The sequence below is a fragment of the Siniperca chuatsi genome, linkage group LG13, assembly GCF_020085105.1.
Source record: "Siniperca chuatsi isolate FFG_IHB_CAS linkage group LG13, ASM2008510v1, whole genome shotgun sequence".
Lineage (NCBI taxonomy): Eukaryota > Metazoa > Chordata > Actinopteri > Centrarchiformes > Sinipercidae > Siniperca > Siniperca chuatsi.
This window is the reverse complement of record NC_058054.1, coordinates 839,246-943,061: the sequence shown is the minus strand read 5'-3', so window position 1 is coordinate 943,061 and position 103,816 is coordinate 839,246. Positions and strand designations below refer to the sequence as shown.

Below are 103,816 nucleotides of genomic sequence, written 5' to 3'. Positions count from 1 at the left end.
CAGGTTAAACAAAACTTAAATCTCTGTTCTTAAACTCACCTGTAAAGTGAGAGAAAAGTAAAAAGAGGTAAAGCAACATGTCTTTGGAGTTGTTAAAGCCAGACAGACAGCAGATGAGCAATGTTCTTCCACTGCAGTAGAATGAGTAAGAAATAATGTCATCGGTTGAGTTGAAGCTCAATGGGCGGGGCCAATCACCTCTTGATGTTATTTTTTCAGTTCCTCTCATCAGTTCAATGAAGGTATTGGTTTAACAGTGTGTGACTCCCTCTAGTGGACGTTGTGGAGTATTCTGTTGTCTTTGCTCTAAAGGTTTTTGTACAGAGTCTTGGTGTTTCCTGTCACTGTGGGCGTCACAGCACAGTAGTACAGAGCAGAGTCTGTCACTGCAGCAGAGGAGATCTGCAGATGAACCTCTTTTGTTTTTGTGTCATGTGTAACAGACAGCCTTGCTGTTTTCTCTGAATAATCTGCGATGAGAAGCTGTGGAGATGACCTAGACTTCTGTTGATACCAGTAAATGTTGGTGACATAGCCTGAATAGTTGCAGGAGAGAGTCACAGTGTCTCCTTCCAAAGCCAGCATTACATCTTTAAATGGTTTCACTACATCCTCAGAGGATCCTGAAATGAACAAACATATATTTCCTTGTGACATTTGTATTTTTTACTTATATATCTTTAAATCTAGTTCAGTAGAATAAAAATTAAATTCAAGTTTAATTTAATAAGATCAGAAGTCTCCATCTCCTTTTACATCTTGCTACATCTTTTGAGTTCTTACCTGTATGAAACATGAACATCATTATCCAAACCAAAGAGCGCTGCATGATTTTCACTTGTACTGAATGAACCTTAGAGAGAGCACAGCAGCTCTTCAGTTCCAAAATGAAGCCTTTCATATTCAGTGGTGTAGCTCCTCCTCTTGCTGTGGTCTGTTTCCATTCTGGCTGATGGAAGCTTTAGAAATGACTGTGATGCTGCAGTCGTCATCATCATCCAAGAAGGTCAGACTGAAGGAGGAATCTGCAGAAAATTCACCTGAATGAATCTGGAGAGAAACAACTGAAAAATCAAAACCCCCGACTGCATACTGCCCTTCAGACTGCATGCCCACTTGGTTTTTAAAGCAGTATGTCAGACCGGACCTCAGCTCAGCCTTGGACTCAGTGAACCACAATGTCTGAAGAACTTTATTGGCATCAGTGATGTGGCTCTGGATTGGATCATCTCTGATCTGTCAAAAAGGTGTTTCTCTGTTATGTTTGGAGATGCCTCCTCCTCTCGTGCTCCTCTCTTTTGTGGGTTCCCTCAGGGGTCTATTCTGGGTCCCCTCTTATTTACTATGTACATGCTACCCCTGGGGCAAATCAGGCATGGACATAATATCAATTTTCATTGCTACACGGATTACACTCAGCTGTATGTCCAGATCAAGCCTGCTGCCACCGACGTGTCCTGTATTCTGTCCTGCCTCGCGGAAATTAAGGACTGGATGTCCAAAAGTGTCCTGCAGTTAAATGACTCCAAATCAGAAATAATTCTAATGACCCTTCTGGCCCTTCAGCAGCATTAACAATCTGTCTTATCTAATAATGTTAAAAAGAGGCAGTAACCTCGGTGGACCGCTGCTTGAGATCCTCTGGCAGGGCCCTACTATTCGCTTCTAAATCTCCACTTGTCTCTAAAGGTGTTTTGGAAGGTGCTATATAAATAAAGTGGTTGTTTTTATTATTATTGTTATTATTACTCTTTGTTAATTCTAACTATGTGGTTGTGAAAAATGTCCAAGTAAAGTTAAAATGACCACCTTAAAGACTTAAACAATGTAGATAATAGACTTTCTGTTAATCACTGATTCTGAGGAACTTTTTGATCAGCTGATTTTGTTGTCTGAAATATTTCCATTTTTCTGTTTCATTTTCACCTCTAAAAGAGTCCAGACTGTATCATCATAAACCACTGAAGGTTAACAGTGTGTGACTCCCTCTAGTGGATGTTGTGGAGTATTCTGTTGTCTTTGCTCCAAAGGTTTTTGTACAGAGTCTTGGTGTTTCCTGTCACTGTGGGCTGCAGAGCACAGTAGTACACAGCAGAGTCAGTCACTGCAGCAGAGGAGATCTGCAGATCCACTCGACTTCTCTCCTCATTCAGTTTAGCAGTCAGTCGAGGGTGTGGATTTGCTTTCAGCACTGAAGGCTCTTTGGTATCAGTGATCAGGAGAAGGAACTGAGGAGCTGATCCAGGATCCTGTCGATACCACTGGAGATTCTCAGCTTTAACTGAATAGTTACAGGACAGAGTAACACTACGGCCCTCTGATGAAAACACTTCAGCTCTGCTGGCAGTAATATCATCTTCCAAGCTGTTACCTAGTGAGGGAAACAACATGTTATATTTAGAGTTCTGTTCCAAAGGGAGAAATCCTTCATTTGAAAAACAGCACACAATGACGTATTTCTGTTAAAACATATTATGCTGTTAAACAGTTTAGTGAGCAGTTATTAGTGATGAAGTGATCACGTCTAAATCTTTGAAAAGTTCAATTCTGAACTTCATATAAAACAATATCCAAACGGGATCAGTGATACTTTGAAAATGGCTTCGTATTTCAGGCTTTCTTGTCGGAAACATACGTACCTACGAGAGTGAAAAAGAACAAAACTGCAGCGAGTTTTTCCATGTTGACGGAGGTGAAATGCTGTCACTTAATGTTCAGTCTGATGTTCACAGCTGGAATCAAACAGTTCTCTGCCACGAAGAAGGAGGAGACGCATACGTCAAATTAGTTTAATTTCTGAAGCTCTTCATCACAGCTGTGTCTCATGAGAGAGAAGAGTCCAGACTGTATCATAAAATACATTGAAGGTTAACAGTGTGTGACTCCCTCTAGTGGACGTTGTGGAGTATTCTGTTGTCTTTGCTCCAAAGGTTTTTGTACAGAGTCTTGGTGTTTCCTGTCACTGTGGGCTGCACAGCACAGTAGTACACAGCAGAGTCTGTCACTGCAGCAGAGGAGATCTGCAGATTGACACGTTTCTCTGTTTTGTTAATGTGAGCTGAGAAATCAGAATCAGTTGGATGAATCGATCCTCCCTCTGTGATAGAGAGCAGGAATTCTGGTCTGGATCTCTGGTATTGTCGGTACCACTGGATATTGTAGATAACTCCCTCATATTTACAGTTCAGGTTGATGTTTCTTCCCTCTGCAACATGTTCTTCAGAACTTTCTGGCTTTATGCTGTTCATGGAACCCAGGGCTGCAAAATGAGTCATTCATGTCAGTTAGTCTGCAAGAGACTCAACGGAGGTTCTTGACTTTTTGGATTCATTCAATAAACCAAATGTTAGTAGTTATGAAATATCTGGTTAATGCAGCAGGTTAAATGAGACTTTCATCTCTGTTCTAACACTCACCTATAAAGTGAGAGAAAAGTAAAAAGAGATAAAGCAACATGTCTTTGGAGTTGTTAAAGCCAGACAGACAGCAGATGAGCAATGTTCTTCCACTGCAGTAGAATGAAAACACTAAACAGCCTCTCTGCTGCACAGCCCTTCTCCTCAACATCAGGTTCCTCAAACATTTCTGCTCTGGAGACAGAAATAATCTCATTGGTTGAGACAAAGGTCAGTGGGCGGGGCCAGAGAATCACCTTTTTTAGAAAAGTTCAACAGAGCCAGTGAGATAATTTGTGCATCCAGAGCAGCTCTGCCTCAGAGAAATGTTTACTGAATGTCCAGTTTCAGTTCTTCGTACTATTGTGAGACCAAGGTAGGTCACACTAGAAGGAAGCTTGGTTACCTGAAGAGTTGGTCTTTATTCTGGGAACATGGAGAACGTTTAATACTTCTCTTAACTACAGTGGAGAAATCCTAATATTAATATTTTATATATTAAATCAGCCCTAGCAGTGATCAGAAGCCATCGTGTCTTAATGCCTTAACTTGTCTTATTTAAGGTGTTGGATGACTTGTGGTCGGTGACTTTGACTCTTTCCCAGTCAGCACTGTGACTGATTTTGGTCTGGTGCTCTCAGACGTGTGATACTGTCTCATTTATCTACTCATCTACACAGTTACCATCCAACACCTCTTTAATATACATCAGTTTGTCTTATGATACAAGAAAAACTTTAGAGTTGCTTGTCGTAATTACTTCCTGATCATTAACCAATCACTGATTTGAGATATTAGATTGATTTGTTTCTAAAGGAGATGGCCATCATTTGAAGAACAACACATGTTCTGACATATTTAGAGTGCACTTCCTACAAATGCCAGTTACCACTTCTTACTGTGGAAAACTACGCATGCGTCGACGTTGTGTCTGTCCGCCAAAAAGCTCATGAATTTACTTAACCAGTTTTAAGCCACATTTTTATGATACACATTACAGATCTTGGTTGTTTTAAACTACATCTTTTAACTGGGTCAAGGATTTTAGAAATCGGACGTCCGGATTTTACGTTGAGCAGACGCTCGAGAAGCCATGGCTCCCCTTACCTCACCATCTGGCTGCCAGAGCTGCATCTGTCTTGGCAAGAAGATCACTGAGTTGGAGCAAAGAATTTCCACTTAGACACTATCCTCTAAGGTCCTACACAAGTCACCGCCACCAGTGCTGAAGAGATGGATACTGCTCCCTATCCGGCTGATGCTGCTACTTCTCCGGCCACTGACCCTGCTCCAGTCACCGTCCCTGAGAACCCCTGGCTCCGGCTCCCTCCAGTTGGCCGAGGTGTCAGTCGTTTTAGCCGGATTCTCAGCCTCAGCACATGGCTCCATTCTGCCTGCACAGTGCACAGCACGTTTTTTATTGACAATTCTAACCTCTTGTGGAATCGTCCATCTTTTTATCTGAGGGATGGTGGCCATCCTAGCAGACTACGAGCACGTACTCTAACGCACAACATATTTTACAGTTTTTAACGCTACTGCAGTTTGACCATCCCCTACCACATGTCCAGAGAGCCAAGAAGGCTCGACACCGGTCACATCCGGTCTTCGAGCCGACTTCTTCCCCACACCGCTATCATCATCCCTTTCAGGCATAGACTCAGTAGCTCCCCCTTGTGCCCAGGTGCTCTCAATGCCCATAATTCCAATTATTAGTCAGAGATCACAGCATAGAGAGGAGGACTTTGCAACAACAAAACAGTATACTCCTATATATAAACTGGTAAGAAATTCACAGCTTGAAAACTCTGTACATAGCCGTACACACTGTGATGTGTACAATATTGAAGCTGTTGTTACTGATACTGTTTCTGACAGAAACATGGCTCTGTTCAGATGGAGCCTCTCTTTTACTAACTATGATAAGAATCTTATCTGATTTTAATTTACATGTTGATAACATCTCGGACTGCAAGGCTATGGATTTTGATGGACTCAACATATCGTTGGGACAACTCAGAAATATTGTCCTTGATAAAACTGTTGATATTAATGTATCAGATCACTACTGTTTTTTAATATGAATATCACTGGTATAGCAACAAGCGATACGAAACGCCTCATTAAAAGACGTTTTTTAAGTCCGTCTTCAGCCGTTCAGTTTTCAAATCACATGCTTAGTCAACCTCTCTCTGATGAAATCACAACGATTCATGAAAAAGTAAATCATTTTGACTATAAATTAAGATCAGCTCTTGACATAGTGGAACCTGAGAAAACTAAAAAGAAATCACAGATTAAGGAAATGCCTTGGAAAACTGAGTGAATACGTTCTACTGTTCAAGAGGGAGTGCCATAGAGCTGAGCAAATGTGGAGAAAAATTATCAGTGTAAACAGGAAAAACCCTACAATTGATCGCCTTCAAAACCCTTTCCAGCCTCGTGAACAAATACGCCATGCTTCACAATCAAAATGTGAGGAGTTTGCATCAATTTGCACCTTCTTCACCTCTGCTCCCTGTAACCTCACCGTTCCACCTGGGTCCCTCTCATTGACACACATGTATTCTGTCTTTCTGTGGCTAAGCTTCATTCCTCTGTTTTCCAGAGCAGACCTCCATCTCTCTAGATTTTCCTCCACCTGCTCCCTGCTCTCACTACAAATCACAATGTCATCTGCAAACATAGTCCATGGAGATTCCTGTCTAACCTCATCTGTCAGCCTGTGCATCACCAGAGCAAACAAGAAGGGGCTCAGAGCCGATCCTTGATGCAGACCCACCTCCACCTTGAACTCCTCTGTCACACCTACAGCACACCTCACCACGGTCTTACAGCTCTCATACATGTCCTGCACCACTCTAACATGCTTCTCTGCCACTCCAGACGTCCTCATACAATACCACAGCTCCTCTCTCGGCACCCTGTCATACACTTTCTCTAAATCTACAAAGACACGATGCAACTCCCTATGACCTTCTCTGTACTTCATCAGCATCCTCAAAGCAAATACTGCATCTGTTGTACATAAATATCCAAGCTAGTATTGCAAAAAGAAATGCAGACAATCAAAATAATGTGACCGCTATTGCCTCTCAGGGAAATCTGAATTCCTTTTTGTAGAATTAGTGAGGGATGCAATTCCCACTTTTTTCTTTAAGGAGGTTTTGAATAGTGTTATTTGTGATGTATTAATTATTGTAAATTGCTCTCTACACACAGGCATTTTTCCAGACATTTTTGCTGTGTTGCTCGTACAAATACTGTTTTCAGCCATTCTTCCAACCTAAACTCAACGTGCTGCGCTGCACCAGATTTGTGCTGCGTCCGATGGACTCCAGAATAGTAATAAGTAGTTGGTCACACCCAGGTGTGGCAGGAGGTTGCAATTGCGTTTGTGCCCAGTTACAGAAAAAATAGGGCTCATGTTGTTGCTTCATCTCAGTGTCCCCTGGTTGTTTGCCACCACTGGGGGGCAGCAAAGAGGCAGGTTTTAAAAACCTACACATAGTGTCTTTAACCTGCGTTTTCCTTTAGACAGTGTTACCTCATCCTGCATGTAGTCGTCGCTGGTCGATTCAGCTGAGACGTCTTCTGTTCTACAACTGGAACTTTTACCTGTAAGTATTAAAGCTGCTGATGATTCTGAAACTGCTGCTGCCCCTTAATTAGTTTCACCATACAAATTATACATGAACTGAGAGGACTGAATATTTAGACAGAATCAGACTTTCCATATTTGTTTTGTCTTTTGGATTGAAAATGAGAGATTAGACTTTAAAGGTGAAAGTTGGAACTTGTCATTTTCTCCAGCAGTGTCAGGTCGAAAGCAAAGCTGGTGGAGTTATTTTAAGAGCTGCTGGTGGCTGAAAACTGCAACTTTTACTCTTCAACTGGTGAACTGTGGTACTACTGGATGTACGCTGTAGATTTTAATACTTAAAAATATAAATTATTACTGAGTCCAGACTTTTTTTCTTGGTGTGTTAGATCACCAGTTATTTATGTATCTATATACCTTTTGTTTCCATGGAGTCTTGTGTTTGAAGCATCATCCAGTTGGTTTCTCATTGATGTGGATTTGCTGCTCATGTGAACCCTCCCACAGTGTTTCATTAGCAGCTGTAACCACAGTGACTCTGATAAAACAGGAATTAGCAGAATCCATCTGATATGAAGCTGTGGTTTGAATCCCACTTCCCTCCTCTTTGAAGAGCAGTCAGATATCTGTGTTCAGGTTTTTGTACAGCCTCTTCTACACTTTGTATCACTGTGTGTCTAAAGCACAGTAGTAGAGAGCTGTGTCTACCAGGGTTAGGCCTGTGATGATCAGTTCAGTTGATGTTCGTGATGTTTGAGATTCATATCGATTATCAGGGATGTATTCATTTGTGTTCTCTTTTGCTCCTTTCCAGAGTATAAACTGAGGTGCCTGAAGGTCAGAATGATGTCTGTACCAGTGAAGGAGAATATTGTTTGCTGTTGTCTCATATTCACATGTGAGTGTGACAGATTCTCCTTCTCTTTTACTGACTTTATCTTCTAAAGGAGAGATTTTGTCTCCAGCTATTAGTCCTGGAAAAAGTAGAGAAAATGAAGCCATTAGACTAACATTGTTCATGAGGCTGAGAGGAGAAGACAGTGGAAAATGTCAGCTGTACAGTGTTACTTTGTGGACAGAAACAGCTCAACTGTTCAGAGATTTCTGCTCTGAACTTCAGTTTACATAACTCTTTAGAAAAGAATAAAAACCTGTTGTGCTTTCTATCTTACCAAAGAAAAGAGCAGCAAGAATAATCCACAGCCAATGTTCCATCTCTATAACAAGGTTTAAGTCAACAGGAGAAACTAGCTGCTGTCCAACATTCAGTCTGAGAATTGTTCTCTTCACAGCAGCAGTTATTATTGACACAACGGTTGAACACAGTGCAGAAGTAGTGCACCGCCTACTTGATAATGTCGCCCTCTAGTGGAGGTCAAAACTTCAGTACAACAGTGTGGAAAAAAGGCTTCCAGCAGCTTGTCAGTGTGTCAGCTTGTGTTTTTGTACAGAGACTGTGGGTTTGCTGTCACTGTGGGCCTCACAGCACAGTAGTACAGAGCAGAGTCTGTCACTGCAGCAGAGGAGATCTGCAGATCCATTCGGGTTTTATCCTCACTCACTTTAACAGACAGTCCAGGGACCGAATCTGAAATTTGTCTTCCTGTTCCGAAATGAGAGATGAGGAACTTTGGTGGTTTTCCTGGATATTGTCGATACCAGAAGAAATAATCACTACCAATTTCTGATTTGGAGTATTTGTAGGACAGAGTAACAGTGCTGCCTTCTAAACTGAACTCTTCATTCTTGACTGGAGTGAGTTCTTCACAGCTGACACCTGAAGGAAGAGATAACTCTGTAACTTAATGATTTGAAAGTTTTTATCAATGAATCTTTTTTAATGTTGATTATCTCACCTACCTCTTATTTTGAGCAGAAACAAAGTCACAAACAGACTGAAGTTCACTGACAGCATCTTAAAGATAAAGAGAATATGCCTGGTTTTAGAATGAATCACCACTGAAAGTTTGTCTTTTCTGTACTTGAGTCACAGTTTTGCTCCTCCCTTAATCCCTCCATCCTTCCTCTCACAACTCTGACAAATAGTGTGCTTGTCTCTGCTGTGGTGCTACTAGTCACTAAATTGTGCAGTAGAAAGACCATTGGCATCCCATTCTCCTCACCTATGTTTCTGTCATCTGTTTGGGCGGATGAAAGGCCGTTCTGATCTCCATTGTTCTGAGATCTCTCACAGTTTCTTGACTTTGTAGTACGCTGATCACACCAGTCCACAAACTGGTCCACTTCAGCTTTATAGCTGGTAATTTTGGAGTTGCTTGTGAGTAAACTGAGCCTAGCAGTGTCATCTGAAAATGGCACCTGTGAATTGATGTACTGCGTACTGCGGCTTAAAATATTTGATAGTGTCATCCAGCCCATTGCGCTGTATGGTAGTGAAGTATGGGTTCCACTCAGTCATCATAGTTATACCTGCTGGGACAAACATCCAACAGAATCTTTACATGCAGAATTCTGCAGATACATTTTACACGAACACAGAAAAACACCAACAACTGCATGTAGAGCAGTATAAGGCAGATACCCGCTGATAAGATCCAAAGCCCTCCAAACCCAAGAGCCCAGAAAAGAGTCCCCTATGTCAATTGGTGCTGAGACTAACTGCCCCCCCTCAGACACACTCTGACCAGTCTCACAACAGCACCGCTTTCCAAACACCAATCAGAGGAAACCAAATTTATAACACAATGTAAAGAAACCTATTTGGAACCTTGGAAAGAAGAAACTAAAAGTAGATCAAAATGTTATCTGGGCCTAAAAAGAGATGGTGAATCAGCAGAATATCTCTCTACTGTCAGAGACAGAATGCAGAGACAGATCCTGACCAGTCTGTTGTAGATGAGCCAAGCTGGAAAGAATTGTGGTTCCAGGGAACCTGCTGTGCAGTGTCTGCTTGTAGAGATCAGAGGAAGCCGGTCGCTCTGTCTTTGTTGTCCTTACAGAGTTAACAGCTTCGCGTTAACTTGCTTCGTGCTCCTGTTAGCATGTGAAGTTAGCTGGCAGGCTTTGTGTGGTAGCTGCTGGCGCAAACTAACTTGGTTGCAGGGATCTTATGCAGGCTCTCGCGTTGCTGCGGTAAGATAGAAGAGTTTGGTTCTGGTGCGTGTTTCTGCTCCAAGCAGATTACACCGAGAGCAAATAGCCGTCTTGCTGCTTGCTGGACGCAAAGGCAGAACAAATTATCATTGACCTTTTTACTGACCTGGTGACATCTGGATCACAGGTCAGACTGACCCATGGGCGCTGTAAAGCTGTGTTCAGTGATCTTGGGATTTTGAAGTACAAAAGAGCATGCAGTCTCCTAATGAAAGTTCAGTTAAAAATCACACAAATGAATGAATTCATCTGTGGAGTCCCAACATTTCCCCCTTTTGGTCTGGTAGCCAGAGGCAGAGAGCCATTCAGATGCGCTGTCACTGTCTGATGGATTACGACCATGTTCTGAACTGTGGTCAGAGATGCTGCAGCCATCATCTGAACAGTCTATTGGCTGATCTTACTGCTGAGCCAGAGTTTCTGAATGCGCTTTCTACAGCTTCTACTGTGGGAGTGCCCATCTCAATGCAGTTGGTGGATGTGGCGGTTACGCTCTGTGTCCCCGTGCTACCTTTTGTCACCCGCCTTCAAGCTGTTGTGAGGGTGCTGTTTTGAGACAGTAGGTCTCTGTGACGCTGCAATGTTTGAGCTGGCAGGTTCAGTGGTTTTCCCTGCTGCTTTGGAAGTGACAACAGTTTCCCAAGCCATCTGTGTCATTTTCCTTAGCTCCTGCATTGAGCTGTTACCTTGATGCATCATAAGTACAATGTGAGTGCACACACATGGGTGAAGGTTGCGCAAGAACAAGGTCTTGAAAGTGGAGCTTTCTTCTAAGCCTGGTGCATTCTTGCCCTGGGAGTATGCATGCCTCAAACGTTTGTAATAATCTTGGGGATGTTCACAACAGGAATGTTTAATTTGGAGGTCTGCAACCATTGAGGCAATCTCATCAGCCGTAGAAGCAAATTCTTCTGTTAGTGCTTGACGGTGCTCTCTGTAGTCATTTCTGAGACTGGGAGGTTGAGACTGAATAAACTTATGGACAGCTTTAGAGCTGTGTCTAACTTTCTCCCTTTGGGTTGCATGGGGCAAATCAATTAGGTGGTGATCTAATTCCCTTTTGAAAGGATGAGCACTGATGAATGTGTCTTGCATCAGTGGCTGAAAAGAACACGATGGGGCAGAATATCTCATGGGGGATAAACTACATATCTCATCACTGTCATTCTCAGAGAGGTGGGAAGTCAGGTAGCTATTGTACCTCTGTTTCAGAGGTAATAGCTACAGTACCTGACACACAAACTTGCCACAAACTGGCAATCGAAAAAGGGTTAAAAATATGTGGTCACTGTTTGACAGGTGAGAGAATACAGTAGCACAATGCAAATTCCACATAATAATAATGTAATGGTAGCGGTAATGTTAATACGTGTTGTAGTAAATAAGTAATATACCAGTGGGGCCTTCTCCCAGTTTGGAGTGCTGGTGGTGGCATCTCCCTCACCTGTCTCAGTTGTAGGAGTGTCATTGTGTGGTGCTTGTTCATCATTATCGCCATCTGTTTGTGTAGAAGGGATTTCATTTCCATTGTTATGATTAGCAGAATCTCCGGTATCGCTAGCCCCAGTTGTTTGCTAGCATGCTGTGACAGTGATGCAGGTGCAGTCATCGTCAGGCCTGTTACAGATGTTGGACCAAAGAAAGAAGTCACTTCAGGGAGACTATTTAGACATTTTCTTTTGTTGTATAATATTTTCCATTTATCAGCACCACTAGGATAGGTGCGTCAGCTAAAATCCTGTTGGCCTGCCAAGTAGTAGGCCTAGACTGCTCAAAAGTGTCTTGCGGGTTGAGGGGTGTGGGTGTTCCCATAATCTTCTTAGCCGTCGTAAACCAGACTAAATATTTGAGCCTTAAACCTGACCAATGGAGTTTCGCACAGAAACTTACAACATGTGTGTTTCAGCCGAGGTAACTATCAGCATGAACACTAAAATATTTGTAATAAGTGATGTGTCTGATGTCACTGCCATGTATGCCAACAGAACTATGATCTCCATTGTTCTGGGATCTTTCACAGTTTCTTGACTTTGTAGTACACTGATCACACCAGTCTACAAACTAGTCCACTTCAGCTTTATAGCTGGTAATTTTGGAGTTGCTTGTGAGTAAACTGAGCATAGCAGTGTCATCTGAAAATGACACCCATGAATTGATGCATCCATGGGTGGCCCCTGTATTGCTTACTGCTACAGATGGGGGCCAAAGTAAAGGAAAAGCTGAATAAAAGAGTGGAGAAACACATCAGATGCAGCTGCTTCGGTGCAGCACAGCTCACTGAACGGTTTGGTGAGGATGGAAACGATGTGAATAAAATGCTGCAGCCTTTACTGTCACCTGATCTCAACCCAGTTTCACACCTGTGGAAGGTTTTGGACCAACGTGTAAGACATCGCTCTCCACCACCATCTCCATGAGACCAGATGATATAATATAAACTTTCATCTTCAGATCTGTGTAGTGACGTCTGTCTCTGATGCTGTCTGTCCTTTAGTTTGTGTTTCTCTCTACCTGCTGTACTCAGGTCTGTCTGATCTCAGTGAGACTGAGGGAACATCTTGTGGGGGAGGTGTTCATGATTCTAGACTGTATCATCACATATCACTGAAGGTTAACAGTGTGTGACTCCCTCTAGTGGACGTTGTGGAGTATTCTGTTGTCTTTGCTCCAAAGGTTTTTGTACAGAGTCTTGGTGTTTCCTGTCACTGTGGGCTGCAGAGCACAGTAGTACACAGCAGAATCATACAGCTGAAGCTTCTGGATCTTCAGAGGAACTGATGTCCCGTTGATTTTAGCATCAATTCTCTTTTCCTCTAAAGGATTATCTTTGTTTCCAGAGTACCGTTGCAGCATGTACTTTGGGAAATCATTTATTTCTTGTTTGTACCAGAACAGATAGGAATATAGGTCACTTGACTCAAATGTACAGCCAAGTGTAACTGTGTCTCCTTCAGTAGCAATGACATCTCTTGTTGGCTGGATCACTCTGTCTTCTCCTTTACACTCTGGGGAAGAAGAGAACATGCAGAGGAAGAGCTGAATCAATAAAGATGATTGATTAAAGGAGAACAGTCAGCAGGTTTAAAGAGTTACCTAGCCAGAGAGTGAGACACAGACATGTAGAACAGCCGTGAGTTTTACTGACCATTATCAAATTGAACCTTATGTTTATTTTTTACAAGGTAACAAATGGTGGCAGAAATAATCTGCTCCGTTTTTGTTCAATCACAATTACAAGCAGCTCAGTAATTTGTTGAATTGTTTTAGGAGGAAACATGTTGTGCTTTCTATCTTACCAAAGAAAAGAGGAGCAAGAATAATCCACAGCCAATGTTCCATCTCTGCAACAAGGTTTAAATCAACAGGAGAAACTAGCTGCTGTTCAACATTCAGTCTGAGAATTGTTCTCTTCACAGCAGCAGTTATTATTGATGCAATGGTTGAACACAGTGCAGAAGTAGTGCACCGCCTACTTGATAATGTCGCCCTCTAGTGGAGGTCAAAACTTCAGTACAACAGTGTGGAAAAAAGGCTTCCAGCAGCTTGTCAGTGTGTCAGCTTGTGTTTTTGTACAGAGACTGTGGGTTTCCTGTCACTGTGGGCCTCACAGCACAGTAGTACAGAGCAGAGTCTGTCACTGCAGCAGAGGAGATCTGCCCATTCGGGTTTTATCCTCACTCACTTTAACAGACAGTCCAGAGACTGGATCTGCTATTATTTCTCCTGATTCCAGATGAGAAATGAGGAACTGTGGTGCTTTTCCTGGATGTTGTCGATACCAGAAGAAATAATCGGCAGCACCTTTGCCGTATTTGCAGGACAGAGTAAGAGTGCTGCCTTCTAAACTGAACTCTTCATTCTTGACTGGAGTGAGTTCTTCACAGCTGACACCTGAAGGAAGAGATAACTCTGTTATTTCATGTTGTAAAAGACTCAATAAATGATTCACGTTCAGATGTTAATAGAATTAAATGTTTTCTTGCTGCATAATCTAACACACCTGTTAGAATGGATAGTAACAGTAGAGAAAGTCCATAATAGTCCAGTGACAGCATGTTGAATAAAGGTAATGTTTCTGGTTTGTGTATTGAACTCTGCTGAATGTGGAAGTTCCTCTCTCTTCTATAGTTCAGTAACAGCTCAGCTCCTCCCTGAATCTCTCCGTCTCCTCGTAGCTCTGTATTTTCACTTCTCTCAGTTACACTTCCTCTACCTTCCACTCTGGAAATGACACTGATGCTGCCGTCACCATCATATAAGTTAAAGACTCTACTTCTGTGCCGCGTTATCACCTCCTTATATCTCTGAACTGGCAAAGTGATGCTACAAACTGTGCAGTCAGCTTTCAAGCTTACAGGCGGTGAGTATTTGATAGTAAAACGAGACATTTTCATAGGAATGTTCCTTCAAACAAACAAACCCACATCTGGATGCTGAGATCAGTAGTTTATTAGTACAGTCCAACATCACATAAGCTGCGTTTCCACCCAAAGTACCCGGAACTTTTATCCCCAGGAACTACTTTTCAAGTAACTAAAAGGTTACTTTTTTTCATGCAGTAGCTAGCTAGCTAATTGCGTTAGCCAACGCAGCAGTTAGCTTGTTTTTTGCATCTCTGAAGGACTGTTAGGCTAACGCCAAGACTGGATTTGGACTGGGTGGTGCAGCAGTGGCAGGACGCTGCTGGGGAGCGGATGGAGTCCACAGCAGGACTAAGGTGGAGTGCTGCTGCACTCCCCTCACCCGGAACTGGATCCCGGTGTGGGCGACAGACTGCTACACGGGCTGCACGGCATGGAGGATGTTGCTAGTTGGGTTATTGCTAACGTTACATTTGCAAGTGCTTATGTTAACGGCCAACTGCTCTGGATCAGGTATCTTTCGTAGTAGTGGGCAGTGGCTCATTGTCATAATTCACCCTGATGGTCTTAACCTGACACCTAATGGCCATTTAAGAAAATTGCACCTACTGTTGGTATGGGTTTTTACCAATGGTGTTGTGATACTTTGATATTTCCTTTGTAACCTAAAAATAGATCTGGTGTGTTTAAACTACTTTAAGGATACTTGCCAGCTGTTTATATGTATATTTAATATCTCTTTAAACATGCCCTGGTGAACCTGTACTTGTGATAATGCTTTGTTGGGAATAAAATATTGGAAGTTGAAGTAAGCTTTGTTTGTCCAATTGGAAATCAGGCCAGCTTGGATTCAACCAGCAAGTGGTCATCATCAGTCACCACACTTTCCTTCACAGGTGTTGAACACTGGCCAGCTTCTTGTTGCATCTCACACCCGTGATAAATACTCTCTGCATTAGGCCTGTATGGTTAATCTGGAAACAACAGGACTGAATAAATGATGTTGTTTTGTGCAATGTTTTCAAGACTCAACGTTTTTCTTAAGTTTGTATCATCAGTACAAAGAATCCAGACTGTATCATCACATATCACTGAAGGTTAACAGTGTGTGACTCCCTCTAGTGGACGTTGTGGAGTATTCTGTTGTCTTTGCTCCAAAGGTTTTTGTACAGAGTCTTGGTGTTTCCTGTCACTGTGGGCTGCAGAGCACAGTAGTACACAGCAGAGTTAGACATCTGAAGCTTCTGGATCTTCAGAGGAACTGATCTTAAGGTGGAATCCAGTGTGGATGAAAATCTCTCCTTAAACTCGTCTGGTGTGTTAAAGCGGCTCAGTATGAATTTGGGGCTGTTGTCTCCATCCTGTTTGTACCAGAAGAGATTATCATTTGTTGAACTGCTGTTATATTGACAGCCAAGTGTTACTGCCTCTCCTTCAGTAGCAGTCACATCTTCTTTTGTTTGCAGCACGTTGTCTTTTTGTGCTCTGCATTCTGTAAAACAGCATCAAACAGTATCAGTGTGCTGTTAAAGAATCATGTCAGTGTTGGATTGATGTCAAAGAAACAGAGTTGTGTTCATACCAAGGCACACAGCAGCCAGCAACACCGAGATGAACAGAGGCGTCATGTCTGCAGTGTTGAGTAACTGTGAGCTACAGCGAGTATAAAGAAGGCTGTGATCTCTGTTGAGTCTTCATCAACACTAAGTTGGTGGATCAGAAGGAGGAGCCTGATCACAGTGACAGGGCTCATTCACAGCCCTGTGTTATTCCCCGACTGACAACTTTACACTCAGCACATTTTACTGACACTCTCCTTTCCCAGTATAACTTGTCTTGTATGTAGTCGTCAGTGGAAATGTCAGCTGACATGTTTCCTGTTTTAAACTGCTGCAGATTCACAGTGTCCTCACATGAATACTAATTGTTCTGAATCTGTTACTGCCTCTTGATTTTTTATTTATTTAAAAAATGGCTGAGAAGGATTACTTGAACATCTGAATCTTTACATTGTTATTATTTTTTTTCTTTTGGCTATAAATTGAAAGTCGAGAGATATTTTTAAAGCTGAATGATGCTGCAGATGTGATTGTTACTTAATGACTGAATATCTAAATAAAATCCAGATTTCTGTTATCAGTATTACATTTACACCTTGTTCCTTTATGTCACTTTATCTTAGTTTCAATTCAACATACCATAAAAACATATATTCTGTTGTTGGATTCAGGAAGGATGTATTTTGATATGTCAGTGTCATATTATAGGCACTGTCAGTTTGTCAGCCTGTCCAGAGCTTCTTCAGATAAACGGGTAAAATATGAAGCATATTCATAACACATAAGGGTCTCCAAGGTGTCGAGCATGCCAAATGGGATATTCAATAGAGATCATCGAAGGAGTTTACTGCTGTGACAGTAGAGGCTTCAGTGTTACATTGTACAGCAAACACTCCTTTACTCTCAGAATGGAGCAGTCAGGTCCTTTACAGACTGTTCCACAGGCTGGTTTATGTGCTCCGATCTCTCGAGCTGCCGCAATTACTGACAGTGGAAGCAGAGATGTTTGTGTTAATCACAGTCTGAAATCTCCCATCTAGCAAATGAAGGTAGTCTGTGTGAATGTGGAACTTATTCTGTCACCAAACACTGGTGTGAAACTGGTGACGCAGGCTTTGGAGTGAAACATGGAGGTATCTGTCCTCCACAGTCTGGATGTGAAAGTGCAGTGTGTCTCTTGCCGACGTTACACACTAGCTCGTTAATAAACAAATCTACAGACGAGCAGTCCATCATTTCTTGCATTGATTTCAGAGGAAAGACCAAAAATTGTAAAGGTGGACTTCTGCCCAGGAAACATGCAGAGTGTACCCATTAGAGAAGTTTCCGAATCCGTTATTCAGGAAAGCACAAATAATGAGATGGAAACGGATATTTCTTCTTGCTCGTTATTATTCGAAAATCAGCTCAGGAATGTGATGAACAGTGTGAGAGTGGAACTAAAGTGTTAAATCAGCAGCTGCAGCAGACAAGAAGCTGGCTGTTCACCTGTCTGTCTGTCTGTTCACCTGTCTGTCTGTCTGTTCACCTGTCTGTGGCTGCAGGAGCTCCAGAGAGCTTCACTGGCTGAGTGGGGGGCGTGCAGTCTCCCCCGGGCCTGGCGGTTTGTGAACAGTAACTACAAGAGGATGACATCATTGTGGCTATTTCTTAGCATTATTGTACCTCAGCATAGTTAAGAAAAGGTTGTATCATCCTTAATTAATCTCTGATTTAATGCACCACCCGCTGAGCACTCTAAGTGACACAAACCAAATGCACTCAACAGGTGTGTTGAGTTGTACAATACTATTGTTGCAGCTAGCGTTCCATCTTTAGCCGTTCTTGGCATATTTATTTTCTAGCTGCCGACACATCAGTCTCACGGTCAGACAGCCTTCAGTAAGAGTCAACCGTAAATCAAATGGGACAAACATAATAAAGCAAATGCGTCTTCTGCAGCGTTGTGGCATTCACATATGCATAATACAGAACAGTACAGCATTACATTAATATACAACTGAGGACATAATGAACATATTTTAACACCCCCACTTGTACTCATGTTGCTATACAAAATATACAAACAAAAACAGAAGGTAGAATGAATGTGGACCCCTGTCATACACATATCAATCTCCAAAAAGAGCGCCTGCAAACCTATCCAATTTCAACTTATTTACAGGTTTGGTTATTACATCAGCAACTATGTTGTCAGTAGAACATCAAGGTTACTCGTCCCTCATTCACAATAGACCTGATAGTGATACTTTATGTCTATGTGTTTACATCTCCATCTGTTGACAGGGTTTTTGGCGAAATACTGTGATAACCTGCTCACTACAAAACTCAAATCTGGTCTGGTGCAAATAGTCAGGTATATTAGACTTCCCACAGCTTCTCTGTACATTCTGACATCTTTCATCTTTACTGCATTCTCAGTATACTCTAACTTTTGCTCACAGGGTGTTTCTCTGGTCCTACAGTCTTGCATATTAAAACGCAGTAGTAACCTTGTTAGTGTACTTTTCCTGTGTCATTTTTACACGCCCATCTCACTGATTGAAATTGATACCCAGAAAATGTTTGAGTTCGCCCAGATCTTTCATTTTAAACTTTTCTGCAAGCATCTCTTTCACTTCTTTCAGTCTCTCTTGATTGCTTGCTGCAATAATTAAATCATCGACCCATGTAATTATGATCACTTTCCCTTCTTTTGACTCTTTGGCATAAACACAGTGGTCGGCTGGGTTTCGTGTGAATCCATTCTCAGTTAGACAATTGTGCAAAACCTTATTCCAATTTTGCCCGGATTGTTTCAAGCCGTAAAGTGATTTCTCTAGCTTGTTAACTATATCCTCTTTCTCTTGGTAACCCTCTGGTGGATTGATCTAGATCTCATGGTCTATGGGAGCGTGCAAGTACGCTGTTTTCACGTTTATTTGATGCAGGAGTAAATTTTTCTGTGCTGCTTTCTGTAGCACCACCCGTACACTCGTCAAGTCTGCCGTGGGTGAAAATGTCCCCTCATAGTCTATTCCCATTCTCTGGTTGTAACCCTTGGCCACAAACCGCGCTTTGTATTTATCTTTCCCATCTACATCAGTCTTGATAGAGTAAACCCATCTACCCCCCACTGTTTTCTTGCCTATTGGCAGTGTCGTCGGGGGAAACGTTTTGTTCTCGTTTAGAGACTGGATTTCCTCATCCATGGCTTTTACCCATTCTTTTGAGTTAGTTGACCTCATTGCTCCTTCAAAAGTCTGTGGAATGCCACACACCACTCTGCAGCAATAGTCTACCGTGATATTAACCCCATCACTATCACTGTCTTCAGTTACGAAGTCATCTAAGTAACTCTGTGTTCTTCTTTCTCTAGTCGGATACCTCCTACTCTCAGGTTCACCACTTGTCACACTTGATTGTGGTCACTAGACCTTGTTACTTCACCTAGGCTATCACTATGTGTACTTCTACTCTTGTGTGCGCATGCACCAGCCTGCATGCTGCCTGTTGCCGTAGCTCCATCTCATCGTCTTACTTTTTCCAACTTTTAACTTTCCTTTTTCTTCCAAACTTGAGTAACTTGTGTGTAAGTATAATTTAAACTACGCTCTTTACAAAAATGAGGGTAGAAAGTGTTTTGGTACTTTTTTTCGCCGTGGAACTTCTTCTTTTGCTACTCGGTCAGGACACTGCTGTAGATGATCGCGCTGAAGCCGAGCAGCATGGCGCCCAGGACTACCGATGTCCCCACTGAGATCTGGAGGAGGACACACCAAGGATGCAGAGGTGGAACGAAGTGGCGAGGGAAGAGAGAGGGGTGCAGACAAAAGAGACTTAAGAATAAGAGATTTAAGCCGTGTCTGCCTTCTCTCGTCATGGGCAACGTAAGATCGCTGGTGAATAAAATGGACGAGCTAACAGCATTAGCCCGGAGTCAGACAGAGTTCCGTGAGTGTAGTTTGATGTGCTTCTCAGAGACATGGCTACACCAGGATATCCCGGACCATAATGTTTCCATCGACGGCTTTCAGACTGTACGGGCCGACAGGGATCACACCGGGAGCGGTAAGCGGAAAGGCGGCGGGCTTGCTGTTCTGGTTAACAACAGATGGTGTAACCCTGGTCATATTACTATCAAGCAGAGTATCTGTAGCCCGGACATTGAACTGTTAGCTGTGGGTCTCTGGCCATATTATCTGCCACGTGAATTTTCACATGCCATTGTTGTGGCTGTTTACATTCCCCCCTCTGCTAAACCAGCATCGGCGTGCAACGCCATTCACACCGCCATAGCACAACTACAGACTCAACACCCGAGTGCACTCATATTAATCTCGGGTGACTTCAACCATGTCAGTGTTTCAACGACACTGACTAATTTCACCCAGTATGTGAGTTGTCCTACTAGAGAGGAGAGGACACTGGACCTGCTGTATGCTAACGTTAAGGATGCATACAGCTCTTCCCCCCTCCCCCCTCTGGGTAGGTCAGACCACAACCTGGTTTACCTTAAACCCTGCTATGTGCCTCTGGTTAAAAGGCAGCCCGCGACCACAAGGACAGTGAGGAGATGGTCAGGGGAGGCCTATGAGACACTGCAGGAATGTTTTGAGGTGACAAACTGGGATGCACTCTGTGAGCCTCATGGAGAGGACATTGACGGGCTCACTGAGTGCATTACTGGCTACATTAACTTCTGTGTGGACTGCAGTGTCCCAACCAAGATGGTCCATTGTTATCCAAATAAAAACTGTGGGTAACAAAGGACATCAAGGACATCCTGAATGCCAAGAGGAGGGCCTTTACTGATGGCAATAGGGAGGAGGTGAGGGCTATCCAGGCCGACCTGAAGGTGAAAATCAGGGAGGCCAAGGAGAAGTGCAGGAGGAAGCTGGAGCGGAAACTCCAGCAGAACAACATGAGAGAGGTCTGGAGCGGCATGAAGACCATCACTGGCTTCAGACCGACTGGCAGCAGAGGAGTTGAAGGCAGTTTGGACAGGGCCAAGGAACTTAATCGGTTCTTTAACAGATTCGACACACCGGCTCCTGCTCATCCCCCCTCTAACTCAGCTGCTGTCGGCCCTCAAGCTCCTCTGGGTACTCTGCTCCCCCCTACCCATCAGGCTAACAGCCCTCTTCACACGAATGACCTTAAAGGCAACAGCGACCCTGGTTTCCATCCAGGGGGTCAGTGTGGACATTGTGGAGGATTACAAGTACCTGGGAGTACACTTGGATACAACTGGACTGGACCAAGAACACTCAAGATGTTTACAGGAAGGGCCAGAGCCGCCTCAATTTTCTGAGGAGGCTGAGGTCCTTCAACATCTGCCGGACAATGCTGAAGATATTTTATGAGTCTGTGGTGGCCAGTGCTATCCTGTATGCTGTTGCATGCTAGGGCAGCAAGTTGAAGGTAGCGGATGCTAACAGACTCAACAAACTGATCCGTAAGGCCAGTGACATTGTGGGGGTGGAGCTGGACTCTCTGTTGATGGTGTCAGAGAGAAGGATGCGGGGCAAACTATATGCCATCTTGGACAGTGTCTCCCACCCACTCCATGACATGTGGTCAAACAAAGGAGTACCTTCAGTGGAAGACTCATCTCCCCAAAAAGCACCACAGAGCGCCACAGGAAGTCATTCCTGCCTGTGGCCATCAAACTGTTTAACTCCTCCGTCTAAGTGTCAGTCTGTATGACCAGAAGTCATTAAACTGGACATTGATCATTAACATCACTGCAATACTTGAACTAATTGTGCAATATCCTGTGTTTATACTCCTGTGCAATATACTCTGTTTTCAGTATAATTTATTGACATTTATTCATACCTCTATTACTGCTGTGCAATATCCTTAGTCTCATTATAATCTTAATAAGCTACACTTAACTTGACAGTTCATGCACTATTACTTTATACCGTATTATTATCATCAGCCTGTAAGCCACTTCACACTTATTTTAGTTTTATACTTATACCCACTTGGTACTTAATTAATTTTCTGACCTGTATTATTATATTTTTCATTAGTACTTCTATTCCTGTGTGCACTGATGTGACAGTGAGCTGCTGTAACAAAAGAGTTTCCCCTCAGGGATCAATAAAGTATTTCTGATTCTGATTTTACACAATCATCATCCAGTAAATAAGGAATCTTGGTAAATATGCTCTCACACGCCTAGTGGAGGCTCTATAATTAATATTCAAATGACAACCAGTTGGTTATGAATATTCTACAGATGTTCTTTTACAAGATTTTGGAATTAGACTGTTCTGGATGTCATAATTATTTTTTTGCTCAACCTTTGTGTGATTATTGATTTTGTATTGAGGTAAACTTTGTAACGATTGTTGTCTGCAAGGTACCTTAAATGTTGTTGGACATGTATTTGGGGCTGTAATTAGTACCTGTGGAGTTGGTTAAATACTGATGAACAATGGTTTAATCTATGGGCCGAATTATTGTTCTGCCTCCAGCAGTCTCTCAAATGCCCTTGCAAAGTCATTTTCCACCAGCAGGACTTCTTTAGTGCACACTTGACAGTCAGAAGGGGGGCTATGTGAGACTGCTGTTCATCGATTACAGTTCAGCTTTCAACACCGTTGTCCCCACCAGACTTGCTGGTAAGCTGATTAAACTGGGACTGAACACCCCCCTTTGTGCTTGGATCTTGGACTTCCTGACCACCAGGGACTACACTCCCCTCCCTGCAGGACTTACACACCAAGAGGTGCAGAAACAGGGCCTGTAGGATCATAAAGGATCCTCACCACCCCAACAACAGACTGCTGCACCTATACAGAAAGACTGAGACAGAGTTTATTTCCTCAGGCCAGCAGGCTTGTTAACACTGATCTCACTAGGGTCCCCAATTAAGTTCAACATACTCAACATCTCATGCACACATATATAAGTGCCATAGACAGAACATACATTTCTTTTCATATTTTTATATATATTAAAATATAAATGAATATCTTAATATTATTGTAAATATTATTTCTTTTGTATTGTTATTGCTTTTTGTTATTCTGCCCAAAATCCAAAAGTCCATAAATGAGCAAAAGTCCAAGGAACACTATCTAAGGAACAATGTCCAATAAACACATGAAACACTGGAGAAGGGCTGGAACACTTGACACAAACTGATGAAGATGATCTGACAACAGAACAAAGGAAGCACACAAACTTAAATACACTCAGGTGAGGGGAGAAAATGAGACACAGGTGAAACTAATCAGGGCAGGGTAAGCAATCAAAACTGGCGGGAAAAGCAACCAAAGACAGGAAGAAAAACTACACGAGACACATAGGGCCGAACACATTACAAAATAAAACAGGAAAGAGCTGAACACAAATCCAAAACCATGACACTGTGGGCATTGCTGTTTTTCATTTCACTGCACATCCTACATGTACATGAGACAAATAAATTTCTTGAATCTTAAATCTTGAATCATGTACCTTGTGATTTCCTGGCTCCAAACTCCCTTGTTCTGAGGTAGGTTAAGCGACACAGCTGAGTTTATGTTTATGTTGATCAGGTGGCTCACTGCAATTTTGGTACTAATTTCGGCCTAAAACTGTGGTTACATGTCCCCCTGCTCAGGTGACTTCTTATTGCAAATGCCAAGTTTTACCAACATTGTTTCCAACATGTCACTGAATTCAGGGATTTTGCAGCAGAAAGACTACATGTTGAGTCTGTGTTGCTCGTACAAATGCTGTATTCAGCCTTTCTTCCAACCTAAACTCAACGTGCTGCACTGCACCAGGTTTGTCTGATGGACTCCAGAATAGTAATAATTAGTTGGTCACACCCAGGTGTGGCAGGAGGTTGCACTTGTGTTTGCACCCAGTTACAGAAAAAATGGGGCTCATGTTGTTGCTATCAGTGTATTCATCTCAGTGTCCCCTGGTTGTTTGCTACCACTGGGGGGCAGCAAAGAGGCAGGCTTTAAAAACCTACACATAGTGTCTTTAACCTGTGTTTTCCTTTAGACAGTGTTACCTCATACTGCATGGAGTCGTCGCTGGTCGATTCAGCTGAGACGTCTTCTGTTGTACAACTGGAACTTTTACCTGTAAGTATTAAAGCTGTTGATGATTCTGAAACTGCCCCTTAATTTGTTTCATGATACAAATTATACATGAACTGAGAGGATTGAATATTTAGGACTTTTCATATTTCTTTTTTCTTTTGGATTGAAAATGACAGATTAGACTCTGCTTTAGAGGTGAAAGTTGGAACTTGTAATTTTCTCCAGCAGTGTCAGGTCGACAGCAAAGCTGGTGGAGTTATTTTAAGAGCTGCTGTTGGTTGAAATCGGCCACTTTTACTCTTCAACTGGTGAACTGTGGTACTACTGGTTGTACGCTGTAGATTGTAATGCCTGAAAATATAAATTATTACTGAATCCAGACTTTTTGTCTTGGTGTGTTTGATCACCAGTTATTTATGTATTTATTTGCTTTTTGTTTCCATGGAGCCTTGTGTTTGAAAGCACCATCCAGTTGGTTTCTCATTGATGTGGATTTGCTGCTCATGTGAATCCTCCCACAGTGTTTCATCAGCAGCTGTAACCACAGTGACTCTGATAAAACAGGAATTAGCAGAATCCATCTGATATGAAGCTGTGGTTTGAATCCCACTTCCCTCCTCTTTGAAGAGCAGTCAGATATCTGTGTTCAGGTTTTTGTACAGCCTCTTCTACACTTTGTATCACTGTGTGTCTAGAGCACAGTAGTAGAGAGCTGTGTCTGCCAGGGTTAGGCTTGTGATGGTCAGTTCAGTTGATGTTGCTGATGTTTGAGATCCATATCGATTATCAGGAATATAATGTTCACTGCTCCGTAATCTTGCTCCTTTCGAGAGTATAAATTGAGGTGCCTGCAGGTCAGAATGACGTCTGTACCAGTGAAGGAGAACATACTCTGATGTTGTCTCATATTCACATGTGAGTGTGACAGATTCTCCTTCTCTTTTACTGACTCTTTCATCTCCTACAGGAGAGATTTTGTCTCCAGATATTAGTCCTTGAAAAAGTAGAGAAAATGAAGCCATTAGACTAACATTGTTCATGAGGCTGAGAGGAGAAGACAGTGGAAAATGTCAGCTGTACAGTGTTACTCTGTGGACAGAAACAGCAAAATACAAAACAAGTAGAACTCCATTAACTAATTTTTACAAGATGATGAAAACATGATGTGCATTCTGTCAGACAAAGAAATGAGAAGTTCTGAAATACAGGCTGTGTATATCTGGTTAATGCAGCAGGTTAAACAAAACTTAAATCTCTGTTCTTAAACTCACCTGTAAAGTGAGAGAAAAGTAAAAAGAGGTAAAGCAACATGTCTTTGGAGTTGTTAAAGCCAGACAGACAGCAGATGAGCAATGTTCTTCCACTGCAGTAGAATGAGTAAGAAATAATGTCATTGGTTGAGTTAAAGCTCAATGGGCGGGGCCAATCACCTCTTGATGTTATTTTTTCAGTTCCTCTCATCAGTTCAATGAACGTATTGGTTTAACAGTGTGCGACTCCCTCTAGAGTCTTGTTGTTTCCTGTCACTGTGGGCTGCAGAGCACAGTAGTACACAGCAGAGTCAGACAGCTGAAGCTTCTGGATCTTCAGAGGAACTGATGTCCCGTTGATTTTAGCATCAATTCTCTTTTCCTCTAAAGGATTATCTTTGTTTCCAGAGTACCGTTGCAGCATGTACTTTGGGTAATCATTTACTTCTTGTTTGTACCAGAACAGATAATTACTTGCGTAACTTGACTCAAATGTACAGCCAAGTGTAACTGTTTCTCCTTCAGTAGCAATGACATCTGCTGTTGGCTGGTTCACTCTCTCTTCTCCTTTACACTCTGGGGAAGAAGAGAACATGCAGAGGAAGAGCTGAATCAATAAAGATGATTGATTAAAGGAGAACAGTCAGCAGGTTTAAAGAGTTACCTAGCCAGAGAGTCAGACACAGACATGTAGAACAGCCCTGAGTTTCACTGACCATTATGAAATTGAACCTTATGTTTATTTTTTGCAAGGTAACAAATGGTGGCAGAAATAATCTGCTCCGTTTTTTGGTCAATCGCAATTACAAACAGCTCAGTAATTTGTTGAATTGTTTTAGGAGGAAACATGTTGTGCTTTCTGTCTTACCAAAGAAAAGAGCAGCAAGAATAATCCACAGCCAATGTTCCATCTCTACAACAAGGTTTAAATCAACAGGAGAAACTAGCTGCTGTTCAACATTCAGTCTGAGAATTGTTCTCTTCACAGCAGCAGTTATTATTGACGCAATGGTTGAACACAGTGCAGAAGTAGTGCACCGCCTACTTGATAATGTCGCCCTCTAGTGGAGGTCAAAACTTCAGTACAACAGTGTGGAAAAAAGGCTTCCAGCAGCTTGTCAGTGTGTCAGCTTGTGTTTTTGTACAGAGACTGTGGGTTTGCTGTCACTGTGGGCCTCACAGCACAGTAGTACAGAGCAGAGTCTGTCACTGCAGCAGAGGAGATCTGCAGATCCATTTGGGTTTTATCCTCACTCACTTTAACAGACAGTCCAGACTTTGTTGCATTTTGTGTTCCCAAGTGAAAGATGAGGAACTCTGGTGGTTTTCCTGGATGTTGTCGATACCAGAAGAAACGATCACTACCAGTTGCTTGTTTGTAGTATTTGTAGGACAGAGTAACAGTGCTGCCCTCTAAACTGAACTCTTCATTCTTGACTGGAGTGAGTTCTTCACAGCTGACACCTGAAGGAAGAGATAACTCTGTTATTTCATATTGTTAAAGTCTCAATAAATGATTCACGTTCAGATGTTATTGGAATTAAACGTTTTCTTGCTGCATAATCTAACACACCTGTTAGAATGGATAGTAACAGTAGAGAAAGTCCATAATAGTCCAGTGACAGCATGTTGAATAAAGGTAATGTTTCTGGTTTGTGTATTGAACTCTGCTGAATATGGAAGTTCCTCTCTCTTCTATAGTTCAGTAACAGCTCAGCTCCTCCCTGAATCTCTCCGTCTCCTCGTAGCTCTGTATTTTCACTTCTCAGTTACACTTCCCTACCTTCCACTTTGGAAATGACACTGATGCTGCCGTCACCATCGTATAAGTTAAAGACTCTACTTCTAAAAGGTAACTAACTAAAAGGTAAATTTTTTTCAAAGACTCTTCTTCTGTCAACAGTTAGCGTTTTTCACCTGGTCACATCTCTGAAGAATGTATTTACAGCAGCATTTAACTGGCAAAGTGATGCTACAAACTGTTCAGTCACCTTTCAAGCTTACAGGCGGTGAGTATTTGATAGTGAAACAAGACATTGTCATAGGAATGTTCCTTCAAACAAACAAACCCACATCTGGATGCTGAGATCAGTAGTTTATTAGTACAGTCCAATATCACGTAAGCTGCGTTTCCACCCAAAGTACCCGGAACTTTTATCCCCAGGAACTACTTTTCAAGTAACTAAGAGGTTTCTTTTTTTCGAGCAGTATCTAGCTAGCTACGTGCGTTAGCCAACACAACAGTTAGCTTGTTTTTTGCATCCCTGAAGGACTGTTAGGCTAACGGCAAGACTGGATTTGGACTGGGTGGCGCAGCAGTGGCAGGATGCTGCTGGGGAGCGGATGGAGTCCACAGCAGGACTACGGTGGAGTGCTGCTGCACTCCCCTCACCCGGGACTGGATCCCGGTGTGGGCGATGGACTGCTACACGGGCTGCACGGCACGGAGGATGTTGCTAGTTGGGTTATTGCTAACGTTACATTTGCAAGTGCTTATGTTAAAGGCCAACTGCTCTGGATCAGGTATCTTTCGTAGTAGTGGGCAGTGGCTCATTGTCATAATTCACTCTGATGGTCTTAACCTGACACCTAAAGGCCATTTAAGAAAATTGCACCTACTGTTGGTATGGGTTTTTACCAATGGTGTTGTGATACTTTGATATTTCCTTTGTAACCTAGAAACAGAGCTGGTGTGTTTAAACTACTTTAAGGATAATTGCCAGCTGTTTATATGTATATTTAATTTCTATTTAAACAAGCCCTGGTGAACCTATACTTGTGATAATGCTTTGTTGGGAATAAAATAGTGGAAGTGAAAGTAAGCTTTGTTTGTCCAATTGGAAATCAGGCCAGCTTGGATTCAACCAGCAAGTGGTCATCATCAGTCACCACACTTTCCTTCACAGGTGTTGAACACTGGCCAGCTTCTTGTTGCATCTCACACCCGTGATAAATACTCTCTGCATTAGGCCTGTATGGTTAATCTGGAAACAAGATTGAATAAATTGTTGTTTTTAAGAAATCATGTGCAATATTTTGAAGACTTAACATTTTTCTTAACTTTGTGTCATCAGTGCAAAGAATCCAGACTGTATCATCACATATCACTGAAGGTTAACTGTGTGACTCCCTCTAGTGGACGTTGTGGAGTATTCTGTTGTCTTTGCTCCAAAGGTTTTTGTACAGAGTCTTGGTGTTTCCTGTCACTGTGGGCTTCACAGCACAGTAGTACACAGCAGAGTCAGTCACTGCAGCAGAGGAGATCTGCAGATCCAGATGTTTTTCTCCAGACAGTTGAGTAGAGAACTTTGTGTCTGATTTCAGAGACTCTGCTGGTCTTGTAAAGTTGAGCCCTGAGATGTACAGGAGGAACTCTGGTGGTTTTCCTGGATATTGTCGATACCAGAAGAAATCATCATTACCAGTTGCTTGTTTGGAGTATTTGTAGGACAGAGTAACAGTGCTGCCTTCTAAACTGAACTCTTCATCGTTATCTGGAGTGAGTTCTTCACAGCTGACACCTGAAGGAAGAGAGAAATGTTGTTAATGACGATATTAAACTCTGATTGCCTGTTCCAGTGGTTTCTAGGAAACAGATCCCTTAAAGGTATTTATTCTTCCTGCTTTAACCTACCTTTTAGTATGGTCAGAAGAAGCTGAAAAATGACACAGTAATGCAGTGAAATCATCTTACAGACAGTATCTGTGTCCTGTCTGGTTTAGATATTGAATGCATCTGGCAGTAGGAGTCCTTTTCTGTTCTGCTCTGCTCTGACAGTGTTGCTCCTCCCTCGACCTATTCCTCCTCTCACATCACTGTATGTTACCAACACCAAAACCAGACCTCAATATATTTGACAGTTTAAAGCCCAGAGAGATAAACCTCTGTTATTCTGGTGGGTTTTCTTTTTAATACACTTTTACACAATCATCATCCAGTAAATAAGGAATCTTGTTAAATATACTCTCACACTCCTCATGGAGGCTTTATAATATATATTCAAATGATATCACATTCTAAAATTCTTATACCCTTTGACCAGCTGATTATAATTTTTCTACGCATGTTTTTGTACAAGATTTCTGAGTTAGACAGTTCGGCAAAGGATATATCAGCTAATTAACATTATTTCCAAAGCAGTTTTATGTTCCTGTAACTTGTTTTGCACAAGGTCTTGGGATAAACTTTGCCACCATTGTGGTCGGCAAGGTTCCCTAATTATTGTTTAACAAAACCAACATGTATATGGGAATGTAGTTAATACCCGGGGAGTCGAGTTAAATACTGGTGAAAATTGTATTAATTTATGGGTTGTATAATCAGTCTGGCAGCGATCCAGCCGTCTCTCAGATGCACTTTCAAAGTCATTTTTCACCAACAGGACTTACTTAGCGCATGTACCTGGTGATTTTTCCTCCAGACCAACTCCCTTGTGCTGAGGTAGGTGAGGCTGTTCTCAGTCACTTTGTGTAATGCACTATAATTAGTATATAACCCACGTAATAAGGAGCCGTGAGGCAGTTACATTTATCATTAGGCGGCGACCTCTAGTGGCATAATGTATAAAGAGCATCAAAGTCCATGTAGGGAGCTGGACACAGGACTTTCACCCAGGAGACCGGGGTTCGTGTCCCATGTGAAACCAAAAGTCAAAGTTAAGTTATGAATGTAAGTTACGTTTGTAAGTTATGTAACCTACATAAGTTAAGTCAAGTGATTTACTTAACGTGAGTTACTTAATTGTTTTAACCGTAACTGTGAGCTTTTCCTAAACCTAACCAAGTAGTTTGGTGCCTAAACCTAACTAAACTATGACCGTTTCACAACATTAACCACGTGTGTATTGTTACCATGACGACGAAGGTCTGGTACGCTGATTGTGAGGCATTCGTAGGATTATGCACAAAAAATGGTGCATTATCTTTTGTAAGATCTCTGTGGTGTTACACGATCTAAAGACCCAAATGCAGAACACAGTGAAGTGGAGAACTGGATCGTAGTAGTAACCGTCTTTATTATAATACGGCAAACCCAGGTGTAGTCCACTGTAGCCAGTAGTGACGTTTGTTGACACAGTCCATGGAGAACCGACTGGGCTCAGAGGACGGAGATGGTGAGTGTAGGTTCTGGGTATGGCTCGTGCAGTGTGGCAGGCAGAACAGGAAGGCAGCTTTGCAGAGATCAGAGAGGACACGGTGGCTGTGATCACCGGCAGGGAATAACTCTGCGGCAGAGACAGACAAGGTTACATAAGAGATAACAACAGTGAGTAACAAGAAACTTAACCTGGTCGAGGTAGGAGCCATAGCGAAGGTACCGTACTGGTGTACTGAGACGATCTGCCGCTGGTTGTATGGTAGAGCCAGGTAGATATACTGTGGAGACTGATTGGATGATGAACATCAGGTGTGCCGGTGATCAGCAGCAGGAGGGAGAACCGGGGCGCCCCGCCCAGACCAGTACACACACACACACACACACACACACACACACACACACCCAGCGATGAATAGAGGACTGAGAAGGAACACAGGGAGAGGAGAGCAACACTAGAGCGCACAAGGATAGGAAGAGAGATGTGGCTAACTATGACAATATCTATGATCCGTTGTATGAGAGTACGATGGGTAGGTAGAGCGGCACAGCTGAGGTTGTGTATATGTTGATCAGGTGGCACACTGCAATTCTTATACTCATTTTAACCTAAAACTGGTTTCAGTCGTAGTCATCTGGACACTGTTTTCAGAATCAAGACGTTTCGGCTCCCATCCGGAAGTCATTCTCAATTGTGAAAAAAATGGGACTGGAACTAGAAATTTTATCTACTCTGTGTTACATAAGCCCCACCCTCAGGAAGGAGTCTACCTGAGTATCTGTTAATAGCTAGTTTCACCTGAAACTGACCTAATAGTTTCCAAGATGGCCCAGAAGTACCTGATTAGCATGTGATTGGCGTGACCAAGGTGATGATACACTCTGATAGACTTTGGGCAGATTGAATCTCAGACCACCAGTTCTGTTCAAAGAGGGGTTTTCTTTTTTCACAAAAATGGTTTCAAGTGCTTTCAGTGTATTCATCTCAGTGTCCCCTGGTTGTTTGCTACCACTGGGGGGCAGCAAAGAGGCAGGTTTTAAAAACCTATACATAGTGTCTTTAACCTGTGTTTTCCTTTAGACAGTGTTACCTCATCCTGCATGTAGTCGTCGCTGGTCGATTCAGCTGAGACGTCTTCTGTTGTACAACTGGAACTTTTACCTGTAAGTATTAAAGCTGCTGATGATTCTGAAACTGCTGCTGCCCCTTAATTTGTTTCACTATACAAATTATACATGAACTGAGAGGACTGAATATTTAGACAGAATCAGACTTTCCATATTTGTTTTGTCTTTTGGATTGAAAATGAGAGATTAGACTCTATTTTAAAGGTGAAAGTTGGAACTTCTCATTTTCTCCAGCAGTGTCAGGTCGACAGCAAAGCTGCTGGAGTTATTTTAAGAGCTGCTGTTGGTTGAAATCTGCCACTTTTACTCTTCAACTGGTGAACAGTGGTACTACTGGATGTACGCTGTAGATTTTAATGCCTGAAAATATAAATTGTTACTGAATCCAGACTTTTTTTCTTGGTGTGTTAGATCACCAGTTATTTATGTATTTATATACTCTCTGTTTCCATTGAGGTGTTTGAAGCATCATCCAGTTGGTTTCTCATTGATGTGGATTTGCTGCTCATGTGAACCCTCCCACAGTGTTTCATTAGCAGCTGTAACCACAGTGACTCTGATAAAACAGGAATTAGCAGAATCCATCTGATATGAAGCTGTGGTTTGAATCCCACTTCCCTCCTCTTTGAAGAGCAGTCAGATATCTGTGTTCAGGTTTTTGTACAGCCTCTTCTACACTTTGTATCACTGTGTGTCTAGAGCACAGTAGTAGAGAGCTGTGTCTGCCAGGGTTAGGCCTGTGATGGTCAGTGCAGTTGATGTTTGTGATGTTTGAGATCCATATCGATTATCAGGAATATATTGATCTGTATACCCTTTTGCTCCTTTCCAGAGTATAAACTGAGGTGCCTGAAGGTCAGAATGATGTCTGTACCAGTGAAGGAGAATATTGTTTGCTGTTGTCTCATATTCACATGTGAGTGTGACAGATTCTCCTTCTCTTTTACTGACTTTATCTTCTAAAGGAGAGATTTTGTCTCCAGCTATTAGTCCTGGAAAAAGTAGAGAAAATGAAGCCATTAGACTAACATTGTTCATGAGGCTGAGAGGAGAAGACGGTGGAAAATGTCAGCTGTACAGTGTTACTCTGTGGACAGAAACAGCAAAATACAAAACAAGTAGAACTCCATTAACTCATTTTTACAAGACGATGAAAACATGGTGTGCAGTTTTTCAGAGCAAAGAAATGAGAAAAGTTCTGAAATACAGGTTGTGTATATCTGGTTAATGCAGCAGGTTAAACAAAACTTAAATCTCTGTTCTTAAACTCACCTGTAAAGTGAGAGAAAAGTAAAAAGAGGTAAAGCAACATGTCTTTGGAGTTGTTAAAGCCAGACAGACAGCAGATGAGCAATGTTCTTCCACTGCAGTAGAATGAGTAAGAAATAATGTCATTGGTTGAGCTGATGCTCAATGGGTGGGGCCAATCACCTCTTGATGTCATTTTTTCAGTTCCTCTCATCAGTTCAATGAACGTATTGGTTTAACAGTGTGTGACTCCCTCTAGTGGATGTTGTGGAGTATTCTGTTGTCTTTGCTCCAAAGGTTTTTGTACAGAGTCTTGGTGTTTCCTGTCACTGTGGGCTGCAGAGCACAGTAGTACACAGCAGAGTCAGACAGCTGAAGCTTCTGGATCTTCAGAGGAACTGATTTTAAGGTGGAATCCAGTGTGGACGAAAATCTCTCCTTAAACTCGTCTGGTGTGTTCCCTTCGTCCAGTTTAAAGCGGCTCAGTATGAATTTGGGGCTGTTGTCTCCATCCTGTTTGTACCAGAACAAAGTGGGACCTGGGTCACTGTTATCAAATGTACAGCCAAGTGTCACTGTGTCTCCATCAGTAGCAATGACATCTCCTGTTGGCTGGATCACTATGTCTTCTCCTTTACACTCTGGGGAAGAAGAGAACATGCAGAGGAAGAGCTGAATCAATAAAGATGATTGATTAAAGGAGAACAGTCAGCAGGTTTAAAGAGTTACCTAGCTCCAGATCTAGAATAGTTCTGATTTTGACTCTGATGTCAGATTAAACCATATAACAAGTTGTGGTAACAAGAAGTTAGTCAATGCCAACAGAAATCACATTTTGCTTTTCTTCATACTGAACATTGAAAGTACTGATGATGCTGAAAAATGTTGACGGGAAACATGTTGTGCTTTCTATCTTACCAAAGATAAGAGCAGCAAGAATAATCCACAGCCAATGTTCCATCTCTACAACAAGGTTTAAATCAACAGGAGAAACTAGCTGCTGTTCAACATTCAGTCTGAGAATTGTTCTCTTCACAGCAGCAGTTATTATTGACGCAATGGTTGAACACAGTGCAGAAGTAGTGCACCGCCTACTTGATAATGTCGCCCTCTAGTGGAGGTCAAAACTTCAGTACAACAGTGTGGAAAAAAGGCTTCCAGCAGCTTGTCAGTGTGTCAGCTTGTGTTTTTGTACAGAGACTGTGGGTTTGCTGTCACTGTGGGCCTCACAGCACAGTAGTACAGAGCAGAGTCTGTCACTGCAGCAGAGGAGATCTGCAGATCCATTCGGGTTTTATCCTCACTCACTTTAACAGACAGTCCAGACTTTGTTGCATTTTGTGTTCCCAAGTGAGAGATGAGGAACTCTGGTGGTTTTCCTGGATGTTGTCGATACCAGAAGAAATAATCGTTGCTATCAGCTTTTTGCAGTTGCTTTTTTGGAGTATGTGTAGGACAGAGTAACAGTGCTGCCTTCTAAACTGGACTCATCACTCTTGACTGGAGTGAGTTCTTCACAGCTGACACCTGAAGGAAGAGATAACTCTGTTATTTCAAGTTGTATCCAGACTGTATCATCACATATCACTGAAGTTTAATAGTGTGTGACTTCCTCTAGTGGGCGTTGTGGAGTATTCTTTTGTCTTTGTTTCAAAGGTTTTTGTACAGAGTCTTGGTGTTTCCTGTCACTGTGGGCTTCACAGCACAGTAGTACAGAGCAGAGTCTGTCACTGCAGCAGGGGAGATCTGCAGATCTATTTGGTTTTGCTCCACTTTAATCTTCAGTCCAGGGATTGGATTATTTACTACTTTTCCTGAAGCAGTGTGTGAGATCAGGAACTGTGGTAGTTTTCCTGGATATTGTCGATACCAGAAGAAATAATTATTAGATGACAGTTTGGAGTATGTGTAGGACAGAGTAACAGTGCTGCCTTCTAAACTGAACTCTTCATTCTTGACTGGAGTGAGTTCTTCACAGCTGACACCTGAAGGAAGAGATAACTCTGTTATTTCATGTTGTTAAAGTCGTAATAAATGATTCACGTTCAGATGTTATTGGAATTAAACGTTTTCTTGCTGCATAATCTAACACACCTGTTAGAATGGATAGTAACAGTAGACAAAGTCCATAATAGTCCAATGACAGCATGTTGAATAAAGGTAATGTTTCTGGTTTGTGTATTGAACTCTACTGAATATGGAAGTTCCTCTCTCTTCTATAGTTCAGTAACAGCTCAGCTCCTCCCTGAATCTCTCCGTCTCCTCGTAGCTCTGTATTTTCACTTCTCTCAGTTACACTTCCTCGTGGTTAACAGACTGGTAGCAGCATGTTGTACCAGCTGGAGGTGGGAAGATGTTTTTTAGTGTTTTTCATAATGGTAGTTACAGAAAGGTAGCTGCAATGATCTAAAGAACGATCACCTTTTCAGGGTTTAAAAACACAAGAAGGACCTAATTTTTGCTTCTAAAGTTGAGAAAACTTTTTTTCATGACTTCTTACGTCAGCTGATAATGAAAGAAAATCTCAGTGTCAAATATTTTACCCAGACTATGAGCAGTAAGCTTAACATCAACAGACACTTTAGCAAGATTTGATTTCACCTGGTTTCCAGAATTGTAGGGGCAAGTAAAATGATCTCAGTTCTAGACTCACTCAATTGTAGGAAGGTCTGGAACACCAGCACTTCACATGTTATAAACCAGCTGCCATAATGGAATCTATCGTCACATATTGTCAGTAACACAATGGAAACTGATGATGTGTTTTAAAGATCATTTGATCTAAAGGCAACATGTAAATAGAAAATGAGAGGACCTAGGATTGAACCCTGTGGTACACCAAAAGAACACAGCGTGAGAGAACAATAGAGAAACTTCTTTTTTAAAGATAAGAACAAAATTAGTCAAAGCCTGAGTCTGTACCGCGACCACTTCATGGAGATACTTGATTCAAATGTTGTGATTTTCTTTTTCAATAGTCCAGTTAAATATCATAATCATATGTAATAGTGTGTCATTATATTTACTATCATATTTGTGGGCCTCACAGCACAGTAGTATACAGCAGAGTCTGTCACTGCAGCAGAGGAAATCTGCAGATTGATTTGGTTTTGCTGCATTTTAATCTGCAGTCCCGGGATTAGATTAATTATTAATGTTCCTGTTCCTGAATGAGACAGGAGGAACTCTGGTGTTTTTCCTGGATATTGTCAATACCAGAAGAAATAATCAAGAGAAGTTGCTTGTTTGGAGTATTTGTAGGACAGAGTAACAGTGCTGCCTTCTAAACAGAACTCTTCTACATTCTTGACTGGAGTGAGTTCTTCACAGCTGACACCTCAAGGAAGAAACAACTGTAACTTAATGATTTGAAAGTTTTTTTTATCAATGAATTTGTTTTAATGTTGATTATCTCACCTACCTCTTATTGTGAGCAGAAACAAAGTCACAAACAGACTGAAGTTCACTGACAACATCTTAAAGATAAAGAGAATCTGCCTGGTTTTTGTATGAAACACCACTGTGAAAGTTTGTCTTTTCTGTACTTGCGTCACAGTTTTGCTCCTCACTTAATCCCTCCCTCCTTCCTCTCACAACTCTGACAAATAGTGTGTTTGTCTCTGCTGTGGTGCTGCTAGTCACTAAATTACATCATTTTCATCAGGTAAGAAGTAGCTGATAGGTGGTGAAGGTAACACTGACTGACACTTGACAGAACATGTGAAGGTCCTGACTGAGTTAAAGTTTTACTCAGACGATGTACTACTATTCAATTACACATGACAATCATATTAATTACTTATTAAATACTTTACTCAAACAATATTATTCTTATACTTCATTTAATGAATACCTTTTCACCTTTCATTAGTGTGTGGATTGTTCTTATGTGTTGCAGGTCCTGGGCCAGGTTTGTAAAAAATGGGGTCTCATCTGGGACCAAAGGATCTCTGGTATAGTATTTGATAGTTGCTACTGCTTGGTATACAGCTAGCGGTTTATGTAAATCCTCAGGTATCATTTACTATGGTCAGTACGGAAGTAGTAACTGTTGTTGTTTTCGGTGTATCTTTTGTAGTTGTAGCCTAAAGCAACTGTAGCATTAGTGTTTGGGAGAGTCCCACACATAGCTAAAAGGTGGTTTTCACTTCAGTGTGGAATGAGGTTCAGGCTCCCGGTTTTGACCATACCAAGAGGTTGGTGGCTTCCTCAGAATCAGAATCAGAAATACTTTATTGATCCCCGCAGGGAAACTCTTTGTTACAGCAGCTCACCTTTTATGTCAGTGCACACAGGAAAAAGTACTAGCAAAAAATATTATACACTATAATACAGGTCAGAAAATAAATTAAGTACCAGGTGGGTATAAGTATAAAATAAAACAAGTGTAAAGTACCAAGTGGGTTTACCGGTTGATGATGATAATACGGTATAATAATACAATGTAATAATATAAGTAATAAGTGGTAAGTAATAGTGCATGTACTGTCAAGTTAAGTATAGCCTATTAAGATTATTATGAGATGGTGGATATTGCACAGCAGTAATAGAGGTATGAACAAATATCAATATCAATAAATATGGAAAACTAAAATATTCCACAGGAGTATTACACAGAATATTGCACAATTATTTCAAGTATTGCAGAGATGTTAATCATCAATGTCCAGTTTAATGACTTAGGGTCATACAGACTAACACTTAGAGGGAGGAGTTAAAGAGTTTGATGGCCACGGGCAGGAATGACTTCCTGTGGCGATCTGTGGTGCTTTTTGGGGGGGATGAGTCTTCCGCTGAAGGTACTCCTTTGTTTGACCAGCACGTCATGGAGTGGGTGAGAGACACTGTCCAAGATGGCGTGTAGTTTACCCAGCATCCTCCTCTCTGACACCACCGCCAGAGAGTCCAGCTCCACCCCCACAATGTCACTGGCTGCCTGAGAAACAGTTTTTGTGTGTGTTTGCCTCTGATCTGGTGTGATTTTAGAGACATCCTAGTTAGTGGAACTACTTGCCCGTCAGGTATTAGAAATGACTTCCATTCGTGGACTCGTTGTTTTTGTGCATTAGTGTGGCTAGAGCTTTTTGCTGAGTGTACACCTCCATGACTGTCTAGGTGGGTTGCCAGCATGCTGGTTGCCTGGCCGAGTCACTGGGCTCTGTGTTTAAATCACCCACTGCAACTATTGAATGATAGTAGGGTATTTGTGTGATCATGTCTGCTGTAGAGGAATTTGTGCAGTATCCAAGTGAGGGTCTATTCGATGCCTGCACTAAGGATCAGTTGCTAAAAGTGGCAGAACATTTTTGAAATTTAAATCACTAGTCAGGGGTGTAAAGACCGCATTTTGGGTTCAATTCAATTCAGGCACAATGCAAATACCACCTAGTTTGTTAAAATAGTAATGTAATTGTAGTGGTAACATTTATATTAATAAATTAATAATAATAGGAATGACAGCTATATTATATATATTTATTCAGGAAGAATAATGACAGTATTAGTAACAGAGCCAATAGCAATAACTGTAGTTGCAGTTGTCGAGCAGGAACACAGGGGCAGCAGGTGGCCCACAACCACAGATCCAGACTCTGCAGCTACGAAGGCAGAAATACCTGCTGAAAGCAACAGAAGGAGAGAGACGAGAAAGCACAGAACTAAGGAAGAGAGAAGATGTTGAGTTAGTAACATGCAGTAATGGAATAAAAATGCATACAGATGGAGAAGGAGAGAAGGAGAGAGGAAAGAGGTGCATCATGGGAAGTCTCCCGGCAGTCTAGGCCTATAGCAGCATAACTAAGGGATGGTTCAGGACTCACCCAAGCCAGCCCTAATTATAAGCTTTATCAAAGAGGAAAGTCTTAAGCCTACTCTTAAATGTGGAGATGGTGTCTGCCTCCCGAACCCACATTGGGATGTGATTCCACAAGAGAGGAGCTTGATAAATGAAGGCTCTGGCTCCCATTCTACTTTTGGAGACTCTAGGAACCACAAGTAACCCTGCATTCTGGGATCGCAGTGTTCTCGTCGGGTAATATGGTATTATGAGACCTTCAACATATGATGGTGCCTGACCATGAAGAGCTTTGTAGGTGAGGAGAAGGATTTTAAATTCTATTCTGGATTTTACAGGGAGCCAGTGCAGAGAAGCTAATATTGGAGAAATATGATCTCTTTTCCTCCTTTCTTGTCAGTACATGTGCTGCAGCATTCTGGATCAACTAGAGAGTCTTAAGGGACTTATTTGGGCAGCCTGATAATAAGGAATTGCAATAGTCCAACCTCGAAGTAACAAATGCATGGACAAGTTTTTCGGCATCATTTTGAGACAGGATATGCCTGATTTTTGCAACGTTGCGTAGGTGAAAGAAGGCAGTCCTTGAAGTTTGTTTCATGTGGGAGTTAAAGGATAAATCCTGATCAAAGATAACTCAGAGGTTCCTTACGGTGGTGCTGGAGGCCAGGGCAATGCCTTCTAGAGTAACTATATCTTTAGATAATGTGTCTCGGAGGTGTTTGGGGCCAAGTACAATAACTTTTTTGCAGTAAAGGAAAGCTTGTTCAGTTGGGGGTTTGTCTGCTGTGGTAAAGAGTATTGACTCTGAGTGTAGTTACCCCTCAGGTCAGTCTTCCTGAGCAGTCTGTGAAATGTGTGCAGCCTGTAGCTGGGGTTGGAGTAGCTCTGACTTTTGAGCAGTAAAAGGAGCTGTTGATTTTGCAGCACAAATGTGAACTGAAACATGAGGAAAAGGCTCTGGAACGAGAACAGGCTATTCGTGTACAGGAACAAGCTGTTGAAATTGAGAGGCTAAAATATGCGAGGCTGAGCTACAGCAGGAGCAAGAACATTAGCGGTTACAGCATTACAAGCTGGAACTGATCGAGGAAGGTAAGATCCTTGATCCCTCAGCAGTTAAAGAGTTGGAACCCTGTAGGGCCAGTTCTTCACATTTGGATGTCTCTGGTTGCTTGCAATTGGTTCCCAAATTTTCAGCAAAGGATCCAGATACATTTTTCTTGTTGTTTGAGAGGTTGGCTAAAAACAGGAAGTAGAGTGATCCTGAGCAGACCCTGCTGTTACAGTGTGTGTTGACTGGGAAGGCTCAGGAAGCTTATTTTGCTTTGCCTCTATCAGACAGTATAAACTATTTCAAGGTTTTGAAAGCATTTGAACTGGTACCTGAGGCTCACTGGCAGAAATTCAGGGATGCAAAGAAATATGAGAAGCAGACCCATGTAGAGTTTGCGTGAGAGCTGTCCACTCCTTTTGGTCGATGGTGGCTGGCCTCTGAGGTTCAGACTTTTGAAGAGTTGTGTGAGCTAGTCTTGTTGCAGTTTAAAGAAACTCCTAGGATAGCAGCACTTTTATATCCTTAGGCTACTCCCTCTCCAGGTACAGCCAACCAACTCTGATGGTCCTCTTAACACTGGCACTCCTGGAAGACAGACCACTGGAGAGAACTGGAGAGAGGTAGATATGAGAGACAGACAGAGAGAGGCCATCACATTATTACATGTGTGTCACATTTGAGGACTTATTGAATCATGAGAGGACTTTAGAAAAATAAATCACCTCCAAAGAGGAAGATTATTGGCATCTGTCAAATTCTCGATCGTTACTTGGTCATCCATGAATTTTATTTTGGTTTGTGAATTATTTCATGGACCATGATTGTTTTACAAAAGCTTTAATGTCCAGACTGGATCCTATATATTTGGCAGATGCTGAGTCAGAACCTTGACATCATGAGTTTTTACGGAATGGACATTTTAATCCTTTACTCCTGAACGATCAAACAGCAGTGGTGAGAAAGGACTCCCTTGGTGGCGGGCTCTCAGCTGTTAGACTGGTTGTCAGAGGATTTGCTGTGTGATAGTCTCTCATTTATATAAACAACACCTCATTTTATACAGCTGCCATCCAACAACTAATAATTGTCATCCTTTTCTGTGACACGATTCAAAAACACTTCAAAACTCTTAGTATCTTCCAAGTTAGTTATGCACTTAAGATGTTTTAAGTTTTGTTCCTAAATTAGATGAAATCAAATGTTGTTTAACTAACATTAAACCATTCTTTGAAGAGGAAATGTCACCTCTGGACTTTCGTAAAATGTAATTTGATGTTCAGAGTAAATGAGTTATGAGTCGTTTCATTTCTAAAGCTTTACATCACAATCTTGTCTGAGAGTAAAGTGACTGTAGACTGTATCATCATGTTTAACAGTGTGTGACTCCCTCTAGTGGATGTTGTGGAGTATTCTGTTGTCTTTGCTCCAAAGGTTTTTGTACAGAGTCTTGGTGTTTCCTGTCACTGTGGGCCTCACAGCACAGTAGTACACAGCAGAGTCTGTCACTGCAGCAGAGGAGATCTGCAGATCCAGATGTTTTTCTCCAGACAGTTTAGTAGAGAACTTTGTGTCTGATTCTAGAGACTCTGCTGGTCTTGTAATATTGAGCCCTGAGATGTACAGGAGGAACTCTGGTGGTTTTCCTGGATATTGTCGATACCAGAAGAAATGATCGTTGCTATCAGCTTTTTTGGAGTATTTGTAGGACAGAGTAACAGTGCTGCCTTCTAAACTGAACTCTTCATCGTTATCTGGAGTGAGTTCTTCACAGCTGACACCTGAAGGAAGAGAGAAATGTTGTTAATGATGATATTAAACTCTGATTGTCTGTTCCAGTGGTTTCTAGGAAACAGATCCCTTAAAGGTATTTATTCTTCCTGCTTTAACCTACCTTTTAGTATGGTCAGAAGAAGCTGGAAAATGACACAGTAATGCAGTGACATCATCTTACAGACAGTATCTGTGTCCTGTCTGGTTTAGATATTGAATGCATCTGACAGTAGGAGTCCTTTTCTGTTCTGCTCTGCTCTGACAGTGTTGCTCCTCCCTCGACCTATTCCTCCTCTCACATCACTGTATGTTACCAACACCAAAACCAGACCTCAATATATTTGACAGTTTAAAGCCCAGAGAGATAAACCTCTGTTATTCTGGTGGGTTTTCTTTTTAACACACTTTTACACAATCATCATCCAGTAAATAAGGAATCTTGTTAAATATGCTCTCACATGCCTCATGGAGGCTCTATAATTAATATTCAAATGACAACCAGTTGGTTATAAATATTCTACAGATGTTCTTTTACAAGAATAGTGAGTTAGACTGTTCTGGATGTCATAACTATTTTTTTCCTAAAGCTTTATTTGTGTAATTATTGATTTTGCATTGATGTAAACATTGTAACGATTGTTGTCTGCAAAGTACCTTAAATGTTGATGGACATGTATTTGGGGCTGTAATTAATACCTGTGGAGTTGGTTAAATAATGGTGAACATTGGTTTTTATCTATGGGCCGAATTCATGTTCTGCCTCCAGCAGTCTCTGAAATGCCCTTGCAAAGTCATTTTCCACCAGCAGGACTTCTTTAGTGCACACTTGACAGTCAGAAGGGGGGCTATGTGAGACTGCTGTTCATCGATTACAGTTCAGCTTTCAACACCGTTGTCCCCACCAGACTTGCTGGTAAGCTGATTGAACTGGGACTGAACACCCCCCTGTGTGCTCGGAACTTGGACTTCCTGACCACCAGGGACTACACTCCCCTCCCTGCAGGACTTACACACCAAGAGGTGCAGAAACAGGGTCTGTAAGATCATGAAGGATCCTCACCACTCCAACAACAGACTGCTCCAGTTGTTGCGGTCAGTCAAGCGCCTCTGCAGTCACGCAGCCAAAACAGAAAGACTGAGACAGAGTTTCTTTCCTCAGGTCAGCAGGCTTGTTAACACTGATCTCACCAGGGCCCCCAATTAAGTTCCACATACTCATCATCTCATGCACACATATATAAGTGCCATAGACACAACATACATTTCTTTTCTAATGGTCATATTTTTATATATCAGAATCAGAATCAGAAATACTTTATTGATCCCCGAAGGGAAACTCTTTGTTACAGCAGCTCGCCTTTACGTCAGTGCACACAGGAGAAAGTACTAGCAAAAAATATAATACAATACACTATAAAAACACTATAAAAACAGGTCAGAAAATAAATTAAGTACCAGGTGGGTATAAGTATAAGATAAAATAAGTGTGAAGTACCAAGTGGGTTTACCGGTTGATGATGATAATACAATATAATAATACAATGTAATAATGTAATAATATAAGTAATAAGTAGTGGTGCATGTACTGTCGACTTAAGTGTAGCTTATTGAGATTATTAAGATATTGCACAGCAGTAATGGAGGTATATAATATCAATATCAATAAATAGGAAAAACTAACATAGGAAAACTAAATATTGAACGGGAGTAATACACAGAATATTGCACAATTATTCAAGTATGGCAGAGATGTAATGATCAATGTCCAGTTTAATGACTTAGGGTCATACAGACTGACACTTAGAGGGAGGAGTTGAAGAGTTTGATGGCCACAGGCAGGAATGACTTCCTGTGGCGCTCTGTGGTGCTTTTTGGGGGGATGAGTCTTCCACTGAAGGTGCTCCTTTGTTTGACCAGCACTGGCCACCACAGACATATATATTAAAAATATAAATTTATATCTTAATATTATTGTAAATATTGTTATTTCTTTTGTATTGTTATTTCTTTTTGTTATTCTGCCCAAAATCCAAAAGTCCATAAATGAGCTATAGTCCAAGGAACACTATCAATAAACACATGAAACACTGGAGAAGGGCTGGAACACTTGACACAAACTGATGAAGACGACCTGACAACAGAACAAAGGAAGCACTCAAACTTAAATACACTCAGGTGAGGGGAGAAAATGAGAGACAGGTGAAACTAATCAGGTCAAATACTGTATTCAGCCTTTCTTCCAACCTAAACTCAGCGTGCTGCGCTGCACCAGGTTTGTGCTGCGTTCGATGGACTCCAGAATAGCAATAATTAGTTGGTCACACCCAGGTGTGGCAGGAGGTTGCACTTGTGTTTGTGCCCAGTTACAGAAAAAATGGGGCCCATGTTGTTGCTTTCAGTGTATTCATCTCAGTGTCCCCTGGTTGTTTGCCACCACTGGGGGCAGCAAAGAGGCAGGTTTTAAAAACCTATACATAGTGTCTTTAACCTGCGTTTTCCATTAGACAGTGTTACCTCATCCTGCATGTAGTCGTCGCTGGTCGATTCAGCTGAGACGTCTTCTGTTGTACAACTGGAACTTTTACCTGTAAGTATTAAAGCTGCTGATGATTCTGAAACTGCTGCTGCCCCTTAATTAGTTTCACCATACAAATTATACATGAACTGAGAGGACTGAATATTTAGACAGAATCAGACTTTCCATATTTGTTTTGTCTTTTGGATTGAAAATGACAGATTAGACTCTGCTTTAAAGGTGAAAGTTGGAATTTTCTCCAGCAGTGTCAGGTCGACAGCAAAGCTGGTGGAGTTATTTTAAGAGCTGCTGTTGGTTGAAATCTGCCACTTTTACTCTTCAACTGGTGAACTGTGGTACTACTGGATATACGCTGTAGATTTTAATACTTAAAAATATAAATTATTACTGAGTCCAGACTTTTTTTCTTGGTGTGTTTGATCACCAGTTATTTATGTATTTATATACTTTCTGTTTCCATGGAGGTGTTTGAAGCATCATCCAGTTGGTTTCTCATTGATGTGGATTTGCTGCTCATGTGAATCCTCCCACAGTGTTTCATTAGCAGCTGTAACCACAGTGACTCTGATAAAACAGGAATTAGCAGAATCCATCTGATATGAAGCTGTGGTTTGAATCCCACTTCCCTCCTCTTTGAAGAGCAGTCAGATATCTGTGTTCAGGTTTTTGTACAGCCTCTTCTACACTTTGTATCACTGTGTGTCTAGAGCACAGTAGTAGAGAGCTGTGTCTGCCAGGGTTAGGCCTGTGATGGTCAGTGCAGTTGATGTTGGTGATGTTTGAGATCCATATCGATTATCAGGAATATATTGACCTGTATACCCTTTTGCTCCTTTCCAGAGTATAAACTGAGGTGCCTGAAGGTCAGAATGATGTCTGTACCAGTGAAGGCGAATATTGTTGTAAGCTGTCTCATATTCACATGTGAGTGTGACAGATTCTCCTTCTCTTTTACTGACTTCATCTCCTACAGGAGAGATTTTGTCTCCAGCTATTAGTCCTGGAAAAAGTAGAGAAAATGAAGCCATTAGACTAACATTGTTCATGAGGCTGAGAGGAGAAGACAGTGGAAAATGTCAGCTGTACAGTGTTACTCTGTGGACAGAAACAGCAAAATACAAAACAAGTAGAATTCTTTCATATCAATAAACTAATTTTTACAAGATGATGAAACATGATGTGCATTCTGTCAGAGCAAAGAAATGAGAAAAGTTCTGAAATACAGGTTGTGTATATCTGGTTAATGCAGCAGGTTAAACAAAACTTAAATCTCTGTTCTTAAACTCACCTGTAAAGTGAGAGAAAAGTAAAAAGAGGTAAAGCAACATGTCTTTGGAGTTGTTAAAGCCAGACAGACAGCAGATGAGCAATGTTCTTCCACTGCAGTAGAATGAGTAAGAAATAATGTCATTGGTTGAGTTGAAGCTCAATGGGCGGGGCCAATCACCTCTTGATGTTATTTTTTCAGTTCCTCTCATCAGTTCAGTGAACGTATTGGTTTAACAGTGTGTGACTCCCTCTAGTGGATGTTGTGGAGTATTCTGTTGTCTTTGCTCCAAAGGTTTTTGTACAGAGTCTTGGTGTTTCCTGTCACTGTGGGCCGCAGAGCACAGTAGTACACAGCAGAGTCTGTCACTGCAGCAGAGGAGATCTGCAGATTGATTTGGTTTTGCTCCACTTTAATCTGCAGTCCCTGGATTAGATTATTTAATAACGTTCCTGTTCCTGAATGAGAGATGAGGAACTCTGGTGGTTTTCCTGGATATTCACCACCAGTTGCTTTTTTGGAGTATGTGTAGGACAGAGTAACAGTGCTGCCTTCTAAACTGGACTCTTCATCGTTATCTGGAGTGAGTTCTTCACAGCTGCCACCTGAAGGAAGAAATAACTCTAACTTAATGATTTTACTGTGAGTTACTTAATTGTTTTAACCGTAACTGTGAGCTTTTCCTAAACCTAACCAAGTAGTTTGGTGCCTAAACCTAACTAAACTATGACCGTTTCACAACATTAACCACGTGTGTATTGTTACCATGACGAAGGTCTGGTACGCTGATTGTGACATTCGTAGGATTATGCACAAAAATGGTGCATTATCTTTTGTAAGATCTCTGTGGTGTTACACGATCTAAAGACCCAAATGCAGAACACAGTGAAGTGGAGAACTGGATCGTAGTAAACCGCTTTATTATAATACGCAAACCCAGGTGTAGTCCACTGTAGCCAGTAGTGACGTTTGTTGACACAGTCCATGGAGAACCGACTGGGCTCAGAGGACGGAGATGGTGAGTGTAGGTTCTGGAGTATGGCTCATGTAGTGTGGCAGGAAGAACAGGAAGGCAGCTTTGCAGAGATCAGAGAGGACATGGTGGCTGCGATCACCGGCAGGGAATAACTCTGCAGCATGTTGCTTTCAGTGTATTCATCTCAGTGTCCCCTGGTTGTTTGCTACCACTGGGGGCAGCAAAGAGGCAGGTTATAAAAACCTACACATAGTGTCTTTGACCTGTGTTTTCCTTTAGTCAGTGTTACCTCATCCTGCATGTAGTCGTCGCTGGTCGATTCAGCTGAGATGTCTTCTGTTGTACAACTGGAACTTTTACCTGTAAGTATTAAAGCTGCTGATGATTCTGAAACTGCAGCTGCCCCTTAATTTGTTTTACGATACAAGATATACATGAAGCGAGAGGACTGAATATTTAGACAGAATCAGACATTTCATATTTGTTTTGTCTTTTGGATTGAAAATGACAGATTAGACTCTGCTTTGAAGGTGAAAGTTGGAACTTGTCATTTTCTCCAGCAGTGTCAGGTCGACAGCAAAGCTGCTGAAGTTATTTTAAGAGCTGCTGTTGGTTGAAATCTGACACTTTTACTGTGGTACTTCTGGATGTACGCTGTAGATTTTAATGCCTGAAAATATAAATTATTAATGATACCAGACTTTTTTTCTTGGTGTGTTTGATCATCAGTTATTTATGTATTTATTTGCTTTTTGTTTCCAAGAAGTCTTGTGTTTGAAGCATCATCCAGTTGATTTCTCATTGATGTGGATTTGCTGCTCATGTGAACCCTCCCACAGTGTTTCATTAGCAGCTGTAACCACAGTGACTCTGATAAAACAGGAATTAGCAGAATCCATCTGATATGAAGCTGTGGTTTGAATCCCACTTCCCTCCTCTTTGAAGAGCAGTCAGATATCTGTGTTCAGGTTTTTGTACAGCCTCTTCTACACTTTGTATCACTGTGTTTCTAGAGCACAGTAGTAGAGAGCTGTGTCTGCCAGGGTTAGGCCTGTGATGATCAGTTCAGTTGATGTTTGTGATGTTTGGGATCCATATCGATTATCAGGAATATATTCATTTGTGTTCTCTTTTGCTCCTTTCCAGAGTATAAACTGAGGTGCCTGAAGGTCAGAATGATGTCTGTACCAGTGAAGGTCAGGATAATCTGAAGTTGTCTGATATTCACATGTGAGTGTGACAGATTCTCCTTCTCTTTTACTGACTTTATCTCCTACAGGAGAGATTTTGTCTCCAGATATTAGTCCTGGAAAAAGTAGAGAAAATGAAGCCGTTAGACTAACATTGTTCATGAGGCTGAGAGGAGAAGACAGTGGAAAATGTCAGCTGTACAGTGTTACTCTGTGGACAGAAACAGCAAAATGCAAAAAAGTAGAACTCCATTAACTAATTTTTACAAGATGATGAAAACATGATGTGCATTCTGTCAGAGCAAAGAAATGAGAAAAGTTCTGAAATACAGGTTGTGTATATTTGGTTAATGCAGCAGGTTAAACAAAACTTAAATCTCTATTCTTAAACTCACCTGTAAAGTGAGAGAAAAGTAAAAAGAGGTAAAGCAACATGTCTTTGGAGTTGTTAAAGCCAGACAGACAGCAGATGAGCAATGTTCTTCCACTGCAGTAGAATGAGTAAGAAATAATGTCATTGGTTGAGTTGAAGCTCAATGGGCGGGGCCAATCACCTCTTGATGTTATTTTTTCAGTTCCTCTCATCAGTTCAATGAACGTATTGGTGTGTGACTCCCTCTAGTGGACGTTGTGGAGTATTCTGTTGTCTTTTCTCCAAAGGTTTTTGTACAGAGTCTTGGTGTTTCCTGTCACTGTGGGCTGCAGAGCACAGTAGTACACAGCAGAGTCAGACAGCTGAAGCTTCTGGATCTTCAGAGGAACTGATTTTAAGGTGGAATCCAGTGTGGACGAAAATCTCTCCTTAAACTCGTCTGGTGTGTTCCCTTCGTCCAGTTTAAAGCGGCTCAGTATGAATTTGGGGCTGTTGTCTCCATCCTGTTTGTACCAGAACAAAGTGGGACCTGGGTCACTGTTATCAAATGTACAGCCAAGTGTCACTGTGTCTCCTTCAGTAGCAATGACATCTCCTGTTGGCTGGATCACTATGTCTTCTCCTTTACACTCTGGGGAAGAAGAGAACATGCAGAGGAAGAGCTGAATCAATAAAGATGATTGATTAAAGGAGAACAGTCAGCAGGTTTAAAGAGTTACCTAGCTCCAGATCTAGAATAGTTCTGATTTTGACTCTGATGTCAGATTAAACCATATAACAAGTTGTGGTAACAAGAAGTTAGTCAATGCCAACAGAAATCACATTTTGCTTTTCTTCATACTGAACATTGAAAGTACTGATAGCGCAGTTATATGCTGAAAAATGTTGAGGGGAAACATGTTGTGCTTTCTATCTTACCAAAGAAAAGAGCAGCAAGAATAATCCACAGCCAATGTTCCATCTCTACAACAAGGTTTAAATCAACAGGAGAAACTAGCTGCTGTTCAACATTCAGTCTGAGAATTGTTCTCTTCACAGCAGCAGTTATTATTGACGCAATGGTTGAACACAGTGCAGAAGTAGTGCACCGCCTACTTGATAATGTCGCCCTCAGTGGAGGTCAAAACTTCAGTACAACAGTGTGGGAAAAAGGCTTCCAGCAGCTTGTCAGTGTGTCAGCTTGTGTTTTTGTACAGAGACTGTGGGTTTGCTGTCACTGTGGGCCTCACAGCACAGTAGTACAGAGCAGAGTCAGTCAGTGCAGCAGAGGAGATCTGCAGATCCATTCGGGTTTTATCCTCACTCACTTTAACAGACAGTCCAGACTTTGTTGCATTTTGTGTTCCCAAGTGAGAGATGAGGAACTCTGGTGGTTTTCCTGGATGTTGTCGATACCAGAAGAAATAATCGTTGCTATCAGCTTTTTGCAGTTGCTTTTTGGAGTATGTGTAGGACAGAGTAACAGTGCTGCCCTTCTAAACTGGACTCATCACTCTTGACTGGAGTGAGTTCTTCACAGCTGACACCTGAAGGAAGAGATAACTCTGTTATTTCAAGTTGTATCCAGACTGTATCATCACATATCACTGAAGTTTAATAGTGTGTGACTTCCTCTAGTGGGCGTTGTGGAGTATTCTTTTGTCTTTGTTTCAAAGGTTTTTGTACAGAGTCTTGGTGTTTCCTGTCACTGTGGGCTGCAGAGCACAGTAGTACAGAGCAGAGTCTGTCACTGCAGCAGAGGAGATCTGCAGATCGATTTGGTTTTGCTCCACTTTAATCTTCAGTCCAGGGATTGGATTATTTCCTACTGTTCCTGAAGCAGAGTGTGAGATCAGGAATTGCGGTGGTTTTCCTGGATATTGTAGATACCAGAAGAAATAATCACCCAATGACAGTTTGGAGTATGTGTAGGACAGAGTAACAGTGCTGCCTTCTAAACTGAACTCTTCATTCTTGACTGGAGTGAGTTCTTCACAGCTGACACCTGAAGGAAGAGATAACTCTGTTATTTCATGTTGTTAAAGTCTCAATAAATGATTCACGTTCAGATGTTATTGGAATTAAACGTTTTCTTGCTGCATAATCTAACACACCTGTTAGAATGGATAGTAACAGTAGACAAAGTCCATAATAGTCCAATGACAGCATGTTGAATAAAGGTAATGTTTCTGGTTTGTGTATTGAACTCTGCTGAATGTGGAAGTTCCTCTCTCTTCTATAGTTCAGTAACAGCTCAGCTCCTCCCCTGAATCTCTCCGTCTCCTCGTAGCTCTGTATTTTCACTTCTCTCAGTTACACTTCCTCGTGGTTAACAGACTGGTAGCAGCATGTTGTACCAGCTGGAGGTGGGAAGATGTTTTTAGTGTTTTTCATAATGGTAGTTACAGAAAGGTAGCTGCAATGATCTAAAGAACGATCACCTTTTCAGGGTTTAAAAACACAAGAAGGACCTAATTTTTGCTTCTAAAGTTGAGAAAACTTTTTCATGACTTCTTACGTCAGCTGATAATGAAAGAAAATCTCAGTGTCAAATATTTTACCCAGACTATGAGCAGTAAGCTTAACATCAACAGACACTTTAGCAAGATTTGATTTCACCTGGTTTCCAGAATTGTAGGGCAAGTAAAATGATCTCAGTTCTAGACTCACTCAATTGTAGGAAGGTCTGGAACACCAGCACTTCACATGTTATAAACCAGCTGCCATAATGGAATCTATCGTCACATATTGTCAGTAACACAATGGAAACTGATGATGTGTTTTAAAGATCATTTGATCTAAAGGCAACATGTAAATAGAAAATGAGAGGACCTAGGATTGAACCCTGTGGTACACCAAAAGAACACAGCGTGAGAGAACAATAGAGAAACTTCTTTTTTAAAGATAAGAACAAAATTAGTCAAAGCCTGAGTCTGTACCACGACCACTTCATGGAGATACTTGATTCAAATGTTGTGATTTTCTTTTTCAATACTCCAGTTAAATATCATAATCATATGTAATAGTGTGTCATCATATTTGTGGGCCTCACAGCACAGTAGTATACAGCAGAGTCTGTCACTGCAGCAGAGGAAATCTGCAGATTGATTTGGTTTTGCTGCATTTTAATCTGCAGTCCCGGGATTAGATTAATTATTAATGTTCCTGTTCCTGAATGAGACAGGAGGAACTCTGGTGTTTTCCTGGATATTGTCAATACCAGAAGAAATAATCAAGAGAAGTTGCTTGTTTGGAGTATTTGTAGGACAGAGTAACAGTGCTGCCTTCTAAACAGAACTCTTCTACATTCTTGACTGGAGTGAGTTCTTCACAGCTGACACCTCAAGGAAGAAACAACTGTAACTTAATGATTTGAAGTTTTTTTTATCAATGAATTTGTTTTAATGTTGATTATCTCACCTACCTCTTATTGTGAGCAGAAACAAAGTCACAAACAGACTGAAGTTCACTGACAACATCTTAAAGATAAAGAGAATCTGCCTGGTGTTTGTATGAAACACCACTGTGAAAGTTTGTCTTTTCTGTACTTGCGTCACAGTTTTGCTCCTCACTTAATCCCTCCCTCCTTCCTCTCACAACTCTGACAAATAGTGTGTTTGTCTCTGCTGTGGTGCTGCTAGTCACTAAATTACATCATTTTCATCAGGTAAGAAGTAGCTGATAGGTGGTGAAGGTAACACTGACTGACACTTGACAGAACATGTGAAGGTCCTGACTGAGTTAAAGTTTTACTCAGACGATGTACTACTATTCAATTACACATGACAATCATATTAATTACTTATTAAATACTTTACTCAAACAATATTATTCTTATACTTCATTTAATGAATACCTTTTCACCTTTCATTAGTGTGTGGATTGTTCTTATGTGTTGCAGGTCCTGGGCCAGGTTTGTAAAAAATGGGGTCTCATCTGGGACCAAAGGATCTCTGGTATAGTATTTGATAGTTGCTACTGCTTGGTATACAGCTAGCGGTTTATGTAAATCCTCAGGTATCGTTTACTATGGTCAGTACGGAAGTAGTAACTGTTGTTGTTTTCGGTGTATCTTTTGTAGTTGTAGCCTAAAGCAACTGTAGCATTAGTGTTTGGGAGAGTCCCACACATAGCTAAAAGGTGGTTTTCACTTCAGTGTGGAATGAGGTTCAGGCTCCCGGTTTTGACCATGCCAAGAGGTTGGTGGCTTCCTCAGAATCAGAATCAGAAATACTTTATTGATCCCCGCAGGGAAACTCTTTGTTACAGCAGCTCACCTTTTATGTCAGTGCACACAGGAAAAAGTACTAGCAAAAAATATTATACACTATAATACAGGTCAGAAAATAAATTAAGTACCAGGTGGGTATAAGTATAAAATAAAACAAGTGTAAAGTACCAAGTGGGTTTACCGGTTGATGATGATAATACGGTATAATAATACAATGTAATAATATAAGTAATAAGTGGTAAGTAATAGTGCATGTACTGTCAAGTTAAGTATAGCCTATTAAGATTATTATGAGATGGTGGATATTGCACAGCAGTAATAGAGGTATGAACAAATATCAATATCAATAAATATGGAAAACTAAAATATTCCACAGGAGTATTACACAGAATATTGCACAATTATTTCAAGTATTGCAGAGATGTAATGATCAATGTCCAGTTTAATGACTTAGGGTCACACAGACTGACACTTAGAGGGAGGAGTTAAAGAGTTTGATGGCCACAGGCAGGAATGACTTCCTGTGGCGCTCTGTGGTGCTTTTTGGGGGGATGAGTCTTCCGCTGAAGGTGCTCCTTTGTTTGACCAGCACGTCATGGAGTGGGTGAGAGACACTGTCCAAGATGGCGTGTAGATTAGCCAGCATCCTCCTCTCTGACACCACCGCCAGAGAGTCCAGCTCCACCCCCACAATGTCACTGGCTGCCTGAGAAACAGTTTTTGTGTGTTTGTTTGCCTCTGATCTGGTGTGATTTTAGAGACATCCTAGTTAGTGGAACTACTTGCCCGTCAGGTATTAGAAATGACTTCCATTTGTGGACTCGTTGTTTTTGTGCATTAGTGTGGCTAGAGCTTTTTGCTGAGTGTACACCTCCATGACTGTCTAGGTGGGTTGCCAGCATGCTGGTTGCCTGGCCGAGTCACTGGGCTCTGTGTTTAAATCACCCACTGCAACTATTGAATGATAGTAGGGTATTTGTGTGATCATGTCTGCTGTAGAGAATTTGTGCAGCATCCAAGTGAGGGTCTATTAGATGCATGCACAAAAGATCAGTTGCTAAAAGTGGCAGAACATTTTTGAAATTGAAATCAGTAGTCAGGGGTGTAAAGACTGCATTTTGGGTTCAATTCTATTCAGGCACAATGCAAATACTACCTAGTTTGTTAAAATAGTAATAATGTAATTGTAGTGGTAACATTAATATTAATAAATTAATAATAATAGGAATGACAGCTATATTATATATGTTTATTCAGGAAGAATAATGACAGTATTAGTAACAGAGCCAATAGCAACAACTGTAGTTGCAGTTGTCGAGCAGGAACACAGGGGCAGCAGGTGGCCCACAACCACAGATCCAGACTCTGCAGCTCCGAAGGCAGAAATACCTGCTGAAAGCAACAGAAGGAGAGAGACGAGAAAGCACAGAACTAAGGGAGAGAGAAGATGTTGAGTTAGTAACATGCAGTAATGGGATAAAAATGCATACAGATGGAGAAGGAGAGAAGGAGAGAGGAAAGAGGTGCATCATGGGAAGTCTCCCGGCAGTCTAGGCCTATAGCAGCATAACTAAGGGATGGTTCAGGATTCACCCAAGCCAGCCCTAATTATAAGCTTTATCAAAGAGGAAAGTCTTAAGCCTACTCTTAAATGTGGAGATGGTGTCTGCCTCCCGAACCCAAACTGGGACCTGATTCCACAGGAGAGGAGCTTGATAACTGATGGCTCTGGCTCCCATTCTACTTTTGGAGACTCTAGGAACCACAAGTAACCCTGCATTCTGAGATCGCAGTGTTCTCGTCGGGTAATATGGTATTATGAAACCTTCAAGATATGATGGTGCCTGACCATTAAGAGCTTTGTAGGTGAGGAGAAGGATTTTAAATTCTATTCTGGATTTTACAGGGAGCCAGAGAAGCTAATATTGGAGAAATATGATCTCTTTTCCTCCTTTCTTGTCAGTACACGTGCCGCAGCATTCTGGATCAACTAGAGAGTCTTAAGCAACTTATTTGGGCAGCCTGATAATAAGGAATTGCAATAGTCCAACTTAGAAGTAACAAACACGTTTTTCAGCATCATTTTGAGACAGCATATGCCTGATTTTTGCAACGTTACGTAGGTGAAAGAAGGCAGTCCTTGAAGTTTGTTTCATGTGGGAGTTAAAGGATAAATCCTGATCAAAGATAACTCCTAGGTTCCTTACGGTGGAGCTGGAGGCCAGGGCAATGCCTTCTAGAGTAACTATATCTTTAGATAATGTGTCTCTGAGGTGTTTGGGGCCAAGTACAATAACTTTTTTGCAGTAAAGGAAAGCTTGTTCAGTTGGGGGTTTGTCTGCTGTGGTAAAGAGTATTGACTCTGAGTGTAGTTACCCCTCAGGTCAGTCATCCTGAGCAGTCTGTGAAATGTGTGCAGCCTGTAGCTGGGGTTGGAGTAGCTCTGACTTTTGAGCAGTAAAAGGAGCTGTTGATTTTGCAGCACAAATGTGAACTGAAACATGAGGAAAAGGCTCTGGAACGAGAACAGGCTATTCGTGTACAGGAACAAGCTGTTGAAATTGAGAGGCTAAAATACGCGAGGCTGAGCTAGAGGAGCAAGAACGTTAGCGGTTACAGCATTACAAGCTGGAACTGGTCGAGGAAGGTAAGATCCTTGATCCCTCAGCAGTTAAAGAGTTGGAACCCTGTAGGGCCAGTTCTTCACATTTGGATGTTTCTGGTTGCTTGCAATTGGTTCCCAAATTTTCAGCAAAGGATCCAGATACATTTTTCCTGTTGTTTGAGAGGTTGGCTAAAAACAGGAAGTAGAGTGATCCTGAGCAGACCCTGCTGTTACAGTGTGTATTGACTGGGAAGGCTCAGGAAGCTTATTTTGCTTTGCCTCTATCAGACAGTATAAACTATTTCAAGGTGAAAACTGCGGTTTTGAAAGCATTTGAACTGGTACCTGAGGCTCACTGGCAGAAATTCAGGGATGCGCAGAAATTCAGGGATGCAAAGAAATATGAGAAGCAGACCCATGTAGAGTTTGCGCGAGAGCCGTCCACTCCTTTTGGTCGATGGTGGCTGGCCTCTGAGGTTCAGACTTTTGAAGAGTTGTGTGAGCTAGTCTTGTTGCAGTTTAAAGAAACTCCTAGGATAGCAGCACTTTTATATCCTTAGGCCACTCCCTCTCCAGGTACAGCCAACCAACTCTGATGGTCCTCTTAACACTGGCACTCCTGGAAGACAGACAACTGGAGAGAACTGGAGAGAGGTAGGTATGAGAGACAGACAGAGAGAGGCCATCACATTATTACATGTGTGTCACATTTGAGGACTTATTGAATCATGAGAGGACTTTAGAAAAATAAATCACCTCCAAAGAGGAAGATTATTGGCATCTGTCAAGTTCTCGATCGTTACTTGGTCATCCATGAATTTTATTTTGGTTTGTGAATTATTTCATGGACCATGATTGTTTTACAAAAGCTTTAATGTCCAGGCTGGATCCTATATATTTGGCAGATGCTGAGTTAGAACCTTGACATCATGAGTTTTTAACGGAATGGACATTTTAATCCTTTACTCCTGAAGGATCAAACAGCAGTGGTGAGAAAGGACTCCCTTGGTGGAGGCCTCTCAGCTGTTAGACTGGTTGTCAGAGGATTTGCTGTGTGATAGTCTCTCATTTATATAAACAACACCTCATTTTATACAGCTGCCATCCAACAACTAATAATTGTCATCCTTTTCTGTGACATGATTCAAAAACACTTCAAAACTCTTAGTATCTTCCAAGTTAGTTATGCACTTAAGATGTTTTAAGTTTTGTTCCTAAATTAGATGAAATCAAATGTTGTTTAACTAACATTAAACCATTCTTTGAAGAAGAAATGTTACCTCTGGACTTTCGTAAAATGTAATTTGATGTTCAGAGTAAATGAGTTATGAGTCGTTTCATTTCTAAAGCTTTACATCACAATCTTGTGTGAGAGTAAAGTGACTGTAGATTGTATCATCATGTTTAACAGTGTGTGACTCCCTCTAGTGGACGTTGTGGAGTATTCTGTTGTCTTTGCCCCAAAGGTTTTTGTACAGAGTCTTGGTGTTTCCTGTCACTGTGGGCCTCACAGCACAGTAGTACACAGCAGAGTCTGTCACTGCAACAGAGGAGATCTGCTGATCCAGATGTTTTTCTCCAGACAGTTTAGTAGAGAACTTTGTGTCTGATTCTAGAGACTCTGCTGGTCTTGTAATATTGAGCCCTGAGATGTACAGGAGGAACTCTGGTGGTTTTCCTGGATATTGTCGATACCAGAAGAAATGATCGTTGCTATCAGCTTTTTTGGAGTATTTGTAGGACAGAGTAACAGTGCTGCCTTCTAAACTGAACTCTTCATCGTTATCTGGAGTGAGTTCTTCACAGCTGACACCTGAAGGAAGAGAGAAATGTTGTTAATGACGATATTAAACTCTGATGGCCTGTTCCAGTGGTTTCTAGGAAACAGATCCCTTAAAGGTATTTATTCTTCCTGCTTTAACCTACCTTTTAGTATGGTCAGAAGAAGCTGAAAAATGACACAGTAATGCAGTGACATCATCTTACAGACAGTATCTGTGTCCTGTCTGGTTTAGATATTGAATGCATCTGACAGTAGGAGTCCTTTTCTGTTCTGCTCTGCTCTGACAGTGTTGCTCCTCCCTCGACCTATTCCTCCTCTCACATCACTGTATGTTACCAACACCTAAACCAGACCTCAATATATTTGGCAGTTTAAAGCCCAGAGAGATAAACCTCTGTTATTCTGGTGGGTTTTCTTTTTAACACACTTTTACACAATCATCATCCAGTAAATAAGGAATCTTGTTAAATATGCTCTCACATGCCTCACGGAGGCTCTATAATTAATATTCAAATGACAACCAGTTGGTTATAAATATTCTACAGATGTTCTTTTACAAGAATAGTGAGTTAGACTGTTCTGGATGTCATAACAATTTTTTTCCTAAAGCTTTATTTGTGTAATTATTGATTTTGCATTGATGTAAACATTGTAATGATTGTTGTCTGCAAAGTACCTTAAATGTGGATGGACATGTATTTGGGGCTGTAATTAATACCTGTGGAGTTGGTTAAATAATTGTGAACATTGGTTTTTATCTATGGGCCGAATTCATGTTCTGCCTCCAGCAGTCTCTCAAATGCCCTTGGAAAGTCATTTTCCACCAGCAGGACTTCTTTATTGCACACTTGACAGTCAGAAGGGGGGCTATGTGAGACTGCTGTTCATCGATTACAGTTCAGCTTTCAACACCGTTGTCCCCGCCAGACTTGCTGGTAAGCTTATTGAACTGGGACTGAACACCCCCCTATGTGCTCGGAACTTGGACTTCCTGACCACCAGGGACTACACTCCCCTCCCTGCAGGACTTACACACCAAGAGGTGCAGAAACAGGGCCTGTAGGATCATGAAGGATCCTCACCACTCCAACAATAGACTGCTCCAGTTGTTGCGGTCAGTCAAGCGCCTCTGCAGTCACGCAGCCAAAACAGAAAAACTGAGACAGAGTTTCTTTCCTCAGGCCAGCAGGCTTGTTAACACTGATCTCACCAGGGCCCCCAATTAAGTTCCACATATTCATCATCTCATGCACACATATATAACTGCCATAGACACAACATATATTTCTTTTCTAATGGTCATATTTTTATATATCAGAATCAGAAATACTTTATTGATCCCCAAAGGGAAACTCTTTGTTACAGCAGCTCGCCTTTACGTCAGTGCACACAGGAGAAAGTACTAGCAAAAAATATAATACAATACACTATAAAAACACTATAAAAACAGGTCAGAAAATAAATGAAGTACCAGGTGGGTATAAGTATAAGATAAAATAAGTGTGAAGTACCAAGTGGGTTTACCGGTTGATGATGATAATACAATATAATAATACAATGTAATAATATAAGTAATAAGTAGTGGTGCATCTACTGTCGAGTTAAGTGTAGCTTATTGAGATTATTAAGATATTGCTTTTTTAGCAGTAATGGAAATTATATAATATCAATATCAATAAATAGGAAAAACTAACATAGGAAAACTAAATATTGAGCAGGAGAGTAGTCACAGAATATTGCACAATTATTCAAAGTATGGCAGAGATGTTAATGATCAATGTCCAGTTTAATGACTTAGAGTCATACAGACTGACACTTAGAGGGAGAGTTGGAAGAGTTTGATGGCCACAGGCAGGAATGACTTCCTGTGGCGCTCTGTGTACATTGATGTGCACATGATGCCCATCACACCAGTCCACGAACTGGTCAGCTTCAGCTTTATAGCTTGTAATGTTGGAGTCGCTTGTGAGTAAACTGAGCATAGCAGTGTCATCTGAGAATTTCACTACAAATTGATTTGGTTGGGAAATGAAACAATCGTTTGTCCATCCATCCATCCATCCATCCATCTTCTTCCGCTTATCCGGGGCCGGGTCGCGGGGGCAGCAGTCTAAGCAGAGACTCCCAGACTTCCTTCGCCCCAGACACTTCCTCCAGCTCCTCCGGGGGGATCCCGAGGCGTTCCCAGGCCAGCCGAGAGACATAGTCCCTCCAGCGTGTCCTGGGTCTTCCCCGGGGCCGCCTCCCGGTGGGACATGCCCAGAACACTCCCGAGGGAGGCTTCCAGGAGGCATCCGGATCAGATGCCCTAGCCACCTCAGCTGGCTCCTCTCGACGTGGAGGAGCAGCAGCTCTACTCCGAGCTCCCCGTGTGACTGGAGCTCCTCACCCTATCTCTAAGGGAGCGCCCAGCCACTCGCGGAGGAAGCCCATTTCGGCCGCTTGTATCCGCGATCTTGTCCTTTCGGTCACTACCCAAAGCTCATGACCATAGGTGAGGGCAGGAGCGTAGATTGACCGGTAAATCGAGAGCTTTGTCTTTCGACTCAGCTCCTTCTTTACCACAACGGTCCGATACAGCGCCCCGCATCACTGCAGACGCTGCACCGATCCGCCTGTCAATCTCACGCCCATCCGTCCCTCACTCGTGAACAAGACCCCGAGATACTTAAACTCCTCCACTTGGGGCAAGGACTCCCCACCCACGCGAAGAGAGCAAACCACCTTTTTCCGGTCAAGAACCATGGCCTCAGATTTGGAAGAGCTGATTCTCATCCCAGCTGCTTCACACTCGGCTGCAAACCGTCCCAGTGCATGCTGCAGGTCCCGGTTTGAAGAAGCTATCAGAACGACATCATCTGCAAACAGCAGAGATGAGATCCTGTGGTTCCCAAACCGACACCCTCCGGCCCCTGACTGCGCCTAGAAATTCTGTCCATATAAATTATGAACAGAACCGTGACAAAGGGCAGCCCTGGCGGAGTCCAACATGCACCGGGAACAGGTCTGACTTACTGCCGGCAATGCGAACACAGCTCCTGCTCCGTTATACAGGGACCGGACAGCCCTTAGCAAAGGGCCCCGGACCCCATACTCCCAGAGCACTCCCACAAAGCGCCTCGGGCACACGGTCGAATGCCTTCTCCAGATCCACAAAGCACATGTGGACTGGTTGGGCAACCCCATGAACCCTCGAGCACCCGATGGAGAGTATAGAGCTGGTCCAGTGTTCCACGATCGAGACGAAAACCACTCTGCTCCTCCTGAATCCGAGGTTCTACTATCGGACGAATTCTCCTCTCCAGTACCCTGGAATAGACCTTACCGGGAGGCTGAGAAGTGTGATCCTCTGTGATTGGAACACACCCTCCGGTCCCCTTCTTATACAGAGGGACCACCACCCCGGTCTGCCAGTCCAGAGGCACTGTCCCAGATCGCCACGCGATGTTGCAGAGACGTGTCAGCCAAGACAGTCCCACAACATCCAGAGACTTAAGATACTCAGGACGGATCTCATCCACCCCGAAGCCTTGCCACCAAGGAGCTTGCCAACAACCTCAGTGACTTCGGCCAGGGTGATGGATGAGTCCGCCTCCGGTCCCCAGCCTCCGCTTCCTCTTCGGAAGACGTGACAGCGGGATTGAGGAGATCCTCAAAGTATTCCTTCCACCGTCCGACAACATCCCCAGTCGAGGTCAACAGCTCTCCACCCGCACCGCATAAGGTGTTGGCGAAGCACTGCTTCCCCTCCTGAGCCGTCGGACGGTTTGCCAGAATTTCTTTGAGGCCGACCGATAGTCCTCCTCCATGGCCTCTCCGAACCTCTCCCAGTCCTGAGTTTTTGCCTCTGCGACCGCGCGACGGGCTGCAGCACGCTTAGCCTGCCGGTACCTGTCAGCTGCCTCGGGAGTCCCACGAGCCAACAAGGCCCGATAGGACTCCTTCTTCAGCCTGACGGCATCTTTCCCTTACTTCCGGCGCCCACCACCGTGTTCGGGATTGCCGCCGCGACAGGCACCAGAAACCTTGCGACCACAGCTACGAGCCGTGATCGACAATGGAGGTGGAAAACATGGTCCACTCGGACTCAATGTCCCCAACCTCCCCGGGATCTGGGAGAAGCTCTCCCGGAGGTGTGAGTTGTAGACCCTGCTGACAGAGGGCTCTTGTATACAGCATAAACTAACATAAGATACACTGACCCATCCTTTGGGGGCCCTGTATTTCTTACTGTTATATCAGAGAGGGCTGAATTAATTTCACTTGTTGGGACCTGTTTGATAAATAAAGAGTAATACAACTTAATCAATAACGGATTCACCTTCAACTGAACACATTTTTGAAGCAGGGTGTGTGGGTGATTAGTGTTAAAGGAACAAAATCAGTAAAAAGCATTGTGGCATATGCAGCAGAGCTTTATAAGTGCTTCATAACAGGCTGCAGTATTTTGGAAATGGCATCATTAGTGCTGCGATTTCTCATGTCAGCAAACTGGTACTGATCTAGGGATGGCTCCACCTCCCTACGTAGTTCCTGTCATGAACCTCTCCAAGCATTTCATGACATTGGAAGTTAAACTGGCCTACAATCGTTCTTTTCCTGAGGACAAGACTTTTTGAGAACTAGAACTATAACGGATGTTTTCCAGAGCTCTGGCACCGAGTGTTTATCTATAGAGAGCTGGAAGAGTCGATGCCGGGCCGGTTTGAGTCACTCAGCAAATGTCCTTCAAAGAAAAGTGGACATGCCATCCGACCTCATTGCTTTGTTAATATGTATAGTTTAAAGAACCTTGGGAACTGTACATGAATCTGTTCAAACATTACAGATTCATTATTTGTAATTACATGATTCTAAAACACTTCAGCTGCTAGTAATATCTTCCAAGGTATTACCTAGTTATACACATAAGATATATATTTTTAGTTTTGACCTAAAGGAGACGACGTCCTTTGAAAAACATCACATTAAAGATATTTTTGAATCAAGATTGCAACAAAATGGTCTAATATGCTTTAAAAATGTCTTCCTATTGTAGTTCTTCTTAAAATGTTTTATACCTGTAAGATTTGAACAGATCTCACTAAATGTTGTCATGGTTACTCAGGTGAAATGTAATTAAATGTTCAGAGTTAACAAGTTGTGAGTGATTTGATTTGTAAAGCTTTCCATCTCAATCTTGTCTGAGAGTAAAGTGATTCTAGACTGTATCATCACAAACCACTGAAGCTCAACAGTGTGTGACTCCCTCTAGTGGACGTTGTGGAGTATTCTGTTGTCTTTGCTCCAAAGGTTTTTGTACAGAGTCTTGGTGTTTCCTGTCACTGTGGGCTGCACAGCACAGTAGTACACAGCAGAGTCAGACAGCTGAAGCTTCTGGATCTTCAGAGGAACTGATCTTAAGGTGGAATCCAGTGTGGATGAAAATCTCTCCTTAAACTCGTCTGGTGTGTTGCCTTCGTCCAGTTTAAAGCGGCTCAGTATGAATGTGGGGCTGTTGTCTCCATCCTGTTTGTACCAGAAGAGATTATTACTTGTTGAACTGCTGTTATATTGACAGCCAAGTGTTACTGCCTCTCCTTCAGTAGCAGTCACATCTTCTTTTGCTTGCAGCACGTTGTCTTTTTGTGCTCTGCATTCTGTAAAACAGCAACAAACAGTATCAGTGTGCTGTTAAAGAATCATGTCAGTGTTGGATTGATGTCAAAGAAACAGAGTTGTGTTCATACCAAGGCACACAGCAGCCAGCAACACCGAGATGAACAGAGGCGTCATGTCTGCAGTGTTGAGTAACTGTGAGCTACAGCGAGTATAAAGAAGGCTGTGATCTCTGTTGAGTCTTCATCAACACTAAGTTGGTGGATCAGAAGGAGGAGCCTGATCACAGTGACAGGGTTCATTCACAGCCCTGTGTTATTCCCCGACTGACAGCTTTACACTCAGCACATTTTACTGACACTCTCCTTTCCTAGTATAACATGTCTTGTATGTAGGCGTCAGTGGAAATGTCAGCTGACATGTTTCCTTTCCTTTGAGTCACTTTGTTCCATAACATATAAAAGCTGCTAATTGTTGTGACCATGCTACGGCCCCTTTAATATTTCTCATCAGAAAGATTACAAGTTAACTGAGAATGAATATTTGAACAACGTGGCCCTAGTGCCCTCTATTGGTGAGCTTCCACTGGTGAGCCGTTATTCAAAGGTAGCCAATCACCCACGGGAGCCAGTAGGTAGTGAAGCAATCGAAACATCTCTTTATTTTCATAATCACGCTCACACCTGAGGGGTGTACTACAAAGCAAGTTCGACAGAGCCAGGCTTCCTTTGCTTTAGCTGGCTCGACAAAACCTAAATCCCAAATCAGAGATAACGGGTATCCCGACGGTGGTGATCATCTTTCTTTGTTAACCAGGTTTTCTTCATCAGGCTCTGTGCACGTTTACATAAAAGGGGGCGTTTGACGCATCATTTGACTTTTCTTCTGCACAAAATGGAGTGATCGCGTGCCGCCTACTTCAGTCAACCTAACAGGACGTTATAATGGAGAGCTATGTGTCATGGTTTTGGCTTTTTTCCTGTTATTTCCTGTTTTATTTTGAAGTGTTCTCCTCTCCTCGTGTGTCTTGTTGTTTTACTTCATGTCTTTGTTTGCTTTTCCCTCCAGTTTTGATTGTTTGCCCCACCCTGATTAGTTGAACCTGTGTCTCAGTGTTGCCCCTACCTAAGTGTATTTAGTCCAAGTTTTTCGTTTGTTCAGGGTCAGTTCGTCATTGTATGTTGCACTGCTGTCGAGCGCATACTGATGGTTAAAAAGTGGGATATATCAAGAATAACTATCCTAGTGGTTTAATAAAAAAGTACACAACTCTAGACACATACAGTGGATTTCAGTGTAATTTTTATGATATAATATGAAAGAAAAAAAGCTGGACTTTGCTGAATTCAAAGAGCTGACCCAAGCCAGGCTGTCTGACCACCCAGAAACACTCTAAAGCAGCTTAAAGAGGAGCTCCAGCAGCTAAAGAGAGACAACCAGGGCTTGGCATCTGACCTCAGAGGAAGTCTAGAGGCACTCAAACAGAAGAACAGTGTGCTCAGTTAGCCAAAGTGAAGGAGGATGCTGAGAATAGAGAAAGGAGCTTCACCAGGCAAGTTCAACACCTAACAGACCAACTCTCATCAGTCACCACAATGACAAGTACTGAGACACAGACTCTCCCTGCCTTGTCTCTGTCCCACCCACTCTGCTCTGCACCCTGGCACCTGCTGATACATCCACACAGCCAGCTCTGCCCATCCCAGCTTCGCTCCACTCAGCCTGAAGAGGAAGCCCCACAAGTGGTCCTGCTATCTGACTCTCATGGGAAATCCCTGGACACAAACAAGCGTTTTCCTGGTAAGAAAGTGTTATCGAAACGCAGCAGCACCACCAGTCAGGCAATTAAGCTTTTGAAAAAAATCTGCGACTGTCTCTGATGCTGTATGTCCTTTAGCTTGTGTTTCTCTCTACCTGCTGTACTCAAGTCGGTCTGATCTCAGTGAGACGACCTGATTAAATAAAGGCTGTATATATAACTGAAGGAACATCTTGTGGATTAGGTGTTCATGATTCTAGACTGTATCATCACATATCACTGAAGGTTAACGGTGTGTGACTCCCTCTAGTGGATGTTGTGGAGTATTCTGTTGTCCTTGCTCCAAAGGTTTTTGTACAGAGTCTTGGTGTTTCCTGTCACTGTGGGCCGCACAGCACAGTAGTACACAGCAGAGTCAGTCACTGCAGCAGAGGAGATCTGCAGATCCACTCGATTTCTCTCCTCATTCAGTTTAGCAGTCAGTCGAGGGTGTGGAGGTTTTGCTTTCAGCACTGAAGGCTCTTTGGTATCAGTGATCAGGAGAAGGAACTGAGGAGCTGATCCAGGATCCTGTCGATACCACTGGAGATTATCAGCTTTAACAGAATAGTTACAGGACAGAGTAACACTACGGCCCTCTGATGAAAACACTTCAGCTCTGCTGGCAGTAATATCATCTTCCAAGCTGTTACCTAGTGAGGGAAACATGTTATATTTAGAGTTCTGTTCCAAAGGGAGAAATCCTTCATTTGAAAAACAGCACGTAATGACATTTTTCTGTTAAAACAAATGATGCTGTTAAACAGTTTAGTGAGCAGTTATTAGTGATGAAGTGATCACATCTAAATCTTTGAAAAGTTCAATTCTGAACTTCATATAAAACAATATCCAAACTGGATCTGTGATGCTTTGAAAATGGCTTCGTATTTCAGGCTTTCTTGTCAGAAACATACGTACCTACGAGAGTGAAAAAAGAACATAACTGCAGCAAGTTTTTCCATGTTGACAGAGGTGAAATGCTGTCACTTAATGTTCAGTGTGAAAAAGTTTTGTGAGTTGTGTTTGGTCTGATGTTCAAAGCTGGAATCAAACAGTTCTCTTCCAAGAAGGAGGAGGAGACGCATACGACAAATTAGATTCATTTCTGAAGCTCTTCATCACAGCTGTATCTCATGAGAGAGAAGATTCCAGACTGTATTATAAAATATATTGAAGGTTAACAGTGTGTGACTCCCTCTAGTGGACGTTGTGGAGTATTCTGTTGTCTTTGCTCCAAAGGTTTTTGTACAGAGTCTTGGTGTTTCCTGTCACTGTGGGGCTGCAGAGCACAGTAGTACAGAGCAGAGTCTGTCACTGTAGCAGAGGAGATCTGCAGATCCATTCGGGTTTTATCCTCACTCACTTTAACAGACAGTCCAGAGACTGCATTTGCTAATATTTCTCCTGATTCCAGATGAGAAATGAGGAACTCTGGTGGTTTTCCTGGATGTTGTCGATACCAGAAGAAACTATCACTACCAGTTGCTTGTTTGGAGTATTTGTAGGACAGAGTAACAGTGCTGCCTTCTAAACTGAACTCTTCATTCTTGACTGGAGTGAGTTCTTCACAGCTGACACCTGAAGGAAGAGAGAAATGTTGTTAATGACGATATTAAACTCTGATGGCCTGTTCCAGTGGTTTCTAGGAAACTGATCCCTTAAAGGTATTTATTCTTCCTGCTTTAACCTACCTTTTAGTATGGTCAGAAGAAGCTGGAAAATGACACAGTAATGCAGTGACATCATCTTACAGACAGTATCTGTGTCCTGTCTGGTTTAGATATTAAATGCATCTGACAGTAGGAGTCCTTTTCTGCTCTGCTCTGCTCTGACAGTGTTGCTCCTCCCTCGACCTATTCCTCCTCTCACATCACTGTATGTTAACAACACCAAAACCAGACCTTAATATATTTGACAGTTTAAAGCCCAGAGAGATAAACCTCTATTATTCTGGTGGGTTTTCTTTTTAACACACTTTTAAACAATCATCATCCAGTAAATAAGGAATCTTGTTAAAAAGGCTCTCACACGCCTCATGGAGGCTCTGTAATTAATATTCAAATGATATCGCATTCTAAAATTCTTATACCCTTCGACCAGTTGGTTATAAATATTCTATGGATGTTTTTATACAAGATTTTTGAGTTAGACTGTTCTGGATGTCATAATTATTTTTTCCTAAACCTTTATTTGTCGTAGAAAAGGTTTCAATCGGACTACACCGTCTTTATTTGTGTCATTATTGATTTTGTATTGAGCTAAACTTTGTAACGATTGTTGTCTGCAAGGTACCGTAAATACTGATTGACATGTATTTGGGGCTGTAATTAATACCTGTGGAGTTGGTTAAATAATGGTGAACATTGGTTTAATCTATGGGCCGAATTTTTGTTCTGCCTCCAGCAGTCTCTCAAATGCCCTCGCAAAGTTATTTTCCACCAGCAGGACGTCTTTGGTGCACACTTGACAGTCAGAAGGGGGGCTATGTGAGACTGCTGTTCATCGATTACAGTTCAGCTTTCAACACCATTGTCCCGACCAGACTTGCTGGTAAGCTGATTGAACTGGGACTGAACACCCCCCTGTGTGCTCGGATCTTGGACTTCCTGACCACCAGGGAATACACTCCCCTCCCTGCAGGACTTACACACCAAGAGGTGTAGAAACAGGGCCTGTAGGATCATGAAGGATCCTCACCACCCCAACAACGGACTGCTCCAGCTGTTGCGGTCAGGCAAGCGCCTCTGCAATCACGCAGCCAAAACAGAAAGACTGAGACAGAGTTTCTTTCCTCAGGCCAGCAGACTTGTTAACACTGATCTCACTAGGGCCCCCAATTAAGTTCCACATACTCATCATCTCATGCACACATATATAAGTGCCATAGACATAACATACATTTCTTTTCTAATATTTTTATATATATTTTTATATATATTAAAAATATAAATTTATATCTTAATATTATTGTAAATATTGTTATTTCTTTTGTATTGTTATTGCTTTTTGTTATTCTGCCCCAAATCCAAAAGTCCGTAAATGAGCAAAAGTCCAAGGAACGCTATCTAAGGAACAATGTCCAATAAACACATGAAACACTGGAGAAGGGCTGGAACACTTGACACAAACTGATGAAGACGATCTGACAACAGAACAAAGGAAGCACACAAACTTAAATACACTCAGGTGAGGGGAGAAAATGAGAGACAGGTGAAACTAATCAGGGCAAATACTGTATTCAGCCTTTCTTCCAACCTAAACTCAGCGCACTGCGCTGCACCAGGTTTTGTGCTGCGTCTCGATGAACTCCAGAATAGTAATAATTAGTTGGTCACACCCAGGTGTGGCAGGAGGTTGAACTTGAGTTTGCGCCCAGTTACAGAAAAAATGGGGCTCATGTTGTTGCTTTCAGCGTATTCATCTCAGTGTCCCCTGGTTGTTTGCCACCACTGGGGGGAAGCAAAGAGGCAGGTTTTAAAACCTACACATAGTGTCTTTAACCTGCGTTTTCCTTTAGACAGTGTTACCTCATCCTGCATGTAGTCGTCGCTGGTCGATTCAGCTGAGACGTCTTCTGTTGATGATTCTGAAACTGCTGCTGCCCCTTAATTAGTTTCACCATACAAATTATACATGAACTGAGAGGACTGAATATTTAGACAGAATCAGACTTTCCATATTTGTTTTGTCTTTTGGATTGAAAATGACAGATTAGGCTCTGTTTTAAAGGTGAAAGTTGGAACTTGTCATTTTCTCCAGCATTGTCAGGTCGACAGCAAAGCTGGTAGAGTTATTTTAAGAGCTGCTGTTGGTTGAAATCTGCAACTTTTACTCTTCAACTGGTGAACTGTGGTACTACTGGATGTACGCTGTAGATTTTAATGCCTGAAAATATAAATTATTAATGATACCAGACTTTTTTTCTTGGTGTGTTTGATCACCAGTTATTTATGTATTTATATGCTTTTTGTTTCCATGGAGTCTTGTGTTTGAAGCATCATCCAGTTGGTTTCTCATTGATGTGGATTTGCTGCTCATCTGAATCCTCCCACACTGTTTCATTAGCAGCTGTAACCACAGTGACTCTGATAAAACAGGAATTAGCAGAATCCATCTGATATGAAGCTGTGGTTTGAATCCCACTTCCCTCCTCTTTGAAGAGCAGTCAGATATCTGTGTTCAGGTTTTTGTACAGCCTCTTCTACACTTTGTATCACTGTGTGTCTAGAGCACAGTAGTAGAGAGCTGTGTCTGCCAGGGTTAGGCTTGTGATGGTCAGTTTAGTTGATGTTGGTGATGTTTGGGATCCATATCGATTATCAGGAATATATTGACCTGTGATCCCTTTTGCACCTTTCCAGAGAATAAACTGAGGTGCCTGAAGGTCAGAATGATGTCTGTACCAGTAAAGGAAAACATCATCTGAAGTTGTCTGATATTCACATGTGAGTGTGACATATTCTCCTTCTCTTTCACTGACTCTTTCATCTCCTACAGGAGAGATTTTGTCTCCAGCTGTTAGTCCTGGAAAAAGTAGAGAAAATGAAGCCGTTAGACTAACATTGTTCATGAGGCTGAGAGGAGAAGACAATGGAAAATGTAAGCTGTACAGTGTTAATCTGTGAACAGAAACAGCAAAATGCAAAAAAGTAGAACTCCATTAACTCATTTTTACAAGATGATGAAAACATGATGTGCATTCTGTCAGAGTAAAGAAATGAGAAAAGTTCTGACATACAGGTTGTGTATATCTCGTTAATGCAGCAGGTTAAACAAAACTTAAATCTCTGTTCTTAAACTCACCTGTAAAGTGAGAGAAAAGTAAAAAGAGGTAAAGCAACATGTCTTTGGAGTTGTTAAAGCCAGACAGACAGCAGATGAGGAATGTTCTTCCACTACAGTAGAATGAGTAAGAAACAATGTCATTGGTTGAGTTGAAGCTCAGTGGGCGGAGCCAATCACCTCTTGATGTTATTTTTTCAGTTCCTCTCATCAGTTCAATGAACGTATTGGTTTAACAGTGTGTGACTCCCTCTAGTGGACGTTGTGGAGTATTCTGTTGTCTTTGCTCCAAAGGTTTTTGTACAGAGTCTTGGTGTTTCCTGTCACTGTGGGCCGCAGAGCACAGTAGTACACAGCAGAGTCAGACAGCTGAAGCTTCTGGATCTTCAGAGGAACTGATTTTAAGGTGGAATCCAGTGTGGATGAAAATCTCTCCTTAAACTCGTCTGGTGTGTTCCCTTCGTCCAGTTTAATTCGACTCAGTATGAATTTGGGGCTGTTGTCTCCATCCTGTTTGTACCAGAAGAGATAATTATTTGGGTAACTTCACTCAAATGTACAGCCAAGTGTAACTGTCTCTCCTTCAGTAGCAATGACATCTCCTGTTGGCTGGATCACTCTCTCTTCTCCTTTACACTCTGGGGAAGAAGAGAACATGCAGAGGAAGAGCTGAATCAATAAAGATGATTGATTAAAGGAGAACAGTCAGCAGGTTTAAAGAGTTACCTAGCCACAGAGTCACAATCAGGATGTTTCTCAGCCAGTGTTTCATGTCTGCAGTGAGCGGGGAGGAGAGAGAGGAAGAACATTGATACTCTGATGGATCTGGGCCTTCACATCATTGGCCCTTCCTCTTCATCATCTGTTGAGGAACTCTCAACATTTACATCTCATTTAGCACGATGAAATCATTGTCATGGCTCTGAATGAGCGTATTTGGAGATCATGACAACATGTCTGTTAACCATATCTTATTAACAATGATAGGAACACAAACTGTGGTTAAAAAGGACTTCCTTGTCAAGTGCTTCTGTTCTAAAGAGAGTTAAGAATCCCATAAACAATGAACTGGATTGGATCTTTTTTCATGAAGATGTCAGCAGAAGTAACTGCTGTTAAACAATTGCATTTATTCAGTGAACCATGTTGTCAGTGTCCACTTGGTGGTGCTGCTGTTCAGTAATGGAGGAGCTGAAGTGTGTAAATCTTCAGTGAGGCGCTGTCAGGTTTTTGTACAGAGACTGTGGGTTTGCTGTCACTGTGGGCCTCACAGCACAGTAGTACACAGCAGAGTCTGTCACTGCAGCAGAGGAGATCTGCAGATCCATTCGGGTTTTATCCTCACTCACTTTAACAGACAGTCCAGAGACTGGATTTGCTAATATTTCTCCTGATTCCAGATGAGAAATGAGGAACTGTGGTGCTTTTCCTGGATGTTGTCGATACCAGAAGAAATAATCAGCACCAGTTGCTTTTTTGGAGTATGTGTAGGACAGAGTAAGAGTGCTGCCTTCAAAACTGAACTCTTCATTCTTGACTGGAGTGAGTTCTTCACAGCTGACACCTGAAGGAAAAGATAACTCTGTAACTTAATGATTTGAAAGTTTTTATCAATGAATTTGTTTTAATGTTGATTATCTCACCTACCTCTTATTGTGAGCAGAAACAAAGTCACAAACAGACTGAAGTTCACTGACAGCATCTTAAAGATAAAGAGAATCTGCATGGTTTTTGTATGAAACATCACTGTGAAAGTTTGGGTCTTTTCTGTACTTGCGTCACAGTTTTGCTCCTCCCTTAATCTCTCCCTCCTTCCTCTCATAACTTGTGGAGCTCAAAGTTGCAAAAAAAACTACATTTGAAAAACTTGACAACAAAGTCTCTTTCCAGACCTTTTCATGACCTGGTTACTCAATAATCCACAGGTTTGTTGTGAGCAGTTTCATGTGGGAACTATTTTCTCTCCATTGTTCCCACATGAAACTGCTGACAACAAGGGATAAAAACACTCCTTCATTTTTGTTTTATTATTTAGGCTTCATTTTTCTGTCATCAGTGCAAAGAATCCAGACTGTATCATCGTAAACCACTGAAGGTTAACAGTGTGTGACTCCCTCTAGTGGACGTTGTGGAGTATTCTGTTGTCTTTGCTCCAAAGGTTTTTGTACAGAGTCTTGGTGTTTCCTGTCACTGTGGGCCGCAGAGCACAGTAGTACACAGCAGAGTCAGCCACTGCAGCAGAGGAGATCTGCAGACTGATTTGGTTTTGCTTCACTTTAATCTGCAGTCTCGGGATTAGATTCTTTAATAATGTTCCTGTTCCTGAATGAGAGATGAGGAACTCAGGTGGTTTTCCTGGAAATTGTCGATACCAGAAGAAATAATCACCACCAGTTGCTTGTTTGGAGTATTTGTAGGATAGAGTAACAGTGCTGCCTTCTAAACTGGACTCTTCATCGTTATCTGGAGTGAGTTCTTCACAGCTGATACCTGAAGGAAGAAATAACTCTGTAACTTAATGATTTGAAAGTTTTTATCAATGAATTTGTTTTAATGTTGATTATCTCACCTACCTCTTATTGTGAGCAGAAACAAAGTCATAAACAGACTGAAGTTCACTGACAGCATCTTAAAGATGAAGAGAATCTGCATGGTTTTTGTATGAAACACCACTCTGAAGGTTTGTGTCTTTTCTGTACTTGTGTCACAGTTTTGCTCCTCCCTTAATCTCTCCCTCCTTCCTCTCATAACTCTGACAAATAGTGTGTTTGTCTCTTCTGTGGTGCTGCTACTCACTAAATTACATCATTTCCATCAGGTAAGAAGTAGCTGATAAGGTAACATTGACTGACACTTGACAGAACACGTGAAGGTCCTGACTGAGTTAAAGTTTTACTCAGACGATATACTACTATTCAATTACACATGGCAACCATATGAATTACTTATTAAATACTGTACTCAAACAATATCTATATATGTTGCAGCACCCCAAAGAAGCTCAAAGACTCCACTGTTGATACTGCAGCATCCACCATGACTAGGTTTAGACTGTAGCTGGTGCACCCCCCACCCCCGATCGCATATTGCTCTCGTTGTTATATGCCTGCACCCTGCATTTTCACATATCAAATCCTGCACCTGCACCTGATGTGTTAAGCACTGGTTGGAACCTGATTAAATGCTCGCTAACAGTAGTCCTGACACCGACTTGGCATTTGACAAACCACAGTATCACAGAGTTGCTCTGTGTGCAGCGTTAGTGGTGCCGTCCATTATCAAAGAGTAGCAATTTGATTAGTTTACTCTCTGTTATTGCATCCAGTGTCTTATCTCCATCTGACGTGTTCGCTCATCACTGGATTGAACTCGCGAGCAGCTTCACCAGACCTATGAATTTCATGTAGGTGTAACTATGGCCACGGAAAGCAAAGTTTCATTCTGCAAGGTGACAGACTATGGTAATTAACCTCTTCATGACATCACTCCAGTGTTTTTTTTCCAGTATTTGCATTTCTTGGTAAGTGCTGTCAATGGCTATGCGTGAGTGTAAGAGTCAGTCGCTCCCACATTCTGAAATCCTCCTCAAGTGAAACTTCGTCTTTGCTGGCCAAAAGCGTACAGCAGTCACCAAGACTGAATCGGATGATTGTGAGTACACTAACCATGACTTACGAATGGTTTCTGCATTTTTCATCTTAATAGAATATCTGTCCTTGGTAAAACAATGGCATGATTGACTCTGTGGAAAGTTAATGTCCCTTAACTGAACGGGACCTCTACTAACAATATCGATCCATTGGTCACTGGTAAAAGGTGTTGGCCAATGTGCCGGATTGGTCTCTGTGAATGCTATTCAATTCAATTTGATTTTATTTATATAGCGCTAATTCACAACAGAAGTTATCTCATTGTACTTTTCCTAAAGAGTAGGTCTAGACCGTACTCTTCATAATATTATTTACAGAAACCCAACCAAACCACACCATAAGAAAGCACATGGTGACAGTGGCAAGGAAAAACTTCCTTTAAGAGGCAGAAACCTCGAGCAGAACCAGACTCAGGGTTGGCGACCATCAGAGAAAGATAGAGAGAAAAAATATACAGTAGCACAATGCAAATTCCACATAATAATGTAATGGTAGCAGTAATATTAATACGTGTTGTAGTAAATAAGTAATATGCTAGTGGGGCCTTGTCCCAGTCTGGAGTGCTGGTGGTGGCATCTCCCTCACCTGTCTCAGTTGTAGGAGTGTCATTGTGTGGTGCTTGTTTATCATTATCGCCATCTGTTTGAGTAGAAAGGTTTTCATTTCCATTGTTATTATTAGCAGAATCTCCGGTATCACTAGCTCCAGTTGTTTGGTAGCATGCTGTGACAGTGATGTAGGTGCAGTCGTCGTCAGGCCTGTTACAGATGCTGGACCAAAGAAAGAAGTCACTTCTGGGAGAATATTTAGACATTTTCTTTTGTTGTCTAATATTTTCCATTTTTCAGCACCACTAGGATAGGTGCGTCAGCTAAAATCCTGTTGGCCTGCCAAGTAGTAGGCCTAGACTGCTCAAAAGGGTCTTGGGGGTTGAGGGGTGTGGGAGTTCACATAATCTTCTTAGCCGTCGTAAACCAGACTAAATATTTGAGCCTTAAACCTGACCCCAGTCCACGAACTGGTCCACTTCAGCTTTATAGCTGGTAATATTGGAGTTGCTTATGAGTAAACTGAGCGTAGCAGTGTCATCTGAAAATGACACCCATGAATTGATGCATCCATGGGTGGCCCTTGTATTGCTTCCTGCTACCGACGGGGGCCAAAGTAAAGGAAAAGGCTGAATAAAAAAGAGGAGAAACACATCAGATGCAGCTGCTTCGGTGCAGCACGGCTCACTGAACGGTTTGGTGGGAATGGAAACGATGTGAATAAAATGCTGCGGCCTTTACTGTCACCTGATCTCAACCCATTTTCATAACTGTCGAAGGTATTAGGCCAACGTGTAAGAAAACGCTCTCCACCACCATCTCCATGAGACCAGATGATCTGTGTAGTGACGTCTGTCTCTGATGCTGATGCTGTGTCCTTTTAGCTTGTGTTTCTCTCTACCTGCTGTACTCAGGTCTGTCTGATCTCAGTGAGACGACCTGATTAAATAAAGGCTGTATATATAACTGAGGGAACAACTTGTGGAGGAGTTATCCATGATTCTAGACTGTATCATCAAATATCACTGAAGGTTAACAGTGTGGGACTCCCTCTAGTGGACATTGTGGAGTATTCTGTTGTCTTTGCTCCAAAGGTTTTTGTACAGAGTCTTGGTGTTTCCTGTCACTGTGGGCGTCACAGCACAGTAGTACACAGCAGAGTCAGTCACTGCAGCTGAGATTATCTGCAGATCGACACGTTTCTCTGTTTTGTTAATGTGAGCTGAGAAATCAGAATCAGTTGGATGAATCGATCCTCCCTCTGTGATGTAGAGCAGGAACTCTGGTCTGGATCTCTGGTATTGTCGGTACCACTGGATATTGTAGATAGCACCCTCATATTTACAGTTCAGGTTGATGTTTCCTCCATCTGCAACATGTTCTTCAGGACTTTCTGGCTTTATGCTGTTCATGGAACCCAGGGCTGCAAAATGAGTCATTCATGTCAGTTAGTCTGCAAGAGATTCTGACATCACGAGACTTGAATTTTTGGATTAATTCAATAAACCAAATGTCTTTTTTCTATCATGGAAGTTGTTACCTTACACAGATAAACCTGTAGTTATGAAATGTAGACCAAATATCTGGTTAATGCAGCAGGTTCAATGAGACTTTCATCTCTGTTCTAACACTCACCTATAAAGTGAGAGAAAAGTAAAAAGAGGTAAAGCAACATGTCTTTGGAGTTGTTAAAGCCAGACAGACAGCAGATGAGCAATGTTCTTCCACTGCAGTACAATGAGTAAGAAATAATGTCATTGGTTGAGTGGAAGCTCAATGGGCGGGGCCAACCACCTCTTGATGTTATTTTTTCAGTTCCTCTCATCAGTTCAGTGAACGTATTGGTTTAACAGTGTGTGACTCCCTCTAGTGGACGTTGTGGAGTATTCTGTTGTCTTTGCTCCAAAGGTTTTTGTACAGAGTCTTGGTGTTTCCTGTCACTGTGGGCCGCAGAACACAGTAGTACACAGCAGAGTCAGACAGCTGAAGCTTCTGGATCTTCAGAGGAACTGATTTTAAGGTGGAATCCAGTGTGGATGAAAATCTCTCCTTAAACTCGTCTGGTGTGTTCCCTTCGTCCAGTTTAATTCGGCTCAGTATGAATTTGGGGCTGTTGTCTCCATCCTGTTTGTACCAGAAGAGATAATTATTTGGGTAACTTGACTCAAATGTACAGCCAAGTGTAACTGTGTCTCCTTCAGTAGCAATGACATCTCCTGTTGGCTGGATCACTCTCTCTTCTCCTTTACACTCTGGGGAAGAAGAGAACATGCAGAGGAAGAGCTGAATCAATAAAGATGATTGATTAAAGGAGAACAGTCAGCAGGTTTAAAGAGTTACCTAACCAGAGAGTCAGAAAAGTTGTGATTTTGTCTCTGATGTTAGATTAAACCATATAACAAGTTATTTCGAAGATCGTCGATGCCAACAGAAATTACGTTTTGCTTTTCTTCGTACTCAACATTGAAAGTACTGATAGCTCAGTTATATGCTGAAAACTGTTGAGGGGAAACATGTTGTGCTTTCTATCTTACCAAAGAAAAGAGCAGCAAGAATAATCCACAGCCAATGTTCCATCTCTACAACAAGGTTTAAATCAACAGGAGAAACTAGCTGCTGTTCAACATTCAGTCTGAGAATTGTTCTCTTCACAGCAGCAGTTATTATTGACACAACGGTTGAACACAGTGCAGAAGTAGTGCACCGCCAACTTGATAATGTCGCCCTCTAGTGGAGGTCAAAACTTCAGTACAACAGTGTGGAAAAAAGGCTTCCAGCAGCTTGTCAGTGTGTCAGCTTGTGTTTTTGTACAGAGGCTGTGGGTTTGCTGTCACTGTGGGCCTCACAGCACAGTAGTACAGAGCAGAGTCTGTCACTGCAGCAGAGGAGATCTGCAGATCCATTCGGGTTTTATCCTCACTCACTTTAACAGACAGTCCAGAGACTGCATTTGCTAATATTTCTCCTGATTCCAGATGAGAAATGAGGAACTCTGGTGGTTTTCCTGGATGTTGTCGATACCAGAAGAAACTATCACTACCAGTTGCTTTTTTGGAGTATGTGTAGGACAGAGTAACAGTGCTGCCTTCTAAACTGAACTCTTCATCGTTATCTGGAGTGAGTTCTTCACAGCTGACACCTGAAGGAAGAGAGAAATGTTGTTAATGACGATATTAAACTCTGATGGCCTGTTCCAGTGGTTTCTAGGAAACTGATCCCTTAAAGGTATTTATTCTTCCTGCTTTAACCTACCTTTTAGTATGGTCAGAAGAAGCTGGAAAATGACACAGTAATGCAGTGACATCATCTTACAGACAGTATCTGTGTCCTGTCTGGTTTAGATATTGAATGCATCTGACAGTAGGAGTCCTTTTCTGTTCTGCTCTGTTCTGACAGTGTTGCTCCTCCCTCGACCTATTCCTCCTCTCACATCACTGTATGTTACCAACACCAGAACCAGACCTCAATATATTTGACAGTTTAAAACCCAGACAGATAAACCTCTGTTATTCTGGTGAGTTTTCTTTTTAACACACTTCACACTACACAATCATCATCCAGTAAATAAGGAATCTTGTTAAAAAGGCTCTCACACGCCTCATGGAGGCTCTATAATTAATATTCAAATGATATCACATTCTAAAATTCTTATACCCTTTGATAAGTTGGTTATATATTCTATGGATGTTTTTATACAAGATTTTTGAGTTAGACTGTTCTGGATGTCATAATTATTTTTTCCTAAACCTTTATTTGTCGTAGAAAAGGTTTCAATCGGACTACACCGTCTTTATTTGTGTCATTATTGATTTTGTATTGAGCTAAACTTTGTAACGATTGTTGTCTGCAAGGTACCGTAAATACTGATTGACATGTATTTGGGGCTGTAATTAATACCTGTGGAGTTGGTTAAATAATGGTGAACATTGGTTTAATCTATGGGCCGAATTTTTGTTCTGCCTCCAGCAGTCTCTCAAATGCCCTCGCAAAGTTATTTTCCACCAGCAGGACTTCTTTAGTGCACACTTGACAGTCAGAAGGGGGGCTATGTGAGACTGCTGTTCATCGATTACAGTTCAGCTTTCAACACCGTTGTCCCGACCAGACTTTCTGGTAAGCTGATTGAACTGGGACTGAACACGCCCGTGTGCTCGGATCTTGTACTTCCTGACCACCAGGGACTACACTCCCCTCCCTGCAGGACTTACACACCAAGAGGTGCAGAAACAGGGCCTGTAGGATCATGAAGGATCCTCACCACCCCAACAACAGACTGCTCCAGCTGTTGCGGTCAGGCAAGCGCCTCTGCAATCACGCAGCCAAAACAGAAAGACTGAGACAGAGTTTCTTTCCTCAGGCCAGCAGACTTGTTAACACTGATCTCACTAGGGCCCCCAATTAAGTTCCACATACTCATCATCTCATGCACACATATATAAGTGCCATAGACATAACATACATTTCTTTTCTAATTTACATATTTTTTATATATTAAAAATATAAATTTATATCTTAATATTATTGTAAATATTGTTATTTCCTTTGTATTGTTATTGCTTTTTGTTATTCTGCCCCAAATCCAAAAGTCCGTAAATGAGCAAAAGTCCAAGGAACATTATCTAAGGAACAATGTCCAATAAACACATGAAACACTGGAGAAGGGCTGGAACACTTGACACAAACTGATGAAGACGATCTGACAACAGAACAAAGGAAGCACACAAACTTAAATACACTCAGGTGAGGGGAGAAAATGAGAGACAGGTGAAACTAATCAGGGCAAATACTGTATTCAGCCTTTCTTCCAACCTAAACTCAGCGTACTGCGCTGCACCAGGTTTGTGCTGCGTTCGATGAACTCCAGAATAGTAATAATTAGTTGGTCACACCCAGGTGTGGCAGAAGGTTGCACTTGAGTTTGCGCCCAGTTACAGAAAAAATGGGGCTCATGTTGTTGCTTTCAGCGTATTCATCTCAGTGTCCCCTGGTTGTTTGCCACCACTGGGGGGAAGCAAAGAGGCAGGTTTTAAAAACCTACACATAGTGTCTTTAACCTGCGTTTTCCTTTAGACAGTGTTACCTCATCCTGCATATAGTCGTCGCTGGTCGATTCAGCTGAGACGTCTTCTGTTGATGATTCTGAAACTGCTGCTGCCCCTTAATTAGTTTCACCATACAAATTATACATGAACTGAGAGGACTGAATATTTAGACAGAATCAGACTTTCCATATTTGTTTTGTCTTTTGGATTGAAAATGACAGATTAGGCTCTGTTTTAAAGGTGAAAGTTGGAACTTGTCATTTTTTCCAGCAGTGTCAGGTCGACAGCAAAGCTGGTAGAGTTATTTTAAGAGCTGCTGTTGGTTGAAATCTGCAACTTTTACTCTTCAACTGGTGAACTGTGGTACTACTGGATGTACGCTGTAGATTTTAATGCCTGAAAATATAAATTATTACTGAGTCCAGACTTTTTTTCTTGGTGTGTTTGATCACCAGTTATTTATGTATTTATATGCTTTTTGTTTCCATGGAGTCTTGTGTTTGAAGCATCATCCAGTTGGTTTCTCATTGATGTGGATTTGCTGCTCATGTGAATCCCCTCACAGTGTTTCATTAGTAGCTGTAACCACAGTGACTCTGATAAAACAGGAATTAGCAGAATCCATCTGATATGAAGCTGTGGTTTGAATCCCACTTCCCTCCTCTTTGAAGAGCAGTCAGATATCTGTGTTCAGGTTTTTGTACAGCCTCTTCTACACTTTGTATCACTGTGTTTCTAGAGCACAGTAGTAGAGAGCTGTGTCTGCCAGGGTTAGGCTTGTGATGGTCAGTTTAGTTGATGTTGGTGATGTTTGGGATCCATATCGATTACCAGGAATATATTGACCTGTGATCCCTTTTGCACCTTTCCAGAGAATAAACTGAGGTGCCTGAAGGTCAGAATGATGTCTGTACCAGTAAAGGAGAATATTGTTGTCAGTTGTCTCATATTCACATGTGAGTGTGACAGATTCTCCTTCTCTTTCACTGACTCTTTTATCTCCTACAGGAGAGATTTTGTCTCCAGCTGTTAGTCCTGGAAAAAGTAGAGAAAATGAAGCCGTTAGACTAACATTGTTCATGAGGCTGAGAGGAGAAGACAGTGGAAAATATCAGCTGTACAGAGTTACTCTGTGGACAGAAACAGCAAAATACAAAAAAGTAGAACTCCATTAACTCATTTTTACAAGATGATGAAAACATGATGTGCATTCTGTCAGAGCAAAGAAATGAGAAAAGTTCTGAAATACAGGTTGTGTATATCTGGTTGATGCAGCAGGTTAAACAAAACTTAAATCTCTGTTCTTAAACTCACCTGTAAAGTGAGAGAAAAGTACAAAGAGGTAAAGCAACATGTCTTTGGAGTTGTTAAAGCCAGACAGACAGCAGATGAGCAATGTTCTTCCACTGCAGTAGAATGAGTAAGAAATAATGTCATTGGTTGAGTTGAAGCTCAATGGGCGGAGCCAATCACCTCTTGATGTTATTTTTTCAGTTCCTCTCATCAGTTCAGTGAACGTATTGGGTTAACAGTGTGTGACTCCCTCTAGTGGATGTTGTGGAGTATTCTGTTGTCTTTGCTCCAAAGGTTTTTGTACAGAGTCTTGGTGTTTCCTGTCACTGTGGGCTGCAGAGCACAGTAGTACACAGCAGAGTCAGACAGCTGAAGCTTCTGGATCTTCAGAGGAACTGATTTTAAGGTGGAATCCAGTGTGGATGAAAATCTTTCCTTAAACTCGTCTGGTGTGTTCCCTTGGTCCAGTTTAATTCTGCTCAGTATGAATTTGGGGCTGTTGTCTCCATCCTGTTTGTACCAGAAGAGATAATTACTTGTTGAACTGCTGTTATATTGACAGCCAAGTGTTACTGCCTCTCCTTCAGTAGCAGTCACATCTTCTTTTGCTTGCAGCACGTTGTCTTTTTGTGCTCTGCATTCTGTAAAACAGCAACAAACAGTATCAGTGTGCTGTAAAATAATCATGTCAGTGATGGATTGATGTCAAAGAAACAGAGTTGTGTTCATACCAAGGCACACAGCAGCCAGCAACACCGAGATGAACAGAGGCGTCATGTCTGCAGTGTTGAGTAACTGTGAGCTACAGCGAGTATAAAGAAGGCTGTGATCTCTGTTGAGTCTTCATCAACACTAAGTTGGTGGATCAGAAGGAGGAGCCTGATCACAGTGACAGGGCTCATTCACAGCCCTGTGTTATTCCCCGACTGACAACTTTACACTCAGCACATTTTACTGACACTCTCCTTTCCTAGTATAACTTGTCTTGTATGTAGTCATCAGTGGAAATGTCAGCTGACATGTTTCCTTTCCTTTGAGTCACTTTATTCCATAACATAAAAGCTGCTAATTGTTGTGAACCTGCTACAGCCCCTATAATATTTCATTTCAGAAAGATTACAAGTTAACTGAGAATGAATATTTGAACAACGTGGCCCTAGTGCCCTCTATTGGCCAGCTGTCACTGGTGAGCCGTTATCCAAAGGTAGCCAATCATCCGCGGGAGCCAGTAGGTGGTGAACCGATCGAAACATCTCTATTTTCATAATCACGCTCACACCTGAGGGGTGTGCTTTGCTTTAGCTGGCTCGACAAAACCTAAAACCCCAATCAGAGATAACAGGTATCACGATGGTGGTGATCATCTTTCTTTGTTAACCAGGTTTTCTTCATCAGGCTCTGTGTGCGTTTCCATAAAAGGGGGCGCTGTCGAGCGCCCTGGTTTGTTGGTTCCCTGCACTTTGCGTGTTTATGGATTTATGGATTTTGTCTGTCCACTGTTGGATTTTGTTTCTTTGGTTCAAGACTGCTTACCCGCTCCCTGTCTGAATTGTTTATTGTTTATTATTATATATAACTGAGGGAACATCTAGTGGAGGAGGTGTTCATGATTCTAGACTGTATCATCAAATATCACTGAAGGTTAACAGTGTGTGACTCCCTCTAGTGGACATTGTGGAGTATTCTGTTGTCTTTGCTCCAAAGGTTTTTGTACAGAGTCTTGGTGTTTGCTGTCACTGTGGGCTGCACAGCACAGTAGTACACAGCAGAGTCAGTCACTGCAGCAGAGGAGATCTGCAGATCGACACGTTTCTCTGTTTTGTTAATGTGAGCTGAGAAATCAGAATCAGTTGGATGAATCGATCCTCCCTCTGTGATGGAGAGCAGGAACTCTGGTCTGGATCTCTGGTATTGTCGGTACCACTGGATATTGTAGATAGCACCCTCATATTTACAGTTCAGGTTGATGTTTCTTCCCTCTGCAACATGTTCTTCAGGACTTTCTGGCTTTATGCTGTTATTGAATCCCAGGGCTGCAAAATGAGTCATTCATGTCAGTTAGTCTGCAAGAGATTCTGACATCAAGAGACTCAACGGAGGTTCTTGACTTTTTGGATTCATTCAATAAACCAAATGTCTTTTTCGATCATGGAAGTTGTTACCTTACACGGATAAACCTGTAGTTATGAAATGTAGACCAAATATCTGGGTAATGCAGCAGGTTAAATGATACTTTCATCTCTGTTCTAACACTCACCTATAAAGTGAGAGAAAAGTAAAAAGAGGTAAAGCAACATGTCTTGGGAGTTGTTAAAGCCAGACAGACAGCAGATGAGCAATGTTCTTCCACTGCAGTAGAATGAAAACACTAAACAGCCTCTCTGCTGCACAGCCCTTCTCCTCAACATCAGGTTCCTCAAACATTTCTGCTCTGGAGACAGAAATAATCTCATTGGTTGACTTAAACCTCAGTGGGCGGGGCCAGAGAATCACCTTTTTAGAAAAGTTCAACTGAGCAAGTGAGATAATTTGTGCATCCAGAGCAGCTCTGCCTCAGGGAAATGTTTACTGAATGTCCAGTTTCAGTTCTTCGCACCATTGTGAGACCAAGGTAGGTCACACTAGAAGGAAGCTTGGTTACCTGAAGAGTTGGTCTTTATTCTGGGAACATGGAGGACGTTTTATAGTTCCTGAAATTACAGTGGAGAAATCTTAGAATTAATATTTTATATATTAAATCAGCCCTAGCAATGATCAGAAGCCATTGTGTCTTAATGTCTTGTCTTTGTTTAAGGTGTTGAATGACTTTTTGTCGGTGACTTGACTCTTTCCCAGTCAGCGCTCTGACTGATTTTGGTCTGGTGCTCTCAGACGTGTGATACTGTCTCATTTATCTACTCATCTACAAAGTTACCATCGAACACCTCTTTAATATACATCAGTTTGTGTTATGATACAAGAAAAACTTTAGAGTTGCTCGTCGTAATTACTTCCTGATCATTAACCAATCACTGATCTGAGATATTAGATTGATTTGTTTCTAAAGGAGATGGCCATCATTTGAAGAACAACACGTTCTGACATGTTTAGAGTCCACTTCCTGCGAATGCCAGTTACCACTTCTTACTTTGGAAAACTACGCATGCGTCGACGTTGTGGCTGTCCACCAAAAAGCTCATGAATTTACTTAACCAGTTTTAAGCCACATTTTTACGATACACATTTTAGATCTTGGTTGTTTTTAACTACATCTTTTAACTGGATCAAGGATTTTATAAATCGGACGTCTGGATTTTAAGTTGAGCAGACGCTTGAGAAGCCATGGCTCCACTTACCTCACCATCTGGCTGCCAGAGCTGCATCTGTCTTGGCAAGAAGATCACTGAGTTGGAGCAAAGAATTTCCACGCTCTACAAAATCCAGGAGGCTGAGAGGCACTTGGACACCATCCTCTAAGGTCCTACACAAGTCACCGCCACAAGTGCTGAAGAGATGGATACTGCTCCCTATCCGGCTGATGCTGCTACTTCTCTGGCCACTGCTTCTGCTCCTGCCGCCGCTTTTGCTCCTGCTCCAGTCACCGTCCCTGAGGACCCCTGGCCCCGGCTGGGGGCAAAAACCAAAGTCCCAGTCAACTCTACTCCATCCTCAGCCTTGGGTTTGCAGTCGGCGACCACAAAAAGATTTGGAGACTCTCTTTTCGTGCTCCCGAAACCCATGCCATCCAGCTGGAAAATCCTTATGACATCCTCAACTTACATGAATTTCCTTCACTGGCTGGAAACCCGTGGCCTCCTCCACCTCCCATGAGTCCAGCAGATCTCCATCGCCCCGGCCCCCCCACAAAACATGCCTGGGCGATCTTCTCGCCCCAGGCCCTTCACTCCGGCTCCATGGGGCTGTTCCTCTGCCAACTCCTCTGACCGTCTTCGATCATCTGCTCCCTTACCACCGCCAGATGCTTTTCCCACCACCCATGTTATCAGTGATTCAGTAGTGAGGCACGTCAGGAGAAGATCAGCTGAAACACATAGCTTCCCAGGCGTTAAGGTGGCTGACATCCTGGACAAGATCCCCAGCATCTTTGCGAAACACCTGTGCTAGGAATGTTATTATCCATGTCGGCTGCAATGATGTTTTCAGCCAGACTTGTGAAATATTAAACAGGATTTTAGCAGGCTCCTTCACTCGCTGAATGACTGTGGCAAGTGTGTTTTTATCTCCGGTCCCATCTCTCCACTTGGCCAAGGTGTCAGTCGTTTTAGCCAGATTCTCAGCCTCCGCACATGGCTTCATTCTGCCTGCACAGTGCACAGCATGTTTTTTATTGACAATTTTAACCTCTTGTGGAATCGTCCATCTTTTTATCTGAGGGATGGTGGCCATCCTAGCTGACTACGAGCACGTACTCTAAAACACAACATGTTTTACAGTTTTTAACGCTACTGCAGTTTGACCATCCCCTACCACATGTCCAGAGAGCCAAGAAGGCTCGACACCGGTCACATCCGGTCTCCGAGCCGACTTCTTCCCCACACCTCTATCATCATCCCTTTCAGGCATAGACTCAGTAGCTCCCCCTTGTGCCCAGGTGCTCTCAATGCCCATAATTCCAATTATTAGTCAGAGATCACAGCATAGAGAGGAGGACTTTGCAACAACAAAACAGTATACTCCTATATATAAACCGGTAAGAAATTCACAGCTTGAAAACTCTGTACATAGCCATACACACTGTGATGTGTACAGTATTGTAGCTGTTGTTACTGATAGAAAAATCAAAGCACAGAAACAGTCAAAGACAAGGTCTAGTTACTAGTAATTACTGTACCACTGAAAAAATCACAGTCTAGCCAAAAAGTTCGGACATGATCAAAAGGTAAACATGGCTCTGTTAAACATGCGAGCACTTACAAATAAGACTTTTGTTGTAAATGATCTTATCACTGAACATAAGTCAGATTTGATTTTTCTGACAGAAACATGGCTCGGTTCAGATGGAGCCTCTCTTTTACTAACTATGATAAGATTCTTATCTGATCTATGATCATGGAGTGAATTTTCATTGTTATGCTGATGACACTCAGTTATATTTATCTGTAGTGCCAGACAATACTGATGCCCTAAATCCCTTGATAAACTGCCTCTCCAGCATTATACAGTGGATGACTAATAATTTCCTCAAATTAAATTAAATAAAACAGAAATTCTTATAATTGGTACTAATGCCAATGAGAGAAGACATTTTAAACAAACTTGGAAGCATGTCCCTACTGTGGTGGTTTTGATGTATCACTTCCTGGTTTATTTTGTAGTAGTCTCCTTCCCTTGTGTGTCTTGTGTTTTTACTTCCTGTCTGTGTTTTCCCTCCAGTTTTGATTGTTGGTCCTCCCTTGAGTGTTTGCACCTGTGTCTCGTTGTCTCACCTCCCCTTGGGTATTTAGTCTGGGTCTTTTCTTTGTTCTGTGTCGGATCATTGTTGTACACATGGTGTTGTTCCTTGCCAAGCCCTTGACTGAGTTTATCTTGGATTCTTTGTTCTCCAGTGAACCTTGTTTGGATTTTGGATTTTTGGATTTTGGATTTTTGGATTTTGGTTTTTGTCTGCTCATTACCTGTCTGCTCACCTCTGCCTGTTCTTGCCTGCATTCCACCCAACAATAAACACGGTAGTCATCCAGCTACTTCCGCTTCCTCGTCATCTGCTTTTGGGTCCACATACTTCTCCATATAGCACCTCCCCGTTACGACAGAATGATCCAACCCAGACATGGACCCAGCAGGTAATAACCCGGAAGTAGAATCCTACCACTTAACGCTAGCTAACAGAGAGATTCTGCTAGGGAAACATGAACAATTACTCCAGACTCTGACAGACAGCAGAAAGGCCATGGTTTCCCAAATCACACAGCTAACCCAGCAGGTCTCCCGACTCACCACCCAGCTCTCAACAGCCGGCACCACCTCGCCTACAGATTCCGGTCACTCTCCACCACTCCCTGTCTCTGCTGGATGGCAGGAGCCATCGCTCCCGGTATCTGCTGGATGGCGGCAGCCATCGCTCCCGGTCTCTGCTGGATGGCTCCAGCCATTCCTCCCTGTCTCTGCTGGATGGCTCCAGCCATTCCTCCCTATCTCTGCTGGATGGCATCAGCCATCACTCCCTGTCCTCGCCGCTGGATCGCAGCCGCACCCTGTCCTCGCCTCCGCCGCTGGATCGCAGCCGCACCCTGGACTCTCCGCCGGACCTCAGCAGCCCCCTGGACCCCCTGCTGGATCGCAGTCGACTTCTTTCCCGGCTGGATTGCAGCATTTTCCTGAACTATCTGCTGGATCGCAGCCGACTCGTTTCCCGGCTGGCTCGCAGCAGTTCCCGGAACTCTCTGCTGGATCGCAGTCGACTCGTTTCCCGGCTGGATCGCAGCAGTTCCCGGAACTCTCTGCTGGATCGCAGTCGACTCGTTTCCCGGCTGGATCGCAGCAGCTCCTTACTCCCAGGCCTGAGGTTCCAAAGACAGCACCAGGTCCGGAGGTCCAGTCGCCAGTGCCATGTCCTGCTGCCACGCCGGCCCCAGTCCCTGCTGGGTCGCAGCAGCCCCTTGCTCCAGTCCCTGCTCCATGTCCAGCCATCCAGCCGCCGGCTCCCTGTCCCGAGGCCCAGCCGCCGGCTCCAGATCCAGCCACCTCACCACCCTGTCTTGATGTCCCGCCGTCACCGGCTCCCCGTCCTGACGTCTCATTGCCAGTCCCCGGCCCCGCTGTACGGCCATTGGTCCCTGAGTGGATGGTCAGGCCTCCAGAAAGGGTCAGTGTCAGCTGCCAGCCTCCAGTGACTCTCCGCGTTCGTCGCCGGCCTCCAGTGACTCTCCGCGTTCGTCGCCGGCCTCCAGAAGGGCTCCGCCTTCGTCGCCGGCCTCCAGAAGGGCTCCGCGTTCGTCGCCGGCCTCCGGAGATCAGCTCTGAGGTCCCCAGCTCCGCACCTGTCCAGCCCCGGGCCGTCCGCCCGAGGTCCCCAGCTCGCACCTGTCCAGCCCCGGGCCGCCCGCCCGAGGTCCCCAGCTCGCACCTGTCCAGCCCGGGCCGTCCGCCCGAGGTCCCCAGCTCCGCACCTGTCCAGCCCCGGGCCGTCCGCCCGAGGTCCCCAGCTCCGCACCTGTCCAGTCCCCGGGCCGTCCGCCCGAGGTCCCCAGCTCCGCACCTGTCCAGCCCCGGGCCATCCGCCCCAAGTCTCCCACCTGGCTCCAGAAACTGGCTCTAGGGACATGGAATGTCACTTCGCTGGGGGAAGGAGCCTGAGCTTGTGCGGGAGGTTGAGCGTTACCGGCTAGATATAGTCGGCCTCGCCTCCACGCACAGCCTGGGCTCTGGAACCCGTCTCTCGAGAGGGCTGGACGCTCAATTTCTCTGGCGTTGCCGGCGGGGAGAGGCGGCGGGCTGGTGTGGGCCTGCTCATAGCCCCACAGCTCAGCCGCCACGTGTTGGAGTTTACCCCAGTGAGCGAGAGGGTCGCGTCCCTCCGCCTACGGGAGGGGACAGGTCTCTCACTGTTGTGGCGGCCTACGGGCCGAACAGCAGTGCAGAGTACCAGGCCTTCTTGGAGTCCCTGGGAGGGGTACTAGACAGTGCACCGCCGGGGACTCCGTTGTTCTACTGGGGACTTCAACGCCCACGTGGGCAGCGACAGTGACACCTGGAGAGGGGTAATCGGAAGGAACGGCCCCTGATCTGAACCCAAGCGGTGTTCAGTTGTTGGACTTCTGTGCTAGTTACAGTTTGTCCATAACTAACACCATGTTCAAGCACAAGGGTGTCCATCAGTGCACGTGGCACCAGGACACCCCTAGGCCGGAGGTCGATGATCGACTTTGTTGTCGTATCATCTGACCTCCGCCACGTGTCTTGGACACTCGGGTGAAGAGAGGGGCGGAGCTGTCAACCGATCACCACCTGGTGGTGAGTTGGATCCGCTGGCGGGGGAGGAAGCCGGACAGACTTGGCAGGCCCAAGCGTATCGTGAGGGTCTGCTGGGAACGTCTGGCGGAGCCCTCTGTCAGCAGGGTCTACAACTCACACCTCCGGGAGAGCTTCTCCCAGATCCCGGGGGATGTTGGGGACATTGAGTCCGAGTGGACCATGTTTTCCACCTCCATTGTCGATGCGGCGGCTCGTAGCTGTTGTCGCAAGGTTTCTGGTGCCTGTCGCGGCGGCAATCCCCGAACCCGGTGGTGGACGCCGGAAGTAAGGGATGCCGTCAGGCTGAAGAAGGAGTCCTATCGGGCCTTGTTGGCTCGTGGGACTCCCGAGGCAGCTGACGGGTACCGGCAGGCTAAGCGTGCTGCAGCCCGTGCGGTCGCAGAGGCAAAAACTCAGGACTGGGAGAGGTTCGGAGAGGCCATGGAGGAGGACTATCGGTCGGCCTCAAAGAAATTCTGGCAAACCGTCCGACGGCTCAGGAGGGGGAAGCAGTGCTTCACCAACACCTTGTACGGTGCGGGTGGAGAGCTGTTGACCTCGACTGGGGATGTTGTCGGACGGTGGAAGGAATACTTTGAGGATCTCCTCAATCCCGCTGTCACGTCTTCCGAAGAGGAAGCGGAGGCTGGGGACCGGAGGCGGACTCATCCATCACCCTGGCCGAAGTCACTGAGGTTGTTGGCAAGCTCCTTGGTGGCAAGGCTTCGGGGGTGGATGAGATCCGTCCTGAGTATCTTAAGTCTCTGGATGTTGTGGGACTGTCTTGGCTGACACGTCTCTGCAACATCGCGTGGCGGTCTGGGACAGTGCCTCTGGACTGGCAGACCGGGGTGGTGGTCCCTCTGTATAAGAAGGGGACCGGAGGGTGTGTTCCAATCACAGAGGGATCACACTTCTCAGCCTCCCGGTAAGGTCTATTCCAGGGTACTGGAGAGGAGAATTCGTCCGATAGTCGAACCTCGGATTCAGGAGGAGCAGAGTGGTTTTCGCCCCGGTCGTGGAACACTGGACCAGCTCTATACTCTCCATCGGGTGCTCGAGGGTTCATGGGAGTTTGCCCAACCAGTCCACATGTGCTTTGTGGATCTGGAGAAGGCATTCGACCGTGTGCCCCGGGCGCTTTGTGGGGAGTGCTCTGGGAGTATGGGGTCCGGGGCCCTTTGCTAAGGGCTGTCCGGTCCCTGTATAACCGGAGCAGGAGCTGTGTTCGCATTGCCGGCAGTAAGTCAGACCTGTTCCCGGTGCATGTTGGACTCCGCCAGGGCTGCCCTTTGTCACCGGTTCTGTTCATAATTTATATGGACAGAATTTCTAGGCGCAGTCAGGGGGCGGAGGGTGTCCGGTTTGGGAACCACAGGATCTCATCTCTGCTGTTTGCAGATGATGTCGTTCTGATGGCTTCTTCAAACCGGGACCTGCAGCATGCACTGGGACGGTTTGCAGCCGAGTGCGAAGCAGCTGGGATGAGAATCAGCTCTTCCAAATCTGAGGCCATGGTTCTTGACCGGAAAAAGGTGGTTTGCTCTCTTGGCGTGGGTGGGGAGTCCTTGCCTCAAGTGGAGGAGTTTAAGTATCTCGGGGTCTTGTTCACGAGTGAGGGACGGATGGAGCGTGAGATTGACAGGCGGATCGGTGCAGCGTCTGCAGTGATGCGGGCGCTGTATCGGACCGTTGTGGTAAAGAAGGAGCTGAGTCGAAAGACAAAGCTCTCGATTTACGGTCAATCCACGCTCCTGCCCTCACCTATGGTCATGAGCTTTGGGTAGTGACCGAAAGGACAAGATCGCGGATACAAGCGGCCGAAATGGGCTTCCTCCGCCGAGTGGCTGGGCGCTCCCTTAGAGATAGGGTGAGGAGCTCAGTCACACGGGGAGCTCGGAGTAGAGCCGCTGCTCCTCCACGCCGAGAGGAGCCAGCTGAGGTGGCTAGGGCATCTGATCCGGATGCCTCCTGGACGCCTCCCTCGGGAGGTGTTCTGGGCATGTCCCACCGAGGCGGCCCCGGGAAGACCCAGGACACGCTGGAGGGACTATGTCTCTCGGCTGGCCTGGGAACGCCTCGGGATCCCCCCGGAGGAGCTGGAGGAAGTGTCTGGGGCGAAGGAAGTCTGGGAGTCCCTGCTTAGACTGCTGCCCCCGCGACCCGGCCCCGGATAAGCGGAAGAAGATGGATGGATGGATGGATGGATGGATGGATGACCCATGCCTTTGTTTTCTCTCGTCTAGATTACTGTAATGCACTCTATACTGGATTACAAAAAAAAACATGGATAGGCTGCAACTTGTTCTAAATGCAGCAGGAAGAATTTGAACAAAAACCAGGAAAAGAAAATATTACAGCAGTATTAGCGTCATTACACTGGCTACCTGTAACGTTGATTTTAAAATTATTTTACTTGTTTTTAAGGCCCTAAATGGTTTAGCTCCTTCATACATCTCTGATTGCTTATCGAAGTATGTTCCAAACTGTTCCCTTAGGTCAAATATGGTGAAGCAGCTTTTTGTTGTTATACGCCAAAGATTTGGAACAAACTCCCATCACAAATATGACAAGCAACTTCTCTTGATAGTGTTAAGAACCAGCTCAAAACTTGCTTTTATGAACTTGCTTTTAACTAAGTCCACCATTTATTGATTTATTTAATTATTTTTATTTTTACATCAGTGTTACTCGATATTTTTATATTTTGCATACTGGTTTTATGGTTTTTATCATTATGAATTTGTTTGTATTGATAGTATGATCATTGTGTTTCCTGTTTTTAATATGTTGATTGATTTGTTTCCCTTGTGAAGTACTTTGAGCTACATTCTATGTTATGAAAGGTGCTATTTGATGGTCAGACCCCTCCTGGACCCCCTTCAGTTCGCCTACCAGCCCCGACTGGGAGTTGAGGACACTATCATCTTCCTGCTTAACAGCATCCACACCCACCTGTACAGGCCGGCAAGCACGGTGAGGATCATGTTTTCTGACTTCTCCAGTGCCTTCAACACCATCCGGCCAGCCCTGCTTTGTGAGAGGCTGGCAGCAATGCAGGTGGATGCCCCCCGTGTGTCCTGGATTGTGGACTACCTGACTGGCAGACCACAGCACGTGCGCCTGCAGCACTGTGTGTCGGACAGCGTGGTCAGCAACACTGGAGCCCCTCAGGGGACTGTCCTCTCTCCCTTCCTCTTCACCATCTACACCACAGACTTCAGCTACCACACAGAGTCCTGCCACCTTCAGAAGTTTTCTGATGAATCTGCTGTGGAGGGATGTAACAGCGGTGGTGATGAGACTGAGTACAGGGCTGTGGTGGGGAACATTGTCTCATGGTGTGAGCAGAACCATCTGCAGCTCAATGCGACAAAGTCTAAGGAGCTGGTTGTGGATCTACGGAGGGCCAAGGCACCAGTGACCCCAGTTTCCATCTAGGGGTTCAGTGTGGAGATTGTGGAGGACTACAAGTACCTGGGAGTACACTTGGATAACAAACTGGACTGGACCAAGAACACTCAAGCTGTTTACTGGAAGGGCCAGAGCCGCCTCTATTTCCTGAGGAGGCTGAGGTCCTTTAACATCTGCCGGACGATGCTGAAGATGTTTTATGAGTCTGTGGTGGCCAGTGCTGTCCTGTATGCTGTTGCATGCTGGGGCAGCAAGTTGAAGGTAGCGGACGCCAACAGACTCAACAAACTGATCCGTAAGGCCAGTGACATTGTAGGGGCGGAGCTGGACTCTCTGGCGGTGGTCAGAGAGGACGATGCTGGCCAAACTACACGCCATCTTGGACAGTGTCTCCCACCCGCTCCATGACGTGCTGGTCAAGCAAAGGAGCGCCTTCAGCGGAAGACTCATCCCCCCACAATGCACCACAGAGCGCCACAGGAAGTCATTCCTGCCTGTGGCCATCAAACTCTTTAACTCCTCCCTCTAAGTGTCAGTCTGTATGACCCGAAGTCACTAAACTGGACATTGATCATTAACATCTCTGCAATACTTGAAATAATTGTGCAATATTCTGTGTTAATACTCCAGTGCAATATTTAGTTTTTCCTATTTATTATTCATACCTCCATTACTGCTGTTGCACTACTACTTATTACTTATATTATTACATTGTATTATTATACCGTTTTATCATCATGAACCGGTAAACCCACTTGGTACCTCACACTTATTTTATTTTATACTTATACCCACCTGGTACTTCATTTATTTTCTGACCTGTTTTTATAGTGTATTGTATTATATTTTTTGCTAGTACTTCCTCCTGTGTGCACTGACGTAAAGACGAGCTGCTGTAACAAAGAGTTTCCCTTCGGGGATCAATAAAGTATTTCTGATTCTGATTCTGATCTGACATTCACAAAGGTCAATAATACATTTCCAGGGAAACTTCTATAGCAACCACACTGTCAAATAAAACAACTATAAAATCATTAAAACAATGACATACAGTGTTTCGAGGTAGGCAATATCAATTAAATTTGAAGTGAACCTGAGCACATGACTAGCTAACCAGACAGGGTACAGCTATCTAAACAGCCTAATTTTTCATCCAACTATCATTAATATACAACAAATCAAGTTACGTAATACTCACAGGCATTTATTCTCAAAACTTCACCGAGAGAAAATGCTGAACTGCACACTAGCTTCAGATACGCCGTAACTAAAATAGAGACTGGTGCAATGGACTTCATGTAACCTAACAATGACCACCAGAGGGAGCTCAACACCATGAAATTATACCTGGAACTGGACAAATGATATGAATTACCAGCACAAGGCAGTTATGAATATGTAAGAGAGGGCCTCACAAAAACAAGTGACTTACAGTTTAATTTAAAGCTCTATTACATGTCAGAGGATTTGCTGTTACACTCGATTATGAAGATGTATTGTTCATATATATGATATTCTACAACCCTTCATTATCATCAGAGTTTATGTCGTATGAAACAACACTTTCCCTCAGTCTGTTTTACCTTTAGTGCTTCATTTTCTGTTGTTTCTATCACCACTACAATAATCCAGACTGTATCATAAAATACATTGAAGGTTAACGGTGTGTGACTCCCATCTAGTGGACATTGTGGAGTATTCTGTTGTCTTTGCTCCAAAGGTTTTTGTACAGAGTCTTGGTGTTTCCTGTCACTGTGGGCCTCACAGCACAGTAGTACACAGCAGAGTGAGTCACTGCAGCAGAGGAGATCTGCAGATCCATTTGGGTTTTATCCTCACTCACTTTAAAAGACAGTCCAGAGACCGGATCTGATATTGGTCTTCCTGTTCCTAAATGAGAGATGAGGAACTCTGGTGGTTTTCCTGGATATTGTTGATACCAGAAGAAACTATCACTACCAGTTGCTTGTTTGGAGTATTTGTAGGACAGAGTAACAGTGCTGCCTTCTAAACTGGACTCTTCATCGTTATCTGGAGTGAGTTCTTCACAGCTGACACCTGAAGGAAGAGAGAAATGTTGTTAATGACGATATTAAACTCTGATGGCCTGTTTCAGTGGTTTCTAGGAAACAGATCCCTTAAAGGTATTTATTCTTCCTGCTTTAACCTACCTTTTAGTATGGTCAGAAGAAGCTGGAAAATGACACAGTAATGCAGTGACATCATCTTACAGACAGTATCTGTGTCCTGTCTGGTTTAGATATTGAATGCATCTGACAGTAGGAGTCCTTTTCTGTTCTGCTCTGCTCTGACAGTGTTGCTCCTCCCTCGACCTATTCCTCCTCTCACATCACTGTATGTTACCAACACCAAAACCAGACCTCAATATATTTGACAGTTTAACGCCCATACAGATAAACCTCTGTTATTCTGGTGGGTTTTCTTTTTAACACACTTTTACACAATCATCATCCAGTAAATAAGAAATCTTGTTAAAAAGGCTCTCGAACGCCTCATGGAGTCTCTATAATTAATATTCAAATGACAACCAGTTGGTTATAAATATTCTATGGATGTTCTTTTACAAGATTTTTCAGTTAGGCTGTTCTGGATGTCATAATTATTTTTTGCTAAACATTTATTTGTGTAATTATTGATTTTGTATTGAGGTAAACTTTGTAACGATTGTTGCCTGCAAGGTATCTTAAATGTTGATGGACATGTATTTGGGGCTGTAATTAGTACCTGTGGAGTTGGTTAAATACTGGTGAACATTGATTTAATCTATCAATAATCTCATATTATTGTTCTGCCTCCAGCAGTCTCTCAAATGCCCTCGCGAAGTCATTTTCCACCAGCAGGACTTCTTTAGTGCACACTTGACAGTCAGAAGGGGGCTGTGTGAGACTTCTGTTCATCGATTACAGTTCAGCTTTCAACACACATTTCTTTTCTAATTTTCATATTTTTATATATGTTGTTCTGCCCTATCTCTGTGTTTCACATGTAGTCAAGCAGGTATATAAGGAATACAGGGGTTGGACCCAAATGCAGGCACAGAGGCAGGGCAGGTGCAGTTCAATGGATTTATTATGAAAGGGCTTACGGTGTAGTGAGGCAGGCAGAGGTTAAAACTAAGGGAGCAGTCCAGCCATAGGCAAACAAATCCATAAGGGAGCAGGCAGAAAATGCAAAAGTCCATAAATGAGCAAAAGTCCAAGTAACACTATCTACGGAACAATATCCAATAAACACATGAAACACTGGAGAAGGGTTCGAACACTTGACACAAACTGATGAAGACGATCTGACAACAGAACAAAGGAAGCACACAAACTTAAATACACCCAGTTGAGGGGAGAAAATGAGACACAGGTGAAACTAATCAGGGCTGGGTAAACAATCAAAACTGGCGAGAAAAGCAACCAAAGACAGGAAGAAAAACTACACGACACATATAAGGCCAAACACATTGCAACATAAAACAGGAACTAGCTGAACACAAACCCAAAACCATGACACTGTGGGCATTACCATTTTTCATTACACTGCACATCCTACATGTGCATGAGACAAATAAAGTTCTTGAATCTTAAATCTTGAATCATGTGCCTTGTGATTTCCTGGCTCCAAACTCGCTTGTGCTGAGGTAGGTACAGCGACACAGCTGAGGTTGTGTTTATGTTGATCAGGTGGTGCACTACAATTTTGGTACTAATTTCGGCCTAAAACTGTGCTTACATGTCCCCCTGCTGGTGACTTCTTATTGCAAACGCCAAGTTTTACCAATATTGTTTCCAACATGTCACTGAATTCAGGGATTTTGCAGCAGAAAGGCCACATGTTGAGTCTGTGTTGCTTGTATAAATACTGTATTCAGCCTTTCTTCCAACCTAAACTCAACGTGCTGCACTGCACCAGGTTTTTGCTGCGTCTGATGGACTCCAGAAAAGTAATAATTAGTTGGTCACACCCAGGTGTGGCAGGAGGTTGCACTTGTGTTAAATGGGGCTCATGTTGTTGCTTTCAGTGTATTCATCTCAGTGTCCCCTGGTTGTTTGCTACCACTGGGGGGCAGCAAAGAGGCAGGTTTTAAAAACCTACACATAGTGTCTTTAACCTGCGTTTTCCTTTAGACAGTGTTAGTCAGTGTTAGCTCATCCTGCATGTAGTCGTCGCTGGTCGATTCAGCTGAGATGTCTTCTGTTGTATTTCTGATTCTGATTTCTGATTTCTGATTCTAATTCTGATTCTGTACAACAGGAACTTTTACCTGTAAGTATTAAAGCTGCTGATGATTCTGAAACTGCTGCTGCCCCTTAATTAGTTTCACGATACAAATATACATGAACTGAGAGGACTGAATATTTAGACAGAATCAGACATTTCATATTTGTTTTGCCTTTTGGATTGAAAATGAGAGATTAGACTCTGCTTTAAAGGTGAAAGTTGGAACTTGTCATTTTCTCCAGCAGTGTCAGGTCGACAGCAAAGCTGCTGGAGTTATTTTAAGAGCTGCTGTTGGTTGAAATCTGCCACTTTTACTCTTCAACTGGTGAACTGTGGTACTACTGAATGTACGCTGTAGATTTTAATGCCTGAAAATATAAATTATTACGGAATCCAGACTTTTTTTCTTGGTGTGTTAGATCACCAGTTATTTATGTATTTATATACTTTCTGTTTCCATGGAGGTGTTTGAAGCATCATCCAGTTGGTTTCTCAGTGATGTGGATTTGCTGCTCATGTGAATCCTCCCACAGTGTTTCATTAGCAGCTGTAACCACAGTGACTCTGATAAAACAGGAATTAGCAGAATCCATCTGATATGAAGCTGTGGTTTGAATCCCACTTCCCTCCTCTTTGACGAGCAGTCAGATATCTGTGTTCAGGTTTTTGTACAGCCTCTTCTACACTTTGTATCACTGTGTTTCTAGAGCACAGTAGTAGAGAGCTGTGTCTGCCAGGGTTAGGCCTCTGATGGTCAGTGCAGTTGATGTTTGTGATGTTTGAGATCCATATCGATTATCAGGGATGTATTCGTAACTGCTCATTGAACTTGCTCCTTTTAAGAGTATAAACTGAGGTGCCTGAAGGTCAGAATGATGTCTGTACCAGTGAAGGAGAATATTGTTGTCAGTTGTCTCATATTCACATGTGAGTGTGACAGATTCTCCTTCTCTTTCACTGACTTCATCTACTACAGGAGAGATTTTGTCTCCAGATATTAGTCCTGGAAAAAGTAGAGAAAATGAAGCCGTTAGACTAACATTGTTCATGAGGCTGAGAGGAGAAGACAGTGGAAAATGTCAGCTGTACAGTGTTACTCTGTGGACAGAAAAAGCAAAATCTGGTTAATGCAGCAGGTTAAACAAAACTTAAATCTCTGTTCTTAAACTCACCTGTAAAGTGAGAGAAAAGTAAAAAGAGGTAAAGCAACATGTCTTTGGAGTTGTTAAAGCCAGGCAGACAGCAGATGAGCAATGTTCTTCCACTGCAGTAGAATGAAAACACTAAACAGCCTCTCTGCTGCACAGCCCTTCTCCTCAACATCAGGTTCCTCATACATTTCTGCTCTGGAGACAGAAATAATCTCATTGGTTGAGATAAAGGTCAGTGGGCGGGGCCAGAGAATCACCTTTTTTAGAAAAGTTCAACTGAGCCAGTGAGATAATTTGTGCATCCAGAGCAGCTCTGCCTCAGAGAAATGTTTACTGAATGTCCAGTTTCAGTTCTTCGTACCATTGTGAGACCAAGGCAGGTCACACTAGAAGGAAGCTTGGTTACCTGAAGAGTTGGTCTTTATTCTGGGAACATGGAGGACGTTTTATAGTTCCTGAAATTACAATGGGAAAATCCTAATAGTAATATTTTATATATTAAATCAGCCCTAGCAGTGATCAGAGGCCATTGTGTCTTAATGTCTTGTCTTTGTTAAGGTGTTGGATGACTTGTGGTCGGTGACTTGGACTCTTTCCCAGTCAGCGCTCTGACTGATTTTGGTCTGGTGCTCTCAGACGTGTGATACTGTCTCATTTATCTACTCATCTACACAGTTACCATCCAACAACTCTTTAATATACATCAGTTTGTGTTATGATACAAGAAAAACTTTAGAGTTGCTTGTCGTAATTACTTCCTGATCATTAACCAATCACTGATCTGAGATATTAGATTGATTTGTTTCTAAAGGAGATGACCATCATTTGAAGAACAACACGTTCTGACATGTTTAGAGTCCACTTCCTACAAATGCCAGTTAACACTTCTTACTTTGGAAAACTACGCATGCGTCGACGTTGTGGCTGTCCGCCAAAAAGCTCATGAATTTACTTAACCAGTTTTAAGCCACATTTTTATGTATTTACATTTCAGATCTTGGTTGTTTTTAACTACATCTTTTAACTGGGTCAAGGATTTTAGAAATCGGACGTCCGGATTTTACGTTGAGCAGATGCTCGAGAAGCCATGGCTCCACTTACCTCACCATCTGGCTGCCAGAGCTGCATCTGTCTTGGCAAGAAGATTACTGAGTTAGAGCAAAGAATTTCCACTTGGACACCATCCTCTAAGGTCCTACACAAGTCACCGCCACCAGTGCTGAAGAGATGGATACTGCTCCCTATCCGGCTGATGCTGCTACTTCTCCGGCCACTGACCCTGCTCCAGTCACCGTCCCTGAGAACCCCTGGCTCCAGCTCCCTCCACTTGGCTGAGGTGTCGGTCGTTTTAGCCGGGTTCTCAGCCTCCACACATGGCTCCATTCTGCCTGCACAGTGCACAGCATGTTTTTTATTGACAATTTTAACCTCTTGTGGAATCGTCCATCTTTTTATCTGTGGGATGGTGGCCATCCTAGCTGACTACGAGCATGCACTCTAACGCACAACATATTTTACTGTTTTTAACACTACTGCAGTTTGACCATCCCCTACCACATGTCTAGAGAGCCAAGAAGGCTCGACACCAGTCACATCCGGTCTCTGAGCAGACTTCTTCCCCACACCGCTGTCATCATCCCTTTCAGGCATAGACTCAGTAGCTCCCCCTTGTGCCCAGGTGCTCTCAATGCCCATAATTCCAATTATTAGTCAGAGATCACAGCATAGAGAGGAGGACTTTGCAACAACAAAACAGTATACTCCTATATATAAACCGGTAAGAAATTCACAGCTTGAAAACTCTGTACATAGCCGTACACACTGTGATGTGTACAATATTGAAGCTGTTGTTACTGATACTGTTTCTGACAGAAACATGGCTCGGGTCAGATGGAGCCTCTCTTTTACTAACTATGATAAGAGTCTTATCTGATTTTTATTTACATGTCGATAACGTCTCGGACTGCAAAGCTATGGATTTGGATGGACTCAACATATCGTTGGGACAACTCAGAAATATTGTCCTTGATAAAACTGTTGATATTAATGTATCAGATCACTACTGTTTTCAATATGAATATCACTGGTATAGCAACAAGCGATACGAAACGCCTCATTAAAAGACGTTTTTTAAGTCCGTCTTCAGCCATTCAGTTTTCAAATCACATGCTTAGTCAACCTCTCTCTGATGAAATCACAACGATTCATGAAAAAGTAAATAATTTTGACTATAAATTAAGATCAGCTCTTGACATAGTGGAACCTGCGAAAACTAAAAAGAAATCATAGATTAAGGAAATGCCTTGGAAAACTGAGTGAATACGTTCTACTGTTCAAGAGGGAGTGCCATAGAGCAAATGTGGAGAAAAATTATCAGTGTAAACAGGAAAAACCCTACAATTGATCGCCTTCAAAACCCTTTCCAGCCTCTTGAACAAATACGCCATGCTTCACAATCAAAATGTGAGGAGTTTGCATCAATTTGCACCTTCTTCACCTCTGCTCCCTGTAACCACACCGTTCCACCTGGGTCCCTCTCATTGACACACATGTATTCTGTCTTTCTTTGGCTAAGCTTCATTCCTCTGTTTTCCAGAGCAGACCTCCACCTCTCTAGATTTTCCTCCACCTGCTCCCTGCTCTCACTACAAATCACAATGTCATCTGCAAACATAGTCCATGGAGATTCCTGTTTAACCTCATCTGTCAGCCTGTCCATCACCAGAGCAAACAAGAAGGGGCTCAGAGCCGATCCTTGATGCAGACCCACCTCCACCTTGAACTCCTCTGTCACACCTACAGCACACCTCACCACGGTCTTACAGCTCTCATACATGTCCTGCACCACTCTAACATACTTCTCTGCCACTCCAGACTTCCTCATACAATACCACAGCTCCTCTCTCGGCACCCTGTCATACACTTTCTCTAAATCTACAAAGACACAATGCAACTCCCTATGACCTTCTCTGTACTTCATCAGCATCCTCAAAGCAAATACTGCATCTGTTGTACATAAATATCTGAGCTAGTATTGCAAAAAGAAATGCAGACAATCAAAATAATGTGACCGCTATTGCCTCTCAGGGAAATCTGAATTCCTTTTTGTAGAATTAGTGAGGGATGCAATTCCCACTTCCACAGCTATAGTCAAGCCTTTACTCAAAAAACATAATCTGGACCCCTATGCTTTGAATAATATTAGGTCTTTTTCAAACGTGCCTTTTCTAAGTAAAACATTGTAAAAGGTAGTGTTTAAACAGTCATGATCAGTTCAGTTGATGTTGGTGATGTTTGAGACTCATATCGATTATCAGGGATGTATTCATTTGTGTTCTCTTTTGCTCCTTTCCAGAGTATAAACTGAGGTGCCTGAAGGTCAGAATGATGTCTGTACCAGTGAAGGTAAACATACTCTGATGTTGCCTCATATTCACATGTGAGTGTGACAGATTCTCCTTCTCTTTCACTGACTTCATCTCCTACAGGAGAGATTTTGTCTCCAGCTATTAGTCCTGGAAAAAGTAGAGAAAATGAAGCCGTTAGACTAACATTGTTCATGAGGCTGAGAGGAGAAGACAGTGGAAAATGTCAGCTGTACAGTGTTACTCTGTGGACAGAAACAGCTCAACTGTTCAGAGATTTCTGCTCTGAACTTCAGTTTACATAACTCTTTAGAAAAGAATAAAAACCTGTTGTGCTTTCTATCTTACCAAAGAAAAGAGCAGCAAGAATAATCCACAGCCAATGTTCCATCTCTACAACAAGGTTTAAATCAACAGGAGAAACTAGCTGCTGTTCAACATTCAGTCTGAGTATTGTTCTCTTCACAGCAGCAGTTATTATTGACACAACGGTTGAACACAGTGCAGAAGTAGTGCACCGCCTACTTGATAATGTCGCCCTCTAGTGGAGGTCAAAACTTCAGTACAACAGTGTGGAAAAAAGGCTTCCAGCAGCTTGTCAGTGTGTCAGCTTGTGTTTTTGTACAGAGGCTGTGGGTTTGCTGTCACTGTGGGCCTCACAGCACAGTAGTACAGAGCAGAGTCTGTCACTGCAGCAGAGGAGATCTGCAGATCCATTCGGGTTTTATCCTCACTCACTTTAACAGACAGTCCAGAGACCGGATCTGAAATTTGTCTTCCTGTTCCGAAATGAGAGATGAGGAACTTTGGTGGTTTTCCTGGATGTTGTCGATACCAGAAGAAATAATCACTACCAATTTCTGATTTGGAGTATTTGTAGGACAGAGTAACAATGCTGCCCTCTAAACTGAACTCTTCATTCTTGACTGGAGTGAGTTCTTCACAGCTGACACCTGAAGGAAGAGGTAACTCTGTAACTTAATGATTTGAAAGTTTTTATCAATGAATCTTTTTTAATGTTGATTATCTCACCTACCTCTTATTTTGAGCAGAAACAAAGTCACAAACAGACTGAAGTTCACTGACAGCATCTTAAAGATAAAGAGAATCTGCCTTGTTTTTGTATGAATCACCACTGAAAGTTTGTGTCTTTTCTGTACTTGAGTCACAGTTTTGCTCCTCCTTTAATCCCTCCCTCCTTCCTCTCACAACTCTGACAAATAGTTTGTTTGTCTCTGCTGTGGTGCTGCTAGTCACTAAATTGTGCAGTAGAAAGACCATTGGCCTCCCTATCTCCTCAGCTATGTTTCTGTCATCTGTTTGGGCGGATGAAAGGCCATTCTGATCTCCATTGTTCTGGGATCTTTTACAGTTTCTTGACTTTGTAGTACACTGATCACACCAATCCACAAACTGGTCCACTTCAGCTTTATAGCTGGTAATTTTGGAGTTGCTTGTGAGTAAACTGAGCCTAGCAGTGTCATCTGAAAATGGCACCTGTGAATTGATGTACTGCGTATATATATGAACTTGCTGTACAGTTGGAACAGTGTGCTGCTCCTGGCCTATCCCACTGAGATAGAGAGGTGAAGTCTCTGTTTTACGCTTAGATGCCAGGAGAACAAATACCAGTTTCCCATTAATCATCATATCATTGATAACAGTATGGTTATACCTACAGCATGGTTATACCAGCATCAGGGAGTTTCAGCATGGCAGTGAATGCACTAAAAGAAAAAGCTTGAAGGGCTCTAAATGCAATTAAGAAAATTTTATAATTATCAAATTCCAATTCAAATTTGGCTTAAAATATTTGATAGTGTCATCCAGCCCACTGTGCTGTATGGTAGTGAAGTATGGGTTCCACTCAGTCATCATAGTTATACCTGCTGGGACAAACATCCAACAGAATCTTTACATGCAGAATTCTGCAGATACATTTTACACGAACACAGAAAAACACCAACAACTGCATGTAGAGCAGTATAACGCAGATACCCGCTGATAAGATCCAAAGCCCTCCAAACCCAAGAGCTGAGCCCAGAAAAGAGTCCCTTATGTCAATCGGTGCTGAGACTAACTGCCCCCCCTCAGACACACTCTGACCAGTCTCACAACAGCACCGCTTTCCAAACACCAATCAGAGGAAACCAAATTTATAACACAATGTAAAGAAACCTATTTGGAACATTAGAAAGAAGAAACTAAAAGTAGATCAAAATGTTATCTGGGCCTAAAAAGAGATGGTGAATCAGCAGAATATCTCTCTACTGTCAGAGACAGAATGCAGAGACAGATCCTGACCAGTCTGTTGTAGATGAGCCAAGCTGGAAAGAATTGTGGTTCCAGGGAACCTGCTGTGCAGTGTCTGCTTGTAGAGATCAGAGGAAGCCGGTCGCTCTGTCTTTGTTGTCCTTACAGAGTTAACAGCTTCGCGTTAATTTGCTTCGTGCTCCTGTTAGCATGTGAAGTTAGCTGGCAGGCTTTGTGTGGTAGCTGCTGGCGCAAACTAACTTGGTTGCAGGGATCTTATGCAGGCTCACGCGTCGTTGCGGTAAGATAGAAGAGTTTGGTTCTGGTGCGTGTTTCTGCTCCAAGCAGATTACACCGAGAGCAAATAGCCGTCTTGCTGCTTGCTGGACGCAAAGGCAGAACAAATTATCATTGACCTTTTTACTGACCTGGTGACATCTAGATCACAGGTCAGACTGACCCATGGGCGCTGTAAAGCTGTGTTCAGTGATCTTGGGATTTTGAAGTACAAAAGAGCATGCAGTCTCCTAATGAAAGTTCAGTTAAAAATCACACAAATGAATGAATTCATCTGTGGAGTCCCAACATTTCCCCCTTTTGGTCTGGTAGCCAGAGGCAGAGAGGCTTTCAGATGCGCTGTCACTGTCTGATGGATTATGACCATGTTCTGAACTGTGGTCAGAGATGCTGCAGCCATCATCTGAACAGTCTATTGGCTGATCTTTCTGCTGAGCCAGAGTTTCTGAATGCGGCTTTCTACAGCTTCTACTGTGGGAGTGCCCATCTCAATGCAGTTGGTGGATGTGGCGGTTACGCTCTGTGTCCCCGTGCTACCTTTTGTCACCCGCCTTCAAGCTGTTGTGAGGGTGCTGTTTTGAGACAGTAGGTCTCTGTGATGCTGCAGTGTTTGAGCTGGCCGGCTCAGTGGTTTTCCCTGCTGCTTTGGAAGTGACAACAGTTTCCCAAGCCATCTGTGTCATTTTCCTTAGCTCCTGCATTGAGCTGTTACCTTGATGCATCATAAGTACAATGTGAGTGCACACACATGGGTGAAGGTTACGCAAGAACAAGGTCTTGAAAGTGGAGCTTTCTTCTAAGCCTGGTGCATTCTTGCCATGGGAGTATGCATGCCTCAAACGTTTGTAATAATCTTGGGGATGTTCACAACAGGAATGTTTAATTTGGAGGTCTGCAACCATTGAGGCAATCTCATCAGCCGTAGAAGCGAATTCTTCTGTTAGTGCTTGACGGTGCTCTCTGTAGTCATTTCTGAGACTGGGAGGTTGAGACTGAATAAACTTATGGACAGCTTTAGAGCTGTGTCTAACTTTCTCCCTTTGGGTTGCATGGGGCAAATCAATTAGGTGGTGATCTAATTCCCTTTTGAAAGGATGAGCACTGATGAATGTGTCTTGCATCAGTGGCTGAAAAGAACACGATTGGGCAGAATATCTCATGGGGGATAAACTACATATCTCATCAGTGTCATTCTCAGAGAGGTGGGAAGTCAGGTAGCTATTGTACCTCTGTTTCAGAGGTAATAGCTACAGTACCTGGCACACAAACTTGCCACAAACTGGCAATCGAAAAAGGGTTAAAAAATATGTGGTCACTGTTTGACAGGTGAGAGAATACAGTAGCACAATGCAAATTCCACATAATAATAATGTAATGGTAGCGGTAATGTTAATACGTGTTGTAGTAAATAAGTAATATACCAGTGGGGCCTTCTCCCAGTTTGGTGCTGGTGGTGGCATCTCCCTCACCTGTCTCAGTTGTAGGAGTGTCATTGTGTGGTGCTTGTTCATCATTATCGCCATCTGTTTGTGTAGAAGGGTTTTCATTTCCATTGTTATGATTAGCAGAATCTCCCGTATCAATAGCCCCAGTTGTTTGCTAGCATGCTGTGACAGTGATGTAGGTGCAGTCATCGTCAGGCCTGTTACAGATGTTGGACCAAAGAAAGAAGTCACTTCAGGGAGACTATTTAGACATTTTCTTTTGTTGTCTAATATTTTCCATTTTTCAGCACCACTAGGATAGGTGCGTCAGCTAAAATCCTGTTGGCCTGCCGAGTAGTAGGCCTAGACTGCTCAAAAGTGTCTTGGGGGTTGAGGGGTGTGGGTGTTCCCATAATCTTCTTAGCCAGTAAACCAGACTAAATATTTGAGCCTTAAACCTGACCGATGGAGTTTCGCACAGAAACTTACAACATGTGTGTTTCAGCCGAGGTAACTATCAGTGTGAACACTAAAATATTTGTTATAAGTGATGTGTCTGATGTCACTGCCATGTATGCCAACAGAACTATGATCTCCATTGTTCTGGGATCTTTCACAGTTTCTTGACTTTGTAGTACACTGATCACACCAGTCCACAAAGTAGTCCACTTCA

General features: G+C 42.9%; 1 long non-coding RNA gene and 14 gene segments (V, D, J or C); 1 reads left to right on the top strand and 14 right to left on the bottom strand.

The window, feature by feature from the left end:
• Positions 1 to 2,015: 2,015 nt before the first annotated feature.
• Positions 2,016 to 2,820, bottom strand: LOC122886931 (the record flags this gene model as incomplete). The annotated part of the segment is given in 2 exon segments: positions 2,016 to 2,371; positions 2,640 to 2,820. Coding segments are annotated over 2 exon segments (399 nt in total), but the record flags the coding sequence as incomplete, so codon positions are not given.
• Positions 2,821 to 8,289: 5,469 nt separating this feature from the next.
• On the bottom strand, positions 8,290 to 14,407 carry LOC122886930. The segment is given in 2 exon segments: positions 8,290 to 8,773; positions 14,111 to 14,407. Coding segments are annotated over 2 exon segments (402 nt in total).
• Positions 12,530 to 26,545, bottom strand: LOC122886925. The segment is given in 2 exon segments: positions 12,530 to 13,115; positions 26,182 to 26,545. Coding segments are annotated over 2 exon segments (417 nt in total).
• LOC122886923 lies at positions 14,809 to 16,616 on the bottom strand. The segment is given in 2 exon segments: positions 14,809 to 15,963; positions 16,054 to 16,616. Coding segments are annotated over 2 exon segments (420 nt in total).
• A 1,742-nt stretch (positions 26,546 to 28,287) lies between the features above and the next one.
• Positions 28,288 to 36,457, bottom strand: LOC122886897. The segment is given in 3 exon segments: positions 28,288 to 28,297; positions 28,415 to 28,834; positions 36,206 to 36,457. Coding segments are annotated over 2 exon segments (444 nt in total).
• On the top strand, positions 28,844 to 31,603 carry LOC122886945. The gene is made up of 2 exons (XR_006380446.1): positions 28,844 to 28,920; positions 31,490 to 31,603. It is a non-coding gene; the product is annotated as an uncharacterized LOC122886945 (long non-coding RNA).
• LOC122886911 lies at positions 32,735 to 33,944 on the bottom strand. The segment is given in 2 exon segments: positions 32,735 to 33,425; positions 33,703 to 33,944. Coding segments are annotated over 2 exon segments (429 nt in total).
• Positions 36,458 to 41,105: 4,648 nt separating the features above from the next.
• On the bottom strand, positions 41,106 to 41,828 carry LOC122886933 (the record flags this gene model as incomplete). The annotated part of the segment is given in 2 exon segments: positions 41,106 to 41,413; positions 41,527 to 41,828. Coding segments are annotated over 2 exon segments (363 nt in total), but the record flags the coding sequence as incomplete, so codon positions are not given.
• A 6,209-nt stretch (positions 41,829 to 48,037) lies between these two features.
• LOC122886932 lies at positions 48,038 to 48,845 on the bottom strand (the record flags this gene model as incomplete). The annotated part of the segment is given in 2 exon segments: positions 48,038 to 48,378; positions 48,666 to 48,845. Coding segments are annotated over 2 exon segments (384 nt in total), but the record flags the coding sequence as incomplete, so codon positions are not given.
• A 7,129-nt stretch (positions 48,846 to 55,974) lies between these two features.
• Positions 55,975 to 56,677, bottom strand: LOC122886894. The segment is given in 2 exon segments: positions 55,975 to 56,375; positions 56,489 to 56,677. Coding segments are annotated over 2 exon segments (444 nt in total).
• Positions 56,678 to 61,440: 4,763 nt separating this feature from the next.
• Positions 61,441 to 63,947, bottom strand: LOC122886898. The segment is given in 2 exon segments: positions 61,441 to 61,984; positions 62,075 to 63,947. Coding segments are annotated over 2 exon segments (435 nt in total).
• A 1,076-nt stretch (positions 63,948 to 65,023) lies between these two features.
• Positions 65,024 to 65,524, bottom strand: LOC122886934 (the record flags this gene model as incomplete). The annotated part of the segment is given in 2 exon segments: positions 65,024 to 65,319; positions 65,433 to 65,524. Coding segments are annotated over 2 exon segments (351 nt in total), but the record flags the coding sequence as incomplete, so codon positions are not given.
• A 4,953-nt stretch (positions 65,525 to 70,477) lies between these two features.
• Positions 70,478 to 71,177, bottom strand: LOC122886893. The segment is given in 2 exon segments: positions 70,478 to 71,013; positions 71,097 to 71,177. Coding segments are annotated over 2 exon segments (453 nt in total).
• A 4,137-nt stretch (positions 71,178 to 75,314) lies between these two features.
• On the bottom strand, positions 75,315 to 76,166 carry LOC122886929. The segment is given in 2 exon segments: positions 75,315 to 75,860; positions 75,974 to 76,166. Coding segments are annotated over 2 exon segments (402 nt in total).
• A 15,728-nt stretch (positions 76,167 to 91,894) lies between these two features.
• LOC122886906 lies at positions 91,895 to 92,974 on the bottom strand. The segment is given in 2 exon segments: positions 91,895 to 92,481; positions 92,595 to 92,974. Coding segments are annotated over 2 exon segments (435 nt in total).
• Positions 92,975 to 103,816: the final 10,842 nt, after the last annotated feature.